This window comes from Salvelinus fontinalis, chromosome 33 (assembly GCF_029448725.1).
Source record: "Salvelinus fontinalis isolate EN_2023a chromosome 33, ASM2944872v1, whole genome shotgun sequence".
Taxonomy (NCBI): domain Eukaryota; kingdom Metazoa; phylum Chordata; class Actinopteri; order Salmoniformes; family Salmonidae; genus Salvelinus; species Salvelinus fontinalis.
Genome location: NC_074697.1, coordinates 27,105,678 through 27,227,573, shown reverse-complemented (window position 1 = coordinate 27,227,573; position 121,896 = coordinate 27,105,678). Strand labels below are relative to the sequence as shown.

Here is a 121,896-nt window from a genome sequence, read left to right as displayed (position 1 = left end):
GAAGCATGGTGGTAGCAGCATCATGCTGTGGGGATGTTTTTTCAGCGGCAGGAATTGGGAGACTAGTCAGGATCAAGGGAAAGATGAACGGAGCAAAGTACAGAGAGATCCTTGATGAAAACCTGCTCCAGAGTGCTCAAGACCTGATTGGGGGCGAAGGTTCACCTTCCAACAGGACAACGACCCTAAGTATACAGCCAAGAGAATGCAGGAGTGGCTTCGGGACAAGTCTCTGAATGTCCTTGAGTGGCCCAGCCAGAGCCCGGCAATGAACCCGATCGAACATCTCTGGAGAGACCTGAAAATAGCTGTGCAGAAATGAGTTTGAGAGGATCTGCATAAATGAATGGGAGAAACTCCCCAGATACAGGTGTGCCAAGCTTGTAGCGTCATACCCAAGAAGGCTGTAATTGCTGCCAAAGGTGTCACGAATCCCGCTTCCTGAGTTTGTTTTTGCCTGTGTTCTGTCCTGGAGTGTTTTTTCCGGTGTCCTAGAACGCACCCTGTCTGGTTGCCGGGCGACGTAGCTAGTTGGGAGATCTGTGATTTACCGCACCTGTATCCCATCCGCTATCTGCACACCTGGTCCTGATCATCACCCCTCCACTTCATAAGCACTGACCTGACATCCATTCTCTGCCGGATCGTTAGCCATGAACAGTATGTCGTGCCAGCGTATCAGCCTCCATTTTGATAGAGTTTGTTTTGTTGTTTTGTACGTCTTGCTTGCCTTGAACTTACCTTCGTTCTCTCTGTCCACAGTCATTCACCCGGAACACTCATTCCATCCCTACCTGGTCGTCGGTGGCTTCTGTTACTGCCTTGGATCTGACTATTCAATCCCATCAACTCAACTCCGCTGCCCGCTCCGCTACCTGGATCTTTCTATCTCTACACTTAAACTTGTAAATAAATACTCACCTTCGTCTTACCCTCCTTGTCCTGGTCTGCTTCTGGGTTCAACTTTAGAAAAGCGTGACAAAAGGTGCTTTAATAAAGTACTGAGTAAAGGGTCTGAATACTTATTCTAAAATTGATTAAATTGTTTTTTCCCCTTATCAATCTACACACAATAAAAAAAAAAGAATAAAAAAGTGAAATATCGCTTTTATAAGGCTGTAACGTAACAAAATGTGGAAAAAGTCAAGGGTTCTGAATACTTTCCGAATGCACTGTATATCTATGAGCAAAATCTTTTGATATTGGTGTGTGTGCATGCATTTTGCAAATTCGGGATATATTTTTTTACTGTGCCTTCAGAAAGTATTCATACACCTTGACTTGTTCCACATTTTGTTGTGTTACAGACTGAATTCAAAATGGATGAAATCTTTTTTTTTTGTCACCAATCTACACACAATTCCCATAATGACAAAGTGAAAACATGTTTTTAGACTTTTTGGCAAATTTATTTAAAATACATAAATATACATAAATATTTAATTTACATAAGTATTCAAAATGAGTCACATGTTAGAATCACCTTTGGTAGCTATTACTGCTGTGAGTCTTTCTCAGTAAGTCTCTAAGAGCTTTGTACACCTAGATTGTACGATATTTGCACATTTTTCTTTTGAAATTCTTCAAACTCTGTCAAGTTGGTTGTTTATCATCATTGCTAGAGAGCTATTTTCAAGTCTTGCCATAGATTTTCAAGTCTATTTAAGTCAACTGTAACTAGGCCACTCAGGAACATTTATATAGTCTTGGTAAGCACCTCCAGTGTATATTTGGCATTGTGTTTTAGGTTATTGTCCTGCTGAAAGGTGAATTTGTCTCAGAGGTTTTCCTCTAGGATTTTGACTGTGCTTAGCTCTGTTCCGTTTCGTTTATCCTAACAAACTCCCTTGTCCTTGCCGATGACAAGCATACCCATAACATAACATAACATTGCCAGCAGCATACCACCCTGCATACCACTGCTGGCTTGCTTCTGAAGCTAAGCAGGGTTGGTCCTGGTCAGTCCCTGGATGGGAGACCAGATGCTGCTGGAAGTGGTGTTGGAGGGCCAGTAGGAGGCACTCTTTCCTCTGGTCTAAAAAATATCCCAATGCCCCAGGGCAGTGATTGGGGACACTGCCCTGTGTAGGGTGCCGTCTTTCGGATGGGACGTTAAACGGGTGTCCTGACTCTCTGAGGTCATTAAAGATCCCATGGCACTTATCGTAAGAGTAGGGGTGTTAACCCCGGTGTCCTGGCTAAATTCCCAATCTGGCCCTCAAACCATCATGGTCACCTAATAATCCCCAGTTTACAATTGGCTCATTCATCCCCCTCCTCTCCCCTGTAACTATTCCCCAGGTCGTTGCTGCAAATGAGAACGTGTTCTCAGTCAACTTACCTGGTAAAATAACGGTAAAAAAAAAAAAAAATGCAGCCACCATCATACTAGAAAATTTGAAGAGTGGTACTCAGTGATGTGTTGTGTTGGATTTGCCACAAACATAACACTGTGAATACCTACCTCTCTCGTTAGTCCACGTTTCTTGTTAACATAAACTGCCTTCCATTGGGCGCACACTGGTTGAATCAACGTTGTTTGCACGACATTACTTGAACAAACATAGGAATAGACGTTGAATTGACTGACGTCTGTGGCCAGTGGGCTATTTCTTTCAATCTCTGTACACCAAGCCTGATATTCAAGTCAATGACCACGCTACCACAAACATGGACTTTCTATCGAAAATGCCATGAACTATGATGTGTCATCATGACGGTGTGTTACATAGTTGCTGGGTTGTCTCGTTTGTAGAGATTAGGTACTTTGGTGGCACTTAGTGAGCACAAAGTGTGATGTACCACCTCCACCATACAGCAACATGCATTGCACATTTTGTATATTATATCGAACATGCTGCATGTATGCACTGAAACCAAACATTGTATCACATTGTATCAAAGCACCTCTGATTCACCTTAATAGAAAATGACAATAGATGATTCATCTGGCTGTGTCAAGAGGGCGGGCACAGAGGACACGTGGACTCTTCCGTTTTAAAATCAGGGTTTCCATGGATACACAACAACAAAACATCTAATTTTCAGGGATATGCCAAGCACTTCTCCCATAATTAAGAACGAAAAATAGCTGACTAGGTGCTTCCTAACCTTGGATATTCGTTGTGTTATTATAAGGTGACTTTCCTGTCAATATTTTAGCTATTAATAATTTTGGTTGATGATAGTGGACTATTTTTGACGATCATCATGGTAAGTAGAATCAGAGACAGGCCCACAATCTTGCTTGACATAAAAATGACATTCATGAAAGTCATAATTATTTGCTGGTCTGTACACACTTTCAATTACTGTATAACTCTACCAGTACCAACACTGTTGACTTTGTCGCAGCCACAGTGTATAGGGTCTTCATCTAGGCTCTTTGGTAGCTCCCGTTCACGTCGCTATCGCACCCGTGCACTCACCTCTTATGTGGATGAGAGCCTCTTTGGAACCCAAAAACAGGTGGGCCATATGTCAGCCATTTCTTTGACCTGCATTGGATAAACACATAGCAATAAGATGTGACAGTTGAACTGTGCAAGGTCTGTGTGTGTATGTATCTATGTGTGTGTGTGTGTGTGTATGTGTGTGTGAGTGAGTGAGTGAGTGAGTGAGTGAATGAGTGAATGAGTGAGTGAGTGAGTGAGTGAGTGAGTGAGATAGAGAATTGGTGTAAATGTATGTTGGATTTTCTTACTCAAGGCTCTGTCAGCCTGCAATGTCAAGGACACTGAGAGGGGTGGCCGGTTTGGACCCAGGGGCCAGTCCAGGTCTGCTCCAAGTCAGAAGACTCAGAAACTAGAGACAGTTCGCATCATCACAAAGGACCTCATCCGAGACCTGAAGCAAGTATCAGTCAATACCTCAACTTCTCATTCGGTTACTTGATGTGATCATCAAGTCTAATTTGTGAACATAACAGTACTACACTTGGCATTGTTTATTCTGTTTACTCATTATAAAAGAGAATGCCATCCAGTTCCATAAACCTACATTGCACCAATAAACATATCCCACAATCACATTTTACAAGTGGTGGTGAATTACAAAATAAAAACAAATCATGCTGTCATTTTGCCAGGATCCCAAGTAAGGATCCGTCTGGGTTGTCTGTCATCCTCCGCCCAACTGATATCGAGCGGATAGCAACAGCTTCTCTGGTTTCAACCAAGGAGGAGCGGGAGTTCACGTTGGAAACCCAGAGGAGGGAGAGAGAAGCAGCTATGGTGAGGAAGGACAAATGTACCTGATGAATTTGTAAGCAACCTTTACCACATGAAAGCTGGGTGACTAACTGGCAGTACAGGGTCCCACCCAAACTAACCTTTGCACTGTTTCAATGTTGCTGTTTTTCTTGACCAGGATGCTGCTGAGGATAGGAAGGCCCATATCCGCCAGACTGACCTATCTCGTCAAAAGAACCAGGGCCTAAGTGAACTGGAGTCCGAGGCCAAGGAAAGAGCTCAGTACCTGCTGGAGAGGGCCAACGCCATGAGGATGGAGCAGGAGGACGAGGTCAAGAAACTCAATGAGGTACAGCAAGAGAATCAACTGTTCACTCTCTCATTGCTCACTCTTTCTCTTTACTTCACTACTCTTTGTTATTTGTTTTATCTCAACTTCAGTCCCAACATCACTGCAATATCACACTTTTCCCCAGTTATTCTACCCATGCCCTGTCCAGACACTTCCATCTCCGTGTCCTTGTGTGTGTTGTGCATGGTACCCTTTTGTTGTGGCCAGTTGATCCTGGGTGCCCGGTGCCACGCGGTGTGGGATGCCCAGATCCTGGAGAGGCAGCAGATCCTGGTTGAGCTACAGGAGGAGGAGAGGCGGCTGGATGCCATGATGGAGGTGGACCGCAGGAGAGCCCTGGAGGCCCAGGAGAAAATCGACGAGCTGCGCAAACACCAGAGGATCCAGTGAGGACACACACACACACACAATGGCCCATTTAAAAGCAAATACACTACATCTCTTCCAAACTGTAATGCCTCAGCTGTCTTCCCTGTGTGTGTCTATAGGGGAAAGCAGCTGATTATAAACCAGATTGAGGAGCGTCTGGAGGACAGGATGCTGCAGAATGAGATGAAGGAGCAGGAGGGCGAGCAGATGCTGGAGAACCTGGAGAGGATGCAGATGGAGGAGCTGGAGGTATTATTAGTTAGAGACAAGTCTCCTTGTGCAGTACAACAGTCTTATCGCCAGGGTAATGTATTACCACTTTGAATTTCAGTTAGAAATTCCTCATGAATTAGCCTGGTCCCAGATCTGTTTGTACTCTTGCAACTAATGAATATCATTAATGAATGAATCGTAATGCAGTTAGGCATAAGGAATAATGAACAACAGAATGGTGTGGTGTGTCTCCCAGGCTCTGGAGAGGAAGAAGGAGGAGCAGCAGCGTCTGCAGCAGGAGATCCTCCGTATCAACGAGGACAGCCTGCTGGCCAAGGAGCGCAACAAAGAGGAGGAGAGACTGGCCGACCTCCGGGCTATGGAGTACACCCACAAGAAAATGGTAAGAGTTACTCCATTATGGACTTTATTATAGGTCTTTGGCCTTCTTGTTTTGGGTCAGAAAGCAAAAGGGCAAAAAAGGTGTCTAAGACTGCGTTTACACTGGCAGCCTAAGTCTGATATTTTTCCACAAATTGGTATTTTGAGCAATCAGATCAGTTCTTTTATCAATAATTGGGAGGGGGGGAATCTGAATTAGAATGCCTGTGTTAACGCAGCCAAATATACTTTTGTGTGACCCCTACAGGAGCGGGAGGCTGAGTACGAGGCTGAACAGAGACGCATCAAGAGAGAGAAGGAGAAGGAGGTGGCCAGACTGCGAGCCCTACAGGAGAGAGAAAAAGACCACAAGGCAGAGCAGGTGAGCAGCACCAAAGTTCCATTTGTTTTACAGTGGCTCACACTGACCTGTTGTTGTCGTAATTGATCATAAAAGGTATGGAGGAATGGTTACAGTGGTTTTGTGTATGACTGTAAGGATGAGCTTCGAGCCAGGAGGAACCAGGAGGGAGCAGAGAGGGATTGGAGGAGAAAAGAGAAGGAGCAGCTCAAAAAGAAGGTGGATGTTGAGGAGAGGTTGAAGGCAGCTCGCTTGGAGCAGGTCACACATAAGGAGCACCTCCTATCCATCAAGGCTGGGCGAGAGAGGGCTGAGTTTGACAGGGCTTTGAGGTACACCCTGACACAATGTAAATGTACCCACTGAGCATACACTGGTTGAATCAACGTTGTTTCCACGTCATATCAATGCAATTACGTTGAACCAACGTGGAATATATGTTGAATTGATCTGTGCCCAGTGGGTAGTTACTACTGTACTAACCCGATAACTGTACTTGTATTACAGGCGGTTTCATAAATCAAAGCATAACACTATGCTATGCCTTGGACAACCAGGCTTTAAAATGTTAGTAAAGGTCTCTGTATTAGCAGTTGCGTTTTACAGCCAGTTTTTCTCTCACCCCAGGGCCCAGCAGGTATCCATCTGTAAGGAGAAGGACAAGGAGGAGAAACACAGGATCAAGGTGTTGCGTCATGCTGACGGGGTGCGCCAGCAGGTGAGGGAGCGGGAGATGCAGGCCATCGCCCTGCGCAGGGAGGTCTACAAAGAGGGAGACCGGCTGGACGAGGAGGCCCGCCATCGCCGCATCCGCCTTGATGAGATCAAGGAGAAGAAGCTCAGGGAGCTCAAGTAAGTACAGAGACTGGATAGAGACTAACTATGTACAGGGACTGGGTGGGGACTAACTATGTAAAGGGACAAAGTGGTACGTAGAATTGAGGGGAACTGAGAGAATATTACGTGAAAGCAACAGCACTGTGTGTAAACCAGGTGTTTTTGGGGGGATGGTCAGGTTTAGTTTTGTAATTCATGTTTGTTCATTTTACTTGTAGGGCTGCTGGACTTCCAGAGAAGTATTGCAATGAAGTGGAGAGACGGGTCCATGCTCTCCCTGCTCTGGCTCACTAGCATGACTGACAGACTGCAACACAAACCCTGATCTTTATCTAAGATTTCACAATAGAGATAAATTGGCACTGCCATCACACTTTCTGACAGGGTAGAGAAAATAATTAGTACAGGGTATAAATCTAGTGCAGCACCGTTGTGTTAGTGATCATTAGATAATTTCTGAATAAAGATGACTATTACAAACTATGAATATTTATAATTGTACTGTAGGCTTGACCTTAAGTAGTGCACATTAACTATTCAACAACTGATTGGAGCAAAAATAAAAATGTATTGTTTATATATTGACTTAAATGTGATTTTAAAATATTATTTTTTGTTAGATCAATTAATTGGACTGTGCCTAACATATTCCAGTCATACAGGACCCAAGATTATTTGATCAACAGGATATCATTTTTATTTAGTCTTTTAAATGTCCCTTTCAGCATGGCTTTTATGGCAATGTTTAATTGTTAATATGCATGACAATAGAAAGGTATGTTCAGAGATTAGGATGACACTTTACACACAGCTCAAAAGTACTTTGGGAATAGATCAAGGTAAATACAGGCTTTTATTTCCGACCATTCTCAACAAATCACTGTATGCTGTAGTACTGAGATCTAATTCTTCATAATAACCATTGAAATACATAACCTACAGGAGTGTTACTGATCTAAACAAGTTGACATTAGGACACCAAAAGGAGCCTGTCCTCCAATTCCTCTATTTGTTCTCAGAGCCAAATCGCACTGTCCGAACCAAACGGGACAGCGCTGTGGAGGACGACGAGTAGGATCGCCACTTTTTTTAATGATCCTTCTTATGTACACACAAACATATGGTCACCTAGAACACCACAACACCTGGCATACACAGACCTCAGCACAAGGAGGGTGGTGAGTAAATACACATGTACGGGTCTGCAGTCAGCCTTCGATCGCCCCTGCATATACACAGACACAGTCTCACACACAAGCACTGTACACAGCAAAACAGGTCACCTAGATTAAAACACACAGAGTCAACAAAGGAGGACTAACATCTACTTGACTGGAGAGCCAGTATAGGCCAAGGGGGATTCAAATTCTTATTTAGATCATTAGATCACACACACTCAGATACATATGTCTATGCATTTAAAACTCCATAAAGCTACACGCCTGTGCAGAATATACTATTGTTACTTAGTGTTGCTAGCTATAGTCATTGAAGTGGCAATATATGTTCAAATATTATGTAACCTTTTTTCAGAATATACAATAATGAAATGCATTATACATACAGACAATAGACAATGTAAACTGTTCACACGTTCAGTACATCAAAATTAAGAGTTTCTATTAGTTTCTTCTCACGACAGTGCAAATCAGATGTTCCAACTACTTCAAAATGGCTAACTGCTTCTTTCTAAGGTCCACTTAAATACATAACATAAACCCGTTAAAAAAAATCATTAAAGGAAGTGTTCAGTAGTCATAAATATGGAATGTGGAAAACCAAGAAAAAAAAGTGGTCCAATTTCTGTTCAAAACAATACAAATAAAAGTAATTCATTGCAGTTAAGGGTGAACAGAATAAAAATTGAATGAGCACAGGTTTGCTTGATGTTTGTCTATTCTGTGAGTAGAAGAACATGGTAGGCTGGTGAGGAACATAAGGAGAGAAACAGATGACTTAGGGGTCGGGGTGGTGGGCATTCACATGCCGTAGCCAAAGCCAGACTGGGGAGGCTGGCCGTAACCGGCGGGTGCGGCTTGGTAGCCGTAACCTCCGTAGCCAGGCTGGGGGGGCACAGCCTGACCAGGGCCTGAAGTGAGCATAAGCTGGGGCGTGCCTGCAACACAGAGGACACTAGCATGAGATCATGCCAAAACTGCTAACACAAACACACTCTAAAGGGTTAACATTGCCTAGGTGCTAAAAATACAAAGCAAGGCATAATAGGCCTGTATTTATAATATATAACAAATAGAGGGGAAGGGTTATGTAGAGGTCGTCATACCATAAACAATGGGCTGGGACTCGGTGTTCTGCTCCTCCTGTTTCCTTAGGGACTCGGAGGCGTCAAGCTTGTCGACCTGAGGCAAGCAGAAAAGTGAGCATGTTAACCAGACACAACCAGCAAGGGGAGCTCTAATGAGACGCCCTTATAACTGACCTCTGGGTTATTTCACTGGCTGGCCGATGGGACCATTCCTGACAGGCAGAGACAAATAAATTCAAGATTAAAACAGGCTGCAAGAGGCAGGCCATGCTACGGGTTTGGGAGTTTTCTTTTTTGTCAGGCATTGTCACTAGTGGCTACTGGTGTTACTAGCTACCAATCTTGACCAGCATTAGGGTTGTAAACGAGTCTAACTTCAGATTAGACACACACAGCTAGGCTTAAACAAAACACAATGGTCCCACCATCCAGCCACCAGATGAATCCATTTCCATGTGTTTGGACTGTATGTGGAGAACCAAACCCATTTCAACAGCTCTAATATGGTCCAACGGCACAGAAACTGAACTACCAGGGATTACAAGCACTACCACAAATGCTAACAAGAAAACTTTCCCTACCATGAAGTAGAACAAACATATCCAACGAATCAACTGGAAACCACAATAATAAAAAAGCTCTAAATGGTAAGATTATATTTATATTAAATTGTCGACCAGCAAATATGGCAAATCTTTATCCTGTCAGTCCTCTTGATTAGTTGTTAAGCAGCTCAGAGCAGGAATTGTAAGACAAGATAAGACTGACAATTCACAAGAAAAAGCGAGCAGCGTCTTGAATGTAAGTGAAACACACAACATTTGCATCCTGAAAATTCACAATATCACTTCTAGAAAAGCATACCGGTAAGTCAACTATGAGTATACTTCTTTCCTGTCAGATCACAAAGTAGGGTTCAGTTCTCTACATACTTGCCTTCTGGCAAAACAGTCAGTACGTTGCTTTAAGATACAGGTAAACAGGCTGTAGGTTCATTGAAGGGGAAAGAGACATGCTGAAGCGGCAGTTAGGTTCATTTCTCTGTTTAGAAGAGTGCATGAGAGGCAGAGAGCCACAGTGGAGGGAGTGTGAGGATGAAGGGATGGTTTGTACGGCCAGTCAAGGCGTCGCGAAGCAGGCACAGCCAACAACGATGTCTCCTAGCCTGTCCAAAGTGCTGCAAATGCTATGGAGGGGGAAACGCATGCTTGCCCTGAACACACTACAAGTTTGTAACACGCGTTCCACACCCTAAGCACACGCAGTACCCCACTTGTCATTGGAGACCACACTTAAGTTCTGGAATAGCAAAGAAACTACAATGCAACTAATAACAAATCAAAGGAACAAAATTATAATAACATACAAAAAACGTCTACATACATGTTCCAATTTTTATTTTCTTTAACTAGGCAAGTCAAGTAAGAACAATTTACAATGACTGCCTACCCCGGGCAAACCCGGACGACGCTGTGCCAATTGTGCGCCACCCCGTTGGGGCTCCCAATCACGGCCGGATGTGATTCAGCCTGGATCTGAACCAGGGACTGTAGTGACGCCTCTTGAACAGATGCAGTGCCTTAGACCACTGCGCCACTCAGGAGCAGGATATTTAACATTAAAACGTTACATTTTTTACTTTGCGAGTTATTTCCGTAAACAGTTATATAAGAAGGAACTCTGAAAGAATGGTCACTTCATCAATTTCCATACAGAGTATGTTCTACACTCCCACTTTACAGCAGTCTACAGCCAAATGTGAGGCTACATAACTTCACTATAAGGACAACATTGAACAATTCAAATGTGGTCCCAGGGCTGTTTTAACATACATTTCAGTACAAATCAAACCTCATTACCCTACCAAGGTTGACCACTAAATGGCAAATGGTACAGATTCTCACAGACTCAAGCCAACAGCAGCTCAGTGATATTACAGAGAGTGGTAGTTTTTCATTAGTATCTACAGGTCTAAGGGAGAGGATTGTCTGACTACAGTAGGTTATCCTTTCCTGTTCCTAGACAGTTACTGAGTTTGCTGGTTTATGTGGACAGCCTCAAAGGAATGGAACTAAACATCCCTCTGTTTTGGTGTTGCTGGGGTGAATGAGTTCCTGAATCCTGATTGGTCAGTCACTGATTCAACCCTGGAACAAAGAGCAATAGCTAACAGAGCCATTCCAAACCCCAGCAGCTCCCCAAAGGCAGGGTGGGAGAGCACCACTCCAGAAGACTCTGGGTGGGTTGTCTAGTCAAGGTGTGGAGTCAGAAGCAGCAGTGACATGGGAGGGGACAGACTCATGCAGTTTCCTCTAGTTTCACTCCTCCAAACTACAGACTACAGGGGGTCAAAAAGAATGACTGGAAATGGACTGGACTTTCACCTTTTCCTTAATCGCATCAACCTGAAAGGGAATTCAGAGAGGCAACTTAAGGAGAAAAAAACACTGAAACTCTCCCTCAACAGAAAAAAATGTGGAATCATCAAATCAACAAAGAAAACAGAAGAAAAATCACAGTGAGAGATGGAAATGAGCCACTTCTGATACAAATGCAAGCTCTAGTACAATTGTTGATGTGGTACTTTTAAGTTAGAATTACAATATTTATCAAACAGATATATTTTATATCAGCAGACTTGTTTCGAAAATATCATTATATTAAGCATAACACAACATGCATCATTTTGTACAAGAGCCCCCCCAGTAGACTATACTACCATTTTGTTCCATCACAAGAAGATAGTTCTGGTATTTCTTGCCATATGACAAATATATGTGGCATGGAGAATACTAAGCAGTATGAAACTCCTGACGTTAACTTTTGTATGGAAAAGTAGCAGAGATGAAAATCAAAAAGAAACATGATTACCGGTATCAGGATCGAGATAAACAGAACAGGATGAGATCGGCTGAAGTTGTGGTTGTCCAAAATCTCCTAAAAGGTGAACTTAAATTGCCTAAGTTTGTGCATCACCATGTTAACAGTACCTACTTTTCACTGGAGACACTGATAGTCTGGTAAGAGTTAGGTCATGTTTAAAATACCCTATGGGGTGAACTGCCATCCGAGGCGTGGCCAGCCTAACCCACCTTGGAGAGGTACTCCCTCATGACCTGGATGAAGTAGGGCATGGAGAAGTCCATGATGTTGTGCCTCCAGGCCGTCTCCAGCACTACGTCAGGCCTCAGCAGGTCGTAGCAGGTGAAGAGGCAGGCGGCAAAGCACTCCTTCTTATCCTCCTCCAGGAACCAGGCCAACAACTCCTCAGCCAGCTCCACGTCTTTTGACTCAGACGCATACTGCATGGCGTCCTACACATCAAAACACCAGACATGCACATCAAAACAGGGGAGACACATGGTGAGATAATTCAGACTGAGTGACATATCTAAAAGCAATGATATGACCCACACATTTTACAAAAACAACAGCAGCATAGGTATCTGTGTGAGCTGAGGGTCACTGGTCTGTAGACAAAATATTAGTTGATATAAAGTTGAGGAGAAGCTGGACCTTGTAGAGTTTGTCCTTCTTGCAGAGTTCCACGCTCTGCTTCCAGCGGTTGTTGCCTTTGAAGAGGTAGGCAGCGATCCTCCTGAACTCAATCAACTCGTGCTTCTCCAGGCCTTGGGCCAGGGTGATGTTGTCAAAATTGTCGTAGGCATCGATGGAGGCACGCAGGGCCTGGACAGGACAGAGTAGTAACAAGAGAGAAAGTCATTTGCATGACAGATAATGGATGCACATTCTTTTTCAACAAAATAATCTTTTCACAATGGTAATTTCAGTGTTTTCAGTTTCTTTTCTCCACAGTATGCATAACAAAGCGTACAGTGAGAAGAAAAAGTATGTGAACCCTTTAGAATTACCTGGATTTCTGCATAAATTGGTCACACAATTTGATCTGATCTACATCTAAGTCACAACAATAGACAAACACAGTCTGCTTATATTAATAACACAAACGAGTATATTTTCTCATGTCTTTATCGAACACAACATGTAAACATTCACAGTGCAGGTTGGAAAAAGTATGTGAACCCTTGGATTTAATAACAGGTTGACCCTCCTTTGGCAGCAATAACCTCAACCAAACATTTTCTGTAGTTGTGGATCAGACCTGCACAATGGTTAGGAGGAATTTGACCATTCCTCTTTACAAAACTGTTTCAGTTCCACAATATTCTTGGGATGTCTGGTGTGAACGGCTCTCGAGGTCATGCCACAGCATCTCAATCGGGTTGAGGTCAGGACTGACTGGGCCACTCCAGATGGCCTATTGTTTTCTGTTCAAGCCATCCTGGTTGTTGATTTACTTCTGTCTAGTGGGTTGTTGTCCTGTTGCGTCACCCAACTTCTGTTGTGCTTCATTTGGCGGAAATATAGCCTAACATTCTCCTGCAGAATGTCTTGATAAACTTGGGAATTCATTTCTGTCGATGATCGCAAGCTGTCCAGGCCCTGAGGCAGCAAAGCAGCCCCAAAACATGATGCTCCCTCCACCATACTTTACAGTTGGGATGAGGATTTGATGTTGGTGTGCTGTGCCTTTTTTTCTCCACATAGTGTGTTCCTTCCTTCCAACCAACACAACTTTAGTTTAATCTGTTCACAGAATATTTTGCCAGTATTTTGCCAGCTGCTCTTTTGCGAACTTCAGACGTTGTAGCAATGTTTTTTTTGGACAGCAGTGGCTTCTTCCGTGGTGTCCTCCCCATGAACACCATTCTTGTTTAGTGATTTACGTATTGTAGACTCGTCAGAGATGTTAGAATCATTCAGAAATTTCTGTAAGTCTTTAGCTGACACTCTAGGATTCTTCTTCACCTCATTGAGCATTCTGCGCTGTGCTCTTGCAGTCATCTTTGCAGGACAGCCACTCCTAGGGAGAGTAGCAACAATTTGTCTTACCGTCGACTGATGAACAGAAGCCTTTAGAGATACTTTTGTAACCCTTTCCAGCTTTATGCAAGTCAACAATTCGTAATCTTAGATCTTCTGAGATCTCTTTTGTTCGAGGCATGGTTCACATCAGGTAATGCTTCTTGTGAATAGCAAACTCAAACTTTGTGGGTTTTTTGTAGGGCAAGGCACTCTAACCAACGTCTCCAATCTCATCTCATTGATTGGACTCCAGTTTAACGGACTCCTGACTCCAACTAGCTTTTGGAGAAGTCATTAGCCTAGGGGTTCACATACTTTCCCCAACCTACACTGTGAATGTTTAAATGATGTATTCAATATAGACAAGAAAAATACAAGAATGTGTGTTACTAGTTTAAGCACACTATGTCTATTGTTGTGACTTACCGGTAGATGAAGATCAAAATTTATGTCAAATTTATGCAGAAATCCAGGTAATTCCAAAGGGTTCACATACAGTTAAAGTCAGAAGTTTCCATACACCTTAAACTGAGTTTAAATGTATTTGGTTTTCACAATTCCTGACATTTAATCCTAGTAAAAATTCCCCATCTTTGGTCAGTTAGATCACCACTTTATTTTAAGAATGTGAAATGTCAGAAGTCTTTCAAAGTCTTATAACATTCCCACTGGGTCAGAAGTTTACATACACTCAATTAGTATTTGGTAGAATTGCCTTGAAATTGTTTAACTTGGGCCAAACATTTCGGGTAGCCTTCCACAAGCTTCCCACAATAAGTTGGGTGAATTTTGGCCCATTCCTCCTGACAGAGCTGGTGTAACAGTCAGGATTGTAGGTCTCCTTGCTCGCACACGCTTTTTCAGTTCTGCCCACACATTTTCTATAGGATTGAGGTCAGGGCTTTGTGATGGCCACTAATACCTTGACATTGCTGTCCTTAAGCCATTTTGCCAACTTTGGAAGTATGCTTGGGGTCATTGTCCATTTGGAAGACCCATTTGCGACCAAGCTTTAACTTCATGACTGATGTCTTGAGATGTTGCTTCAATATATCCACATAATTTTCCATCCTCATAATGCCATCTATTTTGTGAAGTGCATCAGTCTCTCCTGCAGCAAAGCACCCCCACAACATGATGCTGCCACCCCCGTGCTTCACGGTTGGGATGGTGTTCTTCGGCTTGCAAGCATCCCCCCTTTTCCTCCAAACATAACGATGGTCATTAAGGCCCAACAGTTCTATTTTGTTTCATCAGACCAGAGGACATTTCTCCAAAATGTACGATCTTCGTCCCCATGTGCAGTTGCAAACCATAGTCTGGCTTTTTTATGGAAGTTTTGGAGCAGTGGCTTCTTCCTTGCTGAGCGGCCCGTCAGGTTATGTCGATATAGGACTCGTTTTACTGTGGCTATAGATACTTTTGTACCAGTTTCCTCCAGTATTCACAGGGTCCTTTGCTGTTCTGGGATTGATTTGCACCAAAGTACGTTGATCTTTAGGAGACAGAACGCGTCTCCTTCCCGAGCGGTATGATGGCAGCATGGTCCCATGGTGTTTATACTTGCGTACTATTGTTTGTACAGATGAACGCGGTACCTTTAGGCGTTTGGAAATTGCTCCCAAGAATGAACCAGACTTGTGGAGGTCTATATTTTTGTTATGAGGTCTGATTTTCCCATGATGTTTGAAGGTAGGCCTTGAAATACATCCACAGGTACACCTCTAATTGACTCAAATCATGTCAATTAGCCTATCAGAAGCTTCTAAATCCATGACATAATTATCTGGAATTTTCCAAGCTGTTCAAGGGCACAGTCAACTTGGTGTATGTAAACTTCTTACCCAGTGGAATTGTGATACGGTGAATTATAAGTGAAATAATCTGTCTGTAAACAATTGTTGGAAAAATTACTTGTGTCATGCACAAAGTAAATGTCCTAACTGACTTGCCAAAATTATAATTTGTCAACAAGAAATTTGCGGTGTGGTTGAAAAACGAGTTTTAAATGCCTCCAACCTAAGTGTGTAAACTTCTGACTTCAACTGTACTTTTTCTTTCCACTGTATGTTAAAATATCTTAGTACCGCATAGTCTTCCTCCGTGATGAAGAGGTTGTTAAGTGCTTCGTTGACACCTTTGTTGTTGTGGTTCTGCACTGACCGCAAGTACGGCTTGACCAGTGACAGCTGCTTGGTCTGGAGGTGGACAGAGAAAAGTTCAGTCAGTGGACAGTCAAGCAGGTCGTTCTGAATGCCAAATATTGACATACAAGATAGATTGAAAGCTATCAAGTATGGACAGAGTAGCGTCCCAGTACCTTCATGAAGAAGTTGACAGCGCGGGTGTGGTCGAGTCGTGGTGATAACACTATGAGTAGGTCGTTCAGTAACAATGGTTTGAACTCCAGGTAGAACTGGATAGCCTTGTAGTACAACTCCACATTGGCCACCTGGTACGACAAAGCATCATACATTCAGCTGCAGGATGTGGATTTCTATTCAGTGACAAATACTTGGTCTAATACAATGACCATGGAGTACATCTTAACCTTGAGTGACGAACATGACATGTTTGCAAATCTAAAACATGAGATCCAGTCAATGCTGAGATTGGGTGTTGTTGCAGTCAGTCAGTTACCTTGGTGACGATGTCTTTGAACTGTCCTTCCTTCCAGGCATCGGAGGGGTGGCTCATCATGGTGATGATGGCATTGTCAAACTCCTCATACTTGTCATAGAGGAAGACCAGCTCCGCCCACAGGTGGGCCTGCTCTGCAGCCCTCAGGACCTGCAGACACACATTAACATTATCTTCAACCACCTCAAAACAGCACACTGAATCTCTCACACACAAATAACATATGAACAAATAAAATAGGAAGACTATGCAGATCATTTGAATCCCCTTGCATATAGACATCTATGTGGCAGTGTTCTTCCTCTCCCGCTCTTACCTTTGGAATGTTGACTCTGGACCAGAAGAGCTCCAGGTGCTCCCTCATCTTCTGGGGTTTGAACTTGGAGTAGAGGATGGCCAGCTCGGTGAACATGCCCATGTGAGCCCGCTCCAGGCCCAGGGCTGCCTCCAGCATGGTGATAAGCTCCTCAAAGTAAGCACGGTCCTAGAGACAAACACAACCATGGCATCTTCAATCAACACAGGACCATTAAAAACACGCTATGGTATGATTGGGTTAAAAACTCTTGCCTGGATAAGGCAATTGCTATGAGAGTGACTATTGGTAGTAATTGAACCAAATGGTAGTACCTTACCTGGTAGTAATTGATGAGCTCCTCCAGTTCATCAGCATGGACAACAATGTGCAGGCCACACATCTGGGCCAGGCGGAACTCATTCCCATCCACACAGGCGAAGCACACCTCTTTCCAGGTGCGGGTGCTGTTGGCCTTGCGGGCTCCGTCCACGGCGGCCTGGTACTCTCCCAGGTGGACCAGGGTGGACGCTAGCCGCCCGAAGTTGGACACATTGTTGTAGAGCAGCTTGGCCGCATCATACATCTTCTCATCATAACACCTGTCACCCACCTGGTATAGAGAAAGACAATAAGAAAACGTATGATACTGGTCAGCAGTGATGGAGAGGGATGTGTCAGGTAAACCTGTGTGTGTGTATATCGTGTTTGGAGAGTACCTGTTGGATGTGGGCGTTGTTGGGTCCATTGATGAACTCCTCCAGTTCAGCCAGGCGGTTGGTCTTGGCCAGTGCGAAGATGAGCTCTGTCTCCACGTAGGACTCACGTGACTTCTTACGGGCCATCTGAAGGAACTTCACCAGGTCCTCCCAGTTACCTGTGGATAGTAGGGGAACACTAAGCCTTTTTCCCCTCGCCTGGTTGCCATCTCTGTTCAGCTATTACATTCCACTCCTTGTACTCTGTCATTTGCCAGATACTGGTCTTTCTTCAATTCTGAACATTCTATAATTTGAATCATGATTTGATTGTGATTCGATAACCCTCACAGCTATCCTTACGAAAATATTGAAACTATCACCTTTTTTTTCTCTCAGATTGTGTTGGTGTCTGGTTGCTCGGCAACCATTTTGTTTCTCCAGACTAAACCAGTTGGTCAAAAGTTTAGCTCACACCAAAATTCTCAAACTAAATACATACTGCAATTCCAGCCACAAGACATCTTAGCTTTGATTTTATGCCTCAAAATAAAACTTGCCTAGCTAACAGCTAAATGTTTGTTTCGAGGCGCCACATGTTGTCATGGGAAATATGAATGATTTCATTCAACCAATGAGCAACATTGCCAGATATTCAGCTGCATATTGAAGGTTGAGATCGGAGAAAGGCCAGTCTCTTTGGCATATGACACAAGGAGAGGAACCAGAGACTGGTACCCAGACTACATTACCCCCATTTAGATACAGCATGTGAATACCTTCACCTCAAATGGTAAGCCTACATTGAAAAATGTGGTTGCTCGCATGCTGGACATTACTTGGAACAATGTTGTCTCTTACCGCTCTGGGCTGCAGCCTGGCCCACCTCCATGTAGGCAGAGGGGTCGTCAGCCTTGATGTAGGAGTCGATGGCCTCCTTCACCAGACCCTTCTGGAGCTGAGCCTTGGCTAGCTGGCTCCACACTGGAGGCTCATTGCAGCGCTCAGCAAACTCATAGGCCCGGTCCAAGTTCCCAATGTGCTCAATCAGAACCTAAAAACATACAGAAAACTTTTGCCAAGTTCACCTCTTGATCTGTAGAATTCAAGCAGAACAGTAGCATTGTCCACAATGTGAATTGAACCAGCAACCGTTTGGTCAATGGTCCATTTCCCAGAGCAAAAGACTTGACCACTGACCTGCACGGCAGAGGTGTTGACGTCAAACTTCCTGAAGATGGCGAATGCCTCCTCAAAGAGCTCGTTGCTGATGGCGATGTTAGCGATGTCGGGGGCGTCGTAGTTGTCCAGGCGGTTGATGTACTCCATCACACGGGTACGGTCTGCCTTGATGGCTGTTAGAATCAGCAGGTTCTGAAGGTTTCTGAATAAAAACACAGATGAATTCTGCTCAGCATTGACAAAGTAAAACAACAAAAGTTTAACATTCTAAAGCTTCCCGGTATTGAAAGAGCAGACACACAATGGACAGCTCAGTCTGCCAGTGAGCACAGATAGTAGAGCTTCAGTAGCCCTAGTACCTGTGTTCACTGAAGACCGAGTTATCCAGAACGATCTTCTCCAGCAGCTCAATGAGTTCGTTGGGGAGGTCTGCAGTCATGAAGGCCTTGACTGTGACTGACACCTCCTCTGGGTCCTGGGTCTCAGACAGGGCAGTCTGAACAACCTGATAAAAGATAGAAACATAATCAACATCATTCTTTACTCCAGAATGGAGGAAATATTGCCACTTGGAGCCAAAATGGGTCACAAATAACAATTTAACCATCATGAGAAATATGAGGAAAGTGTGGGTGGGGCATCGCAGTAGAGGTTGGGACAATGGTTTTAGTGAGGATGATGTTTGCGTTTCTTATTTTAAAAAAAAAAACATTTATCCCTTTCTCGCCCCAATTTCGTGGTATCCAATTGGTAGTTACAGTCTTGTCTCATCGCTGCAACCCCCGTACGGACTCGGGAGAGGCGAAGGTCGAGAGTCGTGCTTCCTCCGAAACACAACCCAACCAAACCAATGTGTAGGAGGAAACACTGTACACCTGACGACTGTGTCAGCGTGCACGGCCCGCCACTGGAGTCGCTAGTGTGCGATGGGACAAAGACATCCGAGCACCAGCACCATCCCAGCCCAAACCCTCCCCTAACCCGTACGACGCTGGGCCAAATTGTGCACCGACCCATGGATCTCCCAGTCGCAGCCGGCTGCGACAGAGCCTGGATTCTAACCCAGAATCTCTAGTGGCACTGTGATGCAGTGCCTTAGACCACTGCGCCACTCGGGAGCCCCGATGTTTGCATTTCTAACATGCAGGAACAGGTCCATACCTGGTCGATGAGGGGTCTTCTGAATGGGTTACTCTCCAGCAGCACGCTGGCCCACAGCTCAGGGTCTTTACGGCGAACCAGGTAGCGAGACAGACTCTTGAACAGAGAGTTCTCATTGCACACCTTTACAGGAAATGTAAGATGATCAGTATGAGGCCAAACATATGCAAACACTGCTAAGTTACCATTTCAATGTACTAGTCAAGTTAAAATGTATTTCTTATTTCCCCACTCACATTAATGAGCTCCTGGTCACACTGTCCTCTCTCGTAGGCCACGCAGGCCAGGTGGGGGTCCCTCTTCTCACAGTACTTGCCCACTACGCGGCTGTCGTAGAAGGTGTTCTCACGCAGGAAGCGCTCTGGGTTGTTGTTGCTGTCGATGTAGATCTTGGCCAAGGCATTGTGGGTAGCTGGCTCCTCACAGCCATCATGGATACGGGCCTCCAGCCAGGGTAGGAGCAGCTTCAGTCTGGAGACAACACACAGATTTTCACGTTTCAGGCGCTCATGAACTAGACATATTTCCACTTTTAACTGAGTCAAACAGCACCATCTTTCATCTTTTTTCATCACTACTTTCTCTTTCAGAAGTAATGTCACAATTAAATGCACTACAGCTGCAGTTGGTGACAAAAACAAGCCCTCGCAAAACAGGCCCCTTTAATATAAAGCCAGTCTGGGCTGAGAAATCTTTCTCCCTGTCCCCACGCTCCTTACCTGTTCCTCTTCTCCACTTCAGCCACCAGTTCATCAGTGGAGAACTGTCCTTTCACCACCAGGATCAGACTCTTAATCACATCCTCAGCACAGTCCACATCCAGCAGCCCTCCAATCACCACCGGCAGACGGCTGGGGTTCACCTGACACACACATATATATTTTAGTTACAGAACATTTATAAATCACACAGCAGCAGTGACCCTTTAATTCAGTGTGAATAAAGAAGCTGTAAAGTCCTATACAGGTTAATAGGAGGTTGTATACCTTCTGCACATAGATCTCAATGTATTTCTGCAGGGTGTTGCGGTACAAGTAGAGGACCAGGTCGTGGACAAAGTCGAAGCGGTCACACACAATGATCAGGGGTAGCTGATCAGTCAGCTTAGCTTCCTATGAAGAGGCAAGATTCATATCAGCTCACAGAATCAAACTAACATCCAGACCTGGCTTTCAGGGTAATTAACCAAATAAAGACTGAAGTATGCTGAGCTGTGATGTCATGTTGCAGTATGCCTCCTTTTCTCCCTTACCTTGAGGAAGTTCTTGACTCGTTCGGGGTCGTAGCAGTTGCTCTCTCTGCAGATCCTCTCCACCTCTTTGATCTGTCCCGTCTTACAGGCGGCCTGGATGTACTTGAAGTGGACCTCTGGGTCCTGGCTGAAGTTAACAATGGAACCCAGGAAGTAGAACAGACCTGGAATGAACAGAGACAGAACTTAGTCCCTATACAGATAGAGCGAAAGGAAGAACAACTGTGGTTGTTGAGACACTCATGACCATGTTCCATGCAGGTGAGGACAAGACTAGGTGGTTTGCATCAGGTGTATGGTCTGCTTACCTTCAAAGCTCTTGAAGGACTCAAAGAGCTCGGTGAGGGAGTTGGTGGAGAGCTGCTCGTGGTACTTAGAGGCCACCTGGACACATATTTGCAGGTTTTGACGGATGTTGGCCGACAGCATGGCCCGAAGACACTCCAGAGAGTCCTCCACTGATAGGGAGCCAAAAAAGTTCACCAGCCACTGTAGGACAGAGTCAATATATATATACAGTCAGTGCACAGATAGAAGATGCACACATTAGTCAAGGTCACGTTTCTTAAGAGCAAAAAACACACACACATCTCTCTCCAAGACTATGAACATTCTGGTCAAGGACATTCTATTCCATGCAGTGTGTGATTGTGTGTTAGATAGTCTCCTATACCTCAGGGTTGAGCAGGTGTGTATGCACCACAGCCCGTTTGATGTCGTACAGGTCGGTGTAATGCTCCAGAGCCCTCTGCAGCAGGCCAGCCTTCTCACACAGCTGGGCAACGTGGGCACGGTCGTAGTGGGTGAACATCTGGTTGCCCAGGATGGCATCAGCCACCTGAAGTGGGAAAAAAAACAGCATTCATTTAAAATAGAGTCCTCGAGTCAGTGGAACAAAAAATATAAAATTGCTGTGGGGGTGATATGCATGTGTACCTGTGGGGCGTGGACCAGGTTCATCTCCAGCAGGCGTGTCTGCAGAGGCCCCTCAGCAGGCCTGTTGTTTTTCAGGGCGTCCAGGAGGAAGGAGGTACACTGCTGGATCAGGTTATACTCCATAAACACATCAACGATCTGAACAGGGAGACAGACCGACACAAAACATCAGCTACCACACATCATTCATGTTAATGTTTACAGGCTGCATTTGATACAGCCACCTCACAGAAAAGATGAACCAGGTTTTTTCCATTCAGCAAATTTAAATATAAAGGGAAATAGGACGATAAATGAATTCTTGAGGTGGTGAAGACGTTTGGCCCTTTGGCCTCTGACCTGTGTGATGTCAGCCAGCGGCTCCTCGTCCTGCACCAGCATCTGGGAGAACTGCAGGCCTTGTTCTGGACTGATTCTCATCACGTTCCTCAGCAGGAACATCCAGTCTGGGGTGTAACCCACCTAAGAGTGGAAATACGGAAAACATATTGTAGTTCAAAATTGAACACAATCTAATTTGACCATATTACAGAACTCCATTTTGTGTCAAGTCAAATGTTATATTGGACAGGTCTAGTAGATTAAAATAGAAATAACACCACTAACCTTTTTGGCGTAGAGGACAATTTTCTGGAACTGTCCGGTCTCAGCGAAGCACTGGATGACCTTGTTGGGCACGTTGGCCCTGAGATAGACACTGAGGGCCAGAGTGGGGTCCACTGACTTCACCAGGTCCCCCAGCTCCTCTGAACACTCCAGCTGTAGAAGAATACATGCAATGTTCATTCATTGAGACAACTCACAACAAGCTGTGAATCCCTAACCAACACTGTTTCTAACCGAGTCCTAGCCAGCCCAATAGTTAAAGGGATATTTGAACAGACCAGTGCTATATGTTGAGCAACACATAATTGGAACATAAACTGTAAAGCTCAATGTTGAACATCCAAACGTAACAGTGAACATAGCTATAGTATCAGTTTATTATGATAACTATGGTTTCCTTGCCTTGTCCTCTTTCAGCCATTTCTCCAGCAGCTGCTTGCGTCCCTGCTGTAAGACGGGCCTGCACAGCTCCAGGGACTCAAACTTGTTGAGCTGGCCCTGGTCCAGCAGGATGCCAAAGTACTGCAGCAGGGGAGAAGTCTGGCCCGGCTGGGCTGGCACACTCTGGAATTTACGGATGGTGTCTGGGGTACGCAGGATACCCTGGGGTGGAGGAACGGTGCGAAAAATGCAAGATTACATTTTAAAAAGTGTGATTATGATAAAAGACAGAGCAGAAGAAGAAAAAACACCCACAAGGCGGAAATGTGTTTTGCAGACAAAATATCATCACACAGATAGGGATTATGTCATTGTTCGGTCGTTTTGGTGCATTGGCAGTACCTTGGGAGCATTGGCGGCCACCTTGGCAGCCTCAGAATAGTTCCCTGCAGCGAACAGGGTGTTGAACTTGCGGGCGAACAGCTCCTCGGCCCCGGCCAGGTTGTTGCGCACGGCCATACGCAGGGCCAGGTCTGGGTTCTGGAGCACGTTGGTGATGTAGGGGATGATGTTCTCCTCCTCCACACACACTGACAACACCTGGTCAAACACATAACACACAGACAAGGTTAGAGTCCACTCCTATACAGACATGAAAATATGTGTACTATTACATTAGTTTATATGTAGAGACAATTGTAAGAAAATTGGTATACCATTCCTTTGTTAATCTCATATTTATTCCAAATTGAATTGACTGTAAAAAAAGATTTGCTGCTGGAATAGAGAATGGTATTTGTGAATTAGGCTTGGTAGATTCATGAAGTACACAGATGGCCATCCCCATGGAGCAGTGTGTGTGTGTGTGTGTATGTACAGTGGGGAGAACAAGTATTTGATACACTGCCGATTTTGCAGGTTTTCCTACTTACAAAGCATGTAGAGGTCTGTAATTTTTTTTCATAGGTACACTTCAACTGTAAGAGACGGAATCTAAAACAAAAATCCAGAAAATCACATTGTATGATTTTTAAGTAATTAATTTGCATTTTATTGCATGACATAAGTATTTGATCACCTACCAACCAGTAAGAATTCCGGCTCTCACAGACCTGTTAGTTTTTCTTTAAGAAGCCCTCCTGTTCTCCACTCATTACCTAACTGCACCTGTTTGAACTCGTTACCTGTATAACTGTCCACACACTCAAACAGACTCCAACCTCTCCACAATGGCCAAGACCAGAGAGCTGTGTAAGGACATCAGGGATACAATTGTAGACCTGCACAAGGCTGGGATGGGCTACAGGACAATAGGCAAGCAGCTTGGTGAGAAGGCAACAACTGTTGGCGCAATTATTAGAAAATGGAAGAAGTTCAAGATGACGGTCAATCACCCTCGGTCTGGGGCTCCATGCAAGATCTCACCTCGTGGGGCATCAATGATCATGAGGAAGGTGAGGGATCAGCCCAGAACTACATGGCAGGACCTGGTCAATGACCTGAAGAGAGCTGGGAGCACAGTCTCAAAGAAAACCACTAGTAACACACTACGCCATCATGGATTAAAATCCTGCAGCGCATGCAAGGTCCCCCTGCTCAAGCCAGCGCATGTCCAGGCACGTCTGAAGTTTGCCAATGACCATCTGGATGATCCAGAGGAGGAATGGGAGAAGGTCATGTGGTCTGATGAGACAAAAATAGAGCTTTTTGGTCTAAACTCCACTCGCCGTGTTTGGAGGAAGAAGAAGGAAGTACAACCCCAAGAACACCATCCCAACCGTGAAGCATGGAGGTGGAAACATCATTCTTTGGGGATGCTTTTCTGCAAAGGGGACAGGACGACTGCACCGTATTTAGGGGTTGGATGGATGGGGCCAAGTATCGCGAGATCTTGGCCAACAACCTCCTTCCCTCAGTAAGAGCATTGAAGATGGATCGTGGCTGGGTCTTCCAGCATGACAACGACCCGAAACACACAGCCAGGGCAACTAAGGAGTGGCTCCGTAAGAAGCATATCAAGGTCCTGGAGTGGCCTAGCCAGTCTCCAGACCTGAATCAAATAGAAAATCTTTGGAGGGAGCTGAAAGTCCGTATTGCCCAGCGACAGCCCCGAAACCTGAAGGATCTGGAGAAGGTCTGTATGGAGGAGTGGGCCAAACCTGGTCAAGAACTACAGGAAACGTATGATCTCTGTAACTGCAAACAAAGGTTTCTGTACCAAATATTAAGTTCTGCTTTTCTGATGTATCAAATACTTATGTCATGCAATAAAATGCTAATTAATTACTTAAAAATCATACAATGTGATTTTCTGGATTTTTGTTTTAGATTCCGTCTCTCACAGTTGAAGTGTACCGATGATAAAAATTACAGACCTCTACATGCTTTGTAAGTAGGAAAACCTGCAAAATCGGCAGTGTATCAAATACTTCTCCCCACTGTATGTATGTGTTTGATACATAAAGATGGAAAGGAGCAGCAGGCTTGGAGGGTTAGCGAGCCAGGAGCTTTATAAGGAGATTAGGATGCCTGATGGGACCTCCAACTGTGTTTCACATGGTGCTCACTGCTGGAGGCGCCGTTTGAGCAGCTATATACAAGGCTTCCCTCAGCCAAGGTCACCAAGTGACACACACACGTCAATCATACTCTTAAGAGACAAAAGCACACTGCCACACAATTTCTAACACACACTTTTTAATAAATGGGACTCTCAAACCATCACACAGGTATAGTATTTGTGATTTCTGAGGAGAGCTGGAGCAGTGGGCTCTACAGACATGGATCAGCTTTCCATCCTCCTGAATATTTAATGGCTCTGTGTGTTTTGGACAGGAAACTCATTGATCAGCTCACTGGTATTTGGTTACTGCTGATAAAAGGACTAACACACTCCCCTTCACTCCCGGCTACCCAGTGGAGACTTACCTGTCCTTTCCTGTTGACTCCAATGATGCCAGCTGTTGGTTCATGTGGGGCTGTAACAAAGATGGTCTCCCCGCTGATCCGGTTCATGTAAATACAGGTGCCAGTCTCCAGGTCATACAGGTGGATGTAGCCATATTTGGTGATGAGAAAGACAACATCCTGCTTAGAGCTGATCTAGAGGACAGAGAGCAGGGACACAAGTCTTCAGTAGCTGTATCATAGCGGGTATTAATGCTGAGGCCCTGCATGTCTGTATGGAATAGGTATGAGTGCTTGTCCGTCTACTGTGAAGTGGTTCCAGTACCTGCATGGCTACAGGGAAGTCATTCTGGGCCTCAGGAGGGAAGAACACGTCCACTGCCTTCTTTGGAAATGGCTGATTGCCTGTTGGTGGGGTCCCCACTTCAATTATGTGTAACTAGAAAAGCAAAAACATATTCAGAAGAAAAATAACATCTCCCATTCTCCCCCCCCCCCCCCATTAAATTACAGCACTTGCTGACTACTCCATGTCCATGCTGAGCGGAGAGTCCTACCTTTCCTCCAGCTTGCCCTCGGACAGCGAAGCAGAACAGTGTGGATTCCTCTGTGTTGCCCTCCATTTTGAACTGGGCAAAGCCTGCGGCGTGGCCCTCAATGGGCTGGGACACCTTCCTGTCCACAGAGTACAGCTGCATGGCTCCCACCACACGGTTTTGCTAAAATGAGGGAAAACACATACTGTATAAGAGCTTGTGTTACAGCAGTCTTTTCCAGTGGTAAATAAGCCTTCAGGGCAGAACATTTCATGACGCTGTTCAAGCTTCAATACAGCTAAAAAGCAAGAGATTAGCCTCTATCAGGTCAGTGTATTGCTGTACAGTAGTGTGGACACTCACACGGATTAACTTCTATGACCAACTGATTATTTAAAAAAAAAATGCAAGTCACTTTACAGTAGATTACAGCTAGTGTCAACCAGAAATACAATCTAATTCCTTCTATTTCACTACCTGTGCTGAAATCCCAATGAGAAGCAGCCATTTCTGTTTGGCGTCGGTGCGGTAGTTGATGATTTGACAGCCTGCAAGGCTAGAGTGTCGGTCAAAGACTTTGACTGGCTGGGAGTCTCCCTCCATGCTCCAATGGTAGACGGCATTGTCTGTGACAAGTGCTACAGTGTTGAGGGAGATCCATTTCCAGAAAGTGACATCATCAGTCATGGTGTGAGCCTTCATCTTGCTCTTCATCTCAATGTTGAAAATCTGGAGGGTTTTTGCAGCTGAAAATTCATACAGAAAAAGGTATGATATAGCACTTGCCTAGTTAAATAAAATAAATAAACATTATCACCACTAACTAATGTCAACTACTAATCCCCACACACAAACATTAAACCATAGGGGAAATTAAAATACTGTAATAGCAAATTCTACTTGATTTAGAAATATTGGTAGTCATGGTTCGGTGCGAGCACCCCTAAATGACCATACAAAACAGCACTTGCAATGTAGAAAGCAAGACCACAGCGGACAACCAATAATATGGTCAGAAATGCATCCAGTTATGAAAACATTCAATACAAAAAGGCCAAGACAAGGTCAAGACATTGACCAATCCAGATGAGGCTAATAAGCAACAACCTCTAGGGACTGGGTGAATTGACAACTTACAAACAAGTGCCTTCAGAAAGTTCATACCCCATGACTTATTCCAACATTTTGTTGTATTACAACCTGAATAATTCAAAATGGGTTAAATACATTTATCAACCATCTATGCAAAACACCACATAATAACCAAGTGAAAACATGGGTTTTTGAAATGTTGCAAATTTACTGAAAATGAAATACAGAAATTTCTCTTTTACATAAGCATTCACACTCCTGAGTCAATACTTTGTAGAAGTACATTTGGCAGCAATTACAGCTTTGAGTAGTCTTGGGTATGTCTATCAGCTTTGGACAACTGGATTTGGGGATTTCCCCCCATTCTTCCTTGCAGATTTTGTCAAGCTGTTAAGTTAGATGGGGATCAGCAGTGAAGTAAAGTCTTTCCACAGAGTTTCAATGGGATTCAAGTCAGGGCTTTGGCTGGGCCACTCAAGGCCTTTTACATTATTGTTCTGAAGCGATTCCAGCGTTGCTTTGGTTATATGCTTGGGGTCATTGTCCTGTTGGAACATAAATCCTGTCACCAGTCAAAGTCGTTTGTACTCTGAAGCAAGTTCTCATCAAGGACTTGCCTGTATTTTGCTTTATTCATTGTTCCCACTTTACCAGTCATCCCCATAGCATGATGCTGCCACCACCATGCTTCAGGTAGGGATGGTGTTAACCAGGCACAGCTCATCACCTGTCTTTCTCCAGACATAGCGCTCTGCATTCAGGCCAGAGTATCTCATTAGACCACAGAATCTTTTGCCTTATGCTCTGTCTTTCACGTGCCTTTTTGCAAACTCCAGGCGTGAGGTCATGTGCGTTTTTCTCAGGAGTGGCTTCCGTCCAGCCACACTCCCTTAAAGCCCACATTGGTGAAGTGCTGTAGAGACTCTTGTCCTTCTGGCAGGTTCTTCCATCTCAGCCAAGGAACTCTGTAGTTCTGTCAGAGTGGTCATTGGGTTCTTGGTCACCTCCCTGACCAAGGTCCTTCTTTCCCGGTTGCTCAGTTTGGTCTGACAGCCAGCTCTAGGCCGAGTCTGGGTAGTTCCATATTTTTTTCCATTTCCCAATGATGGAGACCACTGTGCTCTTGGAAACATTCTAGAAATTGTTTTATACGTTCCCCAGATATATTCCTCATCACAATTCTCTCAGACTTCATGGTATAGTTTCTGCTCTGACATGCACTGTCAACTGTGGGACCTTACATAGACAGGTGTGTTTCTTTCTAAATCATGTCAAAACAATTGAATTTGCCAAAAGTCCAATCAAGTTGTAGTGACATCAAGGATGATCAAAATAAGTTGGATGCACCCGAGCTCAATTTCGAATGTCACAGCAAAGGGGTGTGAATACTTATGTAAATTAGATTTCAGTATTTTATTTTCAATCAATTTGCAAGCATTTTTAAAAACATGTTTTCACTTTGTCATTATGGGGTATCAACACTTTTTTTTAATCAATTTTGAATTCAGGCTTTAACAACAAAAGCCAAAGGCTGTATAAGGCCCTTCTACTCAAGTCCTAACGTATCTGCTTAGTTATAAGTCAACTTCAGGGGTGTGAATCTGGAGTTCAAGCAGCTCTACAGGATTCCTAACCCACTATTAATCCTGAGATGAATGAAGGAGTTTTGGTTGGGTCTGAATGCAGATTAACGCAAGACCACAAAGCACAAACAGATGTGATGAGGAACGAGAAGTGTCTTGGGATGCACCGACTGCCACCAATTTAATTTCAGGCTTTCCAATCACTGGCTTATTATTGGAGCAACGAAAGAGTTTCCTAGTCATTCATTTCTTGTGGCTGTAGCCTATGATGACCCTGCTATAGTTTTCACATTTTACCATCGAAAAGCACAGCCTACAGTACCAGTCAAAAGTTTGTGCAAAGCTGTCATCAAGGCAAAGGGTGGCTACTTTGAAGAATCTCAAATATATTTGGATTTCTAGAACACTTTTTTGGTTACTACATGATTCCATGTGTGTCATTTCATAGTTTTGATGTCTTCACTATAATTCTACAATGTAGAAAATGGAAAAATAAATGAAAACCCTTGAATGAGTAGCTGTGTCCAAACTTTTGACTGGTACTGTACGTCTGTCTATAGGCCTATGTGTCCTGTTGTGTAATCTTAAAACACCTGGACTACAAATCACAGAGCTTAAAAAAAAATATAAAAACAAAAGGCTAGCCCATCTAATGCAGAGATATGACACATTTGAACAGTTATCTTGCCTGACAAGTAAACAATTAAAATATAATACATTATAGGCTACATAGAGACCAATATACAGGGGGGGGGGGGTGTCAACACAAAAATACAAATGAATTTGGCTACCATAGTCCAGCACTGAAATAAATATTGCATTGCATATCAGCTTTTCCTGTAGTCTAATAATATGCAGAATCTGCAATACATTTGGTCTCTGAATACAAGTCTCTCTCTTACACTGCAGTCAAGGACGCACTGACAAAATCATGCAAACCATGACTACTTCGGCCTATAGGCCAAGACCAGCTCTCAAACTGGATATAGGCATAATAGGTGCACGAATAACAAATTATCAAAAGTTATCCCAAGGATCTTGCTTCAGAGGAATATTTCACCGTCTCAGCCAGTGCAAGCCTTGATCTCTAGGCCATTGAGACAGTAGTATGCAATGTGCCATAACGGGGACTTGTCGATATAAAAAGGTGCACATTGGTACATGGCATACGCAGTAGAGGTCGACCGATTATCGGAATGGGCCGATTTCAAGTTTTCATAACAATCGGAAATCGGTATTTTTGGGCACCGATTTTTTTTTAAATTTTTTAACACCTTTATTTAACTAGGCAAGTCAGTTAAGAACACATTCTTATTTTCAATGACGACCTAGGAACGTTCTGCCTTGTTCAGGGGCAGAACGACAGATTTTTAACCTTGTCAACTCGGGGGATTCAATCTTGCAACCTTACAGTTAACTAGTCCAATGCTCTAACACCTGATTACATTGCACTCCACGAGGAGCCTGCCTGTTAGCGAATGCAGTAAGCTAAGGTAAGTTGCTAGCTAGCATTAAACTTATCTTATAAAAAACAATCAATCAATGACTGTCATTGCTCCAATGTGTACTTAACCATAAACATCAATGCCTTTCTTAAAATCAATACACAAGTATATATTTTTAAACCTGCATATTTAGCTAAAGGAAATCCAGGTTAGCAGGCAATATTAACCAGGTGAAATTGTGTCATTTCTCTTGCTTTCATTGCACGAAGAGTCAGGGTATATGCAACAGTTTGGGCCGCCTGGCTCTTTGCGAACTAATTTCCCAGAATTTTACGTAATTATGACAACATTGAAGGTTGTGCGATGTAACAGGAATATTTAGACTCATGGATGCCACCCGTTAGATAAAATACGGAACGGAATAAACGTTTTGTTTTCGAGGTGATAGTTTCCGGATTAGTCAAAGGTATATGGTTTAGAGAGAAATAGTCGACGCGTTATAATTCCTGTAATAACTTGCAGCTGAATTTGAAAGGGGTTCCTTCGTTATTTTACTGTTCATGTCTTCCATAGAGAATGTCTTGATCTACTTCAAATAAGGTCTGTGTTTCGTGCAGGCTTAAACCGCCTCGACGTTTTGCTACCCGTGTAAATCTCACTAGGATAAGATAACGTTTGTCAACATATTTTCATAAATCCACTCTACAAAATGTTTTAATCTTCGCTTATATTTAGCCAATATTGATCAGTTACCTTGTCCTATGGATATCTACACAGTTATAAAATTGGCACGGTGATGTAAGCCTACACGAAACACAGACCTTATTTAAAGTGAATCTAAAAATATCCTATGGAATAAATGAAGGAACCGCTTTTCAGATTTTGCTAGGTGTCATGGGAATTATGACTCGCACTTTGGTTGTCAATTCTTACCATGCCCATTATTAAAATAGGATTTCCTGCATATAGAAATTAAAGTTTTTGTTTTCAACATTCATCACAGGTAACTTAAACTCTATTTTTATTCAAACAGTTGAGAGTATTTGTCTCCTAAGCAGACTCTTCAGTATCATTGTCACTTCAGAGCTGTGTGCGTGTGTGTGTATTTATGTATTATATTAAGTTAAAATAAAAGTGTTCATTGAGTATAGTTGCAATTGTCACTATTACAAAAGTGTGTGTGTGTGTGTATGATATATATAAATATTTAAAAATAAAAAATAATCATCTGATTAATCGGTATCGGCTTTTTTTTGTCCTCCAATAATCGGTCGACCTCTAATACGCAGACGTTTTTACTTCAGGGATTTTTTCCCTCTACCCTAGAGGTCTTGATGTATTTCCATATTCTGTTTGTCATTTATCCTATATCCTCCCGCTCTTTAAATCATCCCCCTTGTGCTTCCATTCTACTTTCTAACACTCCTTCCTATGTAAACAGAACATACACAGTACTGGACAGATATTCCAACACAGTGCAAACATGATTACAACTTCCACAACTCATGATATATAAAATCCAACTCACCGTCTGCAAACATATAAGAGAGCATTAAGAAACGAAAAGAGCAAAAACAAGCAAAATAGACAAGCATTCATGATTTTATGACAATTTTATCAGTGTACAAAGGAGTTAAATAATTTCAAATTTGACTATAAATTGCAAATTACAAGCAGTTTTACTACAGGCCTGTATATGGTCATTAACATACAAAGCAGAATGTGACAGGTCTAGATCAATAACTTACTGACAAACATTAGGACAGCAACACACAGGGAAATGATGGTCTACAGCAGTCAAAGTTGTAGTTAACCACTTAGTTTGGGTGAATTCAATTGTTAAAAACACAGCCTCTGTACATATTAGTTGAGTGAAAGGAAACAGTTCAGGGGGTTGGGGTAAGTGGAAGTACTTACCTTTGAGTGCAATAACTTTGCTAGCAGGGTTCATGATGGCGCTATCTGCAGAGATGGGTCTACGGATGGGAGTGTTGGGGTCGGCCATATCAATGATGACCACCTGTGCCTGCTCGCCCACCTTCTCTCTTATACAGATGAACTTATCAGACTCCATAGTCAGGGTGCTGAATCCAATGTTAGCTGGGTTGATCCCCAGGTTCTGGAGCTAAAGGAAATGGAATTACATTTTTTTAATGATTTATTGAAAAAACTATTGCTATCGTGACTGTGTTGCAGAGGTGGTTCTGTGAACACTGCTTGCATGATGAGTGAGTAATCTTGTCTGAGACCTGAACATGTTGGCTCCTGTCCTGGAACTAATGCCTAAGCTTTAGTTCAGTGGGCTAACTGGCCTCAAGGCCCATGCACAGGCTCATTGATTAAGATGTTATGTTGATGATGATTCGTGATGTAGTTAGCCATTTGTAAAGACTGAAACGCATTACCCTTTTATCATGCTATAGCCATATAGCTAGCTACATCCAAACAAATAATACTAGTACTAACTAGCTAGCTATGCTGTTTTGACCAGCATAGAACTACTGTCTGTTGATTAAGCCAATTTAGATTACTCAACACCTGCCTTACTTGAATGAAGGTCCAAGGTAATCTAATAAGATCAGTGTCAGACTAGCAGACATAGCTAAATGCATCTGGCTGTTATTGAATAGACTGTCACGCAGAAACATCATCGTTCTAGTTAAGTAGCTAGCTATTAAATATGTTTGAGTTAGCAGGCCAATACAAATAGTAGCGGTCATACGAAAGCAGTTTGTTAACGTTACGTTTGATGGCAACCCTAGAAAGTTAACTGGCTAACTGACACACCGTGGTAGTCTTTTCGCTAGCTAGTTAACATGACATGGCAACGGGGGAGGAGAGGTCATTCATTTCGCTGCAGGTGTTGGACTGCTAGCTACAGTTATCTTAGCTAGCTAGTTAGCGAAAATCATCAAGCAGTCGAGACAAATCTGGAGATGTGTAGCGCGATAGCTACACTACCTGGTCACGATTAGTATTTAGTTATATTGTTTTCATACCTGCAGGTGCTCCTGGAAGCGGATAGGTAGTATTTGTGCCATTGCGGGTTTTCCTTTGCTTCTACGGTGTCCTGAAATTCTAGCTAAGCAGCTACAATAGCTGGCTAGGTTAGCACTGTGCTAGCTACGACCTCCTCACTCACGATTCGTAAATCGTAGTCAGACAGTGAATATTTACGTCCAATCAATGTGTTATTTTGTATATTTTCTTAGTCGTGATTCCAAAATCGTATGTCAAGTGCAGCCGCCGGATGTTTGTGCGTTTTCTCCACTGCCTGAATGGATGGCAGTGGCTTTAGCACTGATCTCAGTCCAAACCTGCAATGGTGGCGGAAACGACTCAGAATCAGAGATGGAAGAGGAAGCGAGATATCCCACTCCAAGTGTTTTGTTTATACGGTTAATGAACTAAGCCGACAAGACCAAGCTGCTGTCGCATTGAGAACCACCCCTTAAGTAAACCGGAATTGTGAAACATTTTCAGAGTTAAACGGCCTGAGTAAAACATCTTCATTTGCCACCATCTTTGTCAGAATGTTCTCAATCCGGAAACAGCTGGGGATATCTTGGGAAGGACATCCCAACATGATCGTTCCATCTGTGATTTCATCTTTGCTTTCGACATGGAACGGTCTAAAACACACTTTAATGTGTATAATTGGCCAAACACTTATTGACTCTTATTTTACAATTAGTTCCAATTTTTGTCACGTCATTCGTCCTTTTACATCAGTTCCGGATTAATCACGCTTCAGACAGGCAGCTGATTTTGAATGCACCCTCTGCATGAATATGTTGATATGTTTCAATATCGTGTCTATCACAGGGTCTCAGCTCTAGAATGACTGATTTGTCATTAAATAAATTCAAAACATAGAACAGCACATGTCATGCATGCTACTGTCCATAATGTCCTGTAGTACTGTCCCATGCAGGTCCTTTCTGAATTATTGTATAATTTTGTGGATAGCCTACCATTTGATCCCAGTAAATGCAAAGTGGGATCCTACCCTAACCATAGATCTAACCCTGACCCCAAGGAACATCAACCAGAAAAACGTTCCTAAACCCCCAACCCCTATCCTGTTGAGTCATATTGAAATACATGTTGAGTCATATTTAAATACAGTATCAAAATTAATAGATACATTCTTAACTATTCAAAATGTTCATAAATGCATTTGAGCTATTTTTTGTACTAAATAATCTCATTCAATGCCTTGACAGCCAGAATATCCCCAAAAATATGAAAGGCTTAAAATGTGCAATGTAAAGACCAAAAAAAGGAGACTCAAGAAGCTGATGCATTACAAGAAGCGGCTGTATTTGACTATAAAAGGCATCTCTAATCCAGTGTCTCTACGCTGTTTTATTTATATTTCAGTGTAAAAAGCCTATATTCTATTAGAAAAACAAAACAAAAACAGTAACCCAATTACATCTCTTAAAAATAAAACAATCCAACAATGTCCCATTCACCTCAATTAAAATAGAAACAGCATTTCAATTTTGCTAGCACCCCCCCCCCCCAAAAAAAAAAAATTATATATATATTCTCCAAGGCAGTTGGTCATGGCCAATTAAGTGACTTAGTCATGGCCGAAATTTTTATATTTCTATGTAGTTAGAAAACATACTTAAATTTCAAACAAAATAAACAGTACAGTTTAGGACCACTGCACTGGCAAATTATTAGTGTCTCCTTTTGAGCAGAAGGTAAAGATGAGAGTGTTTCGGCGATTCTGAGTGGCACACAAAATGCACACTTTCTCCAGGCCAAGTGCAATGCAGAAAGAACTTGGATTCCCTCCATAGCACAGAACCACAGTACTCTCCTCTCTCACGGCACTCCGGGAGGTCATCCATCACATTCCCTTTGCATGTCTCCTCTGACTTCTCCTCAAAGTCTGTAGAACTGAAGTTTGTGTAGGGTCTCTTTTTTGGCCATTGACAGAGCAGTACACTTGGGAGCGGTAGCCCATGCTTCAAGGCAGTGGTGCAGTATAAGCTCTTGTGCACCAGGCCTGAAGGGAGCAGTGTGTGCTGTGGATGAAAGCCCTCCACCATGGGGTCCCTGTACAATCTGGTAGTTTCCTCCCGTCACCACACATTCTCAAGATAGGCCTATGTCGTCTTGGCCCATATAAAATGTTTTTATTTGAAGGCCGTGTTTGAGGTCGAAGCTGTGCCAGGTTAAAGAGGATTCGTACAAAAGCCAACCAACCACTCTGCCATTACAGTAACAAGAATTAATGATATGATCTTCCCTGAATACTGAAGACCCCAGTAAAAACACTGGTCTGTCTGACAAAGAGAGTGAATAGGAGCAGGATTTCTATGGGGCAGATACATGGGGGGAGAGAAACAATTGTACATGACAAGGAGTAAGAGCAACAGCAGCCGTGATTATGTGCTCTACAATGGTTCTCATGAAATTAAGGAAGAGTCGGATACAAGAAGGGATGAGTGAGAAGAGGTTGTGTCATCACAGATGGGGTGGTAGCAGGTGATCTAGTCCTGTATTTGTGAATTGGTTCCCTGGGTTAACGTGTACATGTCATGTGCAAGTATGTAGGTGTGTGTGAATGTGAGAATGTGTGAAGGAGAGAAAGAAAAATCCCTGGGCTACACTGGAGGGGGTGATAGGGGAGAGGTCCACACAGGGCCATAACCTCCATCCATCCCATCCCCCTGTTCCTCTAGCAGAACTATGTGGAACCCCTCTTCTGTAGCTCCTCAATAAAGGCTGTGGAACAGGAGAGAGACAAGAAACAATCAATACAACACCTGACAAAGAAAGGTACTGCCTTTGTCCCCCCCCACACTTAATTTGGACTTCTATACAAATGTCACTGGATCGGTTTATATGTGAAAAATAGTTGTGGCCCAAAACAAATATCTGCATAGTCTTACCTCTGATTATCTCTTCCTTGACTTTTTGTAACTCCTTCCGCATCTCATCAAGGATCTCCTACAGGAAGCAACCAAAACATTCTATAATTTGCAGTCTTAGTATTGAATATGCTTATATGTTTATACTAGTCTTGGCATTAGAGGTGCTTCAAAAAATAATATTTACCTGTTTAATCCTCTCCATATCTGTCTCTTCACCACCTCCAGCATCATTACTACCACCTGCATGCTTCACCCTGGATAAGGTGTGGAAATGGGGTGGAAAGAAAGCGAGTGGGTAGGGGAGGCAGAGAGAAAGGGAGAGACTGATTAAGATCGAACATAGTCCCATCACTGACAACCCACGCTGTCAATCCAACCCATCACCATAGCACCCCCAAAGAGGCCTCAGGAAGCACCACACATACACCACAGACAACCCAAGGCTAGCTTTCAAAGTTTCAATGACATTTGACTGTTGACCACAGAACCAAATGTCCAGAAATGCCAGGCAAAACACACAAAATTCCATTCTATACTACATCAAGGGATATCAATTCACATATCAAAATGGAATGATGCAGATGAGAAAGGCTGTCACAGTAGTCATAGCTTTCTGAAGTCCACTAGGTGGTGCTGTCAACAGTACAATAGCCCAGCACCACGATCTGAAGCTGTGCCCCTGTTGACCTGACAGAGAGAAGGGAGATGGGACGGTATGCTAGGGAGAACAGGAAAGCATCAGTCCTGTTGTCTTGTCAGGGGAGGGACTTTGTACCTGGGACCCTGGGGCAAGGGAGAGGTGGAGTCCATGCTCTTGGAGATGGAGTTATTCCTGTTTGTGAGACACACACACTCTGCTCTTACAATGGGTAGCAACCAATTCATCAACACACACACCCCTCTTTGAATTCTGAGACTGACATACGTCCATACAGGCTGCTCTTACTACAGACACAGAGAGAGAGAGCATAGGAAGCTGAAAACTTACCTGGGCATAGTGGCTGATTTCTCCCATGGTCTTCTTCCAAGAGTGTCTAAAAAGGAGAGAGGGATATTTTAAATCAAAATTGTATAAAAGTCTTATATTAAGCACATTTGTCTTCCTAGGTACAAACAAAACAGACAGACACACGGACAGTTCTCACCACTTTGGCCTTGAGACTCTGAGTCATCCTGTAGGGAGAAAGGAAACAGAGACCAGACAAACTTCAGTGTTTTTTGACTATATGGAAATTGCTCATTTATGTACTCACGACATAGTTGGCCAATAAATTAACAAATACTTACATTATCTGCTGTCTTAGCAGGTGGCTTAGACCCACCGTCTGCCATTTTTTTCCTGAACAAGATAGACAAAAGGAGAGTAAGAGTGTGGTACAACACTTAAAGATTCACTAAGCCGGATCAGAGCCATAGAGGGGCATACACAGCGCTCTTGACTGGGGCGTATGAATCTGTTCATTTATACCAGTGCTCTCTTCAGTACCACCTACCTTCGTGCCAGGATGGATGCCATCTCACCCATCAGGCCTCCTCCACCACCACCACCACCACCACCGATGGAGCCACTGGTGCGGCTTTGATCAGGCTTGGCAGCCGGTGCTGCAGCAGAAGAAGCAGCAGCAGCAACACTACCACTATCATCCTACAAAGAGCAGTAAAAGACACAGGAGTGGTTAGAGTATCGATACAACACCACCTTTAGCTCTAGCTAGCACTGCAAAACAGAGAGGCTCGGCATTCAAAATGATTTACATTGAAGTCCAAATCAGAAAAAAATGGTGGTTGCATAAAATGTGGAGATCGATACAACAGATACAAAACAACTGTTACGCTAATTCTTATCCTGAGGCCACTATTTCTCCTTTCTGTCTCTCACCTTGGCCACTCTGCGGAGCTTGGCTGCGGCTAAGGCTGTCGCCAGGCCCCCTGCACCTCCCCCTAGGCCCCCATCTCCTCCTGGGGAGGGCAGCGGTGGGGCGGGCGGGGGTCCTGATCCTGCCGCCGGGGGTCCTGGGGGAGGAGGTCCAGGGGGAGGAGGGGGCCCAGATGGAGGAGGTCCTGGGGGTGGAGGAGGGCCCGGAGGTGCTGGGGGGGCCAACGGTGGGACTGGAGGAGTGGGCACTAAAAATATAAAAGGTAAGAGACTGTCACAGTGTTGAAAAAGGCAAACTGTATTGCTGTCAGTGTGGCTTTTTGACACAAGATGGTGCCTCTGACCTGCTGCAGCTTGTTGTCTCTCTCTCTCCAGTCTCTCCCACTCCTGCCGCTCTCTCTCTTGCTGCTCCAGCCTACAGGGACAAAACTCATGCGGATTAACACAGAGACAAACAAACATACACTAATACACCCAATCAGATTTAGAAAGGCACAAATAATATAACAATGTTGTATATGGTGAAGGGATGAATGGGAAGGCACCACATCCTCCATGAAAATAAGGTATCTAGCCAGAGGTGGCATAGCAGAGAAATTACATTTTGTTTTTCATATTTCGACAATAATAACAAGGCAAGTGAACTGAACCAAGTGAACTGTACCAGCAATCCTTTCATTAAAGCAACAACCATGTTCAAACAATCACAGTGGGCACTGTTTAATTGTGACAGATGACTCTGGAGCAGTGTTAGACTGAAGAGCATATTCGTGAATAAATTGTGCTGACTATGCGGCCATGCTGGGTCTGTGAAGGGGCATTTCACAGCTTCTGATTAGCCCAGCACTGAAATTAAAGTCCACATCTGGCCAAGAAGCCCTAATCCGGGTTGCTCCAGGTCCCCTACCCCAACACATCTGTCACCCACAGGAGCTGCTGTCGCCACACACACTTTAAAGCACTGTTGGTTGACTGAGGGCTGGTGTAGACTTTACCTTGATAATTACTTACGAGCGCATCCCAATGATGCAGAGTTTAAAATAAAACACACAAGAATGGAGATATATACAGGGAGTAACAGTACCAGATCAATGTGCAGTAGAGGTAGATACACTACATGACCAAAAGTATATGGACACCTGCTAGTAGAACATCTCATTCCAAAATCATGGGCATTAATATTGAGTTGGTCCCCCCTTTGCTGCTATAACAGCCTCCACTCTTCTGGGAAGGCTTTCCACTAGATGTTAGAACATTGTTGCGGGGACTTGCTTCCATTCAGCCACAAGAGCATTAGTGAGGTTGGGCGATTTGGCCTGGCTCGCAGTCGCCATTCCAATTCATGCCAAAGGTGTTCGATGGGGTTGTCAGAGCTCTGTGCTGGCCAGTCAAGTTCTTTCACACCGATCTTGACAAACCATTTCTGTATGGGCCTCGCTTTGTGCATGGGGAATTATGCTGAAACAGGAAAGAACCTTCCTCAAACTGTTGGAAGCATGGAATTGTCTAGAATGTCATTGTATGCTGTAGCATTAAGATTTCCCTTCACTGGAACTAAGGGATCTAGCCTGAACCATGAAAAACAGCCCCAGACCATTATTCATCCACCACCAAACTTTACAGTTGGCACTATGCATTGGGGCAGGTAACGTTCTCCTGGCATCCGCCAAATCCAGATTAGTCTGTCGTCATTCTTCACCCCAGAGAACGCATCCTCCCCGAGTCCAATGGCGGCGAGCTTTACACCACTCCAGCCAACGCTTGTCATTGTGCATGGTGATTTTAGGCTTGTGTGCGGATGCTCAGCCATGGAAACCCATTTCATGAAGCTCCCGATGAATAGTTCTTGTGCTGAGGTTGCTTCCAGAGGCAGTTTGGAACTCTGTAGTGAGTGGCCCAGCCAGAGCCCGGACTTGAACCCGATCGAACATCTCTGAAGAAACCTGATAATAGCTGTGCAGCGACGCTCCCCATCCAACCTGACAGAGCTTGAGAGGATCTGCAGAGAAGAATGGGAGAAACTCCCCAAATACAGGTGTGCCAAGCTTGTAGTGTCATACCCAAGAAGACTCAAGGCTATAATCGCTGTCAAAGGTGCTTCAACAAAGTGCTGAGTAAAGGGTCTGAATACTTATGCAAATATTTCAAAAAAACTTTTTTTTGCTTTGTCATTATGGGGTATCGTGTGTAGATTGAGGGGAAAAAATGATTTAAATCGATTTTAGAATAAGGCTGTAACGTAACAAAATGTGGAAAAAGCCAAGGGGTCTGAATACTTTCCGAATGCATTGTATAGTCTAGTGAGTGTGTAGTCACTGCAAAATAGAGTCAGTGCAGATAGTTTGGGTACCATAAATGGACTATTTAGTGGTCTTATGGCTTGGGTGTAGAAACTGCCTCGAAGCCTGTTGGTCCGAGACCAATGCTCTGGTACCGTTTGCTGGACGGTAGCAGAGTGAACAGACTATGGCTAGGGTGGCTGGAGTGTTTTTTCGGGCCTTCCTCTGACACCTCCTGATATAGAGGTTCTGGATGGCAGGGAGCTCGACCCCAGTGATGTACTGGGCTGTCCGCACCCCCCTTGTAGTGCTTTGCGGTCAAGGACGGTGCATTTGCCATACCAAGCGGAGATGCAACCAGTCAAGATGCAGTTGATGGTGCAGCTGTAGAACTTTTTGAGGATCCAAGGGCCCATGCCAAATCTGTTCAGCCTCCTGAGGGGGAAGAGGCGCTGCCGTGCCCGCTTCACGACTGTGCGGGTGGACTATGTTAAGTCCTTAGTGGATGTTGGCGCTAAGGAACTTGAAGCTCTCGACCCGCTCCAAAACAGCCCTGTCGATGTGGATGGGGGGGCGTGCTCTCCCTGCAGTCCACAATCTGCTCCTTTGTCTTGCTGACGTTGAGGGAATAGGTTGTCCGATGCACCACACTGCTATGTCTCTACGTCTCTGGCCACCTCTCTGTAGGCAGACTCATCACCGCTGTTGTATAGTCAGCAAACTTGATGGTTTGCTGAGGACAAGCAGTCGTGGGTGGAAAGGGACAAGCAGTCGTGGGTGGAAAGGGAGTACAGGAGGGGACTAAGCACACACCCCTGAAAGGCCCCTGTGTTGAGGGTCAGTGTGGTGGAGGTGTTGTTGCCTATCCTCACCACCTGGGGCTGGCCAGTCAGGAAGTCCAGGATCCAGTTGCAAAGGGAGGGGTTCAGTCTCAGGGTCCCTAGCTTGGTGATGAGCTTGGAGGGGACTATCATGTTGAACGCTGCGCTGTAGTCAATTTTTTATTTTTATTACAAAATGTATTTAACCAGGCAAGTCAGTTAAGAACAAATTCTTATTTACAATGACGGCCTAGGAACAGTGGGTTAACTGCCTTGCTCAGGGGCAGAATGACAGATTTTGACCTTGTCAGCTCAGGGATTTGATCTAGCAACCTCGCGGTTACTGGTCCAACGCTCTAACCACTAGGCTACCTGCCGCCCCTATGAACAGCATTCACATAGTTATTTCGCCTCTTGTCCAGATGGGAGAGGGCAGTGTGAAGTGCAATTGAGATTGCGTCGTCTGTGGAGCCGTTGTGGCAGTATGTGAATGAGAGTGGGTCTAGGGTGTCTGGAATGATGGTGTTGATGTGTGTCATAACCAGCCCTTCAAAGCACTTCATAATTACAGATGTGAGTACTACAGAGCGATAGTCATTTAGGCAGGTTACCTCAGAGCTCTTGGGAACAGAGTCAGTGGTGATCAACTTGACTGAAAATGTCTGAAGTCTCCTTCCAGTTGGTCTCCGCATGCTTTGCGCATACGCCCTGGTACTACAACTGGCCCGGCGGCCTTGTGTTTGTCAACCTGTTTAAACGTTTTGCTCACATCGGCCACGGAGAGCGAAATCACACAGTCATCCGGAAAACAAGTGCTTTCACAAGGCACAGTGTTATATTCCTTGACGTGAGCATAAAAGGCATTTAGCTCGTTTGAGAGTTCTGCATCGCTGGGCCTCTCATGGCTGGGTTTTCTTTTGTAATCTGTTACTGTCTGCAAGCCCTGCCACATACGACGAGCGTTGGATCCGGTGTAATAGTATTCCACCTTCCTCCTATATTGTCCTTTTTTGTATGTCTATGTCTGTGTCCCGTTCCTTGTAAGCAGTAGCGCTTGCCCAGCGTGGATATTGCCTGTAATCCATGGTTTTTGGTATGGATATGTTCTTATAGTAACTGTGGGGATGACATCACCCATGCACTTATTGATGAAGCCCGTGACTGTTGTGGTAAACTCGTCAATGCTATCGAATGAATCCCGGAACACATCCCAGTCTGTACTAGCAAAACAGTCTTGTATCCTCGCGTCTGCTTCATCCGACTACTTCCGTATTGAGTGAATCACTTGTACTTCCTGTTTGAGTTTGTTTGTAAACAGGAAGCAGGAGAATGGAGTCATGCTAAGATTTTCCGAAGGGAGGACAGGGGAGGGCCTTGTAAGCACTTATGTGGGTAGAATAAAAGTAGTCTAGAGTTTTAGCACTCCTACTGGAGCAGCAGACGTGTTGGTAGAAGTCAGGTAGGACGGTTTTATGTCCCCCCGTGTTAAAGCCCCATACAGTTCATTGAGTGCCAGAGTGGTGTTGGCTTGTGGAGGGATGTAGACTGCCATGATACTTACAGATGAAAACTCTTGTTAGATAAAAGGCTCTGCAATTTACCATGAGGTATTCTATACTGAACAAAAACATAAAAACACAGCATGCATCAATTTAAAAGATTTTACTGAGTTACTGTTCATATATTGGACGTACTGCCAAATTCTCTAAAACAATGTTGGGAGGCAGCTTATGGTAAAGAAGTTAATATTCAATTCTCTGGCAACAGCTCTGGTGGACATTCCTACAGTCAGCATGCCAATTGCACACTCCTTCAAAACTTGAAACATCTGTGGCATTAAGTTGTGTGACAAAACTGCTCATTTTAGAGTGGCCTCATATATGTATATATGTATAAATGCAAACGTCTATCTCTATCAGGTGAGCAAAAGCTAGAGATTTCCAGGGCCTCCCAAGTGGCGCAGTGGTCTAAGACTACTGCATCGCAGTGCTAGCTACGTCACTACAGATTCTGGTTCGATCCCAGGCTGTGTCACAGTCGGGAGACCCATGAGGCGGCGCAAAATTGGCCCAGCATTGTCTGGGTTAGGGGAGGGTTTGGTTGTCCTTGTCCCATCGTGCTCTAGCGACTCTTGTGGCAGGCTGGGTGCAATGCATGCTGACACGGTCACCAGGTGTACGGTGTTTACCCTGACACATTAGTGCGGCTGGCTTCTGGGTTAAGCAAGCAGTGTGACTTGGCGGGGTTGTGTTTCGGAGGACGCAAGGCTCTCGACCTTCGCCTCTCCTGACTCCATACGGGAGTTGCAGAGATGGGACAAGACTGTAACTACCAATTGGATATGTAACTCCTAATTGGGGAGAAAAAGGGGTCAAATAAATAATAGTAACAAATAAAAAGAATTGTTAGAGATTTCCTTCACACTTGAAGCAGCACATCAGTTGTTATTTATGAAAAAAACACTCCATTTCCTTTCGACTTCCCAGAAGCCACCGGTCGATCCTGCCACTGCATGGAAAATCCACCGAGTACTACGTGCATAGCGTTTCAGTAAGACATAATATTGCTGCTTTCAAGTATTTTTCTTATTCTCAAGTGACTGAAGATTTGCTAATAGAATCGACTCCACCTCGACTCCACTTCGTCTCGCGTCTAGGCCTGGAGATTTTTGGTAGCCCATGGAACAAAGGTAATAGGGTTTGGTATGAACAGTGGAACAGCTGATTTGTAGTTGAAGTCAAAATCGAGGTTAGTAACTGTCAATCTGGTTTCCAGAAGTGCATGGCGGTCATATGTGATAATACTATGAACTTTCTGTACAAGAAAAGTAAAGAAACACAATAAAAGTCACTATATAGCAAACGACTTGGAACTCGTAAGATGTCGCCCTTCTGTCGGCGCCCTCGTGACAATCATATCTGTGACCATTACTACCACCATTTGACGGACAACCTTGCCAGCCTATCCCAGAGTCTCCACAATGTGTCATATTACCCCTTAGACTAAATGAGATTAGGGGTAAAGCTGGATGTATCCTTGGCGAGTGTAGGGTCCACAGGAAGAGGTAGGAAAGGATGGATTTCGATGTCAAAGAGGAGTTGACCTTCTTTAGCTTTTCAACCTCCGACCTCAAGAGGCTGGCTGAGGGCTAAGCGGCGTAAGGCTAATGCTGACAAATCCTCTGAGTCAGTGTGGTTATGTAAAACCGTGTCAGTGGGACTGGTCATATGAAACTGTCTTGTCTTGATACCTGTACTAACCCTTAATTACAACTCAATGTGGAAGTAAAGGTGAGTGTACTGTACTTCCCCCCCGGATATCCCACACTTGGTACCTCCGCTGCTGTTCCAGCTCCTCTGGGGAGGGTCCATTTGACACTGGGCGGGGGAGGGTAGCGTAACCTGGAGATAAAGAGATTTTCTTAGCATGACTTAAAAAAGCTGTGCGATGCAAGTCATGCTCATGTTTCCACACATGCATCTCTCAATTCTTTCTCAGATTGTGCTGTGCCTTTAGGTATTGTAAAGCATGTTGTCATGTATGTTAAGGCTACATGTAAAATCCATTCTAATCGTACCTGCGTCTGCCAGGGAGTTGAGCACCTCCAGTGCATGGGCCATTCCGCTGGCGAAGAGGGCGGCATCCTCCTTACTGCCGAAGTTGAGCCCCCACACCTGCCTCGCGTCTCGCCACTGGTGGAAGTTGGGCGTGGCCTCATTGTACTTCAGGCCCTTCACAATCGGACAGTTAATCACCACCTTAGAGAGAAGGGGGTCGGAGTCAAGACACGAGTCATGACACTCCCAACATTGGCATATCATGGATAAGGGAAAGGGGGACACATAGTCAGTTGTACAACTGAATGCATTCAACTCAAATGTGTCTTCTGCATTTAACCCAACCCCTCTGAATCAGAGAGGTGCGGGGGGCTGCCTTAAATCGACATCCACGTCATATCCCACTTCTTTATCAAGAAACAAGGTGATGCTCTGTATAGTTGAAATGGACAAACTGCAGATTTTAGAGAAGTGAACGGTCCTTACTCATGTTGTATGGAAGGAACTACATGTGTAATGGCAATATTAGACCTTAATACAAACACTCAGTGATAAAAATCCATACCGGTATGTGGATCCATACCAGTAATCATGATATATCGCCCAACCCTAAGTGTTAGTGTTTAGGGTGCATCTCAGTCTAATGTGGCATGGTATCCTCTCTTCCATCTTCCTAATTGAAAGCTTTTTCCACATTGCACTCAGCCTGTGCTTTCAGATCAAGGACAGGAATCCAGTTTGGACAAGAGAAATGTACTCTAGGTCTATATCAGTCCAGCAGGTGGCACCAGCCTGGTGATTCAATACAGGCCATGGTGCTCTGGGTTTGAGTGACTCAGTTTGAATGTGCTGATGCATCGTTTCTCTATTTGTTTTAAAACCCCTGAATTCCACAGAGCGGAGGAGCGAGCGAGCACCTAAACTCCCCACGCCAAAAGAGTCAGGGAGAGAAAGAAGCAGACACAGAGGGAGGGGACAGAGATACTCAGAGAGAGGGGGAAGGCTTCCTTAATTGTCACAGGAAATGGTTGAGCTGGTCAAATACCTCTCAGGAAACATAATCCACTTTAAGATACGTCTATGGGAAACACTCAGGCGACTGGATGTTTAAAGAAATAATTGTACGGAGAGAGAGCAGGAGAGGGGGAAGAGAGAGGGGGATGGGATGGTGAGATACTATATCTATACTGAACAAAAATATAAATGCAGCATGCAGCAATTTCAACTATTTCACTAAGTTACAGTTCATAAGGAAATCAGTCAATTTAAATAAATTCATTAGACCCTGATCTTGATTTACCACTCCTGTCAGGTGGATGGATTATCTTGGCGAACGAGACATGCTCACTAGCAGGGAGGTAAAAATATTTGTGCACAGAATTGGAGAGAAAAAAGCTTTTTTGTGCATGTGGAAAATGTCTGGGATCGTTTATTTCAGCTCATGAAACATGGGACCAAGACTTTATATGTTGTGTTTATACATTTGTTCAGTATATATAGTGCTGTTTGTCTCGTTCTATTGTTAAAGCTGTGACAGTACAGGAGTTGTAAGTATTGACAGGTCTCACCCAGGACTGTACTAGCCTGTTGGCCCTGATGGGGGAACTACAGGAGACAGAACACAACTCTTTGAACCAGCACATAGAACCTGAGGTAGGGTGTTTGTGCTTGTGTCACAGAGGTGGTTAGTGGGCGTTAGCCTGCATGCACATGGCCATAGGTGGATAAAGGGCTGATTCACAGTTCTCCAGCTGGCCGGGCTTGTTGGTACTAGAGGTTTGAAGCTGTTGATGATGAACAACATCACACAAGACCAAACACACACAATCAGTGAAACAAGCATGCACACAGACTAAAACCCATTGTCATAGATACTGTACATATAGACACACACGCACTCTACCTGCTGATCTGTCTGCATCTTGCGTCCCACCACTCTGAAGGCGTTAGTGGAGGGGTTGTGGTAGATCTGGACCCTGCTGAAGGTCTGAGGCCCTGTTCCTGCCGGGAGCCACATCTTATTCCCATCATCGTAGATCATCACCGTAGCACGAGCCTGGCAGATACTGGACTCACTAAAGGAGAGACAGTGTAATGATTTATTATGCAAAAAAAGCTTAGAGTTGAATAGATAGAGAGCTAGAGAGAGAAAGGGGGGCCAAGAGTAAGGGAAGAAGGGATGGTGGGAGAGGGGCTAATAATGGAGGAGGGAACCAGGGGAAAGTATAGTGGAGGACAGCAGGGTAGGAAGAGAGGGAGGGGAGAAGAGAGGGAGAAAGAATCATAAAAATGAGCTAGGTCACATGCTGCCATAAACAAGACATGCTTGAGAGTTGAGCCAGTCCATACAGGCCATCGTCCAGTTGCTCTGTTCAAACTCACCCAGCCACTGTCACACTATGGCTGTCAGTGGACCCCCGAGCACTGATGCAAGCCAACTCAATACACTCTTAATGAAGGGAGGGAGCAACAGGTAATACACCATATTGAATGGTGTCTCTTCAGCACAATCAACAGGCCATTTATATGCCTGTGAGTGTATAGTCTAAGTTTAGGTCCTCCCTTGACATGTATATTGTGAGAATATGCAGATGCATTTACCAGATGTTAGTGCATGTATGAAAGAGAGAGACATCGTGAGGGAAGCGATGGAGGAAGAGTAGGAGAGACAGACGAGAGAGCAACGGGGCAGCAGGTAGCCTAGTGGTTAGAGCGTTAGACTAGTAACCGAAAGGTGGCAAGATCGAATCCTCGAGCTGACAAGGTAAAAAAAAAAATAATCAGCAGTTCTGAACTAGGCAGTTAACCCTAGGGCATCATTGAAAATAAGAATTTGTTCTTAACTGACTTGCCTAGTTAAATAAAGATAAAATAGGAGACACAGAGAGGGAGAAAAAGAGAGAGCAGGAATGCAGTAGGGTCGTTCCACCAAGTCAGCGCCTTTTGAGAAGTGTAACTTGGTCAAAAAATTGTTACTTTAGATTTCCTCTTAAAATCAGCCATGAATCTTCTTGTGACAGGGGGAATGGAAACTTGTGTGCAACAGGGAGTGGCAATTGAATGCAAGCTTCACAAAAATGTATACTCGACCCGCTTATTTTTCCACCACAAAACACCAGAAAAATTGACAAAAAGAGTCAAACCAGCTGAAGTAAATAATAATCTAAATGGCTCATTTAAGGAGGTACATTACAGTTCGAAAGTTTGGGGTCAATTATAAATGTCCTTGTTTTTGAAAGAAAAGCACAATTTTTGTCCATTAAAATAACCTCAAATTGATCAGAAATACAGTGTAGACATTGTTAATGTTGCAAATTACTATTGTAGCTGGAAACAGCAGATATTTTATGGAATATCTACATAGGCGTACAGAGGCCCATTATCAGCAACCATCACTCCTGTGTTCTAATGGCACATTGTGTTAGCTAATCCAAGTTTATCATTTTAAAAGGCTAATTGATCATTAGAAAACCCTTTTGCAATTATGTTAGCACAGCTGAAAACTGTTGTACTGATTAAAGAAGCAATCAAACTGGCCAACCTGTTCTTAGGGAAATGTACCAGCTAATAGTAACCTTGGCATTTCGCAGCCCCTGGTCTTTTAGAGAAAGTGAACACATTTTAGATACTACTGGAAATTCAAATCAATCTATAGGAGAGGACTGCAGTGTTATGCAAGTAGGCTTATGTGCAGTGGCACTGACAGACAAGTGTTACTGACTAGAGCCAGACATGGTGACAATGACAGACAGATAGTGAGGGCCACCCCGATACTCTGGCTCATATCAAGGCTCACACACTCCCCTAGTCACATAAAGGAGAAGTCCCTGACCTTCAGACAAGGCTGAGTGAGTGAGTGACAGAGTCCCTATTTCAACTACGAGAGATGAGTCTGAGGAGCGGTGTGTGTGTGTGTGTTGGTCGTGGTGAGTGAGTGTATAGAATGTGCATAGAGACAGTATAAAAATAAAATAGGAGGGTCAATGCAGATAGTCTATGTAGTCACTTTTTTTTTTTTTTACACGTTGATCCAGAGCATCCCAAACATGCTCAACGGGTGACATGTCTGGTGAGTATGGCCATGGAAGAACTGCGTCATGTTCAGCTTCCAGGAACTGTGTACAGATCCTTGAAACATGGAGCCGTGCATTATGCTGAAACATGAGGTGTTGGCGGCGGATGAATGGCACGACATTGGGCCCCAATGAAGAGAAGTGGGACAACATTCCACAGGCCACAATCAATAGTATGATCAACTCTATGTGAAGAAGACATGTCGTGCTGCATGAGGCAAATGGTGGTCACACCAGATACAGATTATTATTATTTTTTAATGTTAAGGTACTTGTGACCAACAGATTCCCGGTCATGTGAAAAAAAGAAAAATCAATAGATTAGGGCCTAATGAACTTATTTCAATTGACTGATTTCTTTATATGAAGTGTAACCTAGTAAAATCTTTGAAATTGTTGCATTTATATTTTTGTTCAGTATAATTTCTGAATCCTTAAGTAAAACGTGCTGGCTGTAGCTGAATGCTGACGCTTAGCTGAACAATAACTATTTGGAGCTCTTAGGCTGACACTAGCTACCATATTAAAATATACCTTAGAACAAACCAGGCTTCATTGTATATCATGGAATATATATCATCAATATCATGGAAGTCACTGAGGTAAAAGCAATTGAAACAATTTCAGATGTAACTGGCTGTTACTACAATTTCAGGTAAAAACTAAAGAAAAATAAGTGAAACGTCTATACATTTCAGCTGTTTCATAAACATTGCTATGCTATAACAATTTGTCCTGTATGAGTGGTGTCAAGGAGACAGTTGTGTTTACACTGCCCTGCACTACCTCCGGAGGTATCGGTCCAGGCATGATGAGTTCACATTGCAGTACATGTGTAGCCAATGGTCTTTTTGCCAAAGTCTAGACTAGTCGAGAGAGAACCAGGAAGAGCAGACTAATTTTATTTATCAATCTCTTTTCCCCACTCCTCCTCTCCTTCCATCCATCCATCCCGTGATACAATCTCCCACTTCCTGTGACACAGCTCTGTAGCCACAGCCCACCTCTTGCTCCCAGCAATGCCTAATAAGGGTTGACTCAGCCTGACTAGTGAACACACACACACACAAACACACACCCTTTCAAGTTTACACACTCATGTGCTCACTGTTGACCCAAATGTTTGTTAGGTAAGGTAGGTGAAGAAAGAAGAAAGAAGTTAATAGATGGAAAAAATAAAATAAAGATGTCCCTGGCTGGGGACATAACGGTGTGAGGAAAGAGAGACGTGGATTGTGGTCAGTAAGCACAGAAACAGAGGTGCCAGCTGAACTTAACCAGCAAGTATGCCAATATTCTATTTTAAAAGGTTTTCTCACATTTGTTTTCAGTGAACGTGACTCACCCAGGTATAGAGCAGTGAGGGCTGCTGCTAACTGGGAAGGTACAGAGAAAAGGACTGGGAAACAGATGCATTTTTAATATGAGAGAAAGCATAGGCTCAGGAGGACAGAGTGAAGAGTGAATTATTGATACATCTACAGATATTGAGACTACATGTGTGTGCATACGTCGACAGAGTCCGAGAGGTTGGCAGGATGCTACATGGACACACGTTTTTCACACATTAGCTTCTGAATGAACCATGAATAAGAAATGCCATAAACAACCTATTCCTGTGACAGTGTCCAAACAACACATATAATGCAGTCCTTGAAGGTTAGCTAAGAGTCTAGACTAGTAGTTAAGCTAAGTGTTAACTAGCTGACTAGTTCATTTAACCTGTGAGAGTGTACTGTGAAAGCCAATAGGTCACTGGCTGAACCTTAAAATAACTCAACCAGGCAATGGTCATTTTCAGTCTTAATCTGAGGTATTTTCACATACCCTTGAAACATTAGCTGTGGCTACTGCACGTGTTAAAATCATAACCAAGTGCTCTTGCATGCAAAGGTTATGAAAATATTCTGTCTGTCAAGATGACAAATTATAGGCTCCTAGCAACCTAACTGATAACATTATGATAATAACATTAAGATAAGTTTATGGCCTGAATACAGACAGACAACGCCTACAGGAGAACCAATAAACCAAACTCAAAGACCAAGTTTAGCGGAGAATTAAAATAGAAAGACAGAAACTCCAAGTTAGCCAACACTGACATTTGGAGCCGGAATGGGAGCCTATAGTTTCTCAGTCAGTGAGGGGTTAACAGGAAACTGCAGTGCACGACTGGGGCACACGCTCTAAGAAATGTCTGTATAAGGCTTTGCTCAGAGCTTGTACTGACAAGTACAGTCAGGTCCAGTGGCTCTCCCTCTCTGTTTACCAGGCAATCCCGCCATGCTTCTCCACACTCCTTATTTTCTTCCTCCCCCTCTCTTAGTCTCCACATCTGGCCCCCATCGTCCCTCTTAATCCCTCAATCCTCTTCTTCATCTCTGCGTTCATACTTAGGCTACCAGTTAAATCAGTCTACTGTTTTTTGGGCTCAAGCCCCCTCCGCTAAACAATTTCCCTCCACTTGTTCCACTTTGGCCTTCTATCCCTCTGTTAATCTGGCAGAACATGTTGGACACGCATACACTACATGACCAAAAGTATGTGGACACCTGAACATCGCATTCTAAAATCATGGTCATTAATATGGAGTTGGTCCTCCCTTTGCTGCTATAACAGCCTTCACTCTTCTGGGAAGGCTTTCCAATAGATATTGGAACATTGCTGCAGGGACTTGCTTCCATTCAGCCACAAGAGCACTAGTGAGGTCGGGGACTGATGTTGGGCGATTAGGCCTGGCTCGCAATCGGCATTCCAATTCATCCCAAAGGTGCTTGATGGAGTTTAGGTCAGCGCTCTGTGCAGGCCAGTCAAGTTCTTCCACACCGATCTCGAAAAAACATTTCTGGACCTCGCTTTGTGCACGGGGGCCTTGTCATGCTGAAACAGGAAATATGCTATAGCACTAAGATTTCCTTCACTTGAACTAAGGGGCCTAGCACGAACAATGAAACACAGCCCTAGACCATTATTCCTCCTCCACCAAACTTTACAGTTGGCACTCTGCATTCAGGCAGGTAGCGTTCTCCTGGCATCCGCCAACTCCAGATTCATCCGTTGGTCTGCCAGATGGTGAAGCGTGATTCATCACTCTAGAGAAAGTGTGTCCACTGCTCCACAGTTCATAGTCCACAGCGAGCTTTACACCACTCCAGCCAACACTTTTATTTGTCAAATGCGCCAAATAAAACAGGTGCAGACCTTACCGTGAAATGCTTACTTACACGCCCTTAACCAACAATGGAGTCAAGAAGATATTTACTAAATAAACACAATAATGAGGCTATATATAGGGGGTACCAGTACTGAGTCAATGTGCGGGGGTACAGGTTTGTCGAGGTAATTTGTACATAAAGGGGTAAAGTGACTATGCATAGTTATTCATTGCGCATGGTGATCTTAGGCTTGTGTGAGGCTGCTCAGCCATGGAAACCCATTTTATGAAGCTCCCAAAGAAACAGTTATTGTGCTGACATTGCTTCCAGAGGCAGAACTCAGTACTGACTGTTGCAACTAGAGGTCGACCGATTATGATTTTTCGACGCCGATACCGATTATTGGAGGACCGAAAAAAGCCGATAGCGATTAATCGGACGATTTTTATTTATTTATTTGTAATAATGACAATTACAACAATACTGAATGAACACTTTTATTTTAACTTAATATAATACATCAATAAAATCAATTTAGCCTCAAATAAATAATGAAACATGTTCAATTTGGTTTAAATAATGCAAAAACAAAGTGTTGGAGAAGAAAATAAAAGTGCAATATGTGCATGTAAAAAAGCTAACGTTTAAGTTCCTTGCTCAGAACATGAGAACATATGAAAGCTGGTGGTTCCTTTTAACATGCGTCTTCAATATTCCCAGGTAAGAAGTTTTAAGTTGTAGTTATTATAGAAATTATTAGGACTATTTCTCTCTATACCATTTGTATTTCATATACCTTCGACTATTGGATGTTCTTATAGGCACTTTAGTATTGCCAGTGTAACAGTATAGCTTCCGTCCCTCTCCTCGCCTCGAACCAGGAACACATTGACAACAGCCACCCTCGAAGCATCTTTACCCATCGCTCCACAAAAGCCGCGGCCCTTGCAGAGCAAGGGGAACAACTACTTCAAGGTCTCAAAGCGAGTGATGTCACCGATTGAAACGATATTAGCGTGCAACCCGCTAACTAGCTAGCCATTTCACATCGGTTACACCAACCTAATCGCGGGAGTTGATAGGCTTAAAGTCAAACAGCTCAATGCTTGAAGCACAGCGAAGAGCTGCTGGCAAACGCACGAAAGTGCTGTTTGAATGAATGCTTACGAGCCTGCTGCTGCCTACCACCGCTTAGTCAGACTGCTCTATCAAATATCAAATCATAGACTTAATTATAACATAATAACACACAGAAATACGAGCCTTAGGTCATTAATATGGTCAAATCCGGAAACGATCATTTCGAAAACAAACGTTTATTCTTTCAGTGAAATACGGAACCGTTCCGTATTTTATCTAATGGATGGCATCCCTAAGTCTAAATATTGCTGTTACATTGTACAACCTTCAATGTTATGTCAAGATTATGTACAATTCTGGCAAATTAATTACGGTCTTTGTCAGGAATAAATGGTCTTCACACAGTTCGCAACGAGCCAGGCGGCCCAAACTGCTGCATATACCCTGACTGCTTGCACGGAAGGCAAGAGATGTGACACAATTTCCCTAGTTAAAAGAAATTTATGTTAGCAGGCAATATCAACTAAATATGCAGGTGTAAAAATATATACTTGTGTATTGATTTTAAAGAAAGGCGTTGATATTTATGGTTAGGTACACATTGGTGCAACAACAGTGCTTTTTTCGCAAATGAGCTTGTTAAATCACCTGTTTGTCAAAGTAGGCTGTGATTCGATGAGAAATTAACAGGCACCGCATCGATTATATGCAACGCAGGACAAGCTAGATAAACTAATAATATCATCAACCATGTGTAGTTAACTAGTGATTATGATAAGATTCATTGTTTTTTATAAGATAAGTTTAATGCTAGCTAGCAACTTACCTTGGCTTCTTGCTGGACTCGCGTAATAGCTAGTCAGCCTGCCACGCAGTCTCCTCGTGGAGTGCAATGTAGTCTGCCACAATCGTGTCCAAAAATGCCGATTACCGATTGTTATGAAAACCTGAAATCGGCCCTAATTAAATCGGCCATTCCGATTAATCGGTCGACCTCTAGTTGCAACCGAGGCCAGATGGTTTTTACACAATACGCGTTTCAGCACTCTGCGGTCCCGTTCTGTGAGCTTGTGTGGACTACCACTTCTTGGCTGAGCCGTTGTTGCTCCTAGATGTTTCCATTTCACAATAACAGCACATACAGTTGACCGGGGCAGCTCTAGCAGGGCAAAAACTGACAAAGTGACTTGTTGGAATGGTGGCATCCTATGACAAGTACCATGTTGAACGTCACTGAGCTCATCAGTAAGGCCCTTCTACTGCCAATGTTTGTCTATGGAGATTGCATGGCTGTGTACCTGATTTTATACACCTGTCAGCAACAGTGTGGCTGAAATAGCTGAATCAACTAATTTGAAGCGGTGTCCACATACACATCTATACAAAAGTATGTTAAGTGCTTGCCATGTCTTGCCATTGTGCCTTGTGGTCATTCATGCCAGACAAACTGTCCAGTATAGCACATCACATCAACAGATCAATACAAAAATCGGTATTGCGCTCTAATTTGGTCACAGATACAGTCATATACAAATCAATAACGGTGCTCTACTCCAAAAGCTTTTTATTTTTCAGTTTATTCAGATCTCAGGAGGACTTCACACCTATTGGAAATGTGAACAAATAATATTTCACTCATAGGTCCTCTTCCCTCTCAGCCCACTTTAAATGCTTTCAAAAACATCTCCTTTGAAGTGAGAGCTAAAACAATGAAAAGTAAAGCAACGCTAACTCGCCCTCTCAGCCTTGATAAAAATATAGACCACAGTTCCATGTCGTGGATGATGATGCAGATACCGATATCACACATTCTTAAAAGCAGAGTAGAAATAACTTGGTCCTGTCTCTCTAGGATACAGCGCACAACCTGGGACTCTCTCTAGCACCACCAGGTGAGTACACACACACAAACGACAGGGGCATAGGTGACCAGCCGTGTGACCTCTTATCCAGTTTATGTACAAAAACATCAAAACAATTGCATTAGTTTTGGCTCAAAAATGTAAGTTAAAGTTGAAGTTACCAGTGTCATCTGACAGTATTGTCCTCAATGAATTTACCCTCCAGTCAATTACAGGGCTGTCAGTGACATCACAGACTCAGTGATACCTCTGGCCCAAGTGACACTGACACACACTGACACACAGACAGTAACTTCACTGAATAACAAGTAGTGTTAATCTCTCAAATGCAAAAACACAGAGCATCCTCTTCAGCGTACAGCCTAAGTAATTTAATGCTGTCCAAATAAACAGTTGTGAAGACACTGTCGTTGTGAAGATGGATCGCATACCTCAGCCCCTTGAAGTACAGGTATTTGTAAGAGGCTAACCATATGGAGCGATTGTCTGACTACTGAAGCCCCAGACTAAAGATTGAGAAGGACCAGGGCCCCTGTGGTAATCCTTGGCCTACTGCTGGTAACTTTCCTAACTCTATCCTTCTCTCCGTCTCCCTCCCTTCCGCGTGCCTACTCCCTCACACAGGTCCTAGCATGCTGCGACACAGACTTTAGGCTACTGCCTTTAGTCTCTCCCCTGTCAGCCACATACGCTGGCTATATTTTTTTCCTGTCTCTCTCAGAAGGTGTCGGACTCTCATTCTCTGTCTCTTATGTTCGGCCTCAAACTCTTATGCACCAACTCTCTCACTTTCTCTTTCTCAGTCAAGTTCAAACCACTCAGCATTCTTTGCGTCAGCATTCTTTGTGTGCTGACTCATCGGTGCCTGAGTTTCTCTGGAATAGGTCTCCCTAACGTTGCGGAAACGTTCCCTGGCTGTCTGGGCCAGGCCTCTGACCACTTGAAAGAGGCCGAGGAGCAAAAGCAGCATTCCAGCTCCTGAAGCGCTGTGGGGGGGTTGTGACTGGCACTCACTATGCCCTTATTTGGACCATCGAATCATCACTCTCCTCTCTGCGTTCGCTTAATTCCTTTTACATGTCGAAGCGTATCCTCCCTGAGAAGCTAAGGAGGCAGAGGAGGAGGCAAACCCCCTTGGAGAAGATCCCCCTCATTAGGGGTTGAGAGATGAAGAGAAACTCCCCACCCTCTCCCTATCTGTTGTCCAGACATGTAACCATGTCCACATCTCCAGAGAATATGCTATGGGTATGAAACTGTGCCCACCGTGCACAAAAGAGGGAGCGAGGAAGGATAGAATCTATATTGAGTTGATAACTCACTTTTATGGAGGTCTGTGAGTGCTGCATGCCTCTGGCTTGACACTTAGCATTAGCTATATATTTCACTGAACAAAAATATAACATTTAAAGTGTTGGTTTCATGACCTGAAATAAAAGATCCCTGAAATGTTCCATACGCACAAAAAGCTTCTCAAGTATTGTGGAAGTCCCTGTCAGTGAGAATTTCTCCTTTGCCAAGATAATCCATCTACCTGATAGGTGTGGTATATCAATAAGCTGATTAAACAGCATGATAATTACACAGGTGCACCTTGTGCTGGGGACAATAAAAGGCCACTCTAAAATGTGACAGATGTCTCAAGTTGAGGGAGCGTGCCATTGGCATGCTGACTGCAGGAATGTCCACCAGAGCTGTTGCCAGAGATTTTAATGTTAATTTCTCTACCATAAGCCGACTCCAACATCATTTTAGAGAATTTGGCAGTACGTTCAACCGGCCTCACAATCGCAGACCACATCACATGTACCCACTCCAGCCCAAGACCTCCACATACGGCTTCGTCACCTGATGGATCGTCTGAGACCAGCCACCCAGACAGCTGAAGAATCGGAGGAGTATTTCTGTCTGTAATAAAGCCCTTTTGTGGGTAAAAAATAATAATAATTCAGATTGGCTGGGCTTGGCTCCCCAGTGGGTGGGCCTGGTAGCCTAGTGGTTAGAGCGTTGGACTAATAACCGAAAGGTTGCAAGATCGACTCCCCGAGCTGACAAGGTAAAAATGAGTCGTTCTGCCCCTGAACAAGGCAGTTAACCCACTGTTCCAAGGCCGTCATTGAAAATAACAATTTGTTCTTAACTGACTTGCCTAGTTAAATAAAGATACATTTAAAAAGTGGGTAGGACTACGCCCACCCATGGCTTTGCCCATTCATGTGAAATACATAGATTAGGGCCTAATAAATGTTTTTCAATTGACTGATTTCCTTTTTTAAACTGTAACTCAGTGAAATTGTTGCGTTCATATTTTTGTTCAGTATAGATGCTGAGTAGTAGTAGTGGAAAATCCTTTATCACTATCCTCAAAACGGGTCAATGCTGTTTAAGACACAGGAAGTCTCATTTTCATCTTAAGTACACAATCAAATCATGTATCTATCAAATGTTGCTGTCCTACTCTTTGATGGTATGCACGGTGTCTTCAAAACGGTTCAACTTGCCTCGTGGTCACTAAAGTTCATGCATGAACATGTTATTACTTGAAAATGAAGCAATGGAACGAGGATCAGTAAGTCTACCTTTTGAATGAGGTGGTCATTTTTACAGTTACAGCCCATTGTGGACATTCAATAGAGACGATACATGAATTCACTACCCATTGAAAAGGTATCCAAATTACTAAAACCTAGAATTATTCAACATAGATATTATCAGACAGAGAGACCCAACTGGGAGATCTGAAGAGGCAACCAGTCCCGCGATAGCAGAAAAGCTGATCGTTTCGGTAAACAAGATTAGTCGCTTCGCTAACCATTCACAAAAATGTCACCCATGCAGGAAATAGTTTTTGATGCCCAATCTATTTAACCCACAGTGGCATCGCTTGAGCCTCGATATAAATCTTCCAACCAAAATATAGCTTTTATCCAGTCAATGCACTCTCAGCATCCTCATGTATGGCTGTAGGGGAAAGTCAGTAGACATGACTGAGAGAGTACGATGGCTGTCACTATAAAACCGTTCTCCACTCCATTATGCCACATTATGGAGTGGCACTCTCCTGAACCTACTCTGTGTGTGTGTGCCCATTAGCAATCTGATTCAGAACAACAGTGAATCACTAGACATTAATATTTGCCTAAGGAGGAAGAGAGACTTATGAATGGAGAGACAAAGAGAAGAGGAGGAAGGAGAAATGGCAGCCTTTGCTGACCATGCATTAAATCATTCCACCATGGCTACTGTAACAAGACCCAGCCTGTCTCATCCATGGCCAGCAACCACTCCAGCAACCACTTTTAGAGTATCCAACACAGAGATCCTATTAAATGACTATTCTAGGTCCTAATTCTATGGTATCCAATGCCTAGTGGTTAGTCGCTCACCTACAGCTCCACAGTGACGGTGCAATTTGTACCCTGTGTAGCTATGCTGATGCCCTGGGCTTGTTGGGACAAAGCCAACCAAGGCCTGGAGCTGCCCAGGGAACCAGAAGGAGAATATGATGACGGTTGTTCCAGACAACAGTGGCTCTGTGAAAGCACATTTTCCTCCTGACCTATAGCATCTATATGGATCAGCTGCAGCACTACATTTCTCCCTGATGGGATATAATAGGAGAAACTGGGAGCATTGGGAATGAGGAATATGGGTGTTTTTTTTTTTTTTTTACCTTTATTTAACTAGGCAAGTCAGTTAAGAACAAATTCTTATTTTCAATGACGGCCTAGGAACAGTGGGTTAACTGCCTGTTCAGGGGCAGAACGACAGATTTGTACCTTGTCAGCTCGGGGATTTGAACTTGCAACCTTTCGGTTACTAGTCCAACGCTCTAACCACTAGGCTACCCTGCCGTGTGTGGAAGGATACTAGCTAGGGTGGAAGGAAAGAACTTAAATGGTAAATATGGGAGGAAGGAAAGAACTTAAATGGTAAATATGGGAGTGTCAGGCTGAATCCCAATCACCCCTTACCCTCGACCCTCCGTTTGCTCATTCACGCGCCTCTACTATATGTACAAGTGTCCCAAACCTGAGGGAGTAGCGGCTAATTAGACCCTCTGATAGCCACTAGGACCGAGCAAGCAAGGCTGCAGGCTCCAGAGCTAAGTGCTATCCCAACACACTGCGTTATGTTTGGCGTTTGCGCAATTTCATAGAATTGAGAGGTGTACCTAATTATATGAAGCGTGCGTTTGATTCACCGTCAGTGTGCCATGCTATAGGAGGGTGTAGAGGATTCTCTTGTCAGTGGCAATGAACAAAGCCCTATTGTTGCTTCCGGTTTACCATGCCCTACCCACCATTCTACAGATGCCTAGACTGTATACGTTTGAGTAACACCTCTGAACAAAGAGGGGGGGATATTGTAATCTAGATGCTTAGTAATAGAAGAAAACCCACAACAACCACCAAGGAAACTGGATTTGGCCCTATTGAAACAATAGAAGGTTTTGTACATTGTGCACTGCTTCTAATCCCAAGGCAGGCCCCCACATAAAGGCCTATTTATTTGCCCTAGAACAAGTAGCACTGATGGGGGTAAATTGTTATGGGGTAGTGGTGATCAGGTGGTGACATAAAAGGCCAGTAGCGTTAAATGGGAGAGCTTGTGATAATGCATAGCACAGATTGCTCGGCCACAGCGACATTCAGGGTTAATGTATAAATGATGCGCAAAGTATTTTTTGGTGAATATTACCACACGGTCTCTCATTGTGGTGAGGGATAATCCCATTGATTTTTGTACAGGGAACCCACCTGAATGTACTTTCATGAAAAAAAGAAATTAAGGAAATAGTTTACTTACGGAGACATAAAAATCACCATACCAACATACACCAAATGATTAGTGATGACAAATACACAACAACGTTGTGCCATAAAAGTCTTAACTACATGATTACAGCAATGAATGTTACTAATGACTGTGTCAAACAGAGACTAAGTTAGACAAACACCTAAACATCAGGCATAATAGCTCCTAACTCCTCAACCAGGAGTCACAGGGTCAAAAGATCACTGATGATGGTAGAGGGGGAGGGGAGGGTAGCAAGTGGAATACCCTCCCTGTGAGTCTACATTAGCCACCGGCTTCCAGTCTGGCCTCCATAGCCCTTCCAGTCTGGCCTCCATAGCTCATTTCAATACAGTCAGGCAGACAAAGAATGATGTGAGAGAAATAAAAGGAGACTGTGGGTGAGTCAGAATCGGTGTTCTTGCTTTTAAGTAGATCAATACTACATGTGCTCAGCATGGAGAGTGAAAGGGGAACATTTTAAAAACTGATGAGAGCAGCCTTCTATTACTCTAAACACACAAGGCGCCAGGTAGCCTAGCGGTTAAGAGAGTTGGGCCAGTAATCGAGCAAGACATTTAACCCTAATTGCTCCTGTAAGTCGCTCTGGATAAGAGTGTCTGCTAAATGACTCAAATATTGAAGAAAAAAATAAAAGGTATGTGCGCATAGTGGAGAGAGTGAAAGGGGAAAATGTCAAACTGGCAAGAGCTGTTGCTTGTAGACATACAGTATATACACTGCTCAAAAAAATAAAGGGAACACTTAAACAACACAATGTAACTCCAAGTCAATCACACTTCTGTGAAATCAAACTGTCCACTTAGGAAGCAACACTGATTGACAATAAATTTCACATGCTGTTGTGCAAATGGAATAGACAAAAGGTGGAAATTATAGGCAATTAGCAAGACACCCCCAATGAAGGAGTGGTTCTGCAGGTGATGACCACAGACCACTTCTCAGTTCCTATGCTTCCTGGCTGATGTTTTGGTCACTTTTGAATGCTGTCGGTGCTTTCACTCTAGTGGTAGCATGAGACAGAGTCTACAACCCACACAAGTGGCTCAGGTAGTGCAGCTCATCCAGGATGGCACATCAATGCGAGCTGTGGCAAGAAGGTTTGCTGTGTCTGTCAGCGTAGTGTCCAGAGCATGGAGGCGCTATCAGGAGACAGGCCAGTACATCAGGAGACGTGGAGGAGGCCGTAGGAGGGCAACAACCGTAAGGTCTACCTACACCTGTTGTATTTGGCACATGTGACATAAAATTTGATTTGATTTCAACACAGCGCATGGAATGACTTGTTAGATCCAATGTGGCATTTTCACAACCACCTTACACCTGAAGGGTGTCCTGTGTAGGCCTACTGTATGCTAGCCCAGCCCAGGGGGGAGTCAGTTAGTACCAGACACCTGGAGCGAGTCACAGCAGGCGTCACTTTGATAACAATGAATCCTCCAGCTGCCATTAATGAAGACTGATTTATTTCCTGTGTGTCAGTGTGCATACAGTCAGAGAAAAACATGGAGGAAACTGGCCAGAAAGGCTCAGCTTATTATGTTTATAGGGAGAATGTATGCAAAGCCAGGGTGGACAGAGAACATGTAACAAACTGCCTTGGATGTATTGACTGAGGTTTCTATTTATTAGATTTGGGTCGGCTCAGGATCTAGGGCTAGACCTACCTATATTGGGAGAAACCATGGAACATTTAACCAGTTGGCTGCACTTCTGTGTCAACATTCAAATACGGTAGACTATGCTGGAGGACAATGAACTTGATGTGACCGACAACATTACATACCTCACCCATTATGTAAGCAAGGTAAATGACATGACCTCTTTAGGTGGGGCCGGAGCCCATTCATTTAGGAGGCTTAGAGGTCAGTGCTGGTTTTAACAAAGTAAACCAAAGTGATCAGCAACAGGTTAAAAACAATACAAGGCCTTACTTGCCCAACTAGGTTTTACAAAAGCAGTGAGAGATTCAAGATTGGTTAAAGATAAAGAACTTGTTGCACAGGTTATGGAAACACTACAAATATACCTTGTGGATAGAGTCAGAGTATACAGATGTACATATGCCCAGGTCATTTGCGAGTGGCCATTGTGTTTGAATCAGAAGAAAAAAAAATACATTCCAGAAAAGCCTAACCAGTGTCTGCTTCAAAGCATGTAATTGCCAACTGCACAAGCTTCAACAGGATGTGGAATTTGTAGACTGGAGTGTTCCATGCTCGGCGCAATTTGGTTCCGTGTACAGCCCTGGTTGGCCAACTACTAGAGGGAAAAAAATAGAGACCTTGCATGGATACGTGGTGTTATACGGCAAGCCAGCTGACCAGACAGCTACATGCCTAGCTTACACAGAGTACTCAACCACAGGGCACCATTGCAGATAGCAGCAGTCCCATTTCCCAAATAGGCCACAATAAATCTTGATTTCATGATCAACCTAAAATCACTACGGGACACATTGTCATTCAAGTAAAGTACAAGTTACCCGCTCTAATGCCCTCTGGGCCTAATGTACTGGAATTAGGCCACTAAACAATATGTTCAACTATGACAGAGCAACAGGCTACTACTGTATGACAAGGGGACAGAGTCATATACATTTTTGACTGACACCAGACAGACACAGCGCCCTAGCTTGCACTTCTCTGATTCTTCTCTCACTCAGCCCCGTTCCAAAATTCAACTGTGCTACAAAGTGAAACATTGTATTAGGTATTCTACATTGAAACAAGTTGGTCTAGTCTGGCGGTCACTTTAATAATGACATGTTTAGTCTATCTTGAGTCCAAACTAGACTACCGAAACAGTTCGAGATCTATCGGTGTTACATGATAAATCATGTGATAGGCTCCAAACAAAAACGTGCACCGTCCATGCTCGAGCACTACAAGCGCACAAAACTGTTGTATTGGAGTTCCAAAACAAAATAAACACAATGAACAGACCGATCAGATTTGACCCGCTTTACCTCATTGTTAGGCGAGAATAGAGATCCACTCCGATGCAGTTTTTTCGGCTTCAGATCTGAGCCCGGTTCAAAAGCAAAACAATTAAATAAAAGACGACGATATCGGCGAGATACACATGTATCTACCCGCAAAGGGGTAGCCTACGATCCACAAGCAGGATAAAGATAAGCACACCTCGACGATTTCCTGGTTTCGGAGAGAGGGGTTGAAAGGCTGGATACAGTAGCGGAGCGCGCTTGTCAACTCCAATCAGGATCCGAGACTCATCTCTCCTTTCTAAACAGACTACCATAAACCGTGCCAGGACAAACTAAAGTCTCTTTCTTATTTTTGTCAAAGTGGGAAATCCTCTTGATCGGTAATACTGTGAACCTTCTCTAGACCTTCGTCCTGGTCTGCGTAATTTCGTTGGTGTTTAAACCAGCTTTTAACTCGAAGTAGGTTTTCATTCCATGTTCACCGGCCCCTCCTCTCTGTAGTTAGAAAATAGGTCCTTGCTATCTGGGATCATTGGGACGTCCCCCCCATTGAAGTGGACATTTTAAAACGGTTAAGGTTTGGTTTTTGGGAGTGATGTCCATGTCCCAAGGATGCCGGATTGCACTAACCTTTGAAAAAAATCCCTAGTGGTTTTTCCCTAGTGGTTGAAAGGCATAGCTCCAATTCGGGTATTCAAGGTTGATAGAAAGTTGGGAAAAAAAATGTATTTATAATTATTTAAGCAACATAGGCCTGTTGGACTAAACGAGCCTGCCCTATAATCAGCGTTGTGCACATGTGGATAGTGGTGAGACAACAAATAGTTTAAGAAACTAGTTGTAGACTATGTAGGCAAAACAAATATATATATATATATATACAGTAAATCACAAAAGTGAGTACACCCCTCACATTTTTGTAAATATTTGAGTATATCTTTTCATGTGACAACACTGAAGAAATGACACTTGGCTACAATGTAAAGTAGTGAGTATACAGCTTGTATAACAGTGTAAATTTGCTGTCCCCTCAATAACTACACACACAGCCATTAATGTCTAAACCGCTGGCAACAAAAGTGAGTACACCCCTAAGTGAAAATGTCCAAATTGGGCCCAGTGTCAATATTTTGTGTGGCCACCATCATTTTCCAGCACTGCCTTAACCCTCTTGGGCATGGAGTTCACCAGAGCTTCACAGGTTGCCACTGGAGTCCTCTTCCACTCCCCCATGACGACATCACGGAGCTGGTGGATGTTAGAGACCTTGCACTCCTCCACCTTCCGTTTGAGGATGCCCCACAGATGCTCAATAGGGTTTAGGTCTGGAGACATGCTTGGCCAGTCCATCACCTTTACCCTCAGCTTCTTTAGCAAGGCAGTGGTCGTCTTGGAGGTGTGTTTGGGGGTCATTATCATGTTGGAATACTGCCCTACGGCCCAGTCTCCGAAGGGAGGGGATCATGCTCTGCTTCAGTATGTCACAGTACATGTTGGCATTCATGGTTCCCTCAATGAACTGTAGCTCCCCAGTGCCGGCAGCACTCATGCAGCACCAGACCATGACACTCCCACCACCGTGCTTGACTGTAGGCAAGACACACTTGTCTTTGTACTCCTCACCTGGTTGCCGCCACACACGCTCGACACCATCTGAACCAAATAAGTTTATCTTGGTCTCATCAGACCACAGGACATGGTTCCAGTAATCCATGTCCTTAGTCTGCTTGTCTTCAGCAAACTGTTTGAGGGCTTTCTTGTGCATCATCTTTAGAAGAGGCTTCCTTTTGGGATGACAGCCATGCAGACCAATTTGATGCAGTGTACGGCGTATGGTCTGACAGGCTGACCCCCCACCCCTTCAACCTCTGCAGCAATGCTGGCAGCACTCATACGTCTATTTCCCAAAGACAACCTCTGGATATGACGCTGAGCACGTGCACTCAACTTCTTTGGTCGACCATGGCGAGGCCTGTTCTGAGTGGAACCTGTCCAGTTAAACCACTGTGTGGTCTTGGCCACCGTGCTGCAGCTCAGTTTCAGGATCTTGGCAATCTTCTTATAGCCCAGGCCATCTTTATGTAGAGCAACAATTCTTTTTTTCAGATCCTCAGAGAGTTCTTTGCCATGAGGTGCCATGTTGAACTTCCAGTGACCAGTCACTATGAGGGAGTGTGAGAGAGATAACACCAAATTGAACACACCTGCTCCCCATTCAGACCTGAGACCTTGTAACACTAACGAGTCACATGACACCGGGGAGGGAAAATGGCTAATTGGGCCCAATTTGGACATTTTCACTTAGGGGTGTACTCACTTTTGTTGCCAGCGGTTTGGACATTAATGGCTGTGTGTTGAGTTATTTTGAGGGGACAGCAAATTTACACTGTTATACAAGCTGTACACTCACTACTTTACATTGAAGCAAAGTGTCATTTCTTCAGTGTTGTCACATGAAAAGATATACTCAAATATTTACAAAAATGTGAGGGGTGTACTCACTTTTGTGATTTACTATATATATATATATTGCCACATAGGTGCAGTGAACTGTGTAGGTCAGGCATAGTAGTACTGCGCCCCTGGAGCAAATTATGGTTATGTGGCTTGCTCAAGGGCACATTGACAGATTTTTCACCCTGCCAGCTCAGGTATTCAAACTGGCAACCTTTCGTTTACTGGCCAAACGCTCTTACCGCTAGGCTACCTGCCACCACCATAGGCCTTCTAACTTCATAAATAATGAAGGAGGAAGATAATGGGAAAGAATATAGCGAAGTATACAGTGCTGTCACCACCATGATATCTTGCACTGCATTCCTAAAACTTCTTGAGCGATACTGTAGCATTTTTCTCCTTATGGGGGAGAGGGAACTGGAGCAGAAGAGGAAGGAATGCATTATGTCTCAATGGCATGTGTAAACATCTGAAGCACTGGTAGGCCTGAACACACACGACAGCTGTCTACAGAGCAACTGTCAGCCTGTCACACAATTTGAGCTCCCTCCATTCAATCTGCTGTCTGCTGGCCACTACTGAAACTGCACCCAAAAATAGAGTACACATTTTCAAGCAATTATATAAACTCATGTTAATTATATAATCAGATTTTCCCCATCCAAGCATGTCATTTTGTGGGAAACTGGTGAGAAAATGAAAATGTGTGTGCCAAAGACTATTCTACTCCCAGAAAGTGGTTCACCTAGAACTAGACTGTGCTGTAATGTTAGGATTCTCCCGTCCTGTCCTCTGTACCACTTTTCCACAGTGTGACGTCAGCTCTCTCCATAGTTGGCACAGTTTCACATGGGACCTGTTGGACTTGGAGATAATATGAGAGTTAGATTAAGGTAGAGACTAAGGTTATGTTAGAGTGGCTGGACAGTGAGAGATAAGTGGAAGACCCAGGTACATTAGGTGTGTGTGTGTGAGAGAGAGAGTTTGTGCCCTCTTTTTATAGAGGGCATTATGTAAACAGGAATCTAGTTTACTGCATTATACGACTGTAGCAAAAATGAGAGGAGAAGAGATTGAAACTGAGTCTGGAAAACAATGTGAATGGTGGTGGAGGAAAGGGGGTGAGTACTAATCATTTTAATAAGGATTAATATGGGTCATGGATTATTTCACTGTGCATAATAGATAACATTTTCTTATGAAAAGGAGTGTGTGTGTTTGGACAGGAGAGTGGGAGAGAGAGGGGGGGGGGGGGGGTAGAGAGATCTGGGCTGGTCGCCAGGCTGAGGGAAGCTAAAGAAATGTAGCCCAAATGAGCTGACTAGGTCTCTGACCTCTACTAGGGGAAATGGGGAGGATGACCTAAGGCACAAATATGTAAGTCACATCACAGTGGAAGAAGATAGGTCTATGTTAAGGAGGATTTAGAGCTGAAACTCATACTTTTTTATTTGTGAGGACAATGCTTTATCAAACCTTAGCGGTTTGTCCCTCTTCAACTGTTTGCTCGGTCTGTAGTCTGGTGGTGTTTAACAGGTATTGAGTGTTGCTCAGCATTTTGCACTCATGTAGCCTGCAGTAGTTAAACGTTTAAACACGCCCTCTACTGGGCGGCCAAACAAAATACAGTACTAATATACGCCGCTAGATGGCGGAAGATACATGTTTTTATTAAGAGGAGAATTATTTTATGGGTTAATATTGATAATGAAGTGTAGGCCTACTATTTTGTTTGAGAAAAAAATATTCCAGTCAGTTTGTATACATAAACTACATTTGTTGCTATGTAGTCTATAGTGGCGCCATTATCTGATTTATCAGGAAAAAGAACACATAGCAGCTCAACATAGCTGGCGTGGCCATGTATCAGTACACATTGTATCTCCACATTTCCCTTGAGTCTGCCAATGACATACAGTATGTGATGTATTTGTATTAAAACTCCTATATGTAGGCCTAATTTTAAATTAACAAAAAATTATTCAATAATGATGTGTGGGGGTAGCAGCATTTTTTCTTTCACTGGGATGAGGTGACCTCAAGTGGGATGAGGTGACCTCAAGTGTGTTTGTGTATGTCATATTGGGGAGGACTGGATCGTGGTAATGGCTGGAGCAGAATATGTGGTATAAAATATTCCATTTGCTCCGTTCCAGCCATTATGTTGGGGCGTCCTCCACTGCTGTGTTTACAGAGTTGATACTCTCTGTCACTCTTTCTCCACATGCCTCGTGGCACTGATACCACGACCATGGATCTGCTTGGAAACAAACTGCAGCGGTTCAGGTTACCAGGCAAGATCGATGGCGAGTGTGAGCCGCACGCTGGATGAGGGTGTCGCGTTGCGCGGAGGGGAGAGTATCGATGCATGGCCGATCGCTATCATAATCACACTTCCCCTCTTATCGCGCCTTCTGCTCCAGCTGCCTACTGAATAAAACATCCTCCTTCCTGCTGAAGAGTCACACCCCAAAATCTGGAGGGAAATGCTCAAGAAGTCTAACTCATGCGTAAAGACACAAGGCACCCTTTTCTATAACTCATTAGGACTGAATGAATGAATAGGTGTGCATGCTTTTCACTAAACAGAACACTCAAGAGATTGAAAATACTGTATTATTGGTGCTGAGATTAACTGCTGCAGACAGAGACCAAAAAAGAGAAATAGGAATGTTTCTCCCATCTCTGATCAGGAAATAATGAGTTGGCCTACAGATTACAAAAACAAGGATGGGGGGGGGGGGGGGGGGGGGTGTTAGTTTGAGTTTTATCCAAATTCGTTTTATGTTTCTTCTCCCTCTGACACACACATCCCAGAAGGCTTCACCTGAGGGCTATAAATCAGAGACAGAGAACTGCCCCCCACACAAAGAGACACCACAGGTGCAGTGGCCCTTAGGGCGAGCAATTTAACAGGGAGAGGGGGTGGGGGGCATGAAGAGGATGTATTTGCCCAAGATATGTTCCCTCATATGTGGGAGACCTGGAGGACAGCTCCAGGCTTGGAAGGACTGGGTGGGCCAAAAAGAGCATGGGAAAACTTTCAAAAGAACATGTGTGATGCAGTACCATGAGTAATAATGAAGTAGCTATGGGAATAGAGAAGCACAACAATAGTTATAATCATCTATAAGAGGACTCGCCTCAATGGAAAATATGGAATAGGAATCAACACATAAGACTGAATGAGATCTAGGCTAAGATGCATATAGGTGACAGTGAGATTCCCATCTTGCTTCTGACTGCTCTGCAAACGTGTTTAAATTCCAAAGCACATTCAATTAAACTTAAATGAAAATGGCATCAACTTCACAACATTCAAGATGGGAAAAGCAAACAAATAGCTTCCAGAAAATTACCTGGTTATTTTTGGGAAAAGGAAGTATTGGCAAAATTCCTCAATGTTCATGTATCATGTCCCTCCTCCTCTGGGACTCAAGTTTAGAGGATGTCAATCAATAAGACATAATGAGATTTATGTATAACTAACTGTGCTGCTCTTTATGCCCAGCAGGGAATACTTTGTGACCTTTGAACAAACCTAAAGAGCCATGCACAGTCTTAATTCAGACAACAGATGATTTAAGAGTCCTGCAAATTGAGAATGATTGTGCTCTTGCACATACATTGCATTCGGAAAGTATTCAGACCCCTTGACTTTTTCCACACTTTGTTACGTTACAGCCTTGTTCTAAAATGGATTAAAGAAAAAACAAATCCTCAACACACACACACACAATACCCCTTAATGACAAAGTGAAAAAAGGTTTTGACATTTTTGCAAATGTATTCAAAATAAAACAGAAATACCTTATTTACTTAAGTATTCAGACCCTTTGCTATGAGACTCGAAATTGAGCTCAGATGCATCCGGTTTCCATTGATTACAGAGCAAAAACCAAGCCATGAGGTCGAAGTAATTGTCCATCCTTGAGATGTTTTTACAATTTGATTACACTCCACCTGTGGTAAAATTAAATTGATTAGACATGATTTGGAAAGGCACACACCGGTCCCACAGCTGACAGTGCAAAGTCAGAGCAAAAACCAAGACATGAGGTCGAAGTAATTGTCCATAGAGCTCCGAGACAGAAAACTAGCTCTGTGGAAGGGTACCAAACATTTCTGCAGCATTTAAGATCTTAAATGGAAGAAGTTTGGAACCACTAAGACTCTTCCTAGAGCTGGCCGCCCGGCCAAACTGAGCAATCGGGGGAGAAGGGCCTTTGTCAGGGAGGTGACCAAGTACCCGATGGTCACTCTGACAGTGCTCCAGAGGTCCTCTGTGGAGATGAGAGAACCTTCCAGAAGGACAACCATCTCTGCAGCACTCCACTAATCAGTCCTTTATGGTAGAGTGGCCAGACAGAAGCCACCCCTCAGTAAAAGGCACATGACAGCCCACTTGGAGTTTGCCAAAAGGCACCTAAAGGACTCTCAGGCCATGAGAAACAAGATTCTCTGGTCTGATGAAACCAAGATTGAACTCTTTGTACTGAATGACAAGCGTCACGTCTGGAGGAAATCTGGCACCATCCCACCGGTGAAGCATGGTGGTGGCAGCATCATGCTGTGGGGATGTTTTTCAGCGGCAGGGACTGGGAGACTAGTCAGAATCGAGGGAAAGATTAACAGAGCAAAGTACAGAGAGATCCTTCATGAAAACCTGCTCCAGAGTGCTCAGGACCTCAGACTGGGGCGAAGTTTCACCTCCCAACAGCACAACGACCTTTAGCACACAGCCAAGACAATGCAGGAGTGGCTTTGGGACAAGTCTCTGAATGTCCTTGAGTGGCCCTGCCAGAATCCGGACTTGAACCCGATCAAACATCTCTGGAGAGACCTGAAAATAGCTGTATAGCGCCGCTCCCCAGCCAACCTGACAGAGCTTGAGAGGATCTGCAGAGAAGAATGGGAGAAACTCCCGAAATACAGGTGTACCAAGGTTGTAGCGTTATACCCAAGAAGACTCAAGGCTGTAATCACTGCCAAAGGTGCTTCAACAAAGTACTGAGTATAGGGTCTGAGGGTCTGTAAATGTGGTTTTTTCTTTCTTTTTAATAAACTTGCAAAATGTCTAAACATGTTTTTGCTTTGTAATTATGGGGTATTGTGTGGAGATTGAAGGGGGGGGGGGGTAGGGCTCTGACGTAACAAAATCAAGGGGTCTGAATACTTTCCGAATGCACTGTACTGTGTGCCACTTACTGGCAAATAACCTTGGGACGGGCACTCAAGCCCCAAGTTAACCGCACTGGATTAAGTGCCAACTGTTTGAGAAGAAATAAATATGCTATTGAGACAATTAGCTTACAAAGTGGTCAGGATGGGGTGAGTCGCAGCGAAGGGACAAGATGATACGGAAAACGCAGAGCAGGGTGTGAAGTGACAGTCAGCACATCTGGTCTCATCTATAATGCATGGTTCTTTAAACGGCAGTTTGTCACATATTGAGCGCTGCCACCTGAAATCAACACTGACACCCAAGCTTCTGCCTGGGGAAACAAGCTAGAGGAGAGTGAGGATGGAGAGGAGGAGGAGAGAAAGAGAGAAGTCAAGAGTCAGAGTTCTGTTCATCCCAACATACCCCTTGCTTTCGAGCCTGAAACTATTTGAGATACAGTAGAGAATACATCTGGCTATGTTCTAAGAGTGTGTACACGTATTCACAACACTGAATACCATACTTCTCGTCTTTTATTATTAAAATGAAAAACTAAATTAGCGCCCGAAACAAAATAGAACGGCAGGAATGATCTTAATCAGCAATCCAAAGTGTGAACTTGGTATCATTTTCTCACATTAAATTCTAAACACACAGCTCAGATTCCTCTCTGTTCCAAAACAAAACATTATTTTCACATAATGACAGCCCATCCACTGCCTGCCATCGTCTCTTTGACAAAGACAGGTGAAGTGGGCAAATGAAGAATCTATTTCCCTGTGATGAGGGGGTTTCTCAGCACCACGATCACGGAGTCTCCTCTCAGGAACATCTTGGAGATGTAACGGTCCTTGTTTACTGGTTTGGACTTCTTCTTGCCCTTGCCACTCTTGGGCACTTCTGTCCACATCTCCTTCACATTCTCCAGGACCATGTTGCAGTGTCTGCATTGAGAGGGGAATACAAATGTATACAGTTAACCAAAAAGCATTAAGAATCAAGTCTTTAGGGGGATATGGGTAACATGTGATAACAAAATCTTGTGTCTGTATTTGTTGGACATTTGTGATTAACCATATAACTCCAATTTATGACTTCCCAACGACAGTGGCCTAAATACCTGTCAAATGCCTTGACACGGCCAAGCAGCTTCTTGTTGTTTCGGCAGTTGACGAGGACCTGTGTGTTGTTTTTGACAGACTGGGTGAGCACAGACAGGGGCCCAGTATTAAACTCTTCCTCCTCGCGTTTCTGGAGCTCCTCAGGAGTCATCTCCGACTTGGGTTTACTTAACAGGCTCCTGGAAGGATTATTGAGGATACCTATTGTTAACAGAGCTCAACTCCAGGCAATTCAAACATTGTTGATCGAGATGATGATGATTGAGACTTGACAAAACTAACGTTAATTCAGACCAACAGTTAGCTGCTAACAAAGTGGAAAACTGTTTTACATGAAGTGGCCAAAGGCAATATGTATTAGCTTGCTGGCTGATAAGTTCCTAGGTTTATTATGGTTAGCTAGCTACAGTAGTTACTATCGCTAGTAACGGTAGGTCATCATGACTGGCTATTGTTAACCAGCAAGCCAGTTAGCCAAATTTAGCCACACTTCTTTCCACAGTGATGAGTCTCTGTTTAACTGTAAATAAACCATGCACACATTGGTCATTTAAAGTACTTACATATTTTCTTCAGCGAATGGCGACTTTAGCAGGAAACCAAGCTAGTAAATATGTTAGCTTTTTGCCAGCTTCTTAAATCTCTCCAACGCCACACTCGTGTGTTCTCTGTACAACAACTTCTTCTTCTTTGGTTTAAGGGCAGTTGGCATTCAATTATGTTGTATTACCGCCACCTACTAGACTGGAGTATAACTCCCTTATTCTTTGCTTGAAAAATGAATCAACATATACCCTACCATCTAACCCTACACTCACCAAAAACCCACCACCCTACTCCACTATTTAATCTATCAAGTCCTACCTCAGGCCAAAAGCCTTAAAAGACAGGACACCACCACACAACACACCTTGTAACTCTCACATCAAGTCTCTGTACACCCAAATTTCGCAGTGCAGCTGCCACTACAACCTACATTTTCTGTGACTTACGTTCTATCCCTGCAGTACAGTTGATAGCCATTGCTATAAATGCAAAGAATCCAATCTTACTAAAACATATATCACTTGTTGGCCTATCCCTCTGTACTGGGTCCTATGGGCCCTAGTTTTGTCGCACCAGTCATGTTGTCAGGTGCCACAAAAGGGGACTTAGGAAAATTGCAATTGGCTGAGAACAGGGCAGCACTGCTGGTCCTTGGATAGAGAGCTAATATTAATAATATGCATGTCAGTCTCTCCTGGCTCAAAGTGGAGGAGAGATTGATTTCATCGCTACTTATATTGACGTGTTGAATGCACTGAGCTGTCTGTTTGAACTACTGGAGCACAGCTCGTACACCTATTCATACCCCACAAGACATGCAACAAGAGGTCTCTTCACAATCTCCAAGTCCAGAACAGACTATTGGAGGTGCACAATACTACATAGAGCCATGACTACATGGAACTCTATTCCACATCAAGTAACTGATGCTAGCAGTAAAATTTGATTTTAAAAAAGAGATTAAAAAACACATCTTATGGAACAGCAGGGACTGTGAAGCAACACAAACATAGGCACATACACATGCATACACACAATAACATACACACTATATACACACGTACACATGGATTTAGTACTGTAGATATGTGGTAGTGGTGGAGCGGGGGGGGGGGGGGGGGCACACAAGGTGTTGGGAAATCTGTGAATGTATTGTACTGTTTTTTGCTGGACCCCAGGAAGAGCTGCCAAGGCAGCAGCTAATGGGGGTCCATAATAATTACAAAAATACAAATACTGGTACAGATCCTCTACTCACACCACTCCTTTCAGGAACCCTCCCCTTTGACTCATCTTTCTCTGTCTTCGTCACTGCCTCAGCATACGACAACTTCTGCACTACTCGAACCCTGGAAACCTCAACTTGCCTCTCTTAGTCATAATGAATTTTACAAAATACTTCCTAAGGACCCTACTAATCAATCAAGTCTCTGATCCACGATACATTGTGTACATTTTTGAACAAAGGGGAAATTACAAAGATAGAATATGAGAATATGAAAATTGACTACCCAACCACACTTGTCATATACGCTTTCCCCAAAATTCACACAAGCATGACACCCTCTATACCAGGCAGTGGTGTAAAGTACTTAAGTAAAAATACTTAAGTAGTTTTGGGGGGTATCTGTACTTTACTTTACTATTTATATTTTGCAACTTTTACTTTTACTTCACTACATTCCTAAAGAAAATAATGTACATTTTACTCCCTACATTTTCCATGACATCCAAAAGTACTCGTTACATTTTGAATGCTTAGCAGGACAGGAAAATTGTCCAATTCACACACTTATCAAGAGAACATCCCTGGTCATCCCTACTGCCTCTGATTGGGTGGACTTACTAAACACAAATGTATCTTTTGTAAATTATGTCTGAGTGTTGGGGTGTGCCCTTGGCTATCTGTACATTTTAAAAACAAAAAAATGTTGCTCTCTGCTTTGCTTAATATAAGTAATTTGAAATTATTTATATTTTTTCTTTTGATACTTAAGTATATCTAGAACCAAAAACTTTTAGACTTTTACTCAAGTGGTAAAAGGGTGACTTCCACTTTTACTTGAGCAACTTTCCATTAAGGTATCTATACTTTTACTCAAGTATGACATTTGGGTACTTTTTCCACCACTGATACCAGGCAGGCCCATTGTGAGTAGTAACAGATCTCTGACAGAGAATATCTTTACCTTTAAAGACAATTTTGTGAAACCGTGGGCAATCTCTCTCCCCATGTATTTTTTGTAACCTTTATTTAACTAGGCAAGTCAGTTAAGAACAAATTCTTATTTACAATGATGGCCTACCCCGGCCCAACCCAGAACAACTGTGCGCCGCCCAATCACAGCCAGATGTGATACAACCTGGATTTGAACCAGGGACTGTAGTGACACCTCTTGCACTGAGATGCAGTGCCTGAGACTGCTGCGCCACTCGGGAGCCCCTATACCCCTGCCTCGAATAAATTGGAATCTGTGGATCATATATCTGAAAATTCTATTATGTATACTTTTGATGTTACCAGTCTATATACTAACATCCCCCATCAGTGCGGCCTAGAGGCCTTCAAGCTCTACGTCAATGAACATCCCCCTAATGCTCTTCCCAGCACCAATTACTGTGGACTTGGCTGAACTGTACTAACTTGGCTGATCTTGTACTAACCTCCAACAATTTTCTCTTCAAAGGATACTTTTTCTTCCACACCAAAGGGACAAAGATGGGGAGTACTATGGCTCCTAATTATGCTCACCTATATCTAGGAATGTCTGAAAAACATGTGGTGCTGAATGCAGACCTTAACCCCTTTCTCTCCAATATTCTCCTCATTTGGAGATATGTGGATGATGTTTTTGTGATCTATACAGGGATGCCTACCATGCCTATCTAAACTATGAATGAGCACCTTCGTTTCATCATTAACTAGTTTTCTTGATGTGATGGTTATTAAAGACTAAACCTCCCTCTACAGATCCCTATAGGAAACGTACAGACAGGAACAACCTCCTTAGAGGTGGCAGCTTTCATCCACATACACTTATTAAAAGTCTCGCTGTCAATTCAGCCGCATCAGAAGTATATGCAGCTCTGATGCTTCCTACCAGAAACAGACCACGGACCTCACACAAAGGTTTAAGAAAAGGGGGTACAAAGACAATTGGGTGAAACATGCCCAAGTTAAAGAAAAATCAGAACATGTCCCCTCATGCTTCACACAAAACTCACCATTGAGGAAGGCATTTAAGGATATTATCAGGAAGCACTAGTACAATTGAAACCCATCATTAAATATCCCTCACGTATAGTCTCTAAAAGACCCCCAAACGCGAGGACAAGATTTTGAAGGGTAATTACAAATGTGGCCAATGTGCAGTTTCACCTACAAATTACCCACCCCCGCAAAGAACAAATATTTAAGATCAATGGCCTGATTACCTGCATATTCCACCATTGTTGTTTACATGTTGAAATGTCCTTCTGGTCTGTCTTACATAGGGAAAACCGGTAGAAGCCTTAAGACCCGGATCAGTGAGTACCGCAGCAATATATGGACAGGTGAGACTATCCTATAGACTGCTATTCCTTCTGTACAAGCTGGACATCCTATTAGTTCACTGAGATACATTGGAATAGAAATTGTCAAGATGTCATGCAGGGGAGGGGAGATTGAGAGGGAACTTCTTCAAAGGGAATCTTTCTGGATCCACAGGCTCAACACACTCTCCTCTTGGCCTTTACGAGGAGTTTGAGTTAAAAACGTTTTTATAGTTTTAAAATGTCCAAATTATTGTGTTTTTATCCAAATTGAATATTGTGTGATATACAGTTGAAGTCGGAAGTGTAAATACACTTAGGTTGGAGTCCTTAAAACTTGTTTTTCAATCACTCCACAAATTTCTTGTTATTAACAAACTATAGTTTTGGAAAAACGGTTAGGACATCTTCTTTGTGCATGACACAAGTAATTTTTCCAACAATTGTTTACAGACAGATTATTTCACTTATAATTCACTGTATAACAATTCCAGTTGGTCAGAAGTTTACATACACTAAGTTGACTGTACCTTTAAACAGCTTGGAAAATTCCAGAAAGAAAATGATGTCATGGCTTTAGAAGCTTCTGATATGCTAACTGACACCATTTGAGTCAATTGGAGGTGTACCTGTGGATGTATTTCAAGGCCTACCTTCAAACTCAGTGCCTCTTTGCTTGACATCATGGGAAAATCAAAAGAAATCAGCTAAGGCCTCAGAAAAACAATTGTAGACCACCACAAGTCTGGTTCATCCTTGGGAGAAATTTCCAAACGCCTGAAGGTACCACGTTCATCTGTACAAACAATAGTACGCAAGTATAAACCCCATGGGACCACGTAGTCATCATACACCTCAAGAAGGAGACGCGTTTTGTCTCCTAGAGATGAACGTAGTTTGGTGCAAAAAGTGTAAATCAATCCCGGAACAACAGCAAAGGACCTTGTGAAGATGCTGAGGGAAACAGGTACAAAAGTATTCATATTGACAGTAAAACGAGTCCTATGTCGACATAACCTGAAAGGCCGCTCGGCAAGGAAGAAGCCACTGCTCCAAAACCGTCATAAAAAAGCCAGACTACGGTTTGCAACTGCACATGGGGACAAAGATCGTACTTTTTGGAGAAATGTCCTCTGGCCTGATGAAACAAAAATAGAACTGTTTGGCCAAAATGACCATTGTTATGTTTGGAGGAAAAAGGGGGAGGCTTGCAAGCCAATGAACACCATCCAAACTGTGAAGCACGGGGTGGCAGCATCATGTTGTGGGGGTGCTTTGCTGCAGGAGGGACTGGTGCACTTCACAAAATAGATGACATCATGAGGATGGACAATTATGGGGATATATTGAAGCAACATGTCAAGACATCAATCAGGAATTTATAGCTTGGTCGCAAATGGGTCTTCCAAATGGACAATGACACCAAGCATACTTCCAGAGTTGTGGCAAAATGTCTTAAGGACAACAAAGTCAAGGTATTGGAGTGGCCATCACAAAGCCCTGACCTCAATCCCATAGAAAATTTGTGGGCAGAATAAAAAACTGTGTGCGAGCAAGGAGACCTACAAACCTGATTCAGTTCCACCAGCTCTGTCAGGAGGAATGGGTCAAAATTCACCAAACTTATTGTGGGAAGCTTGTGGAAGGCTACCCGAAATGTTTGACCCAAGTTAAACAATTTCAAGGCAATTCTACCAAATACTAATTGAGTGTATGTAAACTTCTGACCCACTGTGAATGTGATGATATAAATAAAAGCTGAAATAAATAATGCTCTCTACTATTATTCTGACATTTCACATTCTTAAAATAAAGTAGTGATCCTAACTGACATAAGGCAGGGAATTTTTACAAAGATTAAATGTCAGAAATTGTGAAAAACTGAGTTTAAACGTATTTGGCTAAGGTGAATGTAAACTTCCGACTTCAACTGTATACAGTATTACTGTACAGTCGTGGCCAAAAGTTTTGAGAATGACAAAACATTTTATTTTCACAAAGTCTGCTGCCTCAGTTTGTATGATGGCAATTTGCATATACTCCAGAATGTTATGAAGGGTGATCAGATGAATTGCAATTAATTGCAAAGTCCCTCTTTGCCATGCAAATGAACAGAATCCCCCAAAAACATTTCCACTGCATTTCAGCCCTGCCAAAAAAGGACCAGCTGACATCATGTCAGTGATTCTCTTGTTAACACAGGTTTGAGTGTTGACGAGGACAAGGCTGGAGATCACTCTGTCAAGCTGATTGAGTTCGAATAACAGACTGGAAGCTTCAAAATGAGGGTGGTGCTTGGACTCAATGTTCTTCCTCTGTCAACCATGGTTACTTGCAAGGAAACACGTGCCGTCATCATTGCTTTGCACAAAAAGGGCTTCACAGGCAAGGATATTGCTGCCAGTAAGATTGCACCTAAATCAACCATTTATCGGATCATCAAGAACTTCAAGGAGAGCGGTTCAATTGTTGTGAAGAAGGCTTCAGGGGGCCCAAGAAAGTCCAGCAAGCGCCAGGACGTCTCCTAAAGTTGATTAATCTGCTGGATCGGGGCACCACAAGTACAGAGCTTGCTCAGGAATGGCAGCAGGTAGGTGTGAGTGCATCTGCACGCACAGTGAGGCGAAGACTTTTGGAGGATGGCCTGGTGTCAAGAAGGGCAGCAAAGAAGCCACTTCTCTCCAGGAAAAAGATCAGGGACAGACTGATATTCTGCTAAAGGTACAGGGATTGGACTGCTGAGGACTGGGGCAAAGTCATTTTATCAGATGACTCCCCTTTCCGATTGTTTGGGCATCCGGAAAAAAGCTTGGCCCGGAGAAGACAAGGTGAGCGCTACCATCAGTCCTGTGTCATGCCAACAGTAAAGCATCCTGAGACCATTCATGTGTGGGGTTGCTTCTCAGCCAAGGGAGTGGGCTCACTCACAATTTTGCCTAAGAACACAGCCATGAATAAAGAATGGTACCAACACATCCCCCGAGAGCAACTTCTCCCAACCATCCAGGAACAGTTTGGTGACGAATAATTGCTTTTCCAGCATGATGGAGCACCTTGCCATAAGGCAAAAGTGATAACTAAAACATTGATATTTTGGGTCCATGGCCGGGAAACTCACCAGACCTTAATCCCATTGAGAGTTTGTGGTCAATCCTCAAGAGGCGGGTGGACAAACAAAAACCCACAAATTCTGATAAACTCCAAGCATTGATTATGCAAGAATGGGCTGTCATCAGTCAGGATGTGGCCGAGAAGTTAATTGACGGCATGCCAGGGTGGATTGCAGAGGTCTTGAAAAAGAAGGGTCAACACTGCAAATATTGACTCTTTGCATCAACTTCATGTAATTGTCATTAAAAGCCTTTGAAAACTTGTGAAATGCTTGTAATTACACTTCAGTATTCCATAGTAACATCTGACAAACATATCTAAAGACACTGAAGCAGCAAAATTTATTCGAAATGAATGTGTCATTCTCAAAACTTTTGGCCACGACTGTACATATTGATCACATTCCTTGTGTATGATCATAAAATTTGATACATTGAATGTTAATATTGTGGAACTGTTATATATTTTTACCTCCTGTTTCAGAAAGTGATGTCACTGAGTACTACCCCTATATACAGTGCATTCAGAAAGTATTCAGACCCCTTGACTTTTTCCACACTTTTTATACATCTTCAGCAATCTACACACAATACCCCATGATGACAAAGTGAAAAAGGTTTTTATGATTTGTAGCAAATGTATTAAAAATTAAAAACATAAATATTTACATAACTATTCAGACCCTTTGCTATTAGACTCGAAATTGAGCTCAGGTGCACCCTGTTTCCATTGACCATCCTTGACATGTTTCTACAACTTGATTGGAGTCCACCTGTGGTAAATTCAATTGATTGGACATTTGGAAAGGCACACATGTCTATATAAGGTCCCACAGTTGACAGTGCATGTCAGAACAAAAACCACACTCTCAGGTCAAAGGAATTGTCCGTAGAGCTCCGAGAGAGGATTGTGTTGAGGAATCTGATGGTCACTCTGACAGAGCTCTAGAGTTCCTCTGTGGAGATTGGAGAACCTTCCAGAAGGACAACCATCTCTGCAGCACTCCACCAATCAGGCCTTTATGGTAGAGTGGCCAGACAGAAGCCACTCCTCAGTAAAAGGCACATGACAGCCCGCTTGGAGTTTGCCAAAAGGCACCTAAAGACTCAGACCATGAGGAACAAGATTCTCTGGTCTGATGAAACCAAGATTTAACTCTTTGGCCTGAATGCCAAGCACCACACCTGGAGGAAACCTGGCACCATCCCTCCAGTGAAGCATGGTAGTGGCAGCCTCATGATGTGGGGATGTTTTTCAGCGGCAAAGATGAACGGAGCAAAGTTCAGAAAGATCCTTGATGAAAACCTGTTCCAGAGCACTCTGGACCTCAGACTGGGGAAAAGGTTCACCTTCCAACAGAACAACGACCCAAGTTACTATGGCAGACCAGCGGGTTTGGTCAAGATGTTTACACAGATCAGACACAGACAGAGTTGGATTAGCTCGGTTTCAAGGATGTTTATTTAAATAACAAGCAAAAAGAAAATAATAGGTCTCCCCCAGGAAACGCTCTCTGGGATACCGTCTTCTGGGCTCCGGGTCTTGCTGCATCCTGTGGGGAACAAAACTGACCTCCCTCCATTATCCCTGGGACAGAGCACGACTATAGAGGAGTAACCTCTCTTCCCCCAGTCCCCTCTCTGTGTGCTGCCCTTTTGGCAGCTTTATGGGACTCGTCCAGCTGGTGAGCAATCATTCCCTTGGTTACTCACCAACCACAATCAGCCCCAATTAGTCCTGACCGGAGAGCCTGTCAAGACCTGGCACGTCCAGCAGAAGGAGCCATCGTCTCATGATGTAGACTGCATCTGTCACCAGGCCTCGGCGAGTCTTCCCCTAATGGCTGACCTACTGTACACCACCCTACCCCCCTTTTTTGCTCTGTCGGGGAGGGGGTTGTCGTCAGTGCAACGTATGTCTCCCTTCTTGATAGGGCATCCGCTTTTCCATGCTTCACCCCTAACCTGTGCATAACAGAAAAAGAGAAGCGTTGAAGGGACAAGAACTATCTGGTGACCCGATCGTTTGTGTTCCTTCCCATGGTCATCCAGACCAGGGGAGCATGGTCGGTGACCAGGGTGAAGTGGGTACCCAACAGGTAATACTTGAGTGTCTAGCGCCAACTTCACCGCTAGGCACTCTTTCTCAACAATAGAGTACTTTTTCTCTCAGGGTATCAGCTTATGTACATGATGGGGTGCTCCTCCCCATCGTGTACCTGGGACAGGACGGCCCCTAGTCCCATGTCACATGCGTCTGTCTGGACCAACATCGGCACTTGGAAATCGACATTACGAGAATTGGATGGGAGCACAGTGCTTCCTTCAGACGCCTGAATGTCGCTTCGATCTTGCCTGTCCTTTCGCTCTAACCAGGCGGGCCCTGGTTGCCAACGGTACGTTCCAATATCCTTTGGTCAGGTCAAGGGTGCTGATGTACCGGGCCTTTCCCAATCGGTCGATGAGCTCGTCTACCCTCGGCATGGGGTAGGTGTCGAACAAGCTGATGTTGTTCACACCCTGAAAATCATTACAGAAGCGCAGGCTACCGTCCGGTTTGGGCACCAACACGATGGGGCTGCACCATGCCCTGTGGAACTCTTCGACAACCCCCATCCTCAGCATAGCCTCCACTTCCTGCTTCACGGTCTTCCTTCGGGCCTCAGGAATCCGATATGGCCTCTTTCATACCGTTTCCCCGGTCAGGGTACGGACGTAGTGTTCCATGAGAGTTGTGCAGCCCGGCTTCTCGGAGGACACCGCCGTGTTCCGATCAACGAGCTCCCTGAGCGCTTGCTTCTGGGCCGGGTCGAGGACCTCATTGTTTTGGACCACCACTGGTACCATTGGCTTCCTGGGTCCCGACCATAACACGGCCAAGGCTGTTCTCCCATGCCATTTCTTCAACAGGTTCACGTGGTAAATCTGTTGGGGTTTCCGTTTCCCCGGCTGCCGTACCCGGTAATTTACGGGTCCCAGCTTCTCTATCACCTCGTATGGCCCGTGCCATGTTGCAAGGAACTTACTTTCGGCCGTGGGGATTAAAACCAACACCTTGTTTCCACCTGGAATTCTCAGGGCTGGGTTCCACGATTGTAGACCTGGGCTTGGGCGCGTTGTGCCTTCTCCATATGCTCCCTTACCACTGGCCATGTGGCTGTCATCCGCTCCCTCATCGTCTCTACGAGCTTTACCACGTTGCGTAAGGGGGTAGGTTGGGCTTCCCACACCTCCTTGGTGAGGTCCAGTAGGCCGCATGGCCTCCTCCCATATAGGAGTTCGAAAGAGGAAAAACCAGAGGAGGTAGTAGCTGGTCCCAGTTCTTCCCGTCCTGCTCGATAACCTTCCGCAGCATTTGTTTGAGCGTTTTTTGAACCGCTCAACGAGCCCATCCATCTGTGGGTGGAAGACGGAGGTCCGGATCTGCTTGATCTGCAGGAGAGCACACAAATCTTTCATTAGGCGGGACATAAATTCAGTACCTTGGTCTGTCAGGATCTTGTTCGGGATGCCCACCCGGCTAAAGAGGTGGAACAGCTCCTGGGAAATTCCCTTGGATACCGCCACCTGTAGTGGAATGTTCTCGGGATGGCATAATCTATCATTACCAGAATGTACCAGTGTCCTCATGCTGTTTTTACCAGTGTTCCCACTATGTCCATGGCGATGCGTTCAAAGGGCACCCCGATTATCGGTAGGGGGACCAGTGGGTTTCGGAAGTGTGCTTTTGGGGCAGTAATTTGACACTCCGGGCAGCTACGACAATAGTCTTCCACGGCTCTCCTCATCCTAGGCCAGTGGAACAATCCGTTCCTGGGTCTTCTCCATTCCCAAGTGCGCCCCCAACAGGTGAGTGTGGGCCAGCTGAAGAACGGTTCCCACATATCATCGGGGCAGCATCAGTACCTCTCGAAGTTCCCCCTGTTGGCGCAACACCTGATACCAAAGGTTATTCTTGATTTGGAAATGGGGGTATTGCCAGTCACTCACCCCCGGAAGTAGCCGTCCATCCACCACTATTACTTGGGCTGCGGTGGCTTTCAAGTTTGGATCCTCCCACTGGGCAGTCCTGAATTGTCACCTCAGTTGGCCCCCAGCGGGTGTCTCGACTGGTCCCTTGAAATCGAGGAGGGGGAGGATGGGCTCTTCCTCCAGTGGTTCACCAGGGGGGTCGGGTTCTGACGCCCCCTCCGACTTCGACTCCGGACCCGTAGATACAGGTTTGTCAACCACTTGCTTCCGGGCCGTCGTCTTCAGCCGGCTCGTACCTTTTTCCTCAGCTTGCCCCTCCAGATCAAATCAAAAAGTTTATTTGTCACGTGCGCTGAATACAACAGGTGTAGACTTTACAGTGAAATGCTTACTTACAGGCTCTAACCAATAGTGCAAAAAAGGTATTAGGTGAACAATAGGTAGGTAAAGAAATAAAACAACAGTAAAAAGACAGGCTATATACAGTAGCGAGGCTATAAAAGTAGTGAGGCTACATACAGACACCAGTTAGTCAGGCTGATTGAGGTAGTATGTACATGTATATATGGTTAAAGTGACTATGCATATATGATGAACAGAGAGTAGCAGTAGCGTAAAAGAGGGGTTGGCGGGTGGTGGGTGGGACACAATGCATTTAGCCCGGTTAGCCACTGTGCAGGAGGACTGGTAGGTCGGCACAATTGAGGTAGTATGTACATGAATGTATAGTTAAAGTGACTTTGCATATATGATAAACAGAGAGTAGCCACAGTGTAAAAAGAGGGGTTGGGGGGGAACATAATGCAAATAGTCCGGATAGCCATTTGATTACCTGTTCAGGAGTCTTATGACTTGTGGGTAAAACCTGTTGAGAAGCTTTTTTGTCCTAGACTTTGAACTCCGGTACCACTTGCCATATGGTAGTAGAGAGAACACTCTATGACTGGGGTGGCTGGGGTCTTTGACAATTTTTAGGGCCTTCCACTGACACCGCCTGGTGTAGAGATCCTGGATGGCAGGCAGCTTAGCCCCAGTGATGTACTGGGCCGTACACACTACCCTCTGTAGTGCCTTGCGGTCAGAGGCCGAGCAGTTGCCGTACCAGGCAGTGATGCAACCAGTCAGGATGCTCTTGATGTTGCAGCTGTAGAACCTTTTGAGGATCTCAGGACCCAAGCCAAATCTTTTTAGTTTCCTGAAGGGGAACAGGCTTTGTCGTGCCCTCTTCATGACTGTCTTGGTGTGTTTGAAACATTCTAGTTTGTTGTTGATGTGGACACCAAGGAACTTGAAGCTCTCAACCTGCTCCACTACAGCCCCGTCGATGAGAATGGGGGCATGCTCGGTCCTCCTTTTCCTGTAGTCCACAATAATCTCCTTTGTCTTGGTTACGTTGAGGGATAGGTTGCTATTCTGGCACCACCCGGCCAGGTCTCTGACTTCCTCCCTATAGGCTGTCTCGTCGTTGTCGGTGATCAGGCCTACCACTGTCACGACTTCCGCCGAAGTTGTTCCCTCTCCTTGCTCGGGCGGTGTTCGGCGGTCGACGTCACCGACCTTCTAGCCATCGCTGATCCATTTTTCATTTTCCATTGATTTTGTCTTGTCTCACATCACACCTGGTTTCAATCCCATCATTACGTGTTGTGTATTTAACCCTCTGTTTTACCTCATGTCTTTGTCGGTGATTGTTCGTTGTATGTATTGGTGCTAAGTATAAGTCGCTCTGGATAAGAGCGTCTGCTAAATGACTAAAATGTAAAATGTAAATGTAAGTATGTTATGGTGTGCGGCGGGTTTTGTACCCACTTTCTTTATTTTGTATATGTTGGTTTTCAGAGTTTGTAAGCATTTATTAAATAACTCCGTTTATACCAAGTTCGTTCTCCTGCGCCTGGCTTCCCTGCCACCAGCACGCACCCCATTACAGACACGGACAATTGGATTAGCCGGGTTCGAGGATGTTTATTTAAATAACAAACAAAAAGTAAAGAATAGGTCTCCCCCAGGAAACACTCTCAGGGATACCATCTTCTGGGCTTGCTGTATCCTGCGGGGAACAAAACTGAGCTCCCTCCGTTATCCCTGGGACTGAGCACGACTATACGTGAGCAACCTCTCTTCCCCCAGTCCCCTCTCCGTGGGCTGCCCTTCTGGCTGCTTTATGGGACTCGTCCAGCCCCTTGATTTTTGGCAGTGATTACAGCCTCGAGTCTTCTTACCTGCCTACCCACTACTTACCTAACTAGCACCACCTGGTGCGCTAACCAAAATACAGGGGGTGGTCCGCCCAGGTCTTACCTAGTGTGCCTAGACAGTGAATATACTACGGGTATATGTATGCCCGCGGGCCTCTTGCCAAAGCACTCCCTAGGTGCCTTCCCCTTCCCCGCTGGGAACAAATGAAACAGAATATTATAAACAATTTCACAAACACACTGAGAAACACAGGACATCAAATAGGCTCTGACTGAGCAATAAACTCACACAGAACATACCAACGCTGCTCCCATCAATAACTAACATAGTACATACCAACTGCATGTCTCACTATCAGCAACAACCAACACAATATGACCCTCAGCCATCAGCCTCCTCTCTCAGCCATCAGCCTCCTCTCTCAGCAATCATCTCTCAGCAATGATCTCCCTCTCTCTGCATTATTTTTCTCCTGAACAGAACACTGGCTTTTATATAGCTTCAGAAGGAGTCCAATCGGATACAGCTGTAACTTGACGAGGGGGCGTGGTCAGCTCCAATCATCAATGGGGCTGACCAATCAGCTGCTTGGGGAGAATTCAGGAAGCCATCTCCTGAAACACACATACTCAAATACACAAACTACAACACAGAAACTGGGGAATGTAACAAATCTCAAGATGATTTTAGAAGAAACTATTATTTGAGAGATAAAGAATATGTAATTTGATACTTAGGACACACAGCAGATTCCCTAAAAACATGGCACTTCGATACAGCTACGACCGGAAGTTACTTTTCCGTAGCAGGTTAGGAGAATTAGATTAAGGACAGGAAAAGTGTTAAGGTTAGCGAAAATGCTCTCCTAACCTGCTATGAAAAGTCCCTTCCCATCGTAGCTGTATCGTAGTGGCATGTTTTTAGGTCCCGGACACATTGAGCTTTAAGCTACATATCAGTGCCCACTGCAAATATTGGCAGACACAGACCCACATGTAACTCTGTTGTAGACAGAGATGAGAGTGAACGCATGTGAGAGACAGAGATGTACATTATCTGCACAGTACTGAGACATTGGGAGATTGGCTTACTGGCGAGAGACAGGCAGGCGCCTGGGGGGGAGATACATCCACCAACCTTATTTCACAGGGTGGCGACTTTACCTTGGGAGGGCACATGCTAGGGGATAATCACACCCACAGTGTGCTGATTTGGGAGGCCCAAGTTTGGGATTGATTTTCAAAGCTTGACTATCGTTATGAAACATACACCCTCTACCTGTCTCAGCCAAACAGCCCCTTCTCACTCACTCTCTTCCTTAATGGGGGAGCCTGTCATAAGTCCCAGATGAATTCTTACAGAGAGGCTGGGATTATTGACTATTAGCTGTGCATACACCCATGTGAAGGTGTGTGTGTGTGTGTGTGTGTGTGTGTGTGTGTGTGTGTGTGTGTGTGTGTGTGTGTGTGTGTGTGTGTGTGTGTGTGTGTGTGTGTGTGTGTGTGTGTGTGTGTGTGTGTGTGTGTGTGTGTGTGGTCTAGCTACATGGTCTTGTTGAGCACAAGCTGCCCCTGAGTGCTCAGACACATCTTGAGGCCTGCCTCAGTCCCTCTCCTCATGCTGATTTACTCTCTGCCCTGTGGTACTGTGAGTCTGCTGGCTGGGTGATTTAGAGGTGTGGGGTTATTATCAATGCCTGTCAGAGGATGGCTGTTATTTATTACTGAATTCACAGCAAACAGGATTGTATTACAGTTGCCCCAGGACACACAAAGCCCCATTCTGTACAAGCTTACTTGTTGATTCACTCTCTATCTTGCTCTAAGTGGTTATACCACAATTACTCATGTGCGTAATGAAAATGTTATTATAATCTTTGTATCTAGACCCTAAGTTTGCCAACAGTGTTGGTGTAAGGTTACATGAAACATCCTAAGAGCAGTATCCTGGTCTAACCGCAGCCGACTGTGTTTGAGACTGGGCTGTCTAGGAAAGGTGGCTACAGTCCACATAAAGCCTCTTTTGTTTGATAGAGGCACACTTCCAGAAATCTGTCCTTATCTGTGTCCTCACACATCTATTTTTATTCAATTATATCTCGAATGAGCCCCAAGAAAGGTAAGGAAAAGTTCATCAGGCGGTGATGTCATGTGCAGGCGAAACAGTAGAAGTAGATCAATGAGATCAGCCAGGCTATGATGTCTATCTCTCTCTCTCCCTATACATCTCAGTCAAGGCTGGCTCTGCATGCCCTTTATCACACTGACATGTTTGTAGTTTCAGATTTGAACTTTTGATGATCTTTAAGTCCCAGTGCAGTTAAAAACGTGATTTCACTGTGTTTTATATTTATTTCCACAATATGAGGTTGGAATAATTCTGTGAAATTGTGAAAATGATGATAATACTATTTTAGTGTAATAGCTGTTTGAAAAGACCACCTGAAATTTCAGCCTGGTCTGGTGGGATAGAGTTTTGACCTTCCATGTTGACATCACCATGCAGTAAATGAGTTAATAGAACAATAAGAAAGATAGTTCAAAACCTCTCTGACACTAACAGATAGTTTTCAGTTTTCCCCTCCCACTCCCAGACAGTCATAGCAAAATTATTGCTTGAGAAATTGCTCTTTGCTAAGAAGCTATTTTTTATTATTTTTGACCATTTCAATGTAAAACAATCATAGTAAGGTGCTTAATTGTTACCCAGGTATTGAGATGAAAACAGCTGCATTGGAACTCTTTCAGATACAGCAGCATGTGGAGGTGGGTTTCATCAGCAGGTGCTAATGAAGTTTCTGTTCAAATATGACCATGAGTGTTGAGCTCAGCTATTGAATGGGCTGGGGGAATGTGTGTGTGTTGTGTGTGTTTTGTGCGTGCATGTGTGAGTGCTATTTGGATGCAGCTGGATTCCTTCTGGACTCATTGACACTCTCTTCCTGTTCCTCAAGTATCACATAACCGGCTGTTATGTTTTGAATGCATATGTAATAAAACTCATCCCTTTTATATCACTATTTTTGTTTTTATTGCACACACAATATAAAATGGATCAAATCAATTACACGTATAGCCTACAGTATATGACATGCACAGAGTTCCCTGTAAACAAACATTTTCAGGCTTAAAAGGGAAAAAGATAGCTAGTGCAGATATAGTACAAATCATGCAAGACATACAGTCACCATCTCTGGGATGAATCATTTCTCAAAGCATATTTAGTATAGTTATTTTCTAAAATGTAAGAAGTGCATAACACAGCATTGTGTTCATATTGAGCATTGAGACAATTGAGATACATTTACAAACACAAATGGAGACAATCACTGCAGATTTGATTTTGAAGTAATAGGCTAGTGCAGACAGAGAGAACTCTTAGCCTATATATTTTTATGAGGAACTTTTACTTTTAATTCAGGAACATCAAAAATAATTCTGGACTTTTGTCTGTAATGTATACATTATTTTAATAGCATCAGAGTAAACACTATATTTCCAATACTTTTTCAGACATGACCAAAGATTTCGTTTTTAAAGGGCAAACCATTAATTACGCACAGCCTTCCTCAAGCAATATCAAATCAAATCAAACTTTATTTGTCACATGCGCTGAATACAAGTGTAGACTTTACCATGAAATGCTTACTTACAAGCCCTTAACCAACAGTGCAGTTCAAGAAGAGATAAGAAAATATTTACCATGTAGACACAAATAAAAAGTAATAATAAAAAGTAACACAATAAGAATAACAATAACGAGGCTATATACAATAAGATTGATAGAGGACATTTATGAAGACAATTGTTATTTCAAGTTAGTTTTAAGATAATAACAGTGAATTGTTAAAACACATCCAGTTGTCAGAAGATATGTTATATTAATGGAAATATCTGGAGAGCACCTATGGAACACAGTCGGACAAGATATTTTAATTTTTTAAAATTTGAATTAAATGATTCATGTTTCATATAGCCCACATTGCTAAGAACTAGGCCAGCGAATCGCAAAACGAAGTTATAACACCAAGAACGAAAAAAAACGAATACAAACTTCACAGAGAGTGATGGTTTAGCCTGTGTGTAAAAGTAGCCAAAACGATGATGCAAAATCTCGCAATAACAACCTCGACCATGATAATTACATTCACAGATACCAAATTGTTTGTTATTTTCACGACATTATTCCTCATTATGAAACTCTTACTTCATGCGAAATAATTAAAATACAACATAATTTTCTCATCTCTCTTCATCTTGTGATGTATAGTTAGTCGTCTATTAAAATACAAAATAAAATACTAACGAAAGGAATATATATTTTTTAATGATCTGAACGCACCACAAATATTGACCATTCGTGAAATAATACAACATGAATATAGGCTATTGCACTGAAAACAATTTTAATGGTGAATGGCGTTTTTTGTTGTTGATACGTTTAGATGAAATTGGACATTAAAGCGTGATTGGCAATTATTTAAAACATATTAAATAATTGTTTTCTTTCCAAAGACAGATATGCCTATTTGGGAAATAGCAAACTCACATAAATTATTTGAATAAATTTCGCAGCATTGGTAGACATTAGAAAGATTTAATCCATAAAGAGAAACTGACGTTTTTAATTTAAATATGGTCATTCCCCTGCATTCCAAGAAAGATTGGTGTTGAGGGAGCTCATGGGGCTGCTTGAGGGGAAATAATTAGGGAACTCCGCACACAAACTCCCCAAGCAATCCGATGGCCCATTTTTTCCGGAGTAAATGGGTCCGGCTGGAGATGCCTTGGTTGGGGGGTACTCCTCCTGGCACCATGTATTGAATGTCGCCGGGTGGGGTACCTGGTGATGCGAGTAAAAATAACTAGCTTGTCGGTTGAGCAGGTTAAAGGGACAAGGGTTAGGGAGAGACAAAGTGCATGGCAACGATGAAGAGGCGAATGTTGTGGCTGCGTTCATTTGGTGATGGCGACGGTACTGCGCGCCTGCACCCATGCCAAAATAAGATGACTCCTGGTTTGTTTGGAAGAGTCGTTCTGCTCCAGTATTTATGGCACTCATGTGGTGTGACCGTTGAGAAAGGATCGAGGTGGCATAGTTGGAGTGATTGGGCACTACACATGACCCCATGCCCGGGTGTGAGTTCGCATGAGGTTGAAGGTTTAGAAACGATGGCACCGGCCAATAAAAGGACCCAGTGAACGCCAGCCCGGCGGCAGTGGTGGAGGTCAAACGGGCACCCCGTTTTATTGCCAGCTTTGTCTGGGTGCCCGCCGTGGAACGGCGCCGGAGTTTACCAGTTGTGCCACCTATGAACACGTCCTCGCTTGAAGGGTCAAGCATCCAGTAGTTGCCTTTGCCTGGGTCATCATAATGGCGAGGTACTTTGACGAAGCACTTGTTCAAACTCAGGTTATGTCGGATTGAATTCTGCCATCCTTGTCTATTTTCTTGATAGTAAGGGAAGTTGCCCATTATGAACTCGTAAATGCCGTTGAGCGTAAGCCTTCGCTCCGGGCTCTGGCGAATAGCCATCATTATCAATGCGTTATAGCTGAAAGGAGGTTTCTCCGGTTTAGCTTTTCCCTCTACTCCTCCACATGTCTTCACCTCTCCCACTCCATCGGTATCTTCTCCGTCTTCCCTTTCTCCATCTCTGGAGAGTCGTTTGTCCTCTTGGACTGCGTATTCTTTATGACAGTTCTTGTCTCCATGTAAATCATATGTTCCATCTTGAGCACAAACTTCTTTAGGCCTAGTAGATGGCCCCGAAGAAATGTGTTTTCTGGAAAGATGCCCATCCAGCACGGCACCGTCATCACTCATCACCCCCTCTCGTCGAAACAGCAGGCTGCTGATGCTGAATGAAGACTTGTGGAAAAATCTGACAGGGGCTTTCAAATCCTCCATGTTCAACATCACCCACTTCCCGCGGCGTCTGGCAGTCTGAAGAGAAGGAACGTCTAAATCCACGAAATAATACGCACGTCGTCTTGGGGTGCCAAAGACAAAATGCGCCACTCGTGCTTAAACTCCTGCTCAACAATCCTGATCCAAACATGCATAGTCACAAAAGCCGTATACTACAAACTTTGCGATTAGTTTAGTGCGCTACCAATTTCACTGACTGACAGATGAACTCCCAGGTTCAATTATAACACTTCCGAGGAGCGTGAAACTCAAACCTCTCACCTGCGTCTCGCCCTCTGGGACCGCCTCTCTCCACTCCTTTCCGTCTGTTTACACAATAACCTGGCAAACAGCCCATCAATGCCGAATTAGGTGAAGGTGTGTACGTAATTCAGGAGTAGGTAAACTCGTAAAGTAAGTAAACAAGCGGAGAACTTAAACGAGACATAGTTGCGGGGCAGATTGTGTAGCCTAGACGTCTGGCTGGAGAGCATGCAGCTTCCTGCACAACAGTTGACAGGTAAGGCACACAGTATGAAGCCGCATTTATGTTTCACCTCTATTTTCTCAATTTGATATGGGGTCCCCTTTAATACTCCATCATGCAATACAAGTGTACACTTGTTTGGAATGTTGCCCCTTACGCATAGCTTACAAGGTTGAAACATCTACAGCTTTTCTACCTTTGACAAATAGTTTTATTAGATTTTTTTTGTGATTTGAGAAGCCATTTCAAATAATCCCAAAATCTTAAACTCATCCAGGACAAAACAGCAAGTCAGGACAAGATATGTTGGCCACCCAAAATTGAAATCCCATCCAGTTTTATGTCAATAGTTTGTACTTGTTCAGCAGCATATTTTTTTTATTTATTTACTCAGTATAAGTTACCCTTACACCCTTCTCAGTTCTTATTTCCTAGAACACCTTATAGCAGCACACTCATAGAAAAAGGAACATAATGGTATGTGGACAATTTTATGTGAATACCCAAATAAATAATAATGTTTAGTCTAATCTAAACAGACGCATTTTACAACCTTAATATTTTGCCTCTACAATTACACTGAATGGGTGGCGATTTACAACAGATTTCTGAAGCCGCTTGCACATCAATTGCCAAATCATCAATCTGACAAACTGTACATTGCTCACATATGTCCTCTACAAAACACAGATATATAAAGTGGTCTAATGGTCCACTACATAGCTGATTCAAATAATCAAAGCTTGATGGTGAGTTGGTCATTTGAATCAGCTGTGTAGTGCCAGGGCAAAAACACAAACGTGCACCCAGGGGGGCCCCAGGACTGAGTTTGGGAAACTCCATTACCAAATCAAATTTTATTGGTCACATACAAGTGTTTAGCAGATGTTATTGCGGGTGTCGTGAAATGCTTGTGAAAAAAGAGTATGCGTTATAGGCCATGGCTACGATAAAGCGTCATTGCCCCATCTAGTGGTTTAAAAACACACAAGGAAGTCCCAAAATGTTCAGTGTGCTGTTCAGGGTAATCTCTTTCACCGACTCTCTCTCTGTCGAACCAGTAGCAATTGAGCCTGTGGAAGAGGTTATGTTCAGGGAAATTTGAGATGTTTTAGTGCAGCATATAGTCTCTCCCCAGGACATTTGGTGTCCCCCAGGTCTCTATGCCCAAGCAGGGTAAATCCAGGGTGCAAATGCCCCTGGGAAACCCCACACTGCAGGAGCTGTTTAACAGATGACAGGGCTGCTGGACTGGGGCTCTCATCTGAAACAGAGAAGCGAAACCCATTGGCACCAATGCCTTACACACTGTAATGACTTGGAGATGAAAAGTCCAATATTGTGTTTCTTACTGTTGAAGTTGCCCATGAGGGCAATGCCCAAAGAGTCACGGTTATTGTCCTTGGTATGTGCACCCACAACACCCCAGCCTCGGCCCTCATACACTGTGCAATCTCCCCCAATAAGAAAGCTGCAAATGCAAGAAAACAGTTATTTGCATATAGTATTATCCTGACACAATGAATGATATAAAACACCAAGAAAGGAGAGGTCACTCACTTGTATCCAATGTCATCAAAGTTCCTATCCTGCATATGCATTGTCTGTATGTGGATGAGCTGGTCCATACATTCTCGGATGCCCCCACAGTGCAACAGTGCAGTGTGGTGTATGACAACTCTTTGAGCAGGACACTTAAGGGTCTCCCGGCATCGAGGGGCTACTGCTCCCCACTGTTCCCGAGTAACCACCTCTACTGAAATGCATGCATATGGTTAACAAACCACCAATCTGTCGTGGTCCATATCCAAACTATAGACCTAACAATTCACTTTCGTTTACCCATTCATAACAAAGTATCATTCCTAGATCTCAAAGCATTATCAGAAATCTTAATCATTACCTTTCGATAGAACTCATAGGTACTTCCTTACCATTGACTCTTAAATCCATGTATTATACTATCCAGACTTGCTTTTGATTTAGTCGCTAGAGACCATTGAAAAGAGGCAGTTTCCTTGACGTTCCTTAGAACAAGTTGTTAACAACACATTGTTAAAGGGGGCGTGGACTGTTTCTCCAGCGGGTTATTACATGTTTTGCGTACTTTCCTTTCACGTGCATGCCAATCACATTAGTCATGCGTTTCTCAATGACACTGTAACTCTGTGGGTCTAAAAACAACGGAAAAATACACACATTGGGAAATACACTGCAGTGGCCAAACAGGTAGGCCTAGAAAAAAAAGGGAAGTCGAAGCCACACCACTAAAGAGGAACATTTCATATGCCCAGTTATAAAACACAATACTTTTTTTAACCATCTCTATTTCAGCTCTTTTGGGATGGCAAGCATTGCAACAGAGATTGGTTCACAGGATCGTGTAACCATGGTAATTCAGGAAATATTTAATATATACAGTGTCAATATATACAACAGTGAAATCAGAAGCATTTAACAAAAGTTGTATTTTTTTATTTTTCCCTGTTCAAAAAAAGAATAATTAGACAAATACCTGAAAAAAGTACTAGAGCTAATACATTATTAACACTATGTCCCAACAGTTAGGTGTTCCTCCACAACAAGGTAATACATGGGATTTAAGTGGTCCATACAAATCTTAGCAGTTCCACGACGTACACGCCAACAAGGTGATGAAGAACTAACACAAAAAGTTAGTATTCCTGTTAATAAAGTTTCTGATTTGGCAGAGTATTTTCGACCCACATAACGATCAGTCATTATGATTTAAACCACAGTGAACCAGTGAGACACAGTAGCCTGTTGGGTGACAGCAGATGCCGTGGATGCATACATCTGACCTCTTCTTCACTCCGTCCAGCGGTGTCCACAGTGAGGGGCCGTGCAGACATAGTACAGCCTCATGGCATCCTACATAGAAAATAAAGCAGTTACTTTCATATATATACCACATATTAATGTATCCATATGGCTCAGTGGACTCTAGTATTTCTATATTTGGCAAACTCTTTGGGGACATGGAATGTTCTATAATGAAAAAATAGCAACGCACCTCAGCCTTCATACTGTGGGACTGGAAAAACACTGCCTCCTTGTGACCGCACCTGAAAAGAGAGAAAGGGGATCAATGTTAGATTTATTTGGAAGTTATTTTGAATTGATAGAGGTGTTTGTGAATTGAAATAGTGTGGAGAAATTGCCTGATTTCAGAGAGCTAAAGGCGGAAGATAGAGAGAGTGTTTGTTCGAGTGTGTGTGAGTGTTGGCCACTCTCACTTTGGGCAGGGGTGATCCTCTGTCCGGGGAAGCGTTGGATCCTGGGACACATCTGCAATTATCTGCGTCAGCTCACTGAGGAGAGAAGAGAGAGAAGAGACAGAGAGAGAAGAGAAAGGGTTGAGAAAGATAAGACAAATGACTTAATTTCCCATGACAGATGTATATTTCAGTGTCTGAGAATAAGTGGTGGAAAATAGGGATCACTTACTCAACTTCGTGGGTGATCTTGTTGACATAGATGCAGCTGTTGTCTGCTTCTTGTTGATAGTCACAGTTCCTGCACTATTGAGATACACAGCAGAGTCAAAAATGGCTACTACATTCATGCATTTACTTGTTTCAACAATTGAATGCTCAAACACTTTCAAACCAATAAAGGCAGTGCATGAAATTAGCTAACTACTGTAAGCCATTTGCAGTGGGTATATGAATGTCATCACACTTACTGCATAGAGCAGGATTCGATTCTCCTTGTCTTCTTTGGGATACAACATGTTGTTGCTAAAACAGAATGAAACAATGTTGTTATAACATTCTAGCTAGTGTTAAGATAATGGGCTTAATGACAACCCAGAGATGGCGCTAGTGGGGGCACCTATCTAGGATAGCTAAACAGGTGCATTATGATTGTCTGATTAGGATGTCGTGACAGGTAACACCTGAGTAAAGGATTATGCTTGCATCTCATCTAACTCTCCGACGAGAGTTATTCACATATTAACATGGGGTCAGAGAAATGAACCCAAAGCCAAGCGCTACGGAAAAGAGGATAAGGTATGAGGACAATGTAATCGCTGTCGGATAAACGCAAACAAGTGGATCAAATGAGTGAGGAAGGAGAGCCTGCAATGTCTCTCAGTCAAATTCCGGTGCCTAGCGACATCGACAAGAAAGGCGATTTGTATCAAAACTGGTTATTTTTCCGTGGTCAGTGGGAGAAATATGAAATCGCTACGGGCTTAGATTAAAAAAGACCCGCATCAGAGTAGCAATACTGCTTAGTATAGGCTGGACACCTGAAATGTTGTAACAATGCTTTTTTCTGATAACTAACTCATTGCATCTGCCGTGGAGCCCAGTTTCATAATATTACCATATGTCCCAGCTGCTTTCCGTAGTTTTGAAGTAATCACAAAAAAAACAGGCCTTATTTAGGGCATTTTCACCCTGCCAGCTCCTATTAGTTCTATTGAGCACCGGGGTACCAACTCGCCTTCCAAATGTTCTATTCCCAGCTTAATGTTGTACTTCACAATTCCTGCTTCGCTATTGTTGGCAATGAGATCTGCCCACGTTGCTGGTAGTTAAAATGTAATTAACAACAAATTACTCATGGAACTCTGAGGTCTTCCCATTGTTTACTATAGGGAAATAGGTATATCTGTCTATTTGGCCAAATATCTGACAATGCATATATTTCGATTTTTCCCCCAATTTGGAACCATTTTAAAACATGATAATCTCCTCTGTCTAATTATGTAAGGCTGGGTAGCTTACTCAGTTGTCATCAAACGCTAGCCTCGAAATACCATTTGCCCTTGGAACGCTGAGCCCCCCCCATTGTTTTCCCATGGAGAGGCATACTGGTGTATTTCGCCAAATATCTCGCAATGTGTATATTTAGATTTTTTCAAGTCGGGCACAATTTTAATCAGGATAATCTCTTCTTTCTAACTACATAAGGTTGGACAGTGTACTCTGCTGTCAACGATCGCTAGACCAGAAATAGTCAAAAGTTGCAATTTTTCCCTACTTCACCGTTATGCAGACACATACACTTGTCACTATCGAGGTTTACTAATTTACTATTCTAGGTTTACGAATTCTAAGCGTCACTCCAGTCAAAACAGGCTATGTGAATGTCTGATTCCATTCATTTGCTATGGGCTTGCGCTAGTGTTCCAGTTTAGCCAACGTTCTGTCATTTTTCAGCATTGGGTGTATTTTGACTCGTTCTATTTTCCAGCCTACTTGGAAGAGTGCCATATGCTTCAGCGTCACCTATATCTGTGTGAAGATGCCAGAAATTGTTCAAAGAAAAACTTTGACGTTTTACAAAGACATTTTGAACTCAATCGTAATGTGAATTATGAAATATTCATATTTTTTTAACACGAACAACTCAAGCAGAGACGCCTGGTCTATGTTGTGAGACTGAGTCAATTGTCTAGATTCATGTGATTTCAAGTCAATGAGACGAAATGATCATACAGACTTGTGATTGACCGTAAAGATAATAGTAAGAGCAAGTATGCTGCGCGAACCACAATTTACGCGGACTAAAGCCACGTATCTATGCAGAGCAAGCACAATTCTTTACTCAGGTATTACAGGTCACGCCATCCTATTCAGATAATGTTACTCATTATGCACCCGTTTATCTATCCTAGATACTACAGGTGCCCCACTATCTCTGGGTTGGCATTATACCCAATATTTTCATATATAACACGTTAATTACCTCGAGAACTTAATACCATTTTAGACTATCTGGTACCGTCAGAGAGAATAAGGATTGCGACTCAATTTCATAGCTACTAATAGTATTTAGCTAGCAGCTAGCTAGCTACAGTAACGTTATACACTTTCAAAGTGAACTTCTTTATAACCATCCGCTCTTACCATTCTTGACAAAATCGAATCCCAACGAATCCTGGTTCATATGTACCACCCTCTATATCCATTTGAAATGGTTTACAAATAAAAATTAACGAAATAATGAATAACTCTGAATTTCTGGCTAGCTGTGTTGTTGTCTCCCGCTTCCACGATGAAAACAACACGCACGCGCACAAAATGTTAGAGAATTCGATGGCAGTTTATTAGTTGCAGCGCCACCTGCTGTGGAGGACTAAATGACACCCAACATGCGTGTGTCGTTCCGTGTTTATTATTATCATAATATAAAAAATGCGTTGTTCTTAACCGATAAAATGCATTATCAATTTAATTACACCACTGAGGAGTTGAACACAAGTAAATTGGCACTAAATAAATACATACCAGGACACCCTCTTAGTATGCAATGAAGTTATTATGCCAAAAGAAACCCAACAAACACAGTGTCATTGTCTTCAGTAGCAAAAATGTCATGTCTTGTAGGTCCCCACAGATTAACCCAAACCTGGTCTCCTTCAGTGAGCTCAACCACACTACCAATGCTGACTACCTGGCAACACTTGTTTGGCAGGCTGGTGTGGTATGCTGAGACAACCCGCTGGCCATTCTTTAAGATACTACACTGGGTGCGGCCGTAGGTGGACATATGCAATGTGAAGTGGTACAAGCCAGCCAGCGGGCAGTTGAATTTCCCTGTATGAGTAGTATAGCCGTCTCCCTCATTGACCAGGACGTTGGCAAACTTCAGGATACTGCTGTGAGTTGGGTAGCTGTCACAAATGTTTAGTTTGGCTGTGAAGGCTACAATCTTTCCTAGAATGGAAGAATGAACAGATAGAGAGGGAGAGAGAGAGATCAGTCCAGGCCTAGGGCATTTGATACATGCTCAAATATTTGCCAATAAGATGTGTACAAATTCTTCCTTTTCACAGAAATTATGAAAATACAGATGCCATAAGATATATGTGAAATGCACATATTGTGTCAACTTTACAACAGTATACAAAAGAGTTAGAATGCCTACTTGGTTTGGGACTCACTGGGCCACACTCTGTTGAATCAGGATTGGTGGGTTTGGGTTCTGTGTTCCAGAATACAATAGAGTTGTTTAGCTCTGTTTCACCGTAAAGGTTTGTCAGTGACATTCATCATATGTCATTTACAAGTGCATTGGACTATTGCATACATACAGAGATCTAGAATCTATTGTAAAAAATATACAGAGTGCCTTCAAAAAGTATTCAGACCCCTTGACTTTTTGCATATTTTGTTACATTACAGCCATATTCTAAAATGTATTAAATAAATGTAAAAAAATCCTCAGCAATCTACACACAATACCTTATAATGATCAAGTGAAAACAGTTTTTTTGACATTTTTTCTCATTTATAAAAATAAAATAAAGAAATACTTTATTTACATAAGTATTCAGACACTTTGCTATGAGACTCAAAATTGAGCTCAAGTGCATCCAGTTTCCATCGATCCGCCTTGATATGTTTCTACAACTTGATTGGAGTCTGCCTGTGGTAAATTGAATAGATTGAACATGATTTGGAAAGGCGCACACCTGTCTATATAAGGTCTCACAGTTGACAGTGCATATCAGAGCAAAGAACAAGCCATGAGGTCGAAGGAATTGTCCATAGAGCTCAGAGACAGGATTGTGTCGAGGCACAGATCTGGGGAAGGGTACCAAAAGATTTCTGCAGCATTGAAGGTCCCAAAGAACACGGTGGCCTCCATCATTCTTAAATGGAGTTTGGAACCACCAAGACTCTTCCTAGAGCTGTCCGCCTGGCCAAACTGAGCAATCTGGGGAAAAGGGCCTTGGTCAGTGAGGTGACCAAGAACCTGATGGTCACTCTGTGGAGATGGGAGAAACCTTCCAGAAGGACAACCATCTCTGCAGCACTCCACCAATCAGGCCTTTATGGTAGAGTGGCCAGACGGAAGACACTCCTCAGTAAAAGGCACATGACAGCCCGCTTGGAATTTGCCAAAAGGCACATAAAGAAACAAACCATGAGAAACAAGATTCTCTGGTTTGATGAAACCAGGCTTGAACTCTTTGGCCTGAATGCCAAGCGTCACGTCTGGAGGAAACCTGACACCATCCCTACGTTGAAGCATGGTGGTGGCAGCATCATGTTGTAGGGATGTTTTTCAGCAGCAGGGAGTGGGAGACTAGTCAGGATTGTGGCAAAGATGAACGGAGCAAAGTACAGAGAGATCCTTGATGAAAACCTGCTCCAGAGTGCTAAAGATCTCAGACTGGGACAAATGTTCACCTTTCAACAAGACAACGACCTTAAGCACACAGCCCAGACAACGCAAGAGTGGCTTTGGGACAAGTCTCTGAATGTCCTTGAGTGGCCCAGCCAGAGTCCGGACTTGAACCTGATTGAACATCTCTGGAGAGACCTGAAAATAGCTGTGCAGCAACGCTCCCCATCCAACCTGACAGCTTGAGAGGATCTGCAGAGAAGAATGGGAGAAACTCCCCAAATACATGTGTGCAAAGCTTGTAGCATCATACCCAAGAAAACTCGAGGCTGTAATTGCTGCCAAAGGTACTTCAACAAAGTACTGAGTAAAGGGTCTGAATACTTATGTAAATGTCGCATTTCTGTTGATTTTAATAAATTAGCAAACATTTCTAAAAATCTGTTTTTGCTTTGTCATTATGGGGTATTGTGTGTAGATTGATGAGGGAAAAAATATGTATATCTTTAAAAACATTTTTTTTAGAACAAGGCTGTAACCTAACAAAATGTGTTAAGTCAAGGAATCTGAATACTTTCTGAAGGCACTGTATATGCATTTCACATCATAGGCCTCTTAAAATATAACTATGTATGTGAACAGGATACATGACATTTACAAAGATTATTTGCCCAACCAACCTGTATTTCATTAGAAATAGGTATTTAGGTCACTATTGTGTGAATGTTATTACCAGGCTTAAGGTTTCCATTATTGTCTCCACGGCCAGGTTCAAAATCCATGACTATGTACAACTACAGCTGATGAGTTTACTTCTGTAGAAATGGAGTATAGGCATATTAATTGTTGTTGTGTTAGTTAATTAATGCATGTGAATTAAATATGACTAACTTTTGTTTAAAACATATGTCTGCATTATGAATGTAAATTTGGAAAGAAATCTCAACACATCAAATCTATTTTTAATGTATACAACAATAGTTCGTTTTACCTGTGAACGTCTTGCAGAGGTGATGTTCTAAATATTCGGACTGGTTTGACTACTTGGCTGCTTGCAAACAGACATGTAAAGGCGGTGCTTGTTTCCAAGGTGTGCAAGATGTAAGCAGAATGAAAGCTAGAATAAAACTACAAAGTTTTGAGATGATTCGTGTCAATTCCAAATTGAGAAGAGGAGAATGTGGTGTGTTTGAAAATTGGACAGTTGTAACAACTTTATGCAATCACAACGAGTAAAATAAACAGGAGTTGAACTTTTGAAAAATTGTGTATCGTCAAGCAGGTGGAGCACAACGTCATCACCAACATTCTTGAGGTTCTTTTCATCACTCTAATAACAATAACAGAATTGTTGTAACATGCTGACCACACTGCTCGCTTCATGTGTGCAAGCGTTACAAAATAAATGTACACATACAAGTTATTCAATCATTGCACCCACACTGCTCACGCGCATCAACAAGCATCTGCTAGCCAGGTGCTAAAATATAACTTTGTTCAAATTGTGACCCTTGATGCGCTGCAAGTCCCGCCTCTCCCATCTCCTCATTGGTTTTTAGGAGCATTATTGATTGAAAAGATGAACTAGGGTCCACACTCCAGTCGGTAGTGGTAATGCACCTTAAAGTTGGTTGCCAACCTCCATATGAAGTCCAAAGAAGAAGAGGCATGAAGGAGGAGAGATTGCTACATTTTTACCCTTTTATCTCTGGATTAATTGTCGTAGTAGAGGAACATGTGCATTTCAGGTAAAATAACAACCCAATGTTTATATCCCAAAACAAATTAGCTAGCAATAGCAAGCTAGTTAGCTAAATTGCCATAAATGGTTCATGTTTTTCGACCTGTCCCCAAATTAATATAGTTGGTTCAGAGTTCATTTTGATATTTCAACCTGCATGTCCTGATCACGTCTGGTCTGGGTGGACAAAATCAACATGCGCACGCGGACGAGCGGTCGGGTCAGCATGTTAGTGAGGGGGATAAGTCTTGTTGACATTCAGAAAAGGTGTTAGGTCATTTGATGCAGGGATGAAAAGGAGATTAGGTTGACATTAGACAATATATTTCTGATAAAAATGTACAATCTTTTTAATTGTACATCTTTATCAGAAATATATTGTCAAATTTCAACCTAAAGTAGTAGAACTCTGCCCCAAGTAAGTTAAAGGTAAGTGGACAGAAAATGACACACTAAAATCCGTGAAGTAGTTGGCATCAGTTGCTTGGACTGATAGTGCTACTCTCTGTCCGGTGATTCTGCCGACTAAGGCCAGGTCTGGGGTGGTTGTAACCCAGTCTCTCATTTACAGTGCGTTGCAAAAGTATTCACCCCCCTTGGCAATTTTTCCTAGTTTGTTGCATTACAACCTGTAATTTAAATCGATTTTTATTTGGATTTCATGTAATGGACATACACAAAATAGTCAAAATTGGTGAAGTGAAAAAAATTACTTGTTTAAAAACGGGAAAAAAAACCGTAAAAGTGGTGTGCATATGTATTCCCCCCTTTGCTATGAAGCTCCTAAATTTGATCTGATGCAACCAATTACCTTCAGAAGTCACATAATTAGTTAGATTGTATACAGGTGGACTTTATTTGTGTCACGTGATCTGTCACATGATCTCAGTATATATACACCTGTTCTGAAAGCCCAGAGTCTGCAACATCACTAAGCAAGGGGCACCACCAAGCAAGCGGCACCATGAAGACCAAGGAGCTCTCCAAACAGGTCAGGGACAATATTGTGGAGAAGTACAGATCAGGGTTGGGTTATAAAAAAATATCTGAAACTTTGAACATCCCACGGAGCACCATTAAATCCATTATTAAAACATTGAAAGAATATGGAACCACATCAAACCTGCCAAGAAATGGCCGCCCACCAAAACTCATGGACCAGGCAAGGAGGGCATTAATCAGAGAGGCAACAAAGACACCAAAGATAATCCTGAAGGAGCTGCAAAGCTCCACAGCGGAGATTGGAGTATCTGTCAATAGGACCACTTTAAGCCGTACATTCCACAGAGCTAGGATTTACGGAAGAATGGTCAGAAAAAAGCCATTGCTTAAATAAAAAATTAAGCAAATACGTTTGGTGTTTGCCAAAAGGCATGTGGGAGACTCCCCGAACATATAGAAGGTACTCTGGTCAGATGAGACTAAAATTGAGCTTTTTGGCCATCAAGGAAAATGCTATGTCTGGCGCAAACCCAACACTTATCATCACCCCGAGAACATCATCCCCACAGTGAAGCATGGTGGTGGCAGCATCATGTTGTGGGGATGTTCTTCATCGGCAGGGACCGGGAAATTGGTCAGAATTTAAGGAATGATTGATGGTGCTAAATACAGGGAAATTCTTGAGGGGAAATCTGTTTGTCTTCCAGAGATTTGAGACTGGGAATGAGGTTCACCTTCGAGCAGGACAATGACCCTAAGCATACTGCTAAAGCAACACTCGAGTGGTTTAAGGGGAAACATTTTTAAGTGTCTTGGAATGGCCTTGTCAAAAGCCCAGACCTCAATCCAATTGAGAATCTGTGGTATGACTTAAAGATTGCTGTACACCAGCGGAACCCATCCAACTTGAAGGAGCTGGAACAGTTTTGCATTGAAGAATGGGCACAAATCCCAGTGGCTAGATGTGCCAACCTTATAGAGACATACCCGAAGAGACCTGTAATTGCTGCAAAAGGTGTCTACAAAGTATTGACTTGGGGGGGGGGGATAGTTATGCATGCTCAAGTTTTCAGTTTTTTTGTCTTATGTCTTGTTTGTTTCACAATAAAACATATTTTGCATCTTCAAAGTGGTAGGCATGTTGTATAAAAAATTATCCAATTTAATTCCAGGTTGTAAGGCAACAAAATAGGAAAAATGCCAAGGGGGTGAATACTTTCGAAAGCCACTGTAATTATGTACAAATTAGCACAATGTTTTTATGTACTAATAGCACAAACTTATGGCAAAAACATTGTGCTTATTTGTACATATAGTACATACTTAATGAGAGACTTGGATGCCTGTCTGCACAACCTTCTGTTTTGTTAATCTGCTTCTTCTTATCATTAAACTTACTTTCTGCACCTGCTTCCTGACTCCCAGCATATACGTTACACCACTCAATCTCTAAACCAGATTTGATTCATTTGAACCACTTCGTTTGAACTGTACAATCATATTGCTTCATAAGCACTAGTCTATATATAATATTGGCTTACAGTTAAACTTATTTACAGAATAAAAATACACTTTAACTGAACGCTAACCTGCACCTCACAATTCCAGACTCAGTAACAATGCACAGTCTATTTTCTGAGACTATATCAGATCATTTTACCAGCATTGTGCCGTGTGGAAAAATAGCTTCTAATTTGACTTTATATATACTTGTGATGCCTTTGACACTCATAGCTGTTTTCTCTCATTGACTCCCATAAATTCTCTTTCCTGTGTGAACATGCTTGTTCGCGCACATATAAAAAAGGCTCCAGTGTGATTTGGGCTTTACCCATAGTGAATCAGTCAGTCCCAGTACACTGCCTGACTCTTTCCCTTGGCCCTAAGCCTTCAATTTTTCTATATGTGAAAGGTGTAAGCAATATGGTGTAAGCTCCACCACCTTCCTGATTATACCTATCCAGACCCGTAAGAAAAATATACAGGTTAAGTCAGGGACAAGGAGGGGTAGGGGGTGAATTTGGACCAGCAAATAATGAGTATGCGCCATCTAAGAGTTTCACTACCAATCATGTCTGTGGGTGTTCATTCAGATTGAAGTTCACAGTGGAAGAGATGCAGGGGTCCATTTTGACCATGGAGGAGGACACTGGCACTGCTGAGAGCCAGAAAAGACAGAAACCTAATAAGTGCAAAGGTACATAGTCAGTGACAAATTAAAGATAGGTCTTTGTCTCCACTGTCTACAAGGTCAGTCTGGGCTGCCATCTCTATAGTACAGCACATTATCTTAGTTGTTTATTAGTGTACCAGCAATGACAGTGAAAGTCGACTAAGTTATCAACAGCATGTAATTGATATGTTTTAGGCAACGACTAAAATACATGACCATTCTATCAGGTGTACGAATAAAATGAATGATGACTGAAATAAAGTATTTTTTTCTTTCTTTAATATTTCAAAATGCAAGGATAATAACTCTGTAAGGACAGTGGTGAAATCCAGAGTTATGGTGGTTAGTTAGAACAGGGAAGGGAAGAACAGTTATGACATTGATGTTATTATGCAATAAACAGGTAAAACAGGTGAAATTGTTTGATTTTATGTAAACAGTAATAATATATGTCACCTCTACTTGACCTGTGCCTAGTTATTTTCAAGGAGGTAGTCAGTATAGTCAATTCCATCATCCAATTGAGTACATTTTTGAATTTAGTAAAAGGTGTTGTAAATTACACAACCACAAAGCAAGCGATTGCAAAAACATTTTCTTTTATTCTGTTCATAAAGGGGCAGGGTTAATCAGATGGAAGCCATGCTCCTGGTAAGTAGGCTGCTATGCCAGAGTTCTGTCACTATTACTATCTATTGGGACATATGCAATGCTTGACTTGGGTTGGAGCTCACCGCAGCTGAGTACAGGCACCTCAGATTTACTACTGCTTGAGCTCCTGTTCCTCCTATAGAATATTAGCTCAAAAGTATTGTGGAGCTCCTGCAACTAAATGTTAACAGTACCAGCACCCAAAATGAGTATCAGCACCTATTTTAGTCCAAATCAAGCACTGCAACTAGGTCCACGATTCAATTCTTGCTGAATCCCAAATTAGTCTCTTCCCCTCACCCATCCATCTGTGCATTCACCCCCACCTCTGCCATATGCACAAGTGTCCCAAAACACAGAAGCATCTAAGTAAGAAAAAAATTCAAACACAAAAGTATTTTTTTTAATTCTTCCATTTGACCTATCTTGATGTGGTTTGTTCATTTTGTTGTTTGTTTCATTGCAGTGGCAGAAAATGGCAGAGCACCAGGGTCCACCTACCTACCATCTCCTAAAGCCCACTCTTGTTCCTATAGACATGAAGGAGCTCTCTCATTCTATCTACTCCCCCACTTATCTCCATATAATAAATCCTCTTCAGTTTCCAATGTGTGGTCTGTGCTTTATGAAGGTATTTAATTATTAAGATCCAAAATAATCATAGAGTATTGTTTAATGGCATAAACATCTACATGCAGTATGACAGATCTACAAGTTGTACGATGAATCAGGAAAGCAGCAGATACGGCAGTTGGAAGAGCCAGGAGGACACAATGGTAGATGGCATACATGTAGCCTGTCAATATGCAAGGAGAACAGGACAACAAGGGGTGTCTCCATGACACTACAATTATTATAATCTACCCAATCAATATTGTTTTATCAATATTACATGTGTAGGCCTAATATCAAAGTTAGTCTGCAATCAGGGGTAGGCCTAGCAGAATTTAATATTTTTTATGAACCTTTATTTAAACAGGGAGCCACATTGAGATACAAATATTTTACAAGAGAGCCCTGTATACATTTACAAATAAAACCCAGTACATAGATTAAACACAACAGCCCTACATATGCATTACAAATAAACAGTGGTGATTTTAGCATGTAAATCTTGGTGGGGGAAAAAAAAAGTGGGATTCATGCCAGCAAAGCCACTACACCACTAAAAAATATATTAATTGCGCTATACCGGTGACCACAAACTGTTAGGGCCTACATAAAGCTGTCCCAAAAGCAGTCCCAACATCTTACCACTGCCACACCTGGCTATCAGCGGATCCTCGTCTGCCAGCGAAACAGTTCAGCCTCATTTACTGCCTTTAAAAAAAACATAGCCGATATGGCTGACTTGCTTAAACAAATATAGTTTCTAATGACAATTGAGATGTATAAACTATGGCACAAGGAGACGACAAGCGGATAAGAGGCAATCCATAATTTTGATTAAGGAATTAATAAACGAGCTAGGACGGACAGTCAATATAACTATTTGTTAAGCACTTTAGAAATGTACAGCAACAGAATTCAGAACTTGTGCCGTTCTTAGTGTTCTCCATGTACACCAAGTCAGAACCGTAGGATAAATAAAGGGGGCCTATAAGCAGACAATGAAGCTCATACAATATTTGATAATTCACTTTCTCTAAAACAGGTTATAGGCTACATGTGCACTACTACTTACTTACTTACTACTTCCGGCGCCGAGCGAGATGGCAGCCTCGCTTCGCGTTCCTTGGAAAATATGCAGTATTTTGTTTTTTTATGTGTTATTTTTTACATTGGTACCCCAGGTGATCTTAGATTTCATTACATACAGTCGGGAGGAACTACTGAATATACGAGTAACGTCAACTAACCACCGTTCCTACCAGGAATATGACTTTGCCGAAACGGATCCAGTGTTTTGCCTTCCACCCAATACAATGGACCTGATCCCAGCCGGGGAGCCTACGCGACGCCGTAAAAGGGGCAAACGTAGCGGTCTCCTGGTCAGGCTTCGGAGACGGGCACATCGTGCTCCACTCCCTAGCATACTACTCGCCAATGTCCAGTCTCTTGACAATAACGTCGATGAAATCCGAGCACGGGTAACATTCCAGAGAGACATCAGGGATTGCAACGTGCTCTGCTTCACGGAAACATGGCTAACTCAAAAGACGCTAACGGAGTCGGTGCAGCCAGCTGGTTTCTTCACGCATCGCGCAGACAGAAACAAACATCTTTCTGGTAAGAAGAGGGGCGGGGGGGTATGCCTCATGATTAACGAGACGTGGTGTGATCATCATAACAACACTCAGGAACTCAAGTCATTCTGTTCACCTGATCTAGAACTCCTCACAATCAAATGTCGACCGCATTATCTACCAAGGGAATTCTCTTCGGTCATAATCACAGCCGTATATATTCCCCCCCAAGCAGACACATCGATGGCCCTGAACGAACTCTATCTGACTCTCTGTAAACTGGAAACCACACACCCTGAGGCTGCATTCATCGTAGCTGGGGATTTTAACAAGGCTAATCTAAAAACAAAACTCCCTAAATTCTATCAGCACATCGATTGTCCTACCAGGGCTGGCAAAACTCTGGATCACTGTTATACTAACTTCCGCGACGCATATAAGGCCCTCCGCCGCCCCCCTTTCGGAAAAGCTGACCACGACTCCATTTTGTTGATTCCAGCCTACAAACAGAAATTAAAACAACAAGCTCCCGCACTCAGGTCTGTTCAACGCTGGTCCGACCAATCTGATTCCACGCTTCAAGACTGCTTCGATCATGCGGATTGGAATATGTTCCGCATTGCGTCCAACAACAACATTGAAGAATATGCTGATTCGGTGAGCGAGTTCATTAGGAAGTGCATTGACGATGTCGTACCCACAGCAACGATTAAAACATTCCCAAACCAGAAACCGTGGATTGACGGCAGCATTCGCGTGAAACTGAAAGCGCGAACCACTGCTTTTAACCAGGGCAAGGTGACCGGAAACATGACCGAATACACACAGTGTAGCTATTCTCTCCGCAAGGCTATCAAACAGGTAAAGTCCCAGTACAGAGACAAAATAGAATCGCAATTCAACAGCTCAGACACAAGAGGTATGTGGCAGGGTCTACAGTCTATCATGGATTACAAAAAGAAAACCAGCCCCGTCGCGGACCAGGATGTCTTGCTCCCAGACAGGCTAAATATCTTTTTTGCCCGCTTTGAGGACAATACAGTGCCACTGACACGGCCCGCTACCAAAACCTGCGGGCTCTCCTTCACTGCAGCCGAGGTGAGTAAAACATTTAAACGTGTTAACCCTCGCAAGGCTGCAGGCCCAGACGGCATTCCCAGCCGCGTCCTCAGAGCATGCGCAGACCAGCTGGCTGGTGTGTTTACGGACATATTCAATCAATCCTTATCCCAGTCTGCTGTTCCCACATGCTTCAAGAGGGCCACCATTGTTCCTGTTCCCAAGAAAGCTAAGGTAACTGAGCTAAACGACTACCGCCCCGTAGCACTCACTTCCGTCATCATGAAGTGCTTTGAGAGACTAGTCAAGGACCATATCACCTCCACCCTACCGGACACCCTAGACCCACTCCAATTTGCTTACCGACCCAATAGGTCCACAGACGACGCAATCGCAACCACACTGCACACTGCCCTAACCCATCTGGACAAGAGGAATACCTATGTGAGAATGCTGTTCATCGACTACAGCTCAGCATTTAACCCCATAGTACCCTCCAAACTCGTCATCAAGCTTGAGACCCTGGGTCTCGACCCCGCCCTGTGCAACTGGGTCCTGGACTTCCTGACGGGCCGCCCCCAGGTGGTGAGGGTAGGTAACAACATCTCCACCCCGCTGATCCTCAACACTGGGGCCCCACAAGGGTGCGTTCTGAGCCCTCTCCTGTACTCCCTGTTCACCCACGACTGCGTGGCCATGCACGCCTCCAACTCAATCATCAAGTTTGCGGACGACACTACAGTGGTAGGCTTGATTACCAACAACGACGAGACGGCCTACAGGGAGGAGGTGAGGGCCCTCGGAGTGTGGTGTCAGGAAAATAACCTCACACTCAACGTCAACAAAACAAAGGAGATGATTGTGGACTTCAGGAAACAGCAGAGGGAGCACCCCCCTATCCACATCGACGGGTCAGTAGTGGAGAAGGTGGAAAGTTTTAAGTTCCTCGGTGTACACATCACGGACAAACTGAATTGGTCCACCCACACAGACAGCGTTGTGAAGAAGGCGCAGCAGCGCCTCTTCAACCTCAGGAGGCTGAAGAAATTCGGCTTGTCACCAAAAGCACTCACAAACTTCTACAGATGCACAATCGAGAGCATCCTGTCGGGCTGTATCACCGCCTGGTACGGCAACTGCTCCGCCCACAACCGTAAGGCTCTCCAGAGGGTAGTGAGGTCTGCAGAACGCATCACCCGGGGCAAACTACCTGCCCTCCAGGACACCTACACCACCCGATGTCACAGGAAGGCCATAAAGATCATCAAGGACAACAACCACCCAAGCCACTGCCTGTTCACCCCGCTATCATCCAGAAGGCGAGGTCAGTACAGGTGCATCAATGCAGGGACCGAGAGACTGAAAAACAGCTTCTATCTCAAGGCCATCAGACTGTTAAACAGCCACCACTAACATTTAGCGGCCGCTGCCAACATACTGACTCAACTCCAGCCACTTTAAAAATGGGAATTGATGGAAATTATGTAAAAACGTACCACCAGCCACTTTAAACAATGCCACCTAATATAATGTTTACATACCCTACATTACACATCTCTTATGTATATGTATATACTGTACTCTATATCATCTACTGCATGTTGCCATCTTATGTAATACATGGACCACTAGCCACTTTATACTATGCCACTTTATGTTTACATACCCTACAGTACTCATCTCATAGGTATATACCGTACTCTATACCATGTACTGCATCTTGCCTATGCCGTTCTGTACCATCACTCATTCATATATCTTTATGTACATATTCTTTATCCCTTTACACTTGCGTGTATAAGGTAGTAGTTGTGGAATTGTTAGGTTAGATTACTTGTTGTTATTACTGCATTGTCGGAACTAGAAGCACAAGCATTTCGCTACACTCGCATTAACATCTGCTAACCATGTGTATGTGACTAATAAAATTTGATTTGATTTGATGTGCACTACCAAGTCAGAACAGTAGGTGAAATTAAGAGGGGTGAATAGACCAAATGATTAGGGGGAGGCACAAGGGCTAATAACATCTTACTACACAACATACACTTAGTATTACTTTCTTAGCTACAGTATACATATCTCACTGGCATATTACATAATTTATGTAGCAGCATACAATACATTTGTGGACTCACCTTGTTGTGCTGTGCTCACTTGAACAAGAAGGTGGCGCAGCGGTCCTTCGTGGGCAAATTTTGTCATCGAAGTGTGGCATTCTCTGGATTTATGGTGCTTTCAAAACAACTGGGAACTCGGGGAAAAAACAGGGTTGAATCATGAAAGAAGCCGGATTTACAATTCCGAGTTGAATGACCGTTCAATACGTATTTTCCCAGTTGGAGCTCGTTTATTCCCGACTTCCCAGTTGTCTTGAACATACTGATGTCAAGTTATTGCAGTTCCGAGTTAACAGTTGTTTTGAGTGAGGCACAAATCATGCTTCATTGACAGCATGGCCAATGTTGAATGTTCATCATTTTAAATTGGATAATAGCCCCTTAATGCCAGATTTGGGGCCACACAGCCACTCCACTGAATAGCAGGCTAGTGACTGTTTTGCAATTCTTGCAGAGTTAGCCACTGTCACTGATTCCTTCCAAACCACTCATTGTTGAATTTGCGATATTCAACTTGTTGTGTAATGTTTATGTCCAATGGCAGATGAGCACCGATACGTTTTATCGATAATTTCTCTTCAAATGACAATGATTAGAAATAATTTGCCAGTAGATTGTCTACTTGATTCATGATGACAGCTAGCTAAGATTTTGAAAGTATGATGTTCACATGTTCAGTCCAATCAAAGCTACTGTGGTCAATGACCTTGAGCCTTCTTGGATGGGCACTTCTAATGTAACTCTATGCCAGCACCCAAGGGGCTAGAATTTTCTAGCTCTACCCTTAGACTTGGCTGTGATGTAGTGTCCCCATTTATGACAGAACACTGAGCCAATCATGGCGCAACGCTCCGTATTTTCTGCTCGCTAGGCACCACCACCACCACCACCACCACGGCTGAAACACCTGCATTTTGGAGCTGCCTTAAGAAAAGAAAAAAAGAGACCATGTTTGTATGCAGCTTTAAGAACTCAATGATATATATACTTTTTAACATTGTTTGCAAACTGATATCTGATACGTATTAATGTCAAAATAATATACATAACAGGCAAGCCCCCCCCAAAAACGTATTTTTTTGCATAAAAATGTGGCGCTCAAAATAGGTGGGACTGCAAATAAAACACACTGTAATAGAACACATAATACACATTAAACATATTTAAGAAAAGCAATCACATTCTTTAACAAAGTCTCTGATCAATCATTTAAGGCACCAGAATATCAAATTTCTAGGAATTCTGTGTATTGTTCCACACAAGGGGCCAACAAAAAAAAGAAAATCAGATTTCCCCAATTCTGTGGCGACCAAAATAAACTCCAGAGTAAAATTAAGATTTAGTTCAGTAACATCAACAATTCTCAGGTCAATAAACTGCTAAAATATGTACAGGGCATACATTCATTTTCAGGCGATACATGTCATACTTTACCGGTATGTTCCTGGTCAATATTGAAGTGTTGTTATGGTTTGTACCTCTAACACAATTGACTATGTAAAGTTGAGCCCTGCTGAACAGGTCCCGTATTTATGGCAACAGCGACGTTTGCTAGTAAAGCTCGCAATTGTTTGTATTATTCCAATTAGAGGAAATACATTGTAAAAGAGGGAGAATGGTAAACATGCACTTCAAAGTTCGAACAGACATCTCTCTCTCTTCGTATTTTGGGTCACTGCTGGGTTCTTCCGGTACGGTTACGTCGCCTGACGTTGATACTCCTTTGTAGGAAGAGTATCATGTGATCCTCTGAACAAGTCTCTGTTCTTTCCTAAGTGGTTCGAAATACATATTATATTTGTGCTTGATTTATTTGATAAAGATGGAAATATACTCTCTTATAGAAAGTTCTTAGAAACATATAACTTCCCAATACATTATAAAGAATTTAATTATATATGGAAAGAAATATCTTCAGGACTTACTCAATTAATGAAATCTCATTTGTGTTTTGGCGAACATGTCACGATAGATGCACAATTTATAGAAGGTTAGAAGGTTCCCCCTGCTGGATAAGAAATGTAATAAACATTCATAACAAGAACAAGATCTCTCCTAGAGGGAAATTCTTCTGGAACGCTCATATTACTGAAATTGAATGGAAGAATGCTTGGTTGCTCCCTCACAAATTGTGTATATAAAATAAAGTAAAATAAATTCACTTTAAAATCTTGCACAATATATACCCTTGTCTTAATTCATGGATTTAGAGGACATATGCCTTTTCTGTGATAAAGAAGGAGAAACTATTATACACATTTTTTATGAGTGTGACTGTGAAGTTAGTTTGGAGCGAGTTAAGTATTTACATTTTTTATTTAATCAATAAGACCCATGCATTTACAATGAAAGATGTAATGTCATCATTTAAATTAAAACAAAATCACTGAGTTAGTCGTTCATTTCTTAATTCTCTCTGGTAAATTGTATATACACAAAAACAAATATTTGAAATCTGTCACTAAATGCAATATATTTTTACTTGAAATCCAATATCTAATAAAATCTCTATAATTAGTCAATAAAAACCCCCACGTGTTCTTACAACTCTATCATAAGTTTATGCAACTGTAAACCCTGGCTTTTTATCTTTTTAAAATGTATTTTGTTTTAGGAACTTTAACTTTTGAAAGTATTTTTTTTTTTTTACTTTTAATGCTATTTTATGTTTATTCAGAAAAAATATGCAAATGATTCAGTTTAACTTTCGTCCGTCCCTCAAGGGGAACAACTACTTCAGGTCTCAGAGCGAGTGACGTCACCGATTGAAACACTATTAGCGCGCACCACCGCTAACTAGCTATCCATTTCACATCGGTTAAACATGTAGTGATGTCTTATGTTTGTATTGTATTGTAATTTAAAATGTTATATTAAAAAATAAATTATAAAAAAATAAAATTATGTGATCATGTCAGATTTGTATTATTTATTTTTTATTGTGTTTATAAATTATTTTAGCTGCATCTGTCTTTAATTTGAATCACGTTTACGTTTGCCTATGCAATATCCGTTTTTTATGAAATCATGTATGCAAAAATAATGACACATTTTCTTCCCTAAACTGGATAAGTTGCAAACTACAAATATGGCGACATTTTGTTGTTTATTTTATCTAACCCAAAAATGATTCTTATCAATATATTCGCCAATATCATTATAATATGCCTGTAAATCGATACCTTCATTAAAACATACATACATTTAAAATGGTGCACTTTCTGTGTGTTTCAGTCCTTAATATTTAAGTTTTAAATGTGGGAGCCTCATGATTAGGATCCCTTAGTTAACCTTCATGTCAAATATTGTTTGGATATGTTAATCTGTTTTTGACATACAAATCATTAAAGTTTGGAGAAATTGCACATTTGGGGGGTCCTACTGGCCACCAGGGGTATGGGATTGCACAAATATGTCTGATTTATCCCAAATGTATTTTGTGCCAAGCCACAAGTCTGAGCTACAAAAAAACGAAAATATAATTGTTTGGATTCCATGACCTGAGGAAGGCACAGTGATGCCGAAACGTTGGTAAATACCCATTAAATTGCTGGGAGATTATACATGGAGTGTGCGACTTTCTTTATTTTGATGGATTCCATGACCAGACACGGCTTGTTAAAATAGAAGGTTTTGTAGGGATGTATGGAGCTTCATGGCAGAAAACAAGTGTATGTATATAAATGTAAATAAATACTGATTTATATTGATATTGTAGCCTTGAGAACCTCGAAAATGTAGTATTTAAACATTTTATATGGCCATTCAACCCCTATACCCATTCTTCACATAATGGCCATAACCGCACCTATTTTGCCATGGTTTTCGGCACAGCATATTTCTGACAAGCAAGACAATTATGCATGGAATTCTCACTTCCTATCCAAATAGAGCAGCTTTGCCATGATTTGGCTTTCACCTTCATATCCCTCTGTTAAGTAGCATCCCTCTGTTAACCCAAGAAGATAAATGCACCTGTTGCAAATCATGCCGCATGTCAATATGATGCAGTGGTAGCCTACAGAAAGAATGCACGTAAGGTAACAAACATAACAGCATGGTAGGTTATATATACAGCATATAAGCTAGAATGATATACAAGTAGGCCTATATGTATTTTAATCTATAGCTACACTTAACCTATTATAGGCCTGTAATTAACTGCTCTATGAAGATGGCCTTATTATCGCATAGGCCTATAATAGCCCTGTATTGCGTAGCCTATTTGAAGTTCAGTTGGCAATATAATAAGCTATAACCCAATAAGTTGTTCCCTGTTAAAAATGGTAACAGGAGCCTTGCGTGACCTAAATAGTGAAACACTGTAACAGCCCTTTCAAAACGCTCTAATTCTTCATGACACCCCTCACGCAGGTCCACTGATGTGGGAACTTGCCTACATATTCAATCTAAGTATTTGCTTTTCAAAATGCAATATTCCCATCACTTTTGATTATTGTTTTCTCATTACTCACAAAAAAATCACTAGGGCTACTAAAGTTGTTCAGACCAATCCACTGCTCATAACCTATATCAACCAGCATTGTGCCAGGTGCCTATCTTAGTAGGCTATAGTTTGTGAACTGTATACTGTCAAATTCTGTTTTTTTATTCCATGAATATATTAATTGACATAAATTAATTTTGATAAAACAACTATCAAATCATATGCTGCTTTAAATAGGCATACGTTATTGTCCTTCATCAGCAGTAAGCTTTAACAGGACACATGTCCTACCATTTGAAATGATGGTAAGGGTACAATGTACTGCTGAAGTATATGGATTGGGCAACAGTACATTCCACTCAACATCAGATTTTCATTGATACACCGTTAACTGATATAAAGTCAAACATAAAAACGAGTGATAGGCTATAGTTAGATTTGGCAAGTGACATTTTAGAAAGGTGATGTTGTACTTACAATGCCGCAAGGGGCAGCAATAGCTTACAGCATGCATACCAACACTTTTTATTACGTCAAAACAATTAATTCATACTATGTCATAAACTGAAACACACACACACACACACACACACACACACACACACACACACACACACACACACACACACACACACACACACACACACACACAGCTGTTAGTGCTTAATGCATTTATTTATCAAGACCTTTACTTTATTTATTTATTTTAGCAGTCCCATTGAGACCAGGACTCTTTGCAACTCAAAATTACACAAAAAAAAATCACAATCCCAGCAGCACAGAAAATATACAGATATTTTTAATCATGAAGAACAACCACATTCCTCCGTAAAGAGATCCTCAACCAACATTCTGAGTTGCTGATGATGTCGCCATAGTCTAGGACCGGAAGGAGAGGTGGTGAGGAGAGGAAACATGGCAACAAATCTCCACTAGCACATCATCAGGCAAATTACATTTCCCTGGATGCGTTCAGAAGGTGAGGGGTCAGGGGTCAATGTCGGAACCCAAGCTGCTAATGAAGGAGGTGGTGGCGGCCTTTCCCTCTCCTGCGGGAGAGAGCGAGACCGAGAGAAAGAGGCAGAAGTTGTGTATGATTTCAGAAAGCATAGCAGTCGTCATCTGAGCTCTCAGCAATAGGACTTCTATCTTCATCTGAGTTTTAATTTACATCAGAGTCATCAAAAATAGCCCCTTATCCCAGAATCAGCTTGTGGTAGGTGTTCCTGGTGTTGTCTTGGTCTTGTGTCGGTTCACTCAATCTTCTCTTCAGGTGGCAGAGAAGGCCATTCCTCCCTCTGACAACTCCACTACATTGCCTAAAAGTCATATGTAAAGCAGTACATTATTTACAATTCCACTACACAAAATACTGTGGAGGGTATTTGTAAAGCAGGACAAAAAGTTAAGTCCAAAAATAGCATAAACATCAACTTACTCTGATCTTGCAGCTGTAGGGACAGTGCCTCCAGAGTTCCCGCTGCTCTTTGTAGGCTCCCCAGTGCCTTTTCATCTCCTGCACCAGGATCCTCTCTTCCTCCTGCAGTCTGTTCACCAACATCAGTCTGTCCAAGATTGCCTTTTTGATGGCAAGATGGCTGTTGCCTGTGAGATGTAAACTCACAGAGGTATATAGTAGAACAACAGCAATGATTGCAGCCTACACTGAAGGTAAAATTTCAGTCACAATAGATACTGTACCTTCTGTTATCATATACTTACTGGTGCCAGGTCTCTCCCATGGCCACACAAAGTTGTCAGTATTGAACAGCTCATCCACTGTGGGGAGCCTAAACTCTGCCTACTGCGTGGGAAGTTGAACAATGGCAGTTGTCAAGGCTGCCTTGTCCTCAACAATTTTTCTCAGAATCTGATGCCTTCTCGTGTTGCCGTCTGAATAAAAAGGGCTGATTAGACTGACTGTAGATTCAGATATATTACATGACAATAGGTTACAGAGCTACTTTAGAGGCACTGATTTGTGAATGACTAATGCATTTTCTTTCACAAATCAGTTTTACTGCTTGATTTATAATGTGTTTGAGGTCATATTGTTGTTGGGGCTTACCTGTCAAACGGTAGAGGTAGTGTTTCCTCTGTTTCACAATGAGGTAAAGCCCCTCAATATTCTTCTGGAGATGTCCTGTCTGACTATCCTGAAGGTTGGCTGTCAAACATAGGGCAAGTTACAAACATGACTCCACTGACATCAATACAATTATGAAGTTGAGAGACAGAGAAACATTCACTTTTCTACCTGTTGGATTCTGGCTTGAAATATACTTATTCCTGTCATCATATTAGAATGTATTGATGACTTTACATGTATAAGAAATGTATATGTTAGGGGACAATTGAGAGTTAATAGGAACTTTGTTCATGGAAAGTTACTGAGTGAGGCAAGGGGAAGTGAAGAAATTACATTTTCTGTTCAAATATTAATATTCTGCTGAATATTGATATTTCTAAGGAAGAAGACAAAGGGGAGCAGTCTAGTTTCACTTCCTGATAAGGCACGCCAGATGCTGAGGAACTAGGATAATTAGGGAAATGGAACTCAACTCGAGATAAGGTCAGCAGTTTAAGAGAGAAGACACTGTTTAAAATCAAATATTTTAGTATGATTCACTTGAAAAATTAGAACCTGTTGGAAACACAGTATGGGATAGGACTGTAGTCAGATGGTTTTCGGGGTGGGCCATAGGGGCTCACCCGAAAACCATCTGACTACAGTCCTATCCCATACACACACACTTCCACGCCCATGAGAGTCCTAGACTTAAGCAGGCCATGACAATACCAGTAAGAGGAACATACTGTGTTTCTGCCTAACAACAGAGAAGGATCTTAGACATGCAAGGCGGTGACTCCGCCTAGTTGGAAGGTATAAATATATGTTTTTGGGTTGAATAAACTTGGTTTGAGATTTTTCTGGTTGTCCATTTGAGTTTTTGCTCTATTTGTTCAGAACCTAACATACTTTCAGGCCACTGCTGGACCTCAGCAACCCATTCCTGAAGCATAGCTTCGTTTATGTCCAGCTCTGCCCACTTATCTTCAAGGAAGCTGGTCTCCTCCTTCAGTCTTTTGACATTCTGAAAAAAACACAATTCAATTATGGAATAACATAGGTGAAGGTTCAAATTTGTCAAGTGAATCACACTAAAAGATTTGACTTTAAGGTATACAGTCATCATGATGTTTTCCTACATCAAGATGACTTGCAAAAATATTAAAAAGCTGAGCAAGGATTGCAGACAGAAGATTAGACATGTATAAATAGATAAACAATAATGAGAAAGCAGGAAAAACATTTTTTTTAATGAAAGCCCCCCCCCCCAAATTCCTTCATATATCTCTTTACCAACATGTGTAACGGTCCTGACCAGTTTTATGTTGTTTTTGTATGTGTAATTGGTCAGGGCGTTAGTTTTGGGTGGGCAGTCTATGTTATCTGTTTCTATGTTGGTTTTGGTTGCCTGGTATGGCTCTTAATTAGAGGCAGGTGTTTTGCGTTCTCCTCTAATTAAGAGTCATATTTATGTAGGGTGTTCTCACTGTTTGTTTGTGGGTGATTGTCTCCTGTGTCTGTGTCGATGTTACACCATACGGGAATGTTTCGGTTTGTTCGTGCGTTTATGTAGTCTGTTCCTGTGTCAGCGTGCTTCGTGTATTTGTAAGTTCGTTTGTTCAGGTCTGTCTACATCGTTTTGTTATTTTGTTAGTTATATCAAGTATAGTTCGTTTTCGTCTTAGTTTGTTTTGTTTATTTAATAAATCAATATGTCATCACAACCCGCTGCGCCTTGGCTCAATCACTACTCCACTTTTTCTTATGAAGAGAGAGAGGAACGCCGTTACAACATGCAATCCATGTTGGCAAACTTCCTGTTATTGTCACACCCTGACCATAGAGAGCTGTTTATTCTCTATGTTGGTTAGGTCGGGTGTGATTAAGGGTGGGTTATCTAGGGGAATTATATGTCTATGTTGGCCTGGTATGGTTCTCAATCAGAGGCAGCTGTTTATCGTTTTCTCTGATTGGGGATCATATTTTGGTAGCCATTTCCCCATTGTATTTTGTGGGATCTTGTCTAGGTATAGTTGCCTGTGAGCACTACTCTGAGCTTCACATTTCGTTTATTCGCTTTATTTTTGTTCTTTTAGTTTCTCTTCCAAATAAAGGATTGAAACATACCACGCTGCATCTTGGTCCACTCCTTATAACGGTCATAACAGAAGATCCCACCAAGCAGCGTGGCCAGGAGGAGCAGACATCCTGGGCCCGGGAGAGAAAGGAGGATCAACGGCGACTCCGAAGTTCACGACCACGACGGAAGCCCGAGAGGCAGTCCCAAAACAATTTTTTTTTGGGGGGGGGGGGGGCACACGGGTTGGTCGGCGAAGCCGAGGGGCAAGTCTGAGAGCGAAGAGGAATATTGGGATAGACTGAGTGAGGAGTATTGTGAGATAGTTGAGGGAAGTGATGAGGTACAGTGGATGGTTTGGTGTCTGGAGCAAGACAGTCGCCGTGAGTAGCGTGGGACCAGTCAGGCACCATGTTTTGCGGAGATACGCAATGTGTCTCCAGTGCGCATCCACAGCCTGGTGTGTCCTGTGCCAGCTCCTCGTGAGCATCCAGCCAGGACGGGTTGTGCCGGCTCAGCGCTCCTGGTCTCCAGTGCGCCTCCTCGATCCAAGATATCCTGTGCCGGCTCTACCCACTGTGTCGCCAGTGTGCCTTCACAGCCCAGTGCGTCCTGTGCCAGCGCCTCACACTTGCCGGGCTAAAGTGAGCATCCAGCCAGGACGCGTTGAGCCAGCTCTACGCTCCAGACCTCCAGTGCGCCTCCACGGCCCAGTATATCCTGCGCCGGTCATACATACTGTGTCTCCAGTACGCCTTCACAGCCCAGTATGTCCTATGCCTCCTCCCCGCACTCCCCTTGAGGTGCGTGCCATCAGCCCGGTGCCACCTGTACCGGTCCCACGCATCAGGCCTCCAGTGCACCTTCACAGTCCAGTACGTCCTGTGCCTGCTCCTCGCGCTCGTCCTGAGGTGCGTGTCACCAGCCCTGTACCACCAGCGCCGGCTCCACGCACCAAGCTTCCGGCGACAGTTCCCAGTCCAGAGCTTCCGGCGACAGTTCCCAGTCCAGAGCTTCCGGCGACAGTTTCCAGTCCAGAGCTTCCGGCGACAGTTCCCAGTCCAGAGCTTCCGGCGACAGTTCCCAGTCCAGAGCTTCCGGCGACAGTTCCCAGTCCAGAGCTTCCGGCGACAGTTCCCAGTCCAGAGCTTCCGGCGACAGTTCCCAGTCCGGAGCTTCCGGCGACGGTCCGCGGTCCGGAACCTCCTGAGACGGTCCGCGGTCCGGAACCTCCTGAGACGGTCCGCGGTCCGGAACCTCCTGAGACGGTCCGCGGTCCGGAACCTCCACGGTCCGGAACCTCCTGTGACGGTCCGCGGTCCGGAACCTCCTGTGACGGTCCGCAGTCCGGAACCTCCAGCGACGGTCCGCGGTCCAGAGCATCCAGCGGGGGTTCTCAGTCCAGAGCCTCCTGCAAGGGTTCCCAGTCCGGAGTCCCCGGCAACGATCTACGGTCCAGTTCCTCCGGCAACGAACCACGGCCCGGAGCATTCGGCGACGATCCACGGCCCGGAGCATCCGTCGACGATCCACGGTCCGGAGTCCCCGGCGACGATCTACTGTCCGATTCCTTCGGGAACGAACCACGGTCCAGTACCCCCGGTGACGATCCACGGCCCGGAGCATCCGGCGACGATTCACGGTCCGGAGCATCTGGTGACGATTCACGGTCCGGTTCCTCTGGCGACGACCTACGGTCTGGTTCTTCCGGCGACGAGCCACGGTCCGGTTCCTCCGATGAATCCACGAGCGTAGTTGGTACTTTTCCCCGCACCGGAGCCGCCCCCGACGGTAGATGCCCACCCGGACCCTCCCCTATTGAGTCAGGTTTTGCGGTCGGAGTCCGCACCTCTGTGGGGAGGTTACTGTCACACCCTGACCATAGAGAGCTGTTTATTCTCTATGTTGGTTAGGTCGGGTGTGATTAAGGGTGGGTTATCTAGGGGAATTATATGTTTATGTTGGCCTGGTATGGTTCCCAATCAGAGGCAGCTGTTTATCGTTGTCTCTGATTGGGGATCATATTTTGGTAGCCATTTTCACATTGTGCTTTGTGGGATCTTGTCTAGGTATAGTTGCTTGTGATCACTACTCTGAGCTTCACGTTTCGTTTGTTCGCTTTATTGTTTTTGTTCTTTTAGTTTCTCTTCCAAATAAAGGATGGAAACATACCACGCTGCATCTTGGTCCCCTCCTTATAACGATCGTGACACTTATTCCAACCCATTGCAAGTTGTGTGATAATGTCTGTGCGTACTGTTGGAAAAACATCTTCAGTCAGCTAGTCTAATAAATTACTACTGTGTGCCTAACTAATCAACATAAAGACTGCAATTACAGTCATGTGTAAGATTTTAAAAAACAACAACAATAAAATCATTAACATAGCATAACATAATATCATCATAGCATCATCAGTTAAGCCCAAAAAGTACACTTCCTTCACTGTCAGCTTCTCCCTTCAGCAGTAACATGTGTCCAAGAAAATGTTCTGCTTTGGGGCAGTTTATTTGGTTTCCATATGTCAATGTTTCAGTTTTTCCGGGGTGGGGTAGTTAGCTCCAAGCCCAACCCCCGACATAGAGGACTATGGACTGTTTTGTCTGCCTCCTACCCTTTGACCTGGCCGGCTTGGTTGCACCTGCCGGGACTATAAACCCTTTTCCGGCTTAGCACTCAGGGTAATTGGAGTACGCAAGTCTCTCCACCGTGGCAAGGAGAGGGGCAATTAGTTTGATCTTCTTAATTGAAGTGTGCTGGAGCTAAAATATAAAGACCACTTAAGTCTTAGTTAAAAAAATTTAAGGGAATTATTTTGCAATCCTAAACCTTCTTCAGGATTAGTTATGTTATAATAATACACTTACCAGTCTTGGACATGTACTTTGTCG

General features: G+C 43.3%; 8 protein-coding genes and 1 long non-coding RNA gene across 16 annotated transcripts; 1 reads left to right on the top strand and 8 right to left on the bottom strand.

The window, feature by feature from the left end:
- Positions 1-3,019: 3,019 nt before the first annotated feature.
- cfap45 (cilia and flagella associated protein 45) lies at positions 3,020-7,282 on the top strand. Of its 2 annotated transcripts, XM_055895467.1 has the most exons (12): positions 3,020-3,213; positions 3,355-3,468; positions 3,709-3,851; positions 4,088-4,232; positions 4,369-4,539; positions 4,750-4,928; positions 5,031-5,160; positions 5,381-5,527; positions 5,774-5,887; positions 6,005-6,198; positions 6,494-6,718; positions 6,922-7,282. In XM_055895467.1, the coding sequence occupies exons 1-12, from the start codon at positions 3,211-3,213 to the stop codon at positions 6,995-6,997; spliced, it is 1,641 nt and encodes a 546-aa protein (XP_055751442.1). In that variant the 5' UTR covers positions 3,020-3,210; the 3' UTR covers positions 6,998-7,282. The 2 variants fall into 2 exon arrangements, with proteins under 2 accessions (XP_055751442.1, XP_055751441.1); XM_055895466.1 differs by lacking the exon at positions 3,020-3,213 and having other exon boundaries at positions 3,220-3,468.
- Positions 7,283-7,537: 255 nt separating this feature from the next.
- Positions 7,538-34,087, bottom strand: LOC129831903 (clathrin heavy chain 1-like). 4 transcript variants are annotated; one of them, XM_055895464.1, is made up of 33 exons: positions 33,570-34,087; positions 32,488-32,695; positions 26,928-27,196; positions 26,472-26,633; positions 26,240-26,353; positions 25,936-26,109; positions 23,410-23,607; positions 23,029-23,229; positions 22,627-22,779; positions 22,360-22,482; positions 22,021-22,158; positions 21,758-21,922; positions 21,393-21,573; positions 21,085-21,248; positions 20,819-20,944; positions 20,552-20,694; positions 20,069-20,303; positions 19,833-19,955; positions 19,031-19,176; positions 18,690-18,873; positions 18,351-18,543; positions 17,511-17,668; positions 17,132-17,404; positions 16,813-16,980; positions 16,497-16,646; positions 16,177-16,308; positions 15,944-16,054; positions 12,486-12,656; positions 12,062-12,283; positions 11,354-11,374; positions 9,144-9,181; positions 8,988-9,063; positions 8,730-8,819 (listed from the first exon to the last, which is right to left on the bottom strand). In XM_055895464.1, the coding sequence occupies exons 1-32, from the start codon at positions 33,609-33,611 to the stop codon at positions 9,033-9,035; spliced, it is 4,917 nt and encodes a 1,638-aa protein (XP_055751439.1). In that variant the 5' UTR covers positions 33,612-34,087; the 3' UTR covers positions 8,730-8,819; positions 8,988-9,032. The 4 variants fall into 4 exon arrangements, with proteins under 4 accessions (XP_055751436.1, XP_055751437.1, XP_055751439.1 ...); XM_055895461.1 differs by lacking the exon at positions 9,144-9,181 and having other exon boundaries at positions 7,538-8,819; positions 33,570-34,086; XM_055895465.1 differs by lacking the exon at positions 11,354-11,374 and having other exon boundaries at positions 33,570-34,086.
- A 785-nt stretch (positions 34,088-34,872) lies between these two features.
- vaspb (vasodilator stimulated phosphoprotein b) lies at positions 34,873-63,538 on the bottom strand. Of its 2 annotated transcripts, XM_055895459.1 has the most exons (14): positions 62,954-63,538; positions 46,901-47,072; positions 45,018-45,198; positions 44,775-44,841; positions 38,685-38,755; positions 38,344-38,588; positions 37,958-38,109; positions 37,752-37,803; positions 37,610-37,637; positions 37,453-37,498; positions 37,240-37,296; positions 36,649-36,718; positions 36,483-36,540; positions 34,873-36,315 (listed from the first exon to the last, which is right to left on the bottom strand). In XM_055895459.1, exons 1-14 carry the CDS (start codon positions 62,956-62,958, stop codon positions 36,278-36,280), a joined length of 1,242 nt encoding a protein of 413 aa, XP_055751434.1. In that variant the 5' UTR covers positions 62,959-63,538; the 3' UTR covers positions 34,873-36,277. The 2 variants fall into 2 exon arrangements, with proteins under 2 accessions (XP_055751434.1, XP_055751435.1); XM_055895460.1 differs by lacking the exon at positions 37,240-37,296 and having other exon boundaries at positions 62,954-63,537.
- Positions 63,539-71,068: 7,530 nt separating this feature from the next.
- snrpd2 (small nuclear ribonucleoprotein D2 polypeptide) lies at positions 71,069-72,380 on the bottom strand. The gene is made up of 3 exons (XM_055895458.1): positions 72,238-72,380; positions 71,674-71,853; positions 71,069-71,497 (listed from the first exon to the last, which is right to left on the bottom strand). Coding segments are annotated over exons 1-3 (357 nt in total). The 5' UTR covers positions 72,240-72,380; the 3' UTR covers positions 71,069-71,322.
- A 15,737-nt stretch (positions 72,381-88,117) lies between these two features.
- foxg1c (forkhead box G1c) lies at positions 88,118-91,041 on the bottom strand. The gene has a single exon (XM_055894895.1). The coding sequence runs from the start codon at positions 90,952-90,954 to the stop codon at positions 89,674-89,676; it is 1,281 nt and encodes a 426-aa protein (XP_055750870.1). The 5' UTR covers positions 90,955-91,041; the 3' UTR covers positions 88,118-89,673.
- A 1,233-nt stretch (positions 91,042-92,274) lies between these two features.
- On the bottom strand, positions 92,275-93,698 carry pglyrp5 (peptidoglycan recognition protein 5). 2 transcript variants are annotated; one of them, XM_055895453.1, is made up of 4 exons: positions 93,367-93,698; positions 92,993-93,188; positions 92,785-92,903; positions 92,275-92,696 (listed from the first exon to the last, which is right to left on the bottom strand). In XM_055895453.1, exons 1-4 carry the CDS (start codon positions 93,383-93,385, stop codon positions 92,524-92,526), a joined length of 507 nt encoding a protein of 168 aa, XP_055751428.1. In that variant the 5' UTR covers positions 93,386-93,698; the 3' UTR covers positions 92,275-92,523. The 2 variants fall into 2 exon arrangements, with proteins under 2 accessions (XP_055751428.1, XP_055751429.1); XM_055895454.1 differs by having other exon boundaries at positions 92,993-93,185; positions 93,367-93,697.
- A 193-nt stretch (positions 93,699-93,891) lies between these two features.
- On the bottom strand, positions 93,892-97,480 carry polr2i (RNA polymerase II subunit I). The gene is made up of 6 exons (XM_055895457.1): positions 97,315-97,480; positions 95,139-95,193; positions 94,901-94,974; positions 94,690-94,764; positions 94,467-94,518; positions 93,892-94,324 (listed from the first exon to the last, which is right to left on the bottom strand). The coding sequence occupies exons 1-6, from the start codon at positions 97,374-97,376 to the stop codon at positions 94,262-94,264; spliced, it is 381 nt and encodes a 126-aa protein (XP_055751432.1). The 5' UTR covers positions 97,377-97,480; the 3' UTR covers positions 93,892-94,261.
- Positions 97,481-97,548: 68 nt separating this feature from the next.
- LOC129831899 (complement C1q and tumor necrosis factor-related protein 9-like) lies at positions 97,549-101,066 on the bottom strand. The gene is made up of 3 exons (XM_055895456.1): positions 100,272-101,066; positions 98,336-98,392; positions 97,549-98,124 (listed from the first exon to the last, which is right to left on the bottom strand). The coding sequence occupies exons 1-3, from the start codon at positions 100,318-100,320 to the stop codon at positions 97,727-97,729; spliced, it is 504 nt and encodes a 167-aa protein (XP_055751431.1). The 5' UTR covers positions 100,321-101,066; the 3' UTR covers positions 97,549-97,726.
- A 14,572-nt stretch (positions 101,067-115,638) lies between these two features.
- Positions 115,639-117,437, bottom strand: LOC129831530 (uncharacterized). Of its 2 annotated transcripts, XR_008755754.1 has the most exons (4): positions 116,926-117,437; positions 116,580-116,750; positions 116,296-116,462; positions 115,639-116,176 (listed from the first exon to the last, which is right to left on the bottom strand). It is a non-coding gene; the product is annotated as an uncharacterized LOC129831530 (long non-coding RNA). The 2 variants fall into 2 exon arrangements; XR_008755753.1 differs by having other exon boundaries at positions 116,296-116,750.
- Positions 117,438-121,896: the final 4,459 nt, after the last annotated feature.

Bases quoted from the DNA above. Each gene is read 5' to 3' on its own strand.
- cfap45 (XM_055895466.1), top strand. From the start codon at position 3,259: ATGACATTCATGAAAGTCATAATTATTTGCTGGTCTGTACACACTTTC. The intron at 4,929-5,030 runs GTGAGGACACAC...GTGTGTCTATAG, and splicing joins CGCAAACACCAGAGGATCCA to GGGAAAGCAGCTGATTATAA. The intron at 5,528-5,773 runs GTAAGAGTTACT...TGACCCCTACAG, and splicing joins AGTACACCCACAAGAAAATG to GAGCGGGAGGCTGAGTACGA.
- LOC129831903 (XM_055895461.1), bottom strand. From the start codon at position 33,611: ATGGCACAAATACTACCTATCCGCTTCCAGGAGCACCTGCAG. The intron at 21,574-21,757 runs GTATAGGAGACT...TCTGTCCTACAG, and splicing joins CACACCTGCTCAACCCTGAG to TGGCTGGTGAACTTTTTTGG. The intron at 12,657-15,943 runs GTACTAAGATAT...TGTCCTGTCCAG, and splicing joins TCACGGAGGAAGACTATGCG to GCCCTGCGTGCCTCCATCGA.
- vaspb (XM_055895459.1), bottom strand. The intron at 37,638-37,751 runs GTAAGTATTTGT...TTCTCCCTACAG, and splicing joins CTGCTAAGACAGCAGATAAT to GATGACTCAGAGTCTCAAGG. The intron at 36,719-37,239 runs GTACAAAGTCCC...CACCTTATCCAG, and splicing joins CCCTTGCCCCAGGGTCCCAG to GGTGAAGCATGCAGGTGGTA.
- snrpd2 (XM_055895458.1), bottom strand. The intron at 71,498-71,673 runs GTATTTAGGCCA...CTCTCAATGCAG, and splicing joins CGTGTCAAGGCATTTGACAG to ACACTGCAACATGGTCCTGG.
- foxg1c (XM_055894895.1), bottom strand. From the start codon at position 90,954: ATGTTGAACATGGAGGATTTGAAAGCCCCTGTCAGATTTTTCCACAAG.
- pglyrp5 (XM_055895453.1), bottom strand. The intron at 92,904-92,992 runs GTGAGTGACCTC...TTGCATTTGCAG, and splicing joins TTTGATGACATTGGATACAA to CTTTCTTATTGGGGGAGATT. The intron at 92,697-92,784 runs GTAAGAAACACA...TCTCTGTTTCAG, and splicing joins CCTCATGGGCAACTTCAACA to ATGAGAGCCCCAGTCCAGCA.
- polr2i (XM_055895457.1), bottom strand. From the start codon at position 97,376: ATGGATATAGAGGGTGGTACATATGAACCAGGATTCGTTGGGATTCGA. The intron at 94,765-94,900 runs GTAAGTGATCCC...TTCTCTCCTCAG, and splicing joins AAGATCACCCACGAAGTTGA to TGAGCTGACGCAGATAATTG. The intron at 94,519-94,689 runs GTGAGAGTGGCC...CTCTCTTTTCAG, and splicing joins GAGGATCACCCCTGCCCAAA to GTGCGGTCACAAGGAGGCAG.
- LOC129831899 (XM_055895456.1), bottom strand. From the start codon at position 100,320: ATGGATTTTGAACCTGGCCGTGGAGACAATAATGGAAACCTTAAGCCT. The intron at 98,393-100,271 runs GTAATAACATTC...TCTGGAACACAG, and splicing joins TAATGGAAACCTTAAGCCTG to AACCCAAACCCACCAATCCT. The intron at 98,125-98,335 runs GTAGGCATTCTA...CTTCCATTCTAG, and splicing joins CCCAGTGAGTCCCAAACCAA to GAAAGATTGTAGCCTTCACA.